Raw genomic sequence first — 144,179 nt, 5'->3', positions numbered from 1 at the left:
TAGAAAACACCCTGTCGTTCTCTGCAAACATCAAAGCAGTGACTCACTCCTGCAGGTTAATTCTCTTCAACATCCGTAGAGTATGACCCTACCTCACACAGGAAACGACGTAGGTCCTAATCCAGGCACTTGTCATCTCCCTTCTGGACTACTGCAACTCACTGTTGGCAGGGCTCCCAGCTTGTGCCATCAAACCCCTGCAATTTATCCAGAACGCTGCAGCTCACCTGGTGTTCAACCTTCACAAGTTCTTCCATGTCACCACGCTGCTCCGCACACTCCACTGGCTTCTTGTCGAAGCTCGCACCCACTACAAGACCATGGTACTTGCTTACGGAGCAGCAAGAGGAACTGCCCCTCCCTACCTTCAGACTGTACTCAAACCCTACACCCCAACCAGAGCACTCTGTTCTGCCACCTCAGGTCTCTTGGCCCTCCCACCCCTACGGGAGGGCAGCTCCCAAGCTCTTCTCTGTTCTGGCACCCCAATGGTGGAACCAACTTCTCCCTGAAGCTAGGACAGCAGAGTCCCTGCCCATCCTCCGAAAACATCGAAAACATCTAAAACCCTGCTGGTAGCTACATCATTGATGAAAAATGTACTTACTATGACTGTGATATGTGGTTGTCCCACCTAGCTATATTAAGATGAATGCACTAACTATAAGTCGCTCTGGATAAGAGTGTCTGCTAAATGACTAAAATGTAAATAGATTAATAAGAAGATTGTGGGAGCTGTTTTGTTAGACTTTAATACAGCCTTTGATATCATTGATCATAACATATTGCTGAAAAAAAATAGGTTTTATGGATTAACTTCCTCTGTCTTATCATGGATTGGCAGTTACCAAAGTCAAAGGAGAGATTGACTGCATCACTATTTGTCTTTGTGCGAGGTGTTGAAGGTACCAAACTGACACTCATCGGTATCACACAGTCCCCAGATCCAGAAAAGAGGCTGGGAAACACACAGTATTAAATAGAGCCATGACTTAATGGAACTCTCTGCCACCCTAGGTAACTCAAGCTAGTAATAAAACCAGATAAAATAACACCTTACAACCCAGTGGAGACAGTGAAGAGAAGCACAGATATTTTTGTGCATTTTGCATTGTAGTATGTATGTGATACGTGGAACCTTCATTTAACTAGGCAAGTCACTTAAGAACAAATTCTTGTTTACAATGACGGCCAAGCCCTAACCCGGACAACGCTGGATCAATTGTGCGCCACCCTATGGGACTCCCAATCACGGCCGGTTGTGATACAGCCTGGAATCAAACCAGGGTCTGTAGTGATGCCTCTAGCACTGAGATGCAGTGCCTTAGACCGCTGCGCCACTCGGGAGCCCGAGTGTATGTATGTGTATTTATATATATTATGTATTTTATTTATTGTATTGTTTCCTGTTTGGACCCCAGGAGGAGTACCCGCTGCCTCTGCAGCAGCTGATTCGGAATCCTAATAAAATATTAAATACGTCACGATGAGCGTGGGTTTCAAAGTGCAAGGACTGTCCGGTGTGCATCCACGTGGTGGGTTTATACACGGAACAAAAATATGAACGCAACATGTAAAGTTTGGTCCCATGTTTCATGAGCTGAAATAAAAGATCCCAGAAATGTTCCATACTCACAAAAAGCTTATTTCTCTCAAATGTTGTGCTCAAATTTGTTTACATCCCTGTTAGTGAGCATTTCTCCTTTGCCAAGACCATCCATCCACCTGACAAGTGTGGCATATCAAGAAGCTGATTAAACAGCATGATCATTACACATGTGCACCTTGTGCTGGGGACAATAAAAGGCCACTCTAAAATGTGCAGTTTTGTCAGACAACACAATGCCCCAGATGTCTCAAGTTTTGAGGGAGCATGCAATTGGCATGCCTTTTTTTAAGGTACCTGTGACCAACAGATGCATATCTATATTCCCAGTCATGTGAAATGGATAGATTAGGGCCTATTTAATTTATTGTAATTGACTGATTTCCTTATGAACTGTAACTCAGTAAAATCTTTGAAATTGTTGCAAGTTGCGTTTATATTTTAGTTCACTGTAGTTAGTTTACAACTGCACATTCATATTTGTACAGCATTTTTCTTTATTTGAACTAACAATAGATAGCTACCAAGCGGCTGGACCAGTTTTCCCCAGTGACTGATGTGTAACGTAAAGTTTTGCTTACTAGCCAGCCACAAACATCAATGCCTCTGTCAGGCCAATACTACTAAGTTTACTTTAATGAAATATATGAAAATGATCATGACTAGATTTAATCTCATTTCCATGTCATTGGTTAGTCAGCATGCAAAATACCTGTATACTGTCTATCACTGAGATCAATTATTTGCATTTAAATGAACAAGATCAGATGAACTAGCGAGTCCAGCCTACCCTTTCTCACTCCTTTTCATTGACTGTACTACAAAAAAATGCAGACCAATACAACAATGATCATGCCTAAATACATTAATATGGTATGATATGTGAGTTGTACAGTAGTAGACCTAGCTACAAGCTGTATGTGTGTGAACATCTCTTTCCCTATACTTCACAATATGTACTTTTTAGCTACTTTACAACTACATAGTATGTTAGCTAACTCTTCCCCTAACTAGAACCCAAACATTAGCCTAACTAACATTAGCCACCTAGCTAACGTTAGCATTAGCCTCCTAGCAACCCAGCTACTGTAGCGTTAGCCACACATTGGAATTCGTAACATATTGTATGTTTTGCAAATTCATAACATATTGTACGAATTGCATTTCGTAACATATTGTATGAATTGCAATTCGTAACATATACGAATAATAATTTGTAACATATCATATGAAATTGTCCTTCATGGGCAAATTTTGTCATCAAACTTTGTCATCTAAGTCTAGCATTCTCTGTATTTATGGTGCTTTCAAGACAACAACAAAAACAGTTTGAATCACAATGACGTCAGTGACCTTCAGGTCAGAGTTCTAGAAAGAATCCCGAGTTCCCGACTTGCAATTCCGAGTTGGATGACCGTTCAAAACGTATTTTCCCAGTCGGAGCTAATTTTTTCGCGAGTTCCCAGTTTTCTTGAACTCACTGAAATCAGATTTCCCAGTTCTGAGTTTCCAGTTGTTTTGAGCGTGGCAGAAGTCATGCTGGATTGACACCATGACCAATGTTGAATGTTTATCCTTTAAAGCTTGGAAAAGAGACCCTTAAACCCAGACTTGGAACCACACACCCAGTCCACTGAATAACAGGCTAGTGATTGCTTTGCAATGCTTGCAGTTAGCCACTGACTCCTTCCAAACCACTCACTGTTGAATTTGCGATTTCCAACTTGTTGTGTAATGTTTATGTCAATGGCCGATGAGCACTGATACGTTTCATCTATAATTTCTCTTCATTATTTCTCTTCATATGACCAAGAATTAAAAGGATTTGCCAGTATATTGTCGACTTGATTCATGATGATGACTGCTACATAATTTTTGCTCTGGCCAATGACCTTGAGCCTTCTTGGATGGGCACTTCTAACGTAACTCTATGGCAGAATTTTTTTGCTCTACCCTTAGATTTGGCGGTGACTTAGTGTCCCCATGAGTGACAAAACACTGAGCCAATCATGGCGCACCTAAAGTACATTACCAATCCTTATGCTCCATATATTCCACTGGCTGCCCCACCACTGCAGAAAGCACTGAGCTAGGCTGAAACACATTATGAGGTTAATACAACCTAGCTTATGAAAGAAAGTTTACAACTTAGGTGCACCGGCCGAGAGAAATTTGAGTAATCATGGTGACAGACATTGAAACATTCAATACCTTCTTGCACACTCTTACCTGCATCTAGCTGATCTAGGCTGTAATTATTAGTCCAACAGTTGCAAACAAGAGTTTCTATTGTACAAATTCAGGTATGTTTATCCCCATTTCATTCCGTTTGCTTCCGTTTAAGAAACGTTTTCAACAGAATCGGCGGAATGAATACACCCCTGACAAACACAGTTCACTTTCATAACAGTCACATACTAACAGCATGATCCCTTTGATTGTTGTATAATTACTTCTCGTATCTACGCGCTCTCCTCCTCTCACCTTTTCCATTAGCTTGTGGACTTCAGTGCACAACACATCAGCTGTCTGTGACCAGGCAAAAAAAACTTTCCAAGCCAAACTATCATATCATAACAACTTACGGCTACACACAGCCTACATCGTTGTCACCATGTTAATGTCATGGTCAACATACTACTAGAACTAACGCATTAGGAAACCCGCTACAATCATGCTGTATAGTGTACAGTCAACAGCAAGCAGTTTAGCAGTTACACCGGCGGGCACCGGTGGCAATAAATTAATAAAACCAAAAGCTTACCTTGACTAGGAAGAGTTCCCGTGTTGGATAGCCATAGCCATAGCCAGCTAGCTAACATAGAATCCCTCTCTGTTGAGCCGGGTGTTTGAGTAGGCTAAACTACCTGTCTGCATTCGCTAGCTAAGAATGTGAAAATGAAAAAAATACAACTAAATATAGCTCTCTCTCTCTCTCTCGCTTGCTTCTCCTTCATTTTTTAAGAAATGTATTTGTTCAAAACAGTTCAACTATTGTCTTTCTCTCTTTGAGTCAGCTACTCACCACATTTTATGCACTGCAGTGCTAGCTAGCTGTAGCTTATGCTTTCAGTACAATATTCATTCTCTGATCCTTTGATTGGGTGGACAACATGTCAGTTCATGCTGCAAGAGCTCTGATAAGTTTGAGGAAGTCCTCCAGAAGTTGTCATAATTACTGTGTAAGTCTATGGAAGGGGGTGAGAACCGCGAGCCTCATAGGTATTGTATTGAAGTCAAGGTACCCAGAGGAGGACGGAAACTAGCTGTCCTCCGGCTAAACCATGGTGCTACCTTACAAAGTGCTGTTGAGGATACTGTAGACCTTCATTGCAAAACACACCCATTGTCATTACTTTGCGTGAATTGATATCTCAGAATTCTTAAACAATGTCAAATTTGAATACAAAATCATTGGTTTAGCTTCTATCTATTCTGTGGCTGCATGAAATAGCAAACATAACGTGAATTCAGTGACGACATTACTTCATCTTTGTGGCTCCCTGATGAAACGGTAACATCCATGACTGTAGTTAGGCCACAGATAAACAATGAACTAGTTAATGGGTTGGTTATAAAAATCTTGAGCAAGTGCTTGGCTCCTTCTCGACGCTGTGTGCACACATACACACTCTGAAATCTACGCCCATCGTGACGCATGGCACCGCCCGTGACAAGAGTGTGTCCCTTGCCACTAGCCTAGCCGAGCAAGGAGTTTTTGTACGGAGGTCAATGAGAGAGTGTCGAATTTGATCAACAAAAAAATTGATGGCTTATCTGCTATGTGAGGTTTATTTGGTCAAATAGAAGTTTTGTAATGCTTAATTAAGTTGTTAGGAGTGCACTGATATAAGTAGGACATGTGACATCCTGGCAACTTTGAGAAAAATAGTGTATATCGGGTTCGCCTCAAGATGGCGATGCATATTCATGGCATGAGGCTAGTAGCATAGCATCTCTATCTATTGAATACAGGCGGTTGATGTCAACAACCCTCATCAAATATTCAAAAAATGATTACAATAATGAGATGTATCCACCAATCCAAAGAAAAGATAGGTGAGAGCTAGACAGCCCGCCGTGCCGCTTTGTGGACAACATATTGTAACGGCTGTCGTCATGTAGAGAAGACCAAGGTGCAGCGGAGTTAGTGTCCATCATTTAATATTTAATTAAGAAAGACGTGAACACTATACAAAACAAGAAAAGAGAAAACCGACAGCCAACAGTCCTGTCAGGTGCAAACATTAACAGAAACAATTACCCACAAAACCCCAATGGAAAAACATGCACTTATGTGTGACTCCCAATCAACAACAACGAACTTCAGCCGTGCCTGATTTGGGAGCCACACACGGCCCAAAACAAAGAAATACAAACACATAGAAACAGAACATAGAACGCCCACCCAATGTAACACCCTGGCCTAACCAAAATAAAGAACAAAAAACCCCTCTCTATGGCCAGGGCGTTACACATATCCCATTGTTAGGGCGTAGAGACATGTATCCTGTCAGTATATCCATAATATTTGGCCTAGAGGATAATAGGAATTTACTAAGTGGGAACCTGAGGTGGGAACTGTGGGAACCAACAAATCACAGCTTGTGAGATATTAACGTCATGGCAGCAATGTTACTGTCTCGGCAGAAACATCAAGACTTCCGGTTTTCAGATTTGACCATCAAAATGTGGTAAAACACTATGTGTATGATACGAAATCAATCATTTTTGCAGCTTTGTCCATAATGCATAATGTTAAAATAATGTCACAAAAAATCTAACCCAAAGATAATTACTACTTTATATAAGATAAATCATATTATAAGGTGGAGCACATTGATAAATGGTTGAATGTAAAGAACATAATATTCTACAGACCCTATTGACATAGCACTAGTGTCTACAGTGCCTTCGGAAAGTACTCAGAACCCTTCACTTTTTCCACATTTTGTTAGGTTACAGCCTTATTCTAAAATGGATTAAATCGTTTTGTTTTCACACAATAAATACCCCATAAAGACAAAGCAGAAACAGGTTTTTAGAAATCGTTGCTAATTTATAGTAAAAAGATTACGCAAATATCACATTTACATAACTATTCAGACCCTTTAATCAGTATTTGTTGAAGCACCTTTGGTAGCGATTACAGCCTTGAGTATTCTTGGGTATGATGCTACAAGCTTGGCACACCTCTACTTGGGGAGTTTCTCCCATTCTTCTCTGAAGATCCTCTCAAGCTCTGACAGGTTGGATGGGGAGCATCGCTGCACAGCTATTTTCAGGTCTCTCCAGAGATGTTCGATCGTGTTCAAGTCCAGGCTCTGGCTGGGCCACTCAAGGACATTCAGAGACTTGTCCCAAAGCCACTCCTGCGTTGTCTTGGCTGTGTGCTTAGGGTCATTGTCCTGTTGGAAGGTGAACCTTCACCCCAGTCTGACGTCCTGAGCGCTCTGGAGCAGGTTTTCATCAAGGATCTCTCTGTACTTTGCTCCGTTCATCTTTGCCTTGATCCTGACTAGTCTACCAGTCCCTGCCGTTGAAAAACATCCCCACAGCATAATGCCAGTGGCCATCAAAAGGTGAGCATTTACCCATTGAAGTCGGTTATGACGCTGAACTGCAGTCAGGTCAAGACCCTGTTGAGGACGACGAGCACGCAGATGAGCTTCTCTGAGATGGTTTCTGACAGATATTCTTCGGTTGTGCAAACCCACAGTTTCATCAGCTGTCCGGGTGGCTGGTCTCAGACGATTTTGCAGGTGTAGAAGACAGATTTGGAGGTCCTGGACTGGCGCGGTTACACAAAGTCTGCGGTTGTGACGCTGGTTGGATGTACTGACAAATTCTCTAAAACGATATTGGAGGCGGCTTATGGTAAACAAATTAACATTAAATTCTCTGGCAACAACTCGAGCGGACATTCCTACAGCCAGCATGCCAATTGCACGCTCCCCCAAAACTGGAGACGTGTTGCTTTTTGAGCCTATGTAACATTTCTGAGATCTTTTATTTCAGCTCATGAAACATGGGACCAACACTTTACATGTTGTGCTTATATTTTTGTTCAGCATACATCACACCTGCCCAGACCCACATGCTCATACCCCCATCTCCAGTGCCCGCATCACTCTCCACCGCATGGCCTCAAACTGCAACATTTTGTTTCTCTCCATCGCACACGCACTTTCAACATTTTGATAATAAAGCATTTGACTTTTCCATTGTGATAACGACAGACAATTGCTTGATTTCCCCTCTTTGGGCTAGGGGGCAGTATTTTGACATCCGGATGAAAAGTATGCCCAGCGTAAACTGCCTGCTACTCAGGCCCAAAAGCTAGGATATGCATATTATTAGTAGATTTGGATAGAAAACACTCTTAAGTTTCTAAAACTGTTTGAATGATGTCTGTGAGTATAACAGAACTCATATGGCAGGCGAAAACCTGAGAAAAATCCAACCAGGGAATCTGAGGTTTGTAGTTTTTCAAGTGATTGCCTATCCAATATACAGTGTAAATGGGATCATATTGCACTTCCTAAGGCTTCCACTAGATGTCAACAGTCTTTAGAACATTGTTTCATGCTTCTACTGTGAATGGGGAGAGAATATGAGCTATTGGAATCAGGTGTCTGGAAAATTGCCATGAGCTCAGTAATGCGCGCGGCCGTGAGAGCGAGCTGAGTTCCTTTTCATTTCTTAAGACATAGGAATTGTCCGGTTGGAATATTATTGAAGATTTATGATAAAAACATCCTAAAGATTGATTCTATACATCGTTTGACATGTTTCTACGAACTGTAATTGAACTTTTTTGACTTTTCGTCTCAACTTAGTGCTCGCGCATTTTTTGCATTTGGACTGAACGCGCGAACAAAAGGGAGGTATTTGGACATAATTATGGACATTATCGAACAAAACAAACATTTATTGTGGAACTGGGATTCCTGGGAGTGCATTCCGATGAAGATCATCAAAGGTAAGTGAATATTTATAATGCTATTTCTGACTTCTGTTGACTGCACAACATGGCAGGTATCTGTATGGCTTGTTTTGGTGCCTGGACGCTGTACTCAGATTATCTCATGGTGTGCTTTTGCCGTAAAGCTTTTTTGAAATCTGACACAGCGGTTGCATTAAGGAGAAGTGTATCTTTAATTCTATGTAAAACACTTGTATCTTATATCAATATTATATCGTTTATGATGAGTATTTCTGTAAATTGATGTGGCTCTCTGCAAAATCACCGGATTTTGGAGGCAAAACATTACTGAACATAAAGCGCCAATGTAAACTGAGATTTTTGGATATAAATATGAACTTTATCGAACAAAACATACATGTATTGTGTAACATGAACTCCTATGACTGCCATCTGATGAAGATCATCAAAGGTTAGTGATTAATTTTATATCTCTATTTCTGCTTTTTGTGACTCCTCTATTTGGCTGGAAAATGGCTATGTTTTTTTGTGACTAGGTCGCTGACCTAACATAATCACAAGGTATGCTTTCGCCGTAAAGCCTTTTTGAAATCGGACAGTGTGGTTGGATTAACAAGAAATGTATCTTTAAAATGGTGTATAATACTTGTATGTTTGAGGAATTTTTATTATGAGATTTCTGTTGTTTGAATTTGGCGCCCTGCACTTTCACTGGCTGTTGTCAAACCGATCCCGCTAAAGGGATTTGATCTCTAAGAAGTTTTAATTAAGTAAACATGAAATGATTCTGGGCTTGAGTATGCGCATCTTTAATATGTACGCATTGTTCCTCTTTAGTGCATTTAACTATATGTCGCAAGTAAAAGCGTTGGGTGGCGAGTTGATACAAATCCAAGTATGGAAGATGTAAACCACCCTCAGACTTAGGAAGATGTAAAACTTTCATTTTTATTATATGAGTTTTATCTGCCCATATAAAGTCTTATGACTTACCCCACTGAAGAATGTCTTCGGTGGGGTAATTGGTATTACCAAGAATAAGTAGAAAAACTTTGGGAGCCATGTCATTCTGAAGAGGTTTATTCTACCTGTTAGATTCATGGGAATATTTGTCCATTTACAGTGCCTTTGGAAAGTATTCAGACCCATTAACTTTTTCCAAATTTTGTTACATTACAGCCTTATTATAAAATTGATTAAACTAAACGTTTTCCTCAGCAATCTACACACAATACCCCATAATGACAAAGCAAAAACAGGTTTTTAGAATTTTGGCAAATGTATTCAAAATAAAAAACAGAAATACCTTATTTACATAAGTATTCAGACCCTTTGATATGAGACTCAAAATTGAGCTCAGGTGCATCCTGTTTCCATTGATCATCCTTGAGATGTTTCTAAAAATTGATTGGTTCCACCTGTGGTAAATTCAATTGATATGACATGATTTGGAAAGGCACACACCTGTCTATATAAGTTCCCACAGTTGACAGTGCATGTCAGAGCAAAATCTAAGCCATGAGGTCAAAGGAATTGTCTGTAGACCTCCGAGACAGGATTGTGTCGAGGCATAGATCTGGGGAAGGGTACCAAAAAATGTCTGCAGCATTGAAGGTCCCCAAAAATACAGTGGCCTCCATCATTCTTAAATGGAAGAAGTTTGGAACCACCAAGACTCTTCCCAAAGCTGGCCACCAGGGCAAACTGAGCAATTGGGGGAGAAGGGCCTTGGTCAGGGAGGTGACCAGCAACCTGATGGACGGAGCTCCAGAGTTCCTCTGTGGAGATGGGAGAACCTTCCAGAAGTACAACCATTTCTGCAGCACTCCACCAATCGGGCCTTTATGGTAGAGTTGCCAGACGGAAGCCACTCCTCAGTAAAAAGGCACATGATAGCCTGCTTGGAGTTTGCCAAAAGGCACCTAAAGGACTCTCAGACCATGAGAAACAAGATTATTTGGTCTGATGAAAACAAGATTGAACTCTTTGGCCTGAATGCCAAGCGTTACTGGAGGAAACCTGGCACTATCCCTACGGTGAAGCATGGTGGTGGCTGCATCAGGCTGTGGGGATGTTTTTCAGCGGCAGGGACTGGGAGACAGAATCGAGGGAGTGTTATAGTGTTGTGTTATAGTGTTATACCCAAGAAGACTTGAGGCTGTAATAGCTGCCAAAGGTGCTTCAACAAAGTACTGAGTAAAGGGTCTAAATAGTTATGTAAATGTGATATTAGCATTTTTTATTTTAGTACATTTGCAAAAAATTTATAAAAACCTGTTTTTGCTTCGTCATTATGCGTATTATGTGTAGATTGGTGAGGTGGAAAAAACAATTTAATCCACTTTAGAATAAGGCTGTAACGTAACAAAATGTGGAAAACTTGAAGGGGTCTGAATACTTTCCGAATGCACTGTATCTCAACATGACTTTGTCAGATTTTTTTATTTTTATTTTATTTTTTCACCTTTATTTAACCAGGTAGGCAAGTTGAGAACAAGTTCTCATTTACAATTGCGACCTGGCCAAGATAAAGAAAAGCAGTTCGACACATACAACAACACAGAGTTACACATGGAGTAAAACAAACATACAGTCAACAATACAGTAGAAAAATAAGTCTATACAATGTGAGCAAATGAGGTGAGATAAGGGAGTTAAAGGCAAAAAAAGGCCATGGTGGCAAAGTAAATACAATATAGCAAGTAAAACACTGGAATGGTAGATATGTAGTGGAAGAAAGTGCAAAGTAGAAATAGAAATAATGGGGTGCAAAGGAGCAAAATAAATAAATACAGTAGGAGAAGAGGTAGTTGTTTAGGCTAAATTATAGATGGGCTATGTACAGGTGCAGTGATCTGTGAGCTGCTCTGACAGCTGGTGCTTAAAGCTAGTGAGGGAGATAAGTGTTTCCAGTTTCAGAGATTTTTGTAGTTCGTTCCAGTCATTGGCAGCAGAGACCTGAAAGGAGAGACGGCCAAAGGAGGAATTGGCTTTGGGGGTGACCAGAGAGATATACCTGCTGGAGCGCGTGCTACAGGTGGGTGCTGCTATGGTGACCAGTGAGCTGAGATAAGGGGGGACTTTACCTAGCAGGGTCTTGTAGATGACCTGGAGCCAGTGGGTTTGGCGACGAGTATTGATCAAGGGCTAGCCAACGAGAGCGTACAGGTCGCAGTGGTGGGAAGTATATGGAGCTTTGGTGACAAAACGGATGGCACTGTGATAGACTGCATCCAGTTTATTGAATAGGGTATTGGAGGCTATTTTGTAAATGACTTCGCCGAAGTCGAGGATCGGTAGGATGGTCAGTTTTACGAGGGTATGTTTGGCAGCATGAGTGAAGGATGCTTTGTTGCGAAATAGGAAGCCAATTCTAGATTTAACTTTGGATTGGAGATGTTTGATGTGAGTCTGGAAGGAGAGTTTACAGTCTAACCATACACCTAGGTATTTGTAGTTGTCCACATATTCTAAGTCAGAACCATTCAGAGTAGTGATGCTGGAGGGGCGGGCAGGTGCGGGCAGCGATCGGTTGAAGAGCATGCATTTAGTTTTACTTGTATTTAAGAGCAGTTGGAGGCCACAGAAGGAGAGTTGTATGGCATTGAAGCTCGTCTGGAGGGTAGTGAACACAGTGTCCAAAGAAGGGCCAGAAGTATACAGAATGGTATCGTCTGCGTAGAGGTGGATCAGAGACTCACCAGCAGCAAGAGCGACATCATTGATGTATACAGAGAAAAGAGTTGGCCCAAGAATTGAACCCTGTGGCACCCCAATAGAGACTGCCAGAGGCCCGGACAACAGGCCATCCGATTTGACACATTGAACTCTATTAGAGAAGTAGTTGGTGAACCGGGCGAGGCAATCATTTGAGAAACCAAGGCTGTTGAGTCTGCCGATGAGGATGTGGTGATTGACAGAGTCGAAAGTCTTGGCCAGGTCAATGAATACGGCAGCACAGTATTGTTTCTTATCGATGGCGGTTACGATATCGTTTAGGACCTTGAGCATGGCTGAGGTGCACCCATGACCAGCTCTGAAACCAGATTGCATAGCGGAGAAGGTGCGGTGGGATTCGAAATGGTCGGTAATCTGTTTGTTGACTTGGCTTTCGAAGACCTTAGAAAGGCAGGGTAGGATAGATATAGGTCTGTAGCAGTTTGGGTCAAGAGTGTCCCCCCCTTTGAAGAGGGGGATGACCGCAGCTGCTTTCCAATCTTTGGGAATCTCAGACGACACAAAAGAGAGGTTGAACAGGCTAGTAATAGGGGTTGCAACAATTTCGGCAGATAATTTTAGAAAGAAAGGGTCCAGATTGTCTAGCCCGGCTGATTTGTAGGGGTCCAGATTTTGCAGTTCTTTCAGAACATCAGCTGACTGGATTTGGGAGAAGGAGAAATGGGGAAGGCTTTGGCGAATAGCTGTGGGGGGTGCAGTGCTGTTGACCGCGGTAGGGGTAGCCAGGTGGAAAGCATGGCCAGCCGTAGAAAAATGCTTATTGAAATTCTCAATTATAGTGGATTTATCGGTGGTGACAGAGTTTCCTATCCTCAGTGCAGTGGGCAGCTGGGAAGAGGTGTTCTTATTCTCCATGGACTTTACAGTGTCCCAGAACTTTTTTGAGTTTGTGTTTCAGGAAGCAAATTTCTCCTTGAAAAAGCTAGCCTTGGCTTTTCTAACTGCCTGTGTGTATTGGTTTCTAACTTCCCTGAAAAGTTGCATATCACGGTGGCTGTTCGATGCTAATGCAGAACGCCACAGGATGTTTTTGTGTTGGTTAAGGGCAGTCAGGTCTGGAGAGAACCAAGGGCTTTATCTGTTCCTGGTTCTAAATTTCTTGAATGGGGCATGCTTATTTAAGATGGTGAGGAAGGCATTTAAAAAAAATAACCAGGCATCCTCTACTGACGGGATGAGGTCAATATCCTTCCAGGATACCCGGGCCAGGTCGATTAGAAAGGCTTGCTCGCTGAAGTGTTTCAGGGAGCGTTTGACAGTGATGAGTGGGGGTCGTTTGACCGCTGACCCATTACGGATGCAGGCAATGAGGCAGTGATCGCTGAGATCTTGGTTGAAGACAGCAGAGGTGTATTTAGAGGGCAAGTTGGTTAAGATGATATCTATGAGGGTGCCCGTGTTTACGGCTTTGTGGTGTTACCTGGTAGGTTCATTGATAATTTGTGTGAGATTGATGGCATCAAGCTTTGATTGTAGGATGGCTGGGGTGTTAAGCATGTCCCAGTTTAGGTCACCTAGCAGCACGAGCTCTGAAGATAGATGGGGGCAATCAGTTCACATATGGTGTCCAGCTGGGGGCAGAGGGTGGTCTATAGCAGGCGGCAACGGTGAGAGACTTGTTTTTAGAGAGGTGGATTTTTAAAAGTAGTAAGTTCAAATTGTTTGGGTACAGATCTGGATAGTAGGACAGAACTCTGCAGGCTATCTCTGCAGTAGATTGCAACAACGCCCCCTTTGGCCGTTCTATCTTGTCTGAAAATGTTGTAGTTAGGGATGAAGATAAAGACCCTGCTTGAAAACTCAGAAGTACAGACAGTGTCTGCTCAGTTTTACCACGCTCGCCACCGGGTCTGTGTATCACCAAACAGTGGGAGTCTTAGGGAATCTTCAATTTCATTTACATCACCTCAACGACCCCCCATTAATCACTCCTTTCGAAAGCGCCCTGCTCCATAGAGCAAAGCATGTCACAGGACTTGTCGTGACGAGCAACCCCCTCCCTCTAGGCAGAAGTAATACAGAAAATCCTCAGAAGTCCACTTCAAGCTACCTTCACCTATTTAACAGTACCAGCATTTTTTATTTATTTTTACCATTATTTAACTAGGCAAGTCAGTTAAGAACAAATTCTTATTTACAATGACGGCCTAGGAACAGTGGGTTAACTGCCTTGTTCAGGGGCAGAACAACAGATTTTTACCTTGTCAGCTCAGGGATTCAATCTAGCAACCTTTCGGTTACTGGCCCAACGCTCTAACCACTAGGCTACCTGCCGCCCCAGCCAGAGACTACATGTGGGTCAGCCAAAAGGCAGGGATCCACTTTCTCCAAAAATGTCACTCACACTGGTCCAGAATCATCCTTTGCATGACCATCGGGGTGAGGCTCGGACTCTTCACCGCCACCTCTGGTAATTCATCATCACTCTCGTCGGGTTCAATTTCTTAGCCATCAGAGACAGCAGAGTACAGTTCATACTTGGCGCCATTTTTCCTCAGCACACATATTTCCTCTGCACTCTGCTCTTCTTCTTCCACACTGTCCATAACCACATCTATCCGTTCACCACGCTCTTGTCACGCATTCTTCCGCTATATTGGTTGCAGAACACGCACTGATGGCCTTTCTCCAATACCCAACTTCTGTTCCTTAGCCCAATTTACTAGTCTGGCTATCTCTGGCCTCCACATGCTTGTAAAAAGTGGGATACTCTTTATCTGAGAGCAATGTCCTCATCTTGATATTTCAAAGTTTGTTGACGTTTTTTGAAGAAACCCGCCATCTGAGATTTCTAAACAACACTTCCACTCTGGTCAGGTCCACAAGTTGAATTACAGCAGTGCAGACACCAAGTTGGACACCCAGCAACAAAGTAATGTAGCGACCCGCACAGACAGCTGTGTGTTATGTGTTAGGCTATTAGTTGGTTGTGTTGTACTTACCAGTCCGACATGCCAATCAACCTGCTATCTGCCAATCACGGGAATGCCTGGAATGTTCTGATGCCGGGCATCTTGGTGGTTTGCGGAGTGGCGTGGAGGGGGGTTGGGCAGGGGGATGGAGCGTTGGAAGTTAAAACCAGATTTAGTCATTGTTCTTCCTCTTACGTCTGGGTTTCACAAAATAAGGTCACGGTTGGTTTGTGGGGTATCTTTCATTTATTTGGCGTGGGCTACGACCAAACAGTAGCCTGTGTAAAGTTGGGTTAATAAACCGTAAATTCGTAAACTCAACCTTCTGTCTGGACAATTGTTCCTTTATGATCTAGTCCGGTCATTACAGTAATAAACCCAGCTTATTAGTAGTCTAACCTTATCCTCACTTCTAACCCTACATTTTTGTTGTTTTCATACATTTTTATGATCTAGACAATTTTGGCTGTTGTAACTAGTGGGAACCGGTAAACACTTCCTCGAGTGGAAATTATGCGATTACTCGTTCTGTCTGGGGCGGAGTTTTTTCCCCCTACTTTCGGAAGGCGCGTTCTGGCGAGCGCGAGAAGGCAAGGGTGTGTGTGTGCATGAGCAAAGCCTCTCTTGTTCACGACACGCGCGTTATTCGCACTCTCCACCATTGAAGGTGGAACTTAACTTTTCTCTTCCCCGAGGAGACATCTGAACAACTGGGAATATATATTCTGTCTCAAACATCTAAGGTGTTCGAAAATCATGTCAGCCTCGGCGGCGAAAGTCGGTAGAAAGGAAAACTCGAATCATGATGGAGCGGACGAGACCTCCGGTAAGAAATGGCGGCCTCCTGTAATGTTACAACGCCATTTTCAGTTGTTTTTATCTGGCAATAGCCATGGCGTATTCATTTGTTTTAGTTATCACTCGTTTAGTTAGCCTGAAACGAAATGCTTCTTGATGAAGGTTTTAGCCAAATCATTTTGATTGTTCGCACAGGACTAGTGAGAATGGATCTGCGACCTAACGTTAGCTTACTGACTAGCCCGCTATGCTAACGTTACAACGTTGGAGGCCATGTTGTGCCTTGTACAAGCTCATTGTGCCACGCATGTTTGGGAGGGATTCGCGTTTACTTACAAATTAAAGTAACTAAATTGTTAAGGTTAACTACATTGCACATGTTACATTGTTGTACACGTTTTTTTTATCTAACGTTAATTGTTTACGAACTAGCCAGTAAACTAACAAATGCGCTAACTAGATAACATTTGTTTTCGTGAGGCCCAACATTCATTGTTGCTCCGCCATTGCGGTTTGCACACACGAATGGAAATAAATCAAGAAATTGCAGTATTAGGACTGGCACGGAATTAAAGATAACAGCTAAATATTGCGTTAGTAAGATACTAGTATCATCGGCCAGAATGTAACAGGCTGTCGGAGAGGGGCGAAAACAGTCCCAAGCGTGCTGCCCCCCCTTCATTCAAACCACGCGGCCTTGAGAAACTGCAGGAAGCTGCATCAGTGCTTTGGCTACCTTAGCGAGCGAGCTAACTTCATGATAGCTCAAGATACTACGAGATATGTTGGAATGCTTAGCAATTTATCCCATGGGTACCTCATGCTGAAGTTTTTATGTACCAGACAGATTGCGTGTTTACACTGTTTATTTACAGCCAGCAATATTTTTTTGCATAGAAATGCACATCCAATTTCGTCATTGTCTTTTAACAAAAATAAGACGGAATTTCATCTCTCTTCAGAAAAAGAGCAACAGGAAGCTATTGAACACATTGACGAAGTACAGAATGAAATTGACAGGTGAGTTAATTATCCTCACACATTTAAGTCTGCCCTTGTGCCTTATGACTATAATCTAAGTGTATTTTTTGCATGATTTTCTCCCCTTTAGATTGAACGAACAGGCCAGTGAGGAGATTTTAAAAGTAGAGCAGAAGTACAATAAATTACGCCAGCCATTCTTCCAGAAGCGGTCAGAACTCATAGCAAAAATCCCCAACTTCTGGGTCACAACATTTGTTAACCATCCACAAGGTAAATGCAGATATTATGCTCATTTACTACTTCATGTTCTTGATGAATGAAGACTTATTGTACATGGTGGGATTCTGCACATATTTTTGTTGCCCACCAACCATCATTATCACAGTCTGATGGTTAAGCTGTTGGTATACAAACTGCTACTGTCCATTGACAAACTTTCTATGGTTGTACTCGTGTTGTCAGTTTCAGCCCTTCTTGGTGAGGAGGATGAGGAGGCACTTCATTACCTTACCAGGGTGGAGGTGACTGAGTTTGAGGACATCAAGTCGGGTTACAGAATAGATTTTGTGAGTATTTTAATCTTTGTAGGAATTGTGCATGTTATATAAACAGAACAGTGCATTAATTAACCAGATTCTTGGTTTATTTCTCAGTACTTCGATGAGAACCCGTACTTTGAGAACAAAATTCTCTCCAAAGAGTTTCACTTGAATGAAAGTGGGGACCCATCTTCAAAGTCAACTGAAATCAAATGGAAGGCTGGAAAGGTATGTTTACACATCTGCAACTTAAAAAGTAAATGGTCTATTAAAAAAAATGTAAATTTCAATTGCTGTCTGCCATGCTGCAGGAAATCAAAGCAAAATGTATGGTGTTGCTGTTTGTGATTATTTTGTATTTTCCTTTGATCTCAGGACTTGACAAAGCGTGCCAGCCAAACGCCAAACAAAGCGGGTAAGAAGAGGCAACACGAAGAACCAGAGAGCTTCTTTACCTGGTTCACAGATCACTCCGACGCAGGGGCAGACGAACTAGGAGAGGTCGTCAAGGATGACATCTGGCCCAACCCGTTACAGTATTACCTGGTATGATTCCATGCTATTGTCTATAGTTCTTTGTTGACTCCCATGGTGTCAACCTAGTCTTGCTCTGGTAGGCCAGGTAAAGTATTCACTGTGTTTGTTAGTTATCCAAAATATATTTGCATTAGGGCTATGGAATTAGACCAACTGGTGATCTGTAATGGGTGAAATCTGCAAAAATGTTCTAAATGGTGTTCAGAGGGTCATTTCAGAGATGTAGTGTATAGAATGACCGTATATAATACAATAGGGTTCTAATGAACATGACTGACAACCATATCCAGCCACCTAGACATCTCAACTGGATGCCTCAATTCCAAACTGAAGATCAGCTCATGCCTACATCGTTGTGTTAGTTTGTGCTGTGTTTGGGACTCATTAATATAATATATCATCTCTCAACTCTACCAGGTCCCTGACATGGATGATGAGGAAGGGGAAGGTGATGACGATGATGACGACGAAGAGGGCTTGGAAGACATCGATGAGGAAGGAGATGAGGATGAAGGCGAAGAAGATGACGAAGAGGATGGAGAGGTATGGTAGATTTCATTCACTCCCGTGAAACATTTTTTTCACTATTGTAAAACTGTCCCTGCCTTTTTATAAATGTTTATGTAGTGGAAGACTGCCACGTTAGTCTTTATAGGCATGCGGGTAAATGTGTATCTCTTCTACAGGATGACGGCGAGGATGATTAAGGTTGAAAGGAACATTCCAACCTACACCTTTCCCTGTTCTTTCCTTTCAATCATCCTTCAACCCTTGGGAGCAAGAATATTTGTTTTCATTTTATTTTTGTATTTTGTGCTCTCTCCTGTTCTACAAGTGTCCGCCTGTCCATACCATGTCTATAGATGCGTTAATTTCCAGGCCATGCCCACATCAGTGGCAATCTCTGTCATAAAACTACTACACGTGTCTCCGAAGACCAATAAAATAAAAGTACTGGCATTCTGCACGTCGTCATATAGACAAATTAATTTCGAATAGCAATTTATATATATGTATGATATATATATAATAAGGTTTCTGTTAAAGTTGTGAGTTGAGTAAAGAGGAGTCATGGTGCAGTGATAATAGCATCTCTAGACACTTTTTAAATATATATATACATTTTCTTTAACGCAGCGTTTGGGGGGCCTCCTGGAGTTGACGGCTTTTTTTCTTCGTCATGTGTTGTACTAATGGAAAGCATCAGCTTCTTCCTGTCAACTGTTGTAAATGTTTTGGGGTCGATATCTTGGTATGACACAGTTATTGTAGACAGTTAAATGGGGTTTGGTGGGTCGAGTGGGCATTTGACACATTTGGGTTTGTTGATTGACTTTTCATTGTAATGTTTTACAGACACCCATGAGGTTTGAAAAATTAAATTTTTAATAAAAACAAAACAAAATTTCCTCTTGTAATTTTGAGCTTGGCTAATTAACAGGTTATTTATAGAGAAAATAAAGACCATGTATAATCTCATATGGAATCTACACTGGTGTTCTTCTCCACCTTTTCTACTGGAAAACTGTTCATGTTAACATTAAATGTACCAGTTGCTTTGTAACGATAAATAAATAATACATTCATGTGTAGGGTAGTGTCTGAGCGTATCGACAATTTGTCTTGTGTAGGAGTAAAATATCAACTTTATGCTGATCGGGAAAGAATTGGGCGGTAGGTAGCCTAACGGCTAAGAACGTTGGACCTGTGGCTTAAAGTTGACTGGTTTGAATCCCAGGCCAGGCGTAATTGATCTGGCAAATAAAGGGCTGCTAGGTTCCCTTAGGACATTCGCCTACCGTTTGGGCCCTTGAGCCAGGTCCTTAAATGGGAAGTTCACTATTACAACTTGATGTTGGATGGTTCCTCACCCAGTTTTCTTTAAAACGCCATTATAAACTTCATCTAACATTAGCTACTACTAGCAAAAAAATGTATGGCGGTGATGTGGGGCATGTGAACATGTAAAAAATAAGTTTAAATCACCTTCATATTTGGTTTGTTAAAGGTCATCTGGCCATTTTAACCAAAAATTATAAACATGCTCACATGCCCCCATCACTTCCACTGATTTTGTTTTTGCTAGCGGCTGCTGAAGTTAGCGAAGGTTTGTAATGGCTCTTTAAAGAACTGTACTATGGATTACAGTTTTTCATGGCTCAGACTATTTTCAGGGTGAAGAACCATCTAACATTAAGTTGTAACATGGTGAACTTCTTTAACCCCACAACATATTCTCCATACAGGGGCAGCTTGTCTCAACTAATGTGTTCTATAATATGTGACTGACTGTCCAGAATCTTCTACTGATAATCAGATATTTTCAAGATCTTTCTAACAATCAAGATGCAATTTCAAGCATTATTATATAGTTAAAAGACAGCCAGTTTGTCCACTTTAAAGGGTACCTTGAATGCTGGTTTTGAATGGGGGATCATTCATTTTCAATAGGATCTTTGTCTACAAAAAAATATTTACTGGGGGTGTCCAGAATAGAGGAGGGTTGTCAAACTTATTTATTTTTTAGCTTTGGGGGGGGGGGGGGGACACGGGGGTATTGTTTTTTCCCTGGTTTACGTTTGCTCTTCTGCTCGTATTTTCCCTATAAACAATGGTTTGACTTTTGATATTACCCTAATAAAGTTTAGAAAAGTTTGTGAGGGTATGGTGTGGCTATTATTAAGCTTTAGCTAATGCAGCCTATGATATGAAGGCATTGTGCCCCGGTGCGCCAACTGTCTTGCAGGAAATTACGCACAGAACAAGCAGTATGGCTATTGCCGTGCTGGAGGTTCATGTCAGGAACCTATCCCGCAGGTGTGAAGTTCATTAATTGTTTATGGTTCATTGAACAAGCATGGGAAAGTGTTTAAACCCTTTACAATGAAGATCTGTGAAGTTATTTGGATTTTTACGAATTGTCTTTGAAAGACAGGCTCCTGAAAAAGGGACGTTTTGCTGAGTTTATAAAGAAATCAGTCAATTGACATGAATTCATCAGGCCCTAATCTATGTAATTCACATGACTGGGCAGCGGCGCAGCCATGGGAGGGCATAGGCCCACCCACTTGGGAGCCAGGTCCAGCAAATCAGAATGAGTTCTTCCCCACAAAAGGGCTTTATTACAGAGAGAAATACTCCTCATTTTCATTAGCTGGTCTCAGACGATCCCGCAGATGAAGAAGCCGGATGTGGAGGTCCTGGGCTGGCGTGGTTACACGTGGTCTGCGGTTGTGAGGCCGGTTGGACGTACTGCCAAATTCTCTAAAACGACGTTAGAGGCAGCTTATGGTAGAGAAATTAACATTAAATTATGTAGCAACAGCTCTTGTGGACAGGAGAAATGCTCACTAATAGGGATGTAATCAAATTTGTGCACAAAATGGAACATTTCTGGTATCTTTTCTTTCAGCTCAAGAATCGTGGGACCAACACTTTACATGTTGCGTTTATATTTTTGTTCAGTATATATATATAGTATATTTATTAAAATATGAATATCATACAGTGGACACCAACGCCTATTCATAGGTTGCACCTCTGTCACTCGGTCGCGTCATGCCATTGTTATGAACGTTCTCAAGCCGCCCTCTACTGGTGGCACAATCATCTAATAAGCTATAGAGGCTAACGACTGTTTAGTGTAAGTCACAGTGCTTGGAAATACGATGACATTGCTAAAGTAGTCAAATGTTTAGTAGGAAACAACTTTGACAGTATTATCATGTCATCAAATTTACTTTAGACAGCTGGCAATGTCATTAGCTAGCAAAGTTTGTAAAAAATAGATATCAATGCTAACGTTAGCTAGTTAAAATCAGGTGACCTCCCCTCAATTTTAGCTAACTAGCTAACGTTATACTGTAAAGTCAATATGGTGAAAAAAGGTTTTCCTACAAATGATTTGCCTCCTTTTGAATGGCATTGTATCTCCAAGCCACTGTAATGCACTTTTGATGAAATCTTCCATCAGCGCTCATTGATGATGCATTAAGTAAAATGCTCAGTTGGGCGTCAGTACAAACTAAAGTTCAAAACAATATTGTGACGAAACATGCAACCCATGAATAGGCCTTTGCATGCAATGCCCTGATACATTTAGTGCTTAAATGTCTGACAGCAGAACCGTGAGGTGGACAATTATTGTTTTAGGAAAGTAGCATAACCCCACCCAAAAATAAAAATTGTCTATAATGTTTTGCATATGCTACACATGGAAACACAAGGAATAGTGTTTTTGTCATTTGTTAGAGGCTGTTTTTAAGGACACGTAAATGTGCCTCATTTGGCCAACATCCCTCATTTATTGATGGTGCTGGCTGCACCAGGTTGGATCTGAATGCATATGGATGTCCATAACATTTCTCAAATGTCCGGTAAATTAAAATCTTCCCTGTCATGTTGTCCGGTGCCAAATTTTCCTAAAGGAAATTTTGAAGTGGCATATTGTTTTTAGATTTGAAGATTGAAGATTTTAGAATAATCACATGAAAATCTGTCGCCAATTAGATGGAAACCTAGCTATAGACACCCTAAAGACTCTGGCAAGTGCGCTAGTCCAGTGTCACTTTGATTATGCCTGCACATCATGGATCACCAGCAGCCACAAACATCTAAAGAATAAGCTACCTGTCACAGTTGACTTGGACTGGTGTAAGGCGGAATCAGATGCAGGAGGCAGGTGCTGGAGGTGAGTGTCCTTTTTAATAATAACAAAAACCGCGAGGCACAGGGCGCTACAGACAGACTGCCTGGGAAAAACACATTACCAATATTGCGAACAAAATATATATGTAAGCGACACAAAAAGGCACGGGGCGCAGCCCGGTAAATCCTCTCTTCGTGAAACTGTCAGAAACAAACCCGTAATAAAACACGGACCACCATCCTGAGTGGACAATCAACAATCCCGCACAAAACCCCAACTGAAAACACACACTAAATAAGGCCCCACTAATGACAGACACAAAACAGGTGCGGAACAGACAGACGAAACCAAAAGACACAGAACCAACGATCGGTGGCAGCTAATAGGCCGGCGACGACGACCGCCGAGCGCAGCCCGACCGAGGAGGGGCGCCACTTTCGTTGGTTCCTGTGACAGTACCCCTCCCCTGAGCCGCGCGCCGACACCGGCCTCGGGGACGGCCCGGATGGCGAGGCGCCGGCCGATCCGTTCGACGACGGTGGAAATCCAGCAGCATAGGGGGGTCCAGAACGTCCGCGCTGGAACCCAGCACCTCTCCTCCGGACCGTACCCCTCCCAGTCCACGAGGTACTGCAGGCCCCCTACCCGACGTCGGGAGTCCAGGATGGCTCGGACTGTGTACGCCGGGACCCCCCCCCCCCGATGTCCAGGGGGGGCGGGGGGACCTCCAGCACCTCATTGTCCTGCAGCGGACCAGCTACCAACGGCCTGAGGAGAGACACATGAAACGAGGGGTTAATGCGGTAATACGCAGGGAGTTGTAACCTGTAACACACCTCGTTTATCCTCCTCAGGACTTTGAACGGCCCCACAAACCGCGGACCCAGCTTCCGGCAGGGCAGGCGGAGAGGCAGGTTCCGGGTCGAGAGCCAGACTCTATCCCCCGGATTGTACACGGGGGCGTCACTGCGGTGGTGGTCAGCACTCTCCTTGTGACGTTCGCTAGCCCTCTTTAAACATTCCTGGACCGCGTTCCAGGTCTCCTTAGAGCGCTTGACCCATGCCTCCACCACAGGAGCCTCTGTCTGGCTCTGTTGCCATGGCACCAGGACCGGCTGATACCCCAGCACCACCTGGAAGGGTGACAGGTTAGTGGAGGAGTGGCGCTGAGAGTTCTGGGCCATCTCGGCCCATGGCACGAACTGCGCCCACTCCCCTGGCCGGCCCCGGCAATACGACCGCAGGAACCTGCCCACATCCTGGTTAATGCGCTCTACCTGCCCATTACTCTCGGGGTGGAAACCCGAGGTCAGGCTGACCGAGACCCCCAGCCTCTCCATAAACGATCTCCACACCCTGGACGTAAACTGGGGACCCCGATCAGATACAATGTCCTCGGGCACCCCGTAGTGCCGGAAGACGTGGGTGAACAGGGCCTCCGCGGTCTGCAGGGCCGTAGGAAGACCGGGCAAAGGGAGCAGACGGCAGGACTAAGAGAACCTGTCCACAATGACCAGGATCGCCGTGTTCCCCTGAGACGGCGGGAGATCCGTAAGGAAATCCATCGAGAGGTGAGTCCAGGGCCGTTGTGGAACGGGGAGGGGCTGTAATTTCCCTCGAGGTAGGTGCCTTACACTGAGCGCACACCGAACAGGAAGAGACATAACGCCGAACATCCTCAGCCAAGGTGGGCCACCAGTACCTTCCCTTCAGGCCTCGCACTGTCCGTTCCACCCCAGGATGACCCGAGGAGGGTAGAGTATGGGACCATCGGATCAGGCGATCGCGAACACCAAGCGGAACGTATTTCCGGCCCACGGGACACTGCGGTGGAGTGGGTTCTGACCGGCCCGCCCGCTCGATGTCCGCATCCACCTCCCATACCACCGGTGCCACCAGACAGGAGGCTGGAAGTATGGGAGTAGGATCGATGGTCCGCTCCTCGGTGTCGTAGAGACGCGACAGTGCGTCAGCCTTCCGGTTCCGGGAACCTGGAATGTACGAGAGGGTAAAGTTAAACCTCGTAAAAAACATGGCCCACCTTGCCTGACGGGGATTAAGTCTCCTCGCTGCCCGAATATACTCCAGGTTACGGTGGTCGGTCCAGATGAGAAAAGGGTGACGTGCCCCCTCAAGCCAATGTCTCCACACCGTCAAAGCCCTGACCACGGCTAACAGCTCCCGGTCCCCCACATCATAGTTGCGCTCCGCCGGGCTCAGCTTCTTAGAAAAGAACGCACATGGGCGGAGCTTCGGAGGAACGCCCGAGCGCTGCGACAGCACAGCTCCTACCCCAGCCTCGGACGCGTCCACCTCCACTATGAATGGCAAAGAGGGGTCCGGATGCGCCAGGACAGATGCATTGGTAAACAGAATCTTCAGACGATGGAAGGCTCTGTCCGCCTCTGCCGACCATCGTAGCCGCACCGGCCCCCCCTTCATCAGTGAGGTAATGGGAGCTGCCACTTGGCCAAAACCCCGGATAAACCTCCGATAATAATTAGCGAACCCCAAGAACCGCTGCACCTCCTTCACCGTGGCTGGGGTTGGCCAATTACGCACAGCCGTCACGCGGTCACACTCCACCTCCACCCCCGAGGTGGAAATGCGATATCCTAGAAATGAGACGGCTCGTTTGAAGAACTCACATTTCTCAGCCTTGACGTATAGGTTATGCTCCAGCAGCCGCCCAAGCACTTTACGCACCAGGGACACATGCTCGGCGCGTGTGGCGGAGCAGATCAGGATATCATCGATGTACACCACCACACCCTGCCCGAGCATGTCCCTAAGGACCTCGTCCACAAAGGATTGGAAGACAGCGGGAGTGTTCTTTAACCCATACGGCATGACGAGGTACTCATAATGGCCCGATGTGGTACTAAATGCGGTTTTCCACTCGTCTCCATCTCGGATACGCACCAGGTTATACGCACTCCTGAGATCCAATTTCGTGAAGAAGCGCGCCCCGTGAAATGACTCCACTGCCGTAGCAATGAGAGGTAGCGGGTAACTGAAACCCACTGTGATAGCATTTAGACCTCTATAGTCAATGCACGGGCGCAGACCTCCCTCGTTCTTCTTCACGAAAAAGAAGCTCGAGGAGACGTTGGACTTAGAGGGCCGAATGTATCCCTGTCTCAAGGACTCAGCGACGTATGTATCCATAGCCACTGTCTCCTCCTGAGACAGAGGATACACGTGACTCCTAGGAAGAACCGCGTCAGCCTGGAGGTTTATCGCACAATCCCCTCGTCGATGTGGGGGTAATAGAGTCGCCTTCGTCTTACTGAAGGCGATAGCCAAATCGGCATACTCTGAGGGAATGTGCACGGTGGAGACTTGGTCTGGACTCTCCACCGTAGTCGCACCGATGGAAACTCCTATGCACCTACCTGAGCACTCCCTCGACCACCCCTTAAGAGCCCTCTGCCTCCACGAAATCTGGGGGTTGTGTGTGGCTAGCCAGGGGATTCCCAATACCACCGGAAACGCTGGGGAGTCAATGAGGAACAGGCTGATACGCTCCTCATGACCCCCCCATGTCTGCATCACCAGTGGCACGGTGACCTCCCCTACTTGGCCTGACCCTAGCGGTCGACTATCTAGGGCGTGCACGGGGAAGGGGTGGTCCAGCTGAACCAGGGGAATCCCTAACCTATTAGCTAACCCACGGTCCATAAAACTCCCAGCTGCACCTGAATCGACTAGCGCCTTATACTGGAAGTGAGGGGAAAATTTAGGAAAACAAACGGAGGTGTACAAGTGATCGACAGGGGGCTCTGGGTGTGGCTGGTGCGGACTCACCTGGGGGGTCGAAGTAGTGCTCCGCCTGCCCTCCGAACTCCCGGAGGGACCTCTCCAGCACCGGTCCACAGTGTGTCCTCTGCGCCCACATCGGGTGCAGGAGAGACCCCCCTCCGGTCCTCCTCGATGCAGCCCCCCCTATCTCCATGGGCTGTGGAGCGGGAGGACTGGGAGGCGGAACGAACAGGCCCCGACTGGAACGTCCCCGGGCAGCCAGCAGGTTGTCCAATCTAATGGACAAATCCACCAGTTGGTCCAGAGTGGAGGTGTTGTCCCTACAAGCCAGCTCCCGGCGGACGTCCTCGCGAAGGCTGCACCTATAGTGGTCTATCAGGGCCCGCTCGTTCCACCCCGATCCAGCGGCGAGAGTCCGGAATTCTAATGCAAAATCCTGAGCGCTCCTCGTCTCCTGTCTCAAATGGAATAGTCGCTCACCCGCCGCCCTGCCCTCCGGGGGATGATCGAGAACCGCCCGGAAGCGGCGGGTGAACTCAGGGTAGTCGCCCCGGGCCGAGTCTGGACCATCCCAGACCGCATTGGCCCATTCCAGGGCTCTACCCGTGAGACACGAGACGAGGACGCTCAACCTCTCTTCGTCGGAGGGAGGGGGGCGGACGGTCGCCAGGTACAGTTCCAGTTGGAGCAAGAACCCCTTGCACCCAGCGGCCGTCCCATCGAACTCCCTGGGCGGTGAAATCCGGATCCCGCCGGCACCCGCTTCAGTGGGTGTGGGTAGGGGCGCAGGGTGAGGGACCGGAGCTGGTCTGGCTGGGGAGGCACCTCTCTCCCAGCTCTCCAACCGGGCCAACACCTGATCCATGGCCGAGCCTAGGCGGTGGAGGAGGCCGGCATGTTGGGAGACCTGCTCAGCCATGGATGGCGCTTCTGCTCCTGCTGACTCCATAGGTTCAGGTGCGGGACTCTGTCACAGTTGACTTGGACTGGTGTAAGGCGGAATCAGATGCAGGAGGCAGGTGCTGGAGGTGAGTGTCCTTTTTAATAATTTGACACACAAAACAAAAACCGCGAGGCACAGGGCGCTACAGACAGACTGCCTGGGAAAAACACATTCCCAATATTGCGAACAAAATATATATATAAGCGGCACAAAAAGGCACGGGGCGCAGCCCGGTAAATCCTCTCTTGGTGAAACTGTCAGAAACAAACCCGTAATAAAACACGGACCACCGTCCTGAGTGGACAATCACCAATCCCGCACAAAACCCCAACTGAAAACACACACTAAATAAGGCCCCACTAATGACAGACACAAAACAGGTGCGGAACAGACAGACGAAACCAAAAGACACAGAACCAACGATCGGTGGCAGCTAATAGGCCGGCGACGACGACCGCCGAGCGCCGCCCGACCGAGGAGGGGCGCCACTTTCGTTGGATCCTGTGACACTACCAGCCAAACAAGCTTGTAAGACTTGTACTTAAACTCCCCCCTCATACTCATCTGGAGGTTGAGCCTTGTTTCATCTCTAGCTCTGTAATGTGTCTGTATCTATGTAATTGTATATGACTATACGTTCAAAGAAAATAAAAATAAATAGGGAACACAATGGAAATAAGTCCCCAACTTTATTGTGCAATGCCGGTCACTTTAAAAAATATATTTCTGTATATATATTTTTTTTTACTGACATGAAATCAATCAATCCAAACTGTGCAGTAGCCAATTGATGAATGGAAAGACACATCTGTTACAAAACACCAAAACGTTGGGGCCTTCCGAGTGGCCAACATCAGACCGGTTCGATCCCGGACTGTTTCACAACCGGCTGTGATCGGGAGTCCCATATGGGCAGCGCACAATTGGCCCAGCGTCGTCCGGGAAAGGGGAGGGTTTGGGCAGGTGTCAAGCCAAGCCTTCGATACTGGGTAAGCCTGCAAAGTAGGGAGGAATGTATTTTTTGTTTGTTTGAGATTTACATAGTCTATTCATTGCTGTGTTGAAAACGCAAACCATGATATTGAAGTTCCCGAAGTCGGTATGCTTTGTTTATGGTTGTGTGGTGCATTACCACAGAAACATGTTGGTGGAAAATTTGTTGCATATATTCTATATAATTATAAATATGCATTTCTTTATTTATTTGAAATGTAACCTTAATTTAACTAGGAAAATCAAATTGTATTGGTCACTTACACATGGTTAGCAGATGTTAATGCAAGTGTAGCGAAATGCTTGTGCTTCTAGTTCCAACAGTGCAGTAATATCTAACAAGTAATCTAACAATTCCCCAACAACTACCTAATAGACACATATCTAAAGGGGTGAATGAGAATATGTACACGGATGAGCGATGGCCGAGCAGCATGGGCAAGTTGCAGTAGATGGTATAAAATACAGTATATACATGTGATATGAGTAATGTAAGATATGTAAACATTATTAAGGTGGCGTTATTTAAAGTGGCATTGTTTAAAGTGACTAGTTATCCATTTATTTAAGTTGCCAGAGATTTGAGTCTGTATGTTGGCAGCAGCCTCACTGAGTTAGTGATGGCTGTTTAACAGTCTGATGGCCTTGAGATAGAAGCAGTTTTTCAGTCTCTCGCTCCCAGCTTTGATGCACCTGTACTGACTTCGCCTTCTGGATGATAGCGTTGTGAACAGGAAGTGGCTCGGGTGGTTGTTGTCTTTGATGATCTTTTTGGCCTTCCTGTGACATCGGGTGCTGTAGGTGTCATGGAGGGCAGGTAGTTTGCCCCTGGAGATGCGTTGTGCAGACCGCACCACTCTCTGGAGAGCCTTGCGGTTGAGGACGATGCAGTTACCGTACCAGGCTGTGATACAGCTCGACAGGATGCTCTCGGTTGTGCATCTGTAAAAGTTTGTGAGGGTTTCGGGTGACAGGCCAAATTTCTTAAGCCTCCTGAGGTTCTTCACCACACTGTCTGTGTGGGTGGGCCATTTATGTTTATCTGTGATGTGTACGCCCAGGAACTTAAAACTTTCCAGTGCTAGCAAGTCAGTTAAGAACAAATTCTTATTTACAATAACAGCCTACACTGGCCAAACCCGGACGATGCTGGGCCAATTGTGTGCCGCCCTATGGGACTCCCAATCACGGCCGGTTGTGATACAGCATGGAATCAAACCAGCATGTCTGTAGAGACGCCTCTAGCACTGAGGTGCAGTGCCTTAGACCGCTGCACCACTCGGGAGCCCATCAAAATGTTGAAAATCTGACTTCCCCCTAGCTAATCATTGTCTGCAGCCAGCTCTGATCGTAGTGTAATGAAACATTCAGGGAGAGTGAGCTTGTCTGTGGGTGGTCGGTGAATCCTCAACCTTCTGGCCCGTAGCCCTGCGTGGCATCGACTGTGCCACAAAAGTATGCTGAAGTGGCAAAGTCGATATCCACGTTTAGAAACACAGTGTTACTACAGTTATTGTTATTTGTGGTCCTAAACATTATTTTAAGTTCATTCTGAGGGGGTAGGGTGTTCAATTTATTTTACAGTACAAGGGGACAGTCATGTGAAAATATTTGTAACTTTGGGGAGTGGATGCATTTTTTTTTATGACACCTTGAGTTGGACCAGCCCCTCCCCCCAGTACATTTCGATATGTCCCTAAGCAAGTTCTGTCACAGCTTTCAACATCCAGATCTGGCATTTCTTCAAAGTAGTCAAATCGAAGTTTATTTGACATATACACAGGATACAGTAACACAGGATACACACCGTACAATGAAATGCTTACTTGCAAGATCTCTCAAACAGTGCAGCAATGGCTGGCTCGTGGCAGTTGAGAATTCTACCACTGAATACATATGAGAAGGTAATAGTATTCGATCACGGCCCAGAGAATGTGACCCTCTTTAGGTCAGATCTAGCTTGCGTGCCAGTCTCCTTGTCACTCGTTTGTCAAGCCAATTTTTTGTCATGACAATCATGTGAGTACATTTACATGCACACTAATAATTAAAGTGATTATGGCAGTAGGCCAAGTATGGCATTAGTCATGTAAACACCTTGCTCTGCTTATCTTAATCTGCGTACGGTCATAATCTAAGTAAGCATACGGCGATTAAAAAACCTGGTTTTCTGAGCAATCTTTCGAATTATTAGGATATGTAAACACCTTAAAGTGGCAATCCAGTCTCATTTTCACCCTTTTTAACACCTGATTTACATAACAAAAGGCCCATCTCAATAGGCGGTCCAGGTAAGTCATGACATAGCACAAGGGGGGGGGGAGCGGAGCTTTCCTCTTTTGTTATCTATTATTCCTCAAGCAAGGGAGAATGACGACATACACTACCATTGTAAAGTTTGGGTTCACTTAGAAATGTACTTGTTTTTGAAAGAAATGTTTTGTCCATTGAACTAACATGAAATTGATCAGAAATACAGTGTAGACATTGTTAATGTTGTCAATGACTATTGTTGCTGGAAACTACACATTTTTTATGGAATATCTACAAAGGCGTACAGAGCCCCATTATCAGGAACCATCACTCCTGTGTTCCAATGGCACGTTGTGTTAGCTAATGCGAGTGATCATTTAAAAAGGCTAATTGATCATTAGAAAACCCTTTCGCAATTATGTTAGCACAGCTGAAAACTGTTGTCCTGATTAAAGAAACAATAAAATTGGCCATCTTTATACTACATTTACGTAATTTAGCAGACACTCTTATCGAGACACTCTTATGGAGTGTGCGGAGGAGTGGGGTGACGTGAGAGAACTTGGGAAGGTTGAACACCAGACGAGCTGTGGCGTTCTGGATGAGTTGTAGGGGTTTAATGGCACAGGCAGGGATCCCCACCAACAGGGAGTTGCTGTAATCCAGACGGGAGATGACAAGTGCCTGGATTAGGACCTGCGCCGCTTCCTGTGTAAGGCAGGGTCGTACTCTGCGAATGTTGTATAGCATGAACCTACAGGATCGGGTCACCGCCTTGATGTTAGTGGAGAACGACAGGGTGTTGTCCAGGGTCACGCCGAGGCTCTTAGCACTCTGGGAGGAGAACACAATGAAGTTGTCCACCGTGATGGCGAGATCATGGAAAGGGCAGTCCTTCCCCGGGAGGAAGAGCAGCTCTGTCTTGCAGAGGTTCAGCTTGAGGTGGTGATCCGTCATCCACACTGATATGTCTGCCAGACATGCAGAGATGCGATTCGCCACCTAGTTATCAGAAGGGGGAAAGGAGAAGATTCATTGTGTGTCATCTGCGTAGCAATGATAGGAGAGGCCATGTGAGGATATGATAGAGCCAAGTGACTTGGTGTATAGCGAGAATAGGAGAGGGCCTAGAACTGAGCCCTGGGGGACACCAGTGGTGAGAGCATGTGGTGCGGAGACGGATTCTCGCCATGCCACCTGGTAGGAGCGACCTGTCAGGTAGGACGCAATCCAAGAGTGAGCCGCGCCAGAGATAACCAACTCGGAGAGGGTGGAGAGGAGGATCTGATGGTTCACAGTATCAAAGGCAGCAGATAGGTCTAGAAGGATGAGAGCAGAGGAGAGAGAGTTAGCTTTAACAGTGCGGAGAGCCTCCGTGACACAGAGAAGAGTAGTCTCAGTTGAATGACCAGCCTTGAAACCTGACTGATTTGGATCGAGAAGGTCATTCTGAGAGAGATAGTTCAAGAGTTTGAGAGAAAAGAAAGAAGGGATACTGGTCTGTAGTTGTTGACATCGGAGGGATCGAGTGTAGGTTTTTTGAGAAGGGGTGCAACTCTCGCTGTCTTGAAGACGGAAGGGACGTAGCCAGCGGTCAAGGATGAGTTGATGAGCAAGGTGAGGTAAGGGAGAAGGTCTCCAGAAATGGTCTGGAGAAGAGAGGAGGGGATAGGGTCAAGTGGGCAGGTTGGTGGGCGGCCGGCCATCACAAGACGCAAGATTTCATCTGGAGAGAGAGGGGAGAAAGAGGTCAAAGCATAGGGTAGGGCAATGTGAGCAGGACCAGCGGTGTTGTTTGACTTAACAAACGAGGATCGGATGTCGTCGACCTTCTTATCAAAATGGTTGACGAAGTCATCCGCAGAGAGGGAGGAGGGGGGGAGGAGGATTCAGGAGGGAGGAGAAGGTGGCAAAGAGCTTCCTAGGGTTAGAGGCAGATGCTTGGAAGTTAGAGTGGTAGAAAGTGGCATTAGCAGCAGAAACAGAGGAGGAAAATGTAGAGAGGAGGGAGTGAAAAGATGCCAGGTCCGCAGGGAGGCTAGTTTTCCTCCATTTCCGCTCGGCTGCCCGAAGCCCTGTTCTGTGAGCTCGCAATGAGTCGTCAAGCCACGGAGCAGGAGGGGAGGACCGAGCCGGTCGGGAGGATAGGGGACATAGAGAGTCAAAGGATGCAGAAAGGGAGGAGACGAGGGTTGAGGAGGCAGAATCAGGAGACTGGTTGGAGAAGGATTGAGCAGAGGGAAGAGATGATAGGATGGAAGAGGAAAGAGTAGCAGGAGAGAGAGAGCGAAGGTTGCGACGGCGCAATACCATCTGAGTAGGGGCAGAGTGAGTAGTGTTGGAGGAGAGCGAGAGGGAAAAGGATACAAGGTAGTGATCGGAGACTTGGAGGGGAGTTGCAGTGAGATTAGTAGAAGAACAGCATCTAGTAAAGATGAGGTCAAGCGTATTGCCTGCCTTGTGAGTAGGGGGAGACGGTGAGAGGGTGAGGTCAAAAGAGGAGAGGAGTGGAAAGAAGGAGGCAGAGAGAAATGAGTCAAAGGTAGACGTGGGGAGGTTTTAAAGTCACCCAGAACTGTGAGGGGTGAGCCATCCTCAGGAAAGGAACTTATCAAGGCGTCAAGCTCATTGATGACCTCTCCAAGGGAACCTGGAGGGCGATAAATGGTAAGGATGTTAAGCTTGAATGGGCTAGTGATTGTGACAGCATGGAATTCAAAGGAGGAGATAGACAGATGGGTCAGGGGAGAAAGAGAGAATGTCCACTTAGGAGAGATGAGGATTCCAGTGCCACCACCCCGCTGACCAGATACTCTCGGGGTGTGCGAGAACACGTGGTCAGACGAGGAGAGAGCAGTAGGAGTAGCAGTGTTTTCTGTGGTAATCCATGTTTCCGTCAGCGCCAAGAAGTCGAGGGACTGGAGGGTAGCATAGGCTGAGATGAACTCTGCCTTGTTGGCCACAGACCGGCAGTTCCAGAGGCTGCCGGAGACATGGAACTCCACGTGGGTCGTGCGCGCTGGGACCACCATGTTAGAGTGGCAGCGGCCACGCGATGTGAAGCGTTTGTATGGCCTGTGCAGAGAGGAGAGAACAGGGATAGACAGACACATAGTTGACAGGCTACAGGAGAGGCTACGCTAATGCAAAGGAGATTGGAAAGAAAATTAACTAAACAACTGGGGAAGCGAGAGAGCAGGGCCTCCCTCACTAACCAGTCGCTGAAACACTCAAATATAACTATTCCAACTTCCAATTAGAAATTATAATTGATGTAAACTACAGTGGTTCAATGTTTCCAGCAATAGGCTCAAACTTAGTTTATTCAGCTAGATAACTTCGTACAGTATTCTTCCGTGAAACCCACCCAGTGCACCATGTCTTATGACACCGTAGCTAACTAGCATGCTAGCATCCAATAACACACGGTTAGCACCAATACTTGGTTACAACAAACTATCAATGAATCATTCGTGTCCAGTTCCTTTCATAACACAGAAGTAATTAAACGTTGGCTAGCTAACACAAAGTCAGTCCTGCTAGCTACACAAGTGGACTACACAACTCGAAAGCTTACGTTGCAAAAATCTTATTGACTAAAAATGATACAGTACTGCTAGCTGGTAGCGTTGGCTAGCTAGCGGTTGCTGCGTTTACCTTTATCTTTGATACAAAGACAACTATGTAGCTAGCTAACATTACACTAATCAAATCGTTCCGTTGTAATGTATTTAGTTTCTACAGTACCGCTAGTTGGTAAAGTTGGCTAGCTAGCAGTGGCTGTGATGTTATGGTGTTGACGCCATTTCGAAAACGGAGTCGAACAAACGAATACAGCTGGCTAGCTAACCTTGTTAGTTCCTCAGAGCTACACCTTTATCATTTATACAAAGACAGCAGATACAACTATGTAGCTAGCTAACAATACACTAATCAAATCGTTGTAATGTAATGAAATGTAATATTACCCGCGGAGCGAGGTGCAGCACGACCACTCACTCCAGCATCCAGAGACTTAGTGTACTAGTTGAGTATCTGGAGCATCAGCATTTGTGGGTTCGAGTACAGGCTCAAAATGGCCAGAAACTTGTCAGTCTATTCTTGTTCTGAGAAATGAAAGCTATTCCATGCGAGAAATTGCCAAGAAACTGAAGATTTCGTACAACCCTGTGTACTACTCCCTTCATAGAACAGCGCAAACTGGCTCTAACCAGAATAGAAAGAGGAGTGGGAGGCCCTGGTGCACAACTGAGCAAGAGGACAAGTACAGTCATGGCCAAAAGTTTTGAGAATGACACAAATATGACATTTTCACAAAGTCTGCTGCCTCAGTTTCTATGATGGCAATTTGCATATACTTCAGAATGTTATGAAGAGTGATCAGATGAATTGCAATTAATTGCAAAGTCCCTCTTGGCCATGCAAATGAACTGAAACCCCCCAAAACATTTCCACTGCATTTCAGCCCTGCCACAAAAGGACCAGCTGACATCATGTCAGTGATTCTCTCGTTAACACATGTGTGAGTGTTGATAAGGACAAGGCTGGAGATCACTCTGTCATGCTGATTGAGTTTGAATAACAGACTGGAAGCGTCAAAAGGAGGGTGGTGCTTGGAATCATTGTTCTTCCTCTGTCAACCATGGTTACCTGCAAGGAAACACGTGCCGTCATCATTGCTTTGCACAAAAAGGACTTCACAGGCAAGGATATTGCTGCCAGTAAGATTGCACCTAAATCAACTGTTTATCTGATCATCAAGAACTTCAAGGAGAGCGGTTCAATTGTTGTGAAGAAGGCTTCAGGGCACCTATTACGTTCTCCCCTCGGGTGTAGCTCGTCTGAGGAGGAGACGTAAATGCCTGGGCCTAAACACACCAGGTAAACCAGATGAAAGGGGAATAAATGTGGGGTGTAATGAGCTAAAATAATCAGACCACAACCAGAACTCAATTTTAGCCCTCAGGGGATGTTTAGTAAACTAATTAAATAATATAAAACACCCATAAAGAATCAGTAAGAAAACAAAAACTAACAACCACAACCAGGGAAGGTAAGAGAAGGGAATGTTTGGGATCGGGGTCCAAGTAATGAAAATAAAGAAAAGGTCCCTCCTCTTCTACACACCTAATCCTTCCTAACACACTCTAAGCCCTAACCCACTGTCCTACCTGGTTCCAAGAAAATACAAGGGTGACACCCGCCCGGCTAACCTAGTGTATAAAACAATGGGTTATCTACATGGGAATGTACACCCATGGGCAGATCTACCTTTTCCCTTCTCCAGGACCTAGGTAGGGTGGAGTACATCAGGAGGACAGGCTGTAAAACAAACAAAGATACATTAAAACAACAAATCATCAAATAGCCAAAAAAAACAAGTGTCTCCTCTCTCTCTCCCCCTCTCTCCTCTCTTTTCACACGACAAACAGATATCCTCTCTTCAATCAGCTACAGCCACGCCCACCATCGTCAGCCGCAACTAGGTACACCTGTAATGCCTAGGACACAAACACACTAACATGGGAAAAATGGGGAGCAAGAAAAACGGAACACGTAACAGCACCCAAGAAAGTCCAGCAAGCACCAGGACCGTCTCTTAAAGTTGATTCAGCTGCGGGATCAGGGCACCACCAGTACAGAGCTTGCTTAGGAATGGCAGCAGGCAGGTGTGAGTGAATCTGCACGCACAGTGAGGTGAAGACTTTTGGAGGATGGCCTGGTGGCAAGGTGCTCCATCATGCTGGAAAAGGGATTGTTCGTCACCAAACTGTTCCTGGATGGTTGGGAGAAGTTGCTCTCGAAGGATGTGTTGGCACCATTCTTTATTCATGGCTGTGTTCTTAGGCAAAATTGTGAATGAGCCCACTCCCTTGGCTGAGAAGCAACCCCACACATGGTCTCAGGATGCTTTACTGTTGGCATGACACAGGACTGATGGTAGCGCTCACCTTGTCTTCTCCGGACAAGCTTTTTTCCGGATGCCCCAAACAATCGGAAAGGGGATTCATCAGAGAAAATGACTTTACCCCAGTCCTCAGCAGTCCAATCCCTGTACCTTTTGCAGAATATCAGTCTGTCCCTGATGTTTTTCCTGGAGAGAAGTAGCTTCTTTGCTGCCCTTCTTGCCATAAGGCAAAAGTGATAACTACAGTGCCTTGCGAAAGTATTCGGCCCCCTTGAACTTTTCGACCTTTTGCCACATTTCAGGCTTCAAACATAAAGATATAAAACTGTAATTTTTTGTGAAGAATCAACAACAAGTGGGACACAATCATGAAGTGGAACGAAATTTATTGGATATTTCAAACCTTTTTAACAAATAAAAAACTGAAAAATTGTGCGTGCAAAATTATTCAGCCCCCTTAAGTTAATACTTTGTAGTGCCACCTTTTGCTGCGATTACAGCTGTAAGTCGCTTGGGGTATGTCTCTATCAGTTTTGCACATCGAGAGACTGAAATGTTTGCCCATTCCTCCTTGCAAAACAGCTCGAGCTCAGTGAGGTTGGATGGAGAGTGTTTGTGAACAGCAGTTTTCAGTTCTTTCCACAGATTCTCGATTGGATTCAGGTCTGGACTTTGACTTGGCCATTCTAACACCTGGATATGTTTATTTGTGAACCATTCCATTGTAGATTTTGCTTTATGTTTTGGATCATTGTCTTGTTGGAAGACAAATCTCCATCCCAGTCTCAGGTCTTTTACAGACTCCATCAGGTTTTCTTCCAGAATGGTCCTGTATTTGGCTCCATCCATCTTCCCATCAATTTTAACCATCTTCCCTGCCCCTGCTGAAGAAAAGCAGGCCCAAACCATGATGCTGCCACCACCATGTTTGACAGTGGGGAAGGTGTGTTCAGGGTGATGAGCTGTGTTGCTTTTACGCCAAACATAACGTTTTGCATTGTTGCCAAAAAGTTTGATTTTGGTTTCATCTGACCAGAGCACCTTCTTCCACATGTTTGGTGTGTCTCCCAGGTGGCTAGTGGCAAACTTTAAACGACACTTTTTATGGATATCTTTAAGAAATGGCTTTCTTCTTGCCACTCTTCCATAAAGGCCAGATTTGTGCAGTATACGACTGATTGTTGTCCTATGGACAGAGTCTCCCACCTCAGCTGTAGATCTCTGCAGTTCATCCAGAGTGATCATGGGCCTCTTGGCTGCATCTCTGATCAGTCTTCTCCTTGTATGAGCTGAAAGTTTAGAGGGACGGCCGGGTCTTCGTAGATTTGCAGTGGTCTGATACTCCTTCCATTTCAATATTATCGCTTGCACAGTGCTCCTTGGGATGTTTAAAGCTTGGGAAATCTTTTTGTATCCAAATCCTGCTTTAAACTTCTCCACAACAGTATCTCGGACCTGCCTGGTGTGTTCCTTGTTCTTCATGATGCTCTCTGCGCTTTAAACGGACCTCTGAGACTATCACAGAGCAGGTGCATTTATACGGAGACTTGATTACACACAGGTGGATTCTATTTATCATCATTAGTCATTTAGGTCAACATTGGATCATTCAGAGATCCTCACTGAACTTCTGGAGAGAGTTTGCTGCACTGAAAGTAAAGGGGCTGAATAATTTTGCACGGCCAATTTTTCAGTTTTTTATTTGTTAAAAAAGTTTGAAATATCCAATAAATTTCGTTCCACTTCATAATTGTGTCCCACTTGTTGTTGATTCTTCACAAAAAATTACAGTTTTATATCTTTATGTTTGAAGCCTGAAATGTGGCAAAAGGTCGAAAAGTTCAAGGGGGCAGAATACTTTCGCAAGGCACTGTAAGTGGCTCGGGGAACAAAACATCAATATTTTGGGTCCATGGCCAGGAAACTCCCCAGACCTTAATCCCATTGAGAACTTGTGGTCAATCCTCAAGAGGCGGGTGGACAAACAAAACCCACAAATTCTGACAAACTCCAAGCATTGATTATGCAAGAATGGGCTACCATCAGTCAGGATGTGGCCCAGAAGTTAATTGACAGCATGCCAGGGCGGATTGCAGAGGTCTTGAAAAAGAAGGGTCATCAACTTCATGTAATTGTCAATAAAACCTTTGACACTTATGAAATGCTTGTAATTATACTTCAGTATTCCATCTGACAAAAATATCTAAAGACACTGAAGCAGCAAACTTTGTGGAAATTAATATTTGTGTCATTCTCAAAACTTTTGGCCACGACTGTACATTAGTGTCTAGTTTGAGAAACAGATGCCTCACAAGTCCTCAACTGGCAGCTTCATTAAATAGTACCCGCAAAACACCAGTCTCAACGTCAAGAGTGAAGAGGCGACTCCGGGATGATGGCCTTCTAGGCTGGCCTTCAGCTGTTTCCAGCTACAATAGTCATTTACAACATTAACAATGTCTACACTGTATTTCTGATCAATTTGATGTTATTTTAATGGACAAAACATGTGCTTTTCTTTCAAAAACAAGGACATTTCTAAGTGACCCCAAACTTTTGAATGGTAGTGTACATCGGGATAGGGCTAGGTAGAGCCTGTTTTTTCATCAATAACTAGTGTACGGTAGGGCTCGGGTATCACAAAATGTATCACTAACATTTTGAAGCTGAGCATTTGCTCATGCTCTGTTGCGTAGTACAGTCATATCTGACTAAGATCATAACTTTGTCAGAAGTGCTTCAACCTCGTCAAATATAAAACGTGAGCGATTATTTTCAGAAAATAATGTTCCTTGAGTTTTATCAGAGTTTAGAGTGACGAAAAGTAGTTAACAGCTCACTACTCTCTCATGTCTTGTCATTGAGCAGAGCAGCCCAAGCGGAGCTGTTGCTATGGATGGATACTCACCAACTCAGAGCCACCATAGAGTACCGCAGCATGAGTCATAATACCCATAAAACATAATGGTCGAACAAGGAAGTGGTTCCAATCGTTTCTCCACAATTCTCCAAATTTTTCCCCGTAGTGGATTTTAGAAACACACTAAGGGCTGTGTTTTGTGTAGGCTTACCCTGGCGTGACATTTTGATAATTGTGTAAATCTCTCTAGAAAAAAGTAGACTTTTATCAATATATTCACCTGTATTTACTCCCCAAAATGAAATGCTAATTAGCTGCTAATGTGACTATCATAAAAAAACTACAAATGCCATGATGATCTGGACGAGACTGCCGAATCGAGGCAAAGGTAAGAATTTCTGTATTATCTAAAGTTAGCTAAATTTAGTAATTCATAAATTGGCTACATTTCTTTAAATTGACAATTTTGTGAACTGTCTTGTGCATGTTTTAAATTGACACAATACCTGTTAGCAAAGGTGTCAGCTAGAGATGATGTGCAGGAGCTTGCAGGGATTTGTAGTCTTGCATGATGTCTACTTTGATGCTAATTGGCGTTTGCGAATCTGAGGGTAAATAGAGAGGAATATATTGATAAAAGTCACCTTTTCCGAGAGAGATTTACATGGTTATCAAAACGTCACACCAGGGTAAGCCTACACAAAACACACTCCTTAATTTAAGTGTTTCTAAAATTCCCTATGGGAAAAATGAATGGTGGAAAAACAATTGGAACAATTTCCCTGTTTCACCACTAGGTTTTCGGGTATTATGACACCTCCACTGTGGGGCTCTATGAGCAGAAAACGAGTGACAGACAGAGAGGAGCAGCTAATGGACTTACCAATGAATTAAGTTATTTCTGATTTGGGGCAGGGTGTGGATTCATGGATGCCAAGGGAATCCAGGCTTCCCCCAATCTTTCGTCTCTGCGTTTCATAATTTTCCTTACATTCACCAGAGGATGATTATATCTCACCGGAGAAAGCATCCGAGAGAGCAAAACAGCACCCCTCTGTCTCTCTATGTGTATGCCATCTATCTGATGCTGTCTGGTCCAAAAGAGTAGCATTGAATGCAAGGGAAGCCAGCAAGCATTTGGCCTCCCTTGATAAAAAAAATTCTAATCAGCATTGTGCTAAATTAAGTGAGTTCAACTGTAAATGGTCCTGGCGCACCAAAAAAAAGCCAGTTTTGATTTGGCTTCACTCCAATCACATAACATCAAGCAGTACGTCACTGACAGAAACAACTTGAATTGTTGCATCACATTTACATGTTAGTCATTTAGCCGATGCTCTTACCCAGAGCGACTTACAGTAGTGAATGCATACATTTTATACATATTTTTCTCCGTACTGGTCCCCCGTGGGAATCGAACTCACAACCCTGGCGTTGCAAACACCATGCTCTACCAACTGAGCCACACGGGACCGTTGTGTTGTTGTCCTCCGGTGGCTAGCTAGCTAAAATGGGCCCTGTCCTAAATTAGCCATGGATGGAGATTTGGGATTTGGACTTATGGTTTTACTCAATTCTCTGTACTAGCCAATGATTATAATGGCGATGCTATTCCAACCATACATTCATACATTGGGCCCCTGGTCTGAGAAGATGGAAATTCAATATGTAGTTAGATGTAGAAGGCTAATGTTAAACTAGTTAACGTTAGGCTAGCGAGCAAGCATTTTAGCCAGGTAGCCTAGAGAAACGTACGAAGACACGCGCACGCACACACACAGATAAATCAAAACCATGGACAGCCACATCATATTTAGCTTACGTTGATTGGACTAAGTTGTTTTTGGTATCTTTTAGTTGTCACTGTATTAGACTAAGCAGAGGTGATTTGATGATGTTGAAGTTGAAATAGTGCTGGAACAGTGGAGGCAGCAACCGTTTCTTTTTGCGACTTGCGTTCTATGGTTCTAAAAGTTGTTCAGTGGTCTGAAAATGTTGGAAACATTAACTTGCTTGACCATGCTGTAGGTCGTGTAACTTTGTTACATGCAAAATGCTTTGTGGACTTCACCGGACAGAGATTACTCTCCGGTTTTGTGAATAAACAAAGGTGTGGTTGAATGTATTCTGCCACTGTGTCTTCTTATTGTCTCGGCCTTAGGCCAATATATCACGGTCGCAAGGCATATGAACTAACAGGTTATAGAGCAAACAACACAATTATCACAACACATCACTACTGTACATTTGGCAGAAGCAATCAGGCCTGGGTAGGGTCTGAATGTCGCAGGCAGATCAGCTAGCTTAGTAGCCCAATGACCGGCAGATGTCAATATTGAGTCGTTTCAATATCGCCATCTGTCGGCCTACATTTACATTTTAGTAATTTAGCAGACACTCTTATCCAGAGCGACTTACAGTAGTGAATGCATACATTTCATACATTTTTTTTCCCCGTACTGGTCCCCCGTTGGAATCTAACCCACAACCCTGGCGTTGCAAACACCATGCTCTACCAAGTGAGCCACACGGGATGGGCTATTAGCTAAGGTTTTAACTCTAGTGTCAATATTAATGTTTACAGTTCATAAACATAACATGGACACTGGAGTATCACCCTATTGCTCTCACCAATACAACCAAATCATATTAGTGATTACTTCAAGGAAGGGAAGAATGAAGGGTGCATTGTAAAAGTATTCGAACAGGGCCAAAAAGACAACTCTGGACCAATGAAAGGGTAATGCACATGGCGCTTAGAAGGGAACAGATTATTTTCATCAGTTTGAATCAGTTTCAATTGGGGACTTTTATTTTGAAGGTTAACCGCTGATTCCACTATTGTTGCTCACTCTACTGTTCACTACACATTGGTGCGATACCGTGATAAACGGAAGTCCACCTCTAAACATGGCTGTCTGTCAATATGTTGGGGGAAAATGGCGGAAGCAGGTGTTCTGTTTTAATCAGATGAAGTGTTGAGTGGAGATGAGAAGAATTGGATTACAGTGGCGAATGCAAAAGGAAATAAGAGAAGTAAAGTGGTAGTGGAAACTAGTAAATCCAAACCTAGTTCTGATTCTTTTTTGTTTGGAATATGGGTTTTAGATCGATTAGGTTACCTGGGAGATCAGTTTGAAATCTCTGTTGAAATTGAGGTGGCGTCGATGAGAATAATGAGAAGTGGGCTTATTTCGTTTTTTTGTGTTTCTATGGAACAGAAGGAGCGTGCTCTGTGCCTCAAGAAGATCTTCGAAGAAGTGCGCCTATCAAGGTTGTTATCTCTGGGGTGGCGCTAGAAGTAAATGCAAAGGATATACGTGAAGAATTGGATCAAGCAGTTGGTGAAAAACGATTGATCTGAATAGTAGGTGGAGTGCCGAAGCCCACTCCATCCATTCTATTGTTTTTTGATGAAGAGTCTTTCCCTTTTCATGTGTATTTGGGTTATATGCGATTCTCTGTGAGAGCCTTCATGCCCAAACCCATGTAGTGTGATAAATGTACATTATTTGGTCATGTGTCAAGTGTATGTAGACGGGAGGAGTATTATATGCCAGCTGAATCTAAATGCTGCAATTGTGGTGGTGAACATGCACCCGAATTTCTAAAGTGTCCTGTTAGGGTGAAAAAGACGGAGGTGGTAAGAATAAGGGCTGTCCAGAACGTTTCCTATCTGGAGGCGTTGAGAAGAGTGGAAGAAAGGAGTGAAGTTAAAGAAGTAATGGCAGTAGGAGTAGAGACACCAAAAACCTTTTCAACAGAGGGATCCTGATCCTGTTGCATGTCAAGAAGGTGGACTTTGTAGCGTTTATTACTTTGGTTATCAACTGCACAGCGCAAACGGAGAGGAAATCTGACAAAATAGGCATCGTTGTGAGAGCGCCTGAGCGTTTTTTAGGACAAGGAGATTTTTCTGCAGAGGCATTACAAGGAATCCTCTCGATGAATGCTCAGTCCTCATAAATATTTTTGGTTTCAATAACCCGTACAGTACGTGGCGGCAAAACACACATGGCTGTAGTTTGCCATAAAACTTTAAAGTAGAAGAAGAACATGGCTGTCTGTGTTGAAGAAATATTATTAAGGTCATTGATATTTAGCTAATGTTGTAGCGGAGATTATTGGTGTGCTCCTATCTAGATAACTATGTCAATAAGATAAAGTAAACATGTTCACTGATCAAACCCTAGATACCGTAGCCATTGAGTCGCTGTGGAGGAAATCGCAACAGTTGGCACAGGAGTCAATGTTAACAACCGAGCTAAAGGTTTTGCTGTGGCTTTTTAGTAGATTGCACCTTTTGGCTGCAACCCTTCTAATTTAGTGTACCCTGCGTGCACAACCTATGTGGAATTCCGGATCTCTGGCAGTCAAGAATGTCAAGTTCATCTCAGCCTATGCTGCCCTTCAGTCCCTTGACTTTTTTGCCCTGACGGTGACATGGATCACCCCAGTGAACACTGCTAATCCAGCTGCTCTTTCTTCATCTGACTACGTTTTCTTTCATTGCCCCAGAGCATCTGAACGTCGCGGTGGTGGAACACATCTACTCATTTGTCCTAAGTAGAGATTTTCTATTTTCTTCCTCAGTTGTAATATCTCCTCATTTGAATTCCATGCTTTCACTGTCACTTGCACACTCAAGCTTAACATTATTGTCATCTATCGCCCACCAGGTGCCCTCGGAGAGTTCCTCAATGAGATTGACACCTTAATAAGCTAATTTCCTGACGATGGCTCACTGCTCTTTGTACTTGGTAACTTCCACCTCCCGATGTCCGCCTTCGATTAATTTATTTCCAACTCTCTCTTTCCCAGCCTTGCCTTTTTTGACCTCACCTTTTCCTAATCCCTAATCCCTAATCCAACTCACAAGGCAGGCAATTTGCTTGATCTCATCTTTACTACAGGCTCTTTGCCTACTAATCTCACTGCAACCCCCGGTCTCTGATCACTACTTTGTTTCCTTTTCGGTCTCCCTTTCCTCCAACCCTAACCACTCAGCCCCTATCCAGATGGTCATGCGTCATCACAATCTTCACTCTCTCTCCCACTACTCTTTCCTCTTCTATCCTATTATCTCCCCCGTTTGCTAAGTCCTTCTCCCTCCTGTCTCCTGATTCTGCATCTTCAACCGTACTCTCCTCCCTTTCCGCATCCTATGACTCGCACAATCCACTTTCTTCCCGGCTGGCTCGGCCCTCCCCTCCTGCTCCATGGTTGAGTGACTCATTGCGAGCTTACAGAACAGGGCTGCGGGCAGCTGAGCAAAAATGGAGGAAATTAAACTTCTGGAGGACCTATCATCCTTTCACTCCCTCTCTACCTCATCTGTATCTGCTGCTAAAGCCACTTTCTACCACTCTAAATTTCAGGATTCTGCCTCTAACCCTAGGAAACTCTTTTCCACCTTCCCCTCCCTCCTTAATCCTCCCCGTCCCTCCCTCCTGTCTGTGGACGACTTTGTCAGCCACTTTGAAAAGAAGGTTGACGACATCCAGTAATCATTCACTCAGCCTATTGAGTCCACTGGTCTCACTCACATAGAACTACCCTATGCCTTGACCCCTTTATTCCCTCTCTCTCCAGATGAAATCCTGTGACTAGAGAAGTCTGGCCGCCGACAACCTGCCCACTCGACCCCATCTCCAAACCATCTCTGGAGACCTTCTCCCATTCCTCACTTCCCTCATCAACTCACCCCTGACCACTGGCTGCGTCCCTTCTGACTTCAAAATGGCCCAAGTCGCTCCCCTCCTCAAGAAACCAACACTTGACTCATCTGACGTCAAAAACTATAGACCTGTATCCCTTCTTTCTTTTCTTTCCAAAACACTTGAGTGTGCTGTCTGCGATCAACTTTGTTGTTATCTCTCTCAGAACGATCTTCTTGACTCTAACCATTCGGCTCCGTCATAACCTCATATGGTCTTTCCTGTCATTGCTATGCGGATGACACTCAACTACTTTTCTCCTTCCCCCTTCTGACACCCAGGTGGCGACACGCAATTATGCGTGCCTGGCAGATATCTCAACTTGGATGTGGGTCCCACCACCGCAAACTCAACCTTGACAAGACAGAGCTGCTCTTTCTCCCCGGGAAGGCCTATCCACTCAAAGACCTCTACATCACAGTTGACAATTCCATAGTGTCTCCATCCCAGAGTGCAAAAAACCTTGTCTTGACCCGGGACAACACCCTGTCATTCTCTGCAAACATCAAAGCAGTGACTTGCTCCATGCAGGTTCATGCTCAACAACATCCATAGCGTACGACCCTACCTCACACTGGAAATGGTGCAGGTCCTGATCCAGGCACTTGTCCTCTCCTGTCTGGACTACTGCAACTTGCTGTTGGATGGGCTCCCAGCTTATCCAGAACGCTGCAGCCCACCTGGTTTTCAACCTTCCCAAGTTCTCTCATGTCCCCCCACTCCTCTGCACACTCCACTGGCTTTCAGTTGATGCTCGCATCCACTACAAGACTGTGGTGCTTACCTACAGAACAGCAAGAGGAACTGCCTCTCCCTACATTCAGGCAATCCTCAAACCCTACACCCCAACCTGAACACTCTGTTCTGCCACCTCAGGTCTCTTGGCCCTCCCACCCCTACGGGAGGACAGCTCCCGCTCAGCCCAAACAAGCTCTTCTCTGTCCTGGCACCCCAATGGTGGAACCAGCTTCCCCCTGAAGCTAGTAGAGCAGAGTCCCTGCCCATCTCTGAAAACAACATCTGAAACCATACCTCTTCAAACAGTATCTTAAATAATCCTCCTCACCACTTGCACTTGACCCCCCCCCCACTTGCCCCCCCCCACTTGTCCCCCCCTAGCTCTGACTACTTTATTGAGAAAGAATTGACTTTCTATGCCTATGATATGTAGTTGTCCCACCTAGCTATCTTAAGATGAATGCACTAACTGTATGTCACTCTGGATAAGAGTGTCTGGTAAATGACTAAAATGTAAATGTAAATGCTTGTTATAGCTAGCTAGCTATGTATTTATTGTATGTTTACCTACCTAGCTATATGACAAGGCTAACGTTAGGCCCTGGAAAGATCAGACACATGCATGAACACCACCAGCGGGTATATTGCTAAAACTCCTTAATCTGCTCATCAGTGCTTTTAGATAGCTAGCATGATGGTCTGGGCCAACAGCCTGCACATTCTGTAGCACCGTGCCCATTGTTGGAGATGGACTGACCAATAGAATTAAGAATTGTAATAATTGTATAGGATCTCTATGGGCTGACCACTATTATTCAAAGTGTCTTTCAGCATTGTTATGAAGCCCGACACATTTCAAAACATACTGAGACCCTTGGGTTAACTGCAGTCAAACATTTGTGCAATGGAAAATTCAGAGTATCATCTTGACTGACATTTTCAACCTGTCCGTGACTGAGTCTGTAATACCAACATGCTTCAAGCAGACCACCATAGTCCCTGTGCCCAAGGGTTTGTAAGTAAGCATTTCACTGTAAGGTCTACACCTGTTGTATTCGGCACGTGACAAATACAATTTGATATGATTTGATTTGACTAGCTACAGATAATATGATATGATATAGCCAAAGATTATTTTGTGTAACGTAACTTTTGGATTACCCAAACTCAGTAATGTAATCTGATTACATTTAGTTACTTTTAGATTACTTTCCCCTTAAGAGGCCTTAGAAGAAGACACAAATGTGATCCATCAAACACATTTGGTGTGTCATCATAGCTGTCTCTGACTTGTGGTCAGACTCGCTCAGGTGGAAAAAAATTCTATGCTGATTTGAACGTCAAAAAATCCCTTTCTGAATTTAAAAGTAATCATCTAGTTTTTCAAAAGTATCTGTAATCTGATTACAATATTTTAGCTGGTGATGTAACGGATCACAGTTACCTTTTTTGTAATCCCTTACATGTAATTACATGTAATCCGTTACTCCCCAACTCTCTGATTCCTGCAATTCTGCACAGTTTGCCATGGGGCAAAGTTAGTAAAATAGTAATTTCATACTATTCTACACATTTGGCCATGAGGCTGAGAGAAAATGTTGCTGTTTAAAAGCAAATTTCCTGCAATTCTACACATTTTGCCATGGGGTAGAGAGGAAAATGTGCAGTTCAAAGCTAATTTCATGCTATTCTACACATTTGCCATGAGAGAAAAAGAATGTTGCATTTTTTAAAGATAATTCAAGCTAAAATAGGTGATTTGACTGTGATAAAGGCACTGGATTATGAGCTGATTTATGAAAGGACTCCAGACCTTGGCGGAACATCAGGATCACTCTTTCAATGCATTGCTGGAACAATTACGCGGATATCTACTAGGCAGCAAGCCACTACGGTAACCCGCCAGATTCTTAGTAACCCCACTAGGCTGGGGAGAAGTGGCGCTTCTCCCCAGCCTACCCCGGCTTCACGAGGTCCCCGCTTACCTCCTCCAGAGTGCTACGCTGGAGATCCAGGAACCTGCCGGGCGTTTCTCTCCCAGTGCTCCCTCATCTTCGAGCTGTAGCCCTCTTCGTTTCCCTCAGATCGCTCAAAGATAGCGTACCTGATAACGCTGATGTCCGGGAGGGCACTTGCCTGGGCTACTGCGGTGTGGGAGCAACAATCCACCGTTTGCCTCAGTCTGGTTCCTGACATCTCTGCATTTGTCGCCACCTGCACTGTGTGTACACAGAATAAGACTCCACGACAAGCTCCGGCTGGACTCTGCCCTGGACTCCTGGACTCTGCCCGTTCCCCGGTCCTGGAATTGGCACACTCCTCTAGACTGACCTGCCATTCTGGCTCCCATCGGACCCAGGCTTTCATTCAACAAAGTTTTTGGTGGCCCACCATGGTTCCTGACGTCTCTGCATTTGTCGCCGCCTGCACTGTGTGTACACAGAATAAGACTCCACGACAAGCTCCGACTAGCCTCCTTCAACCACTCCCTGATCCTCACCGCCCCTGGTTTCATATATTCCTGGACTTCGTCACTGGTCACCCTCTATAAGATGGCAACACCGCTATCCTTACGGTGGTGGATAGGTTTTCCAAAGCCGCCCATTTCATTCCCCTTCCCAAGTTACCCTCTGCCAAGGAGACGGCCCAGTTCATGGTGCAACACATCTTCCAGATCCATGGACTTCTGGACAACATGGTCTCCAATCGCGGTCCTCAGTTCTCGTCCCGGTTCTGGAAGGCGTTCTGCACCCTCATTGGGTCGGACATCCTGTCCTCCGGGTCTAACGGCCAGTTGAAGCATGCTAATCAGGACCTGGAGACGGCTTTTCGTTGCTTCGTCTCCACCAAACCCACCACCTGGAGCCAGCAACTTGCGTGGGTGGAATTACCCTTCCCTGCTCGGCCACGGTTCTCTCGCCCTTCAAGTGTTCCTTGGGATATCAGCCCCCGCTCTACCCCCGAGTAAGAGGAAGAAGTCAGCATACCCTCTGCCCAGATGTTCGTCCGCCGTTGTTGCTGTACCTGGAAGAGAGCCCGGTCCACTATTTTCAAGACCACCTCCAGGTATCGGCGACAGGAACGGACCGCCACTGGACCCCTGCTCCGCGCTATCGTCTTGGGCAGAGGGTATGGCTTTCTACTCGGGATCTGCCCCTCCGTATACATCCCACTTTTCATGTGTCTAGGATGAAACCTCTGTCTCACAGCCCTTTGTTGCCTGTTTCCAGGCCTGCCCTCGACCTGCCTTTTGCCTGCCCCTTTGTTATATACAGCTGAAGTCAGAAGTTTACATACACTTAGGTTGGAGTCATTAAAACTTGTTTTTCAACGACTTTTATACACCTTTTTAGAATATATTTTCCTTTATTATTCCCCACAAACCCTACCACCCCTCCCCCAATTGGAGTAAACTAATTAACAACCACACTTAGGTTTCTACTTCCAGCTTATACATACTATATGCATTTTACAGACCCAATCTATTTTACTATAGTTATATTTTGGTTTTTAGTCCTGGCCTTCCTCTATTTTTGATGTCCATCCAGTTCTATTTACCATTTATTTGTAACTGAGCTATTTCAAAAAATCTCTGAACCTATATACATTTTACAGACCCGTATGTTTTACATTTGTTATCTTGTTACTAGTCCCACCCTTCAGCTCCATTCAACCCCTCCCATCTATCTCTTAACACCATCTATATTGGATTTCTATTTGCCATATATTTTTCAACTGTGCTGTGATGCTTCACAAAAGCACTGAACCTTTCTATTCTCATAGTTTCTACAGATTGTAAATTAAAGATAAACATATTTTCTAAAATAATTATTAGATTATTGATTGATTGACTATGGCTTTTCAAATCGCTCAGTAGTGCTATCTGCAGCGTTAGCTCTAGGTAAATGTTGCAATTCTTCAGCCATTCCTGAACCTGTGACCAAAAACGAGCTACATATGGACAGTACCAAAATAAATGGATCTAATGACTCTGCCTCCTCACAGCAGAATCTGCAGAGCTGGGAAGATTGTACCCCCCATATATGTAACATTCTATTGGTTGCAAGAATTATGTATAATAATTTAAATTGAAAAATGTGAAGTTTTGAATCCGGCGTTGTTTTGCGTGTCAATTCTTAAATAAACCATGTGCAATAGAATCGGTACATTGAAAATCTCTTCCCAACTATTTTGCAATTTATATGACACAGCTGTACATTTTTTGGTCCTTAAATTACATTTACATTTACATTACATTTAAGTCATTTAGCAGACGCTCTTATCCAGAGCGACTTACAAAATGGTGCATTCACCTTATGATATCCAGTGGAACAACCACTTTACAATAGTGCATCTAAATCTTTTAAGGGGGGGGGTTAGAAGGATTACTTTATCCTATCCTAGGTATTCCTTAAAGAGGTGGGGTTTCAGGTGTCTCCGGAAGGTGGTGATTGACTCCGCTGTCCTGGCGTCGTGAGGGAGCTTGTTCCACCATTGGGGTGCCAGAGCAGCGAACAGTTTTGACTGGGCTGAGCGGGAACTGTGCTTCCTCAGAGGTAGGGGGGCCAGCAGGCCAGTGGTGGATGAACGCAGTGCCCTTGTTTGGGTGTAGGGCCTGATCAGAGCCTGAAGGTATGGAGGTGCCGTTCCCTTCACAGCTCCGTAGGCAATCACCATGGTCTTGTAGCGGATGCGAGCTTCAACTGGAAGCCAGTGGAGAGAGCGGAGGAGCGGGGTGACGTGAGAGAACTTGGGAAGGTTGAACACCAGACGGGCTGCGGCGTTCTGGATGAGTTGTAGGGGTTTAATGGCACAGGCAGGGAGCCCAGCCAACAGCGAGTTGCAGTAATCCAGACGGGAGATGACAAGTGCCTGGATTAGGACCTGCGCCGCTTCCTGTGTGAGGCAGGGTCGTACTCTGCAAATGTTGTAGAGCATGAACCTACAGGATCGGGTCACCGCCTTGATGTTAGTGGAGAACGACAGGGTGTTGTCCAGGATCACGCCAAGGTTCTTAGCACTCTGGGAGGAGGACACAAGGGAGTTGTCAACCGTGATGGCGAGATCATGGAAGGGGCAGTCCTTCCCGGGAGGAAGAGCAGCTCCGTCTTGCCGAGGTTCAGCTTGAGCTGGTGATCCGTCATCCACACTGATATGTCTGACAGACATGCAGAGATGCGATTCGCCGCCTGGTTATCAGAAGGGGGAAAGGAGAAGATTAATTGTGTGTCGTCTGCATAGCAATGATAGGAGAGACCATGTGAGGATATGACAGAGCCAAGTGACTTGGTGTATAGCGAGAATAGGAGAGGGCCTAGAACAGAGCCCTGGGGGACACCAGTGGTGAGAGCGCATGGTGCGGAGACAGATTCTCGCCACGCCACCTGGTAGGAGCGACCTGTCAGGTAGGATGCAATCCAAGCGTGGGCCGCGCCGGAGATGCCCAACTCGGAGAGGGTGGAGAGGAGGATCTGATGGTTCACAGTATCAAAGGCAGCAGATAGGTCTAGAAGGATGAGAGCAGAGGAGAGAGAGTTAGCTTTAGCAGTGCGGAGAGCCTCCGTGACACAGAGAAGAGCAGTCTCAGTTGAATGCCCAGTCTTGAAACCTGACTGATTAGGATCAAGAAGGTCATTCTGAGAGAGATAGCAGGAGAGCTGGCCAAGGACGGCACGTTCAAGAGTTTTGGAGAGAAAAGAAAGAAGGGATACTGGTCTGTAGTTGTTGACATCGGAGGGATCGAGTGTAGGTTTTTTTCAGAAGGGGTGCAACTCTCGCTCTCTTGAAGACGGAAGGGACGTAGCCAGCGGTCAAGGATGAGTTGATGAGCGAGGTGAGGAAGGGGAGAAGGTCTCCGGAAATGGTCTGGAGAAGAGAGGAGGGGATAGGGTCAAGTGGGCAGGTTGTTGGGCGGCCGGCCGTCACAAGACGCGAGATTTCATCTGGAGAGAGGGGAGAAAGAGGTCAAAGCACAGGGTAGGGCAGTGTGAGCAGGACCAGCGGTGTCGTTTGACTTAGCAAACGAGGATCGGATATCGTCAACCTTCTTTTCAAAATGGTTGACGAAGTCATCCGCAGAGAGGGAGGAGGGGGGAGGGGGAGGAGGATTCAGGAGGGAGGAGAAGGTAGCAAAGAGCTTCCTAGGGTTAGAGGCAGATGCTTGGAATTTAGAGTGGTAGAAAGTGGCTTTAGCAGCAGAGACAGAAGAGGAGAATGTAGAGAGGAGTGAGTGAAAGGATGCCAGGTCCGCAGGGAGGCGAGTTTTCCTCCATTTCCGCTCGGCTGCCCGGAGCCTTGTTCTGTGAGCTCGTAGTGAGTCGTCGAGCCACGGAGCAGGAGGGGAGGACCGAGCCGGCCTGGAGGATAGGGGACAGAGAAAATCAAAGGATGCAGAAAGGGAGGAGAGGAGGGTTGAGGAGGCAGAATCAGGAGATAGGTTGGAGAAGGTTTGAGCAGAGGGAAGAGATGATAGGATGGAAGAGGAGAGAGTAGCGGGAGAGAGAGAGCGAAGGTTGGGACGGCGCAATACCATCCGAGTAGGGGCAGAGTGAGAAGTGTTGGATGAGAGCAAGAGGGAAAAGGATACAAGGTAGTGGTCGGAGATTTGGAGGGGAGTTGCAATGAGGTTAGTGGAAGAACAGCATCTAGTAAAGATGAGGTCAAGCGTATTGCCTGCCTTGTGAGTAGGGGGGAAGGTGAGAGGGTGAGGTCAAAAGAGGAGAGGAGTGGAAAGAAGGAGGCAGAGAGGAATGAGTCAAAGGTAGACGTGGGGAGGTTAAAGTCACCCAGAACTGTGAGAGGTGAGCCATCCTCAGGAAAGGAACTTATCAAGGCGTCAAGCTCATTGATGAACTCTCCAAGGGAACCTGGAGGGCGATAAATGATAAGGATGTTAAGCTTGAAAGGGCTGGTAACTGTGACAGCATGGAATTCAAATGAGGAGATGGACAGATGGGTCAGGGGAGAAAGCGAGAATGTCCACTTGGGAGAGATGAGGATTCCAGTGCCACCACCCCGCTGGCTCGATGCTCTAGGGGTATGCGAGAACACGTGGGCAGACGAAGAGAGAGCAGTAGGAGTAGCAGTGTTATCTGTGGTAATCCATGTTTCCGTCAGCGCCAGGAAGTCTAGGGACTGGAGGGTAGCATAGGCTGAGATGAACTCAGCCTTGTTGGCTGCAGACCGGCAGTTCCAGAGGCTGCCGGAGACCTGGAACTCCACGTGGGTCGTGCGCGCTGGGACCACCAGGTTAGAGTGGCAACGGCCACGCGGTGTGAAGCGTTTGTATGGCCTGTGCAGAGAGGAGAGAACAGGGATAGACAGACACATAGTTGACAAGCTACAGAAGTGTTGTTTCTTGTATTATTGTCTCCTGTGTCTTTAGAGAACTGTTTCACTTTGATATCCTTTTTCTTCTGTCCTGATTTTCTCTTTCTTTTCTTCTGTTAACTAGATATTCTTTGTTGTTCTTCGTTAGCTAGCTAGCTTCTTCCAAAAGAGTCCCTAGCAACTGCTTAGCAACTGGTAAACAATTCAGCTTGCTAAGATAACTACAATTTTATGAAAAATAGTTATTTTCAAAAGCCTATCTTCTTTGTTTGTTGCTTGTTTTTTCTCCTATTCAGTCTTGCAGTTTTCTTTTGCTTTTTCCGATGTACTTCACTCTAAAAACCATGTAAATTTCAATATTTGTAGGAGCTCATTTTTCAGCTCCTACATAAATGAAACTGATATATATTTTTATTTATCACAATTTTGTTTAACCAATTTTGGTCTTTAATGCAGGGCCGACAGACAAGTTCCTTACTTTCTCTCCCTTCCACTTTTGTGGTAATGCTGCATTAGTTGGTTGTAATTTTGGGTAGAGCAGACGTTTACATATGTCTGTGTTGTTAGCTGCATGTGTGACATAACTCCACCAGTCCTATTTCTGATATCATTTACAAAGACTATACTTAAAATTTTTGTATAAAAATGAAAGGTTTATCAATTAGTATATTTGAGTTTAACCACAATATTTGTTGTATTATTTGTTCTGTCTTTTCAGGTGAAATTGCAACCAACTTTCTATGGCTTGTACCGCGGTACTTTAAAAAAAGGCCGTTTTCTAAAAACATTTCTTGAAATAACAAAAAGAAGTGTAAACTGTAGCCATTTATTTCCATTTATAAATGGCTACAGTTTATTGGCCTAAGCGGGAGAGACCGACACCAAGCCACAGCAGAGAAGAAGGACCGAGCTAAACCTAAGTGATTTTCTTTATGTTTATTTTCTGTCTTAGTAAAGTTGTTTTTGCAGACTAAAACCTCCCTGTCTCTGTGTCAATCTCTGCACGCTCAACCCCACGGTTTACCACAGTATATAAGGACGTCCCTGTAGTCGGCTGCTAAAGACCGGACTCGGCTTCGGGAGATGCACTTAACTCACTGATGTCCTGCACAAGCTAAATTACTCTGAATTCATTCATTTAGGAGATTAGGAGGCAAATGGCATCTTAAATGCACTTGATTAAAAGCAGCATTGTGCTGCTCTATTTGTTGATTTATCAAATGATTTTGATTCAATTGACCATGAATGGTTGCTAGCTAGACTCAGTAACATTGGTCTCAGTGAAGGGTCAGTAAATTGGTTTAGGAGATCTCTTTCTGACAGAACACAATGTGTATATGCTGACAATCATAAGTCTAGCATTCTTGAGATTAGTAGAGGTGTGCCCCAGGGTTCCATTTTAGCTCCTGCGTTGTTCTCAATTTTTATTACGGATCTGGGAAATGGGATACAACTGTCGAAGTTGCATCTATATTCATATTCTCCTTCTCTGGTTCAGGCTGTTAAAGAGCTCCAGACTGCTTTTCAGTCACTGCAGGCCTCCCTTTATGGTTTCAAACTGGTCTTGAATGTAAAAAACAAATTCATGACCTTTACCAGAGCTAGAACTCTGCCAAAGAACGTTAGCATTGTCACATCTGGTGGCTTATCCATTGAAAAAGTGTCATCCTATAAATACCTAGGTATATGGTTGGATGACAAGTTGTCCTTTAAAGTTCATATGGATAATCTTGTGAGGAAGCTTAAATTGAGATTGGGTTTTTATTTTCGTAATAAGGCTTGCTTTCCACTTATGACTAGGAAGCTTGTTCGGGCCACTTTTTACAAATGCCAAGTCACTCACCCACCCTTGTACCAAATGGTGGGTTGGACTTCACTTTATATGCGCAGAAAGCTACATTTGTACATGTTCATCTACAAAACCCTTTTGGGTAAACTCCCTCGGTGGTCTGGTCTCCTTCACCACCAGCAGTTACCATACCCGGTCTGCTAGCTGGTTGCTTATATTCCCCAGGACATTTACAGTATTAGGCAAGACTGCGTTCTCGTCATGTGCACCAGAGGCATGGAATAGTCTACAATCCATGCTACAACTAGATATGTTAGTGCCACTGAATGAATACATTTTTTTGATGGAAGGCTGTTAAGAGTGTAAATGTTTTTTTTTTAGGCTGGATCATGTTGTTGAATTGTATTGTTCTATGTTTTAATTCTGTAATGTATTGATTGTTTCTGCCTTCTTGGCCAGGTCTCCCTTGAAAAAGAGACTCTGGCTCTCAATGGGCTTATCCTGGTTAAATAAATAAAAACGAGTTAAAATGCTTTTGAGATGTTGAAACATCAAATGTGTATTTATTTATTACTCCATAGGTACTGAAGACTGGTTATTCAGATCTCCATTGCTTGTTACTTTTTATACTGAACTAAAACAAAAGTGGATTCATGTTGTAATAAAAGGTACAGAGAAGACGTTTCCAGTTCTAACCAGTAGTGTTTATTAAGCACACAACAGTCCTTATTGTGATGTTATAGCAGACCGTCTCTATGGGTTATTAAATCCAGTGAAAGCACTAAAACATTCAAATGGAGACAGATTCACTAGGCAGCTAAGCACAAAGAGTGAGAGATATAGGTACAGATAACTATGGAGTATTCTAGTGTCAGAATCATGCCGTTTCAGACGTGTATTTGTGTGCGCCAAACGCATCCCGATCGGTTACTGGCAGGCAAGGGATCAGTTGACGAAAAGCGAGCGGGTGAATTCAACAAAGTCGAAGGCAGAGGGCATTTCCCGGCCCTTGCTGTCTAGGTAGGGCTTCATGTGCGAGATGCAGTAGTCTGCCTGTTCCTTGCTCAGGTTCTAAAAAAAGGGGAGAAACAAGAAGAGATTGTAGGAGATGGGCAGGTATTTCTTCAGAGGTTTTATGCACTTTTAAGTTTTGATAAGTTATTTAAGAGCCATTTATAAATGCACAACTTTTATGGCTGCAGCTCATTTTCATAATTAATATTCTGGTCCTATTCAATCTATTCAATCTTTTCCATAGCCACTGTGACTGAAAAACAGCCTGGAGTCAGAATGTGGTGTAAGGAAGGTCGGCGTATAAGTACCTGGTAGAGCTCCTCCTTGGTGACGTAGGGCTTGGCATCGACGCTGAGGGCTCGGAAGGCGCTCTCAATCTCCTCGCTGGACTTTACGTTCTCTGTTTCGCGGCTGATCATGAAAGCCATGTACTCCTGCAAGGACACGTTGCCATCCCTGGAACACACACACAAAACCAGTTAGCCATAATAAAGCAGCTGAAGAAAGGAAGCCATAACCCAAAGAATCAAAAAAATATAAACATCAAAATACGAGGCAAACCACTAACACACCCATTCTGAGTAATGATAAAGTAACATTCTTGGGAAGGTTTAATTGTTTTTCAAATAGTATTCCAACAAGTGATTGGCCTGATGAAAACCCCCAAGTAAAGTTGACTGAATCTGAATAGAGCTCGGGTTCCTGACCTGTTGGGATCGACCGTGTCGAGGATGGACTCAAACTCGGGGTCTGGTTCTCCCTCCTCCACCATTGGCAGGTCGTAACCCAGCGAGCGCAGACACGACTTGAACTCCTGATGGTTTAAACGGCCAGACTTCTCTTTGTCAAAATGCCTGGGGAGCAAAGGGAAAGAGAAAATGGTTGAGGTTATTAAGTTCCTTCACCTAACTAAGCACAAAGGGAGAGCTTCTTTGCATTTCAGCCTTGCAAGCTCCTTTCTCCCCCCTACACTGTCCTGGTTCCTTCACCTAAGCTACTTGGTATGACCAAAAGGTACAGTGAAAATGGCCACCACTCACTTGAACATCATGCTGAACTCCTTCAGGGCATCCTCTGTCACTCCAGTGGTGTTCCTGCAGTAGACAGATATGACCAGATTAGGGATGAAGGAACGCTTTGGCCAAAATAGGTTTACTGCTTGAACATCTATAAGGGCTATCAACATGGGAGTTTTTAGTGTGTAAGAATGTTTTTGTGTTTATACATTACGTGTGTGTGTGTATGCTTGCGTGTGCGTCTCCCTCTCTCTGACCTGGCCTGGATCTGCTGCTCCAGGTTGTGCTGCATCCTCATGCCTAGTTGGTCTAGCTGGTCCCACTGCTGGGCCAGGCCCACCGTGCTGTGTTCTGTGTACTTGTTGTCCAGGATCAGGGCTTCCTCCATGGCCGCTCCCAAGTCCTCTATCTTCTTCAGCTGGCTGCGCATGGCCCGGATCTCCTGGTGCTTACGCTACAGAGTGCGAGTGACACAGGTGAGGCCATGCAATGAAATAGCCAAAATGGTTGTCTACAGCATAAATGACAAGGGTTTCTTTCTTACCTTGGTTGCCTCAAGCTGTGATTCCAAGGTTCCGGACTCTTCTACCATACAGGACCTAGATGTATATACACAAGTGTCAGGGGAGAGGAGAATTCTATGCTGATGAAATATTGGGATAAACAACATGCCATAGCCATCAAGATCAGGTGAGCCAGTCAGTCACATACGCGCAGTCTCAGACAAATACACACAGTCTGCACACGCACCAATTTGGTAGTAGGAACCAGTGGTGTAAAGTACTTAAGTAAAAATAAAGTACTACTTAAGCAGTTATTTTGGGTATCTGTACTTTACTTTTTATATTTTTGAAAACTTTTACTTTACTACATTCCAAAGTAAAAAAGAATGTACTTTTTCCCTGACACCCAAAAGTACTTGTTACATTTTGACAGGAAAATGGTCCGATTCACAAGAGAACATCCCTGGTCATCCCTACTGCCTCTGATCTGGCGGACTCACTAAACACAAATGCTTGGTTTGTAAATTATGTCTGAGTGTTGGAGTGTGCCCCTGCATATTCGTCAAAAAGACATTTGTGTCATCTGGATTGCTTAATCTAAGGAATCTGAAATGGTTTATACTTTTACTTTTGATACTTAAGTATATTTAGCAATTACATTTACTTCTGATACTTAAGTATATTTAAAACTCAACACTTTTAGACTTTTACTCAAGTCGTATTTTACTGGGTGACTTTCACTTGAGTCATTTTCTATAAAAAGGGTATCTTTACCTTTACTCAACTATTGAGTACTTTTTCCAGCACTGGTAGGAACCCTTGGATTCTTAACCACAGATCCAACTTCATTCCTACTCTATGATTCATTCTCATTTTGATAATAAGATCAAATTCATACATTTGAATATACCAGTGGCGTTTCAAGAGATTCCAAACAAATCTTGTAATTTACAAATAACCAATGATTTTTGTAAAGAAGCAAAGTAAATGTTTTTATGAAACCATCTTCAAATTTCAGAGAACATAAGGCTGGAAACATTTGGTAAATTAAAAAAAGTAGGGAAACAGAAGTACAAAACAGTAGTAAAAAGAACAACTGTTTCCTTACACTCAAAATGTTCAAAGCCATCCATTTCCCAAGAAATGTCACTGGACTTACCTCAAATGGTAGAAAAATGACTCAAAAAGTACAAAGAAAAACTACAAGAAATCCCAAATACACTGGCCTTCGCAAAAAGCCAATCAATCCATGCCAAAGAAGCCAACTGATAGCTGTGGTAATCTATACCATGGAGGTTAGGGCTACAGTGCACAGGGCTGGAAACTACATTTTACTTTGAATCTGTTGCGAATGAAGTAACAAATTCAGCTCAGAAAGAAATTACAATGTTTCAAGTGCAGTGTCCGCGTTTTGAAGTTTCCACCCCTGAATTTGGTGAAATAATTTTTTTTCCCCAAAAGTCATTCCTTTAAAACAGTGCTCAATGTAGTCAGACTTGAAAAGAGTATGCAGACCAATCATGAGGTTGATCTTAGTTTCAGCGAGCTACATTGCAGTAAAGTTAGTAGATGAAACTGAGCATACCGAGCCCAAATGGTGGGTTTTAAAAGAGCATGAAGACACGCAACCCAGAGGGCATGATGGAAGTAATGATAGGAGAAAAAGGAGAAAGGAAAAGACCTTCCGGAAAGATCATCACTGACTTCATACTGAAAGACACGGACAACCCGTCGATAAGCTATGCTATTCAGAGAAGGAGGATTTAAAAAGAGAGTAAATAATAATAGATAAGAAAAGGGAGCAGCATACACAAGGAAATTATACAAAGATGAAAACATTTTACAAAAAAGGACAAGGCATACAGAAATAAAGGGCGTACACAATATATAGATTCCTTAAAGTGAAAGTGGTCCAGTTTTACCTTCAATTTCTTCACGTGGTGACAGTTACCTGGTGGTTCTATGTAAACAACATGTATGATGCAACAATTTTCCACGACTTGATACCAAACCTGCAGTGGCTCATCAACAAACCTGATTTGTGGAAAGTGCCATCAATCCAATCTACACATCTTTCAGATCACAGACCTTGATTTCATCATCTTCGCATTATATTGATTTGACCCAACTCACACAGTCAGACACACAAACACACAAGACAGTAAAATGTGATATTAACCCATCCAGAAGATACGTCCTGATAAGCAAAGTGATTCCCAAGCATCAGCGAGGTAGCAGCAAGAGAGGGAAAAAGTGGGAAAGGGGTGTGGGGGGGGGGGGAAGAGAGAGAAAGAGACAATGGTTAGAAACACTAGGCAGGGGCACAATGGTCATTGCGTGATTGCCCTCTAACAAACACAGAAATACAGTGTGAGCACAGGTACATCTGCAGTATGATCCGTTTTCAGTATGAAACATTCACAGATCACTTGTGTGGTTGTGTAGAAGTTGTAACAGTACTCCCCATCCATCCACCCACAACCCAAAATACACAAATCATGCTTTGCCTGTGGCCTATTCAGTGAGGAAAAACATTCAGAGCATTGCAGACAGAAGTGTGTTGTGTACAATAGACAAAACTGTTTCTGGTGGAATAGAGCACCATGTCAGTTTCATACAAATCTATCTGCAACCTGTTCACTCGTCGATGAATAGCACCATGTTCTCTATGGCCAGAGAACAACAAAGTGGCAGAGAAAGACAGGACATACATTTCTGAGTAGCATGCACATTTAAAGTCCAGGTAGCTCCATTGATTTCTTATTGGGTAAGGTGATGCATGTACATTTATTTGGATTTTAAAATGGAATTATATTAACATTCTCCCATCCTATTCCTAGAATATACAAATATATCAAATAGCGAGTGCACTGCCTTCCTAGCACAACAGATCCAGACCCTACCTGGTCTCCTGCAGCCACTGGTGGAATGCGTTGGCATGCTGCGCAAACTCCTGCCGCAGCTTGTCGTTCTCCTCCTGCCTCCTCTGCTCCTTCTGCAACTCTAGCTCTCGTTCCTATATAGATGAATGAATGAATGAAGTGCTTCCCAGACAAAATGCAGATTCCCCTCTGTATTAAAATAAATGTTTCCCAAATGCTCTGTGTGATCACCCGCCAACGTGGCTACTGAAAATCTACCCAAATGTGGCAAGTGTTAATTTCCCACCCTGTTGGAGATACAGCACAAACAGATCATCTGGGACCAGGCTACCTCCCACCCCTCTTCACCTTGATGATCTTCTGCAGGTTTCTCCAGGTCTCCTCCAGGGCCTCCATGGTGAACCAGGTATAGGGGTTGGACACCACCTGGTAACTCTTAATCTGCCGGTCCAGCTCAGCCAGCTGGTTGAAGTCAGCCTGCGCCGAGCTCAGCGACGAGCGGAAGGCCTCGTGGGCATCGCGCAGAGCCCGGATCTCCTCCAGCGAGTTGCAGCGCACCGGGTCCGTCAGGTCCTCCTCTGCATTCTCAAACCAGCTATTGAAGGCCGATGCCTTCTTGGCAAAGGTCAGGAACAGGTCTTCCACCTGGGGGGGGAGGGCTCGATTCAGTGAGGTTTGACGGACCATAATATGAACACCAATTGTAGTCATTAAGATATCCTACCTTCCTGAAGTGATCCTGGGCCTCCAGCAGCTTCTTCTTGCGAGCCTGTGAGTTGTCTAGCAGCTGGTTCCAGCGCTTCATGAGGGCGGCGTGGCGGGCCTCAATGGCCTTGGACTGGACGTGCTTGGCCGCCAGCAGCTGGTCCTTGAGGGCCGTGATGTTGGTTATGCCCTCCTGCTGGAAGGCCTGAAGACCAGCGTCAAACGTCTCCTGTAGACCCGAGGAGGGAAGAAGGAACATGAGGCATGGGAGAATGTGTCTAGCTGATGTGTGGTGAGCTTTCTGGCAGAAAATGGCGGCCGTGGCATCACTCATTTATTTGGGAGATACACATTGCTACACCGTACCTGCTTAGTGAGCAACGTCTGCACAGAGGAGAGATCTCGTCCGTAGTCATCAGTCTTCAGGCTGTTCTCCTTCTCACCTGCACAAACAACCAGACCGTACAGATTGAATAATGCACTCAAATACACATCCTTTCATCTTTTGTGAAAACTTCAAGTTAATTCACCCTCAAGAAACTGATGAGTTTAAAGACTGAACACAACAGTAACAGTATTATTGAGAACCCCCTCTCACGTACCGATCCAGGACTCCACCACGTCGGCCTTCCAGTTGAACTGCAGGAAGGCAGAGTTCTCGTCCAGCTTGGCTTTCCTCATGGCAGCGGCCCTCTCCAGCTCAGACACCTTGCCCCGCAGGGACGTCATCTTGGCTGAGATGCTGTCCACGTGGTGGTTGTTCTAATTAAGGGACAGGGACACAGACACACACAATATGCATTTAAAATTAGTCTGGGATAACAGCCAGTCTAGTGAAAGTGTAAATTGTGAAAAAATAAAAATAAAGTGTCAACATGTTCAGTTGGTACCTGGTCTCTTAGTCATAACATAGAATTTGTACGGTCAGTGTTTGGCTGAGACGTACCTTGTTGATGAGCTCGTCTCCGTTGGAACACACATCATTCACTCTGTCCCTGTGCACGGTGAAGTCAGTCTCAAACGCCTCATGCTTCTTCAACAGGCCCTGCACTGCGGCCAGGGTATCCCCGTAGTCTTCGCTTCCCACCAGATTCAGCTTCTCGTTAATCCAGGCTTCCTCCTCTTCAACATTCGCAACAAACTGCTGGTATTCCAGCGACTCCTCCAGCCTCTGTCCCCTGATCACACATACACAAAAAAACAACATTATCAACGAATTCCTAAGATAATGGTGTTTCACCTGTGTGTGGTGAGCATGTTCATTTGTGCTTGTATCAGATTGGGCTGGGACGATACCAGTATTGCGATAGTATCAGAATATGTGTGTCAGAATGTGTGCGCGTTAGTCAGAATTTGTGTGTGTTAGTGTATGTGTATCAAAATGTACCTGTGTGTGCGTGTGTGTGTCCTCTCACCTTGCTGCAGCCAGGTCCTTCAGCTCCGTCCAGTGCTCCTCAAACTGGCCCAGCCTCTGCTCAATCTCCTCCTGGCCGATGGTGTTGTCATCAGACAGCTTCTTCCCAGTGTCCTGCACAGACTGGATGGCTGGCTCGTGGGCCCCCAGCTCAGCCTCCAGCCTCTTGTGTTTCTTCCTCAGATTCTGCACTCCTGTCAAATCACGTCCATAGTCCTCCGAACTCACTAGCAATTTCTTTTCTCTGAATGGAGATTAAAGAGACGAAGAGAGAAAGAAAAAAAGAGAGCGAGTGTGTTAGTAATTGACCTCAATGTCTCCAACAACCCTCCAAGACATTATCTTGCATCCATTCCTCCACAACTCCAGGGGGTGCTCTTACTTTATCCAAGACTCCTCATCGTCCAGGTCCCTGAAGAACTGGTGCAGGCGGTGAGACTCGTTGAGCTTGGCGCGGCGGCCGGCAGCCATGCTCTTGATCTTGGCGAAGCGTCCGTTGACGGCGTTGCGCTTGTCCTTGACCTGGGTGGGGTCGAAGGCTGTGCTGGCCGTCAGGCTGTCGGCCTGGCCATTCAGGTCCTTCAGGCGATCCTGTAGACAGACGGAAGACATTCAACGCAAAGCTCAAGCCCGTACTGGTGGAGATCTTTAGTGATTTGTACGAAAAACGTTAAAAGACAGACGTTATGTAAGAATGATAAGTTCAATATCCGACGCTTGACCAGAGGTTTCAATGTCGAACCAAACTGAGGCAGTGTCACCTTTCAGCCAGTCATCATTTAACACGGAAGTGTACAGATAACGGATTTCACATATAGCATTTCTAACATTAAGTACATCAAGGACCCCAGCTGAGGCCAGACTATCATTCAGCCATTTTCAGACGAGGCCTTCCCCTGGTCCAACTGAAGAAGCTCAGTCCCATGATGGTGGTGGCTGTAGTTTAACAGTGAGATATGTGGACGTAGGATACATTACCTCATGAGCAGAGATGTCGGCTTCCAGAAGCTGGTGTTTCTTCAGCAGGTTGTTGACTGAGGCCAGGTCTTTGCCATAGTCCTCAGAGGCAAGAAGGGCCTCGACCTGCAGAGAAAAACAAGAGAGAGGAAACAAAAATAATTTAGTGAACGGTAGTTCCTCATCATCTTTGTTTTCAGAGAGCATTTTCCCCAAAATTATTTCTCAGCATCTTTTATTTTTACTATAGCACAGGTAGGTGAACGAGTTAACGCGTCAAATCCAACTATTTTAAGCCCATTTAAAATCCGTCTAACATTAACTAAATGGCTGGAAACAAACTCAGAGGTGATGTCTTTTTGGGTGTCTGTTCAGCAAATCAAACCTCTCCTTTTCTAATCTTACTGACTATCTGTGCAGGTCTCAGATAAATCCTATTAAACATCAGGGTTTTCAGTACTGAGTACATGCTTTCATGATAAACCAAATATCAGCATCTTTAACTTCTGAGAATTGTGTGGTGGATGGGAACCTTTCATGAAAGTTATCTAATTTTTACATCTAGATGTTTTTATTATTTTGTCATTTGTTTTTACCTCAGATAGCCAGAAGTCAAAGTCCTTGATGCCAGTGTTGAAGTTCTGCTGCTTGTTGGCTTCCTTGAGCTTCTGGCTCTTCTCTGCTGACTTGTTCACCAGGAACTGCCACTGCTCATCCAGGGCACCGAGACGCGACTAAAGAACACATGCACAGTTTTGGACTACTGACAAAAACAGTAGATGTTGAACAAGGCAATAATCAGTTCACGTTGCTTGAATGGCATAGAAAGAGAATGTATTTAACATTTGTCTGCAATGTGATCACCATGTTTTTCTCAAAGGCTTTTGTCCTTGAAGTGGCTTTGTATTTGTATGTAAAGAACATATTTATAAGGTGTGTGTACAGGACAAGTAAGATGTTTAGAAACTGTGTGTGTACCTGAACTGCGTCCTCACTGCCGGCGCAGGCCCCTCTCTGGATGAGGGCGTTTCCTGTGTCGATGACCCCACGGATGCGTTCTGCGTTGGCGTGCAGCTCCGCCTCGAAGGCCTGGTGCTTCTGGTGCTTACTCTGTGAGCGCAGGCAGGGGAAGGAGGGAAGAGATGGGGGAGAGAGAGGGAGTGAGAACCATGGAGTATAGAGAGCCAGTGGGTTGGTGCTGGATGGGTGACATCTTCCCTTGGATTGTGTGAAAGCACAATCCGGTAGGCTACTTAGATACGTGTTGGTAAGGGTTGATGTACAATTGAAAAGGTAATTTAGTCATTTAGCAGATGCTCTTCTATAGAATAAGTGCATTCAAATAAGGAGGCAAAGTATACAGTGATTTTGGAAAGTATTCAGACACCTTGACTTTCCCCACTTTGTTACGTTACAGCCTTATTCTACAATGGATTCAATTGTTCCCCCCCCCCCCACTCATCAATCTACACACAACACCCCATAATGACAAAGCAAAAATTGTTTAGACATTTTTTTTACATAAAAAAAAAAAAACATTCACATTAGTATTCAGACCCTTTACTCAGTACTTTGATGAAGCACCTTTGGCAGCAATTACAACCTTGAGTCTTCTTGGGTATGACACCACAAGCTTGGCACACCTGTATTTAGGGATTTTCTCCCATTCTTCTCTGCAGATCCTCTCAATGCTTCGGTACCCTTCCCCAGATCTGTGCCTCGACACAATCCTGTCTCAGAGCTCTACGGACAATTCCTTTGAATTGGTTTTTGCTCTGACAACTGTGGGACCTTATATAAACAGGTGTGTGCCTTTCCAAATCATGTCCAATCAATTGAATTTACCACAGGTGGACTCCAATCAAGTTGCAGAAACATCAAGGATGCATGCACCTGAGTTAAATTTTGAGTCTCATAGCAGAGGGTCTGAATACAGGGCCTGTTTTATTTTATTTGTAATAAATTTGCACACATTTCTAAAAACCTATTTCGCTTCATCATTATGGGGTAGTGTGTGTAGATTGCTGAGGATTATTCTTTTTTAAATCCATTTTATAATAAAGGCTGTAAAGTAATAATGTGGAAAAAGTCAAGGGGTCTGAATACTTTCCGAAGGCACTGTATATATTAGAATGGCACTTTTTAAAATACGCTTCATAAGTGTCAGTCCTTTTTCACACATGTTTATGTTTGTGCGTAGAGAGTGAATATCTCCTATTTGGGGCTATTGATTATGCAGGGCTCGACATTAACGGTTGTCCGCTTGCCTGGGGCAAGTAAAATAAAATGTTGGACTAGCAGATTATAGATTTCAGTTTGAACAAGTATAAAAAATAAAAATAAATTATTCACAATATCAAACATTTAGGCTACTCCGATCATAACTGGATGCAATGTTTTGCTCACTGTCCTCCCAATCTCTGCAGATCGCATTGGAGTATAATTATTGTAGGCCTGCATTGACAGTGTTTTTGAGATCAAAGCGAGCTTAGCTGCGTTTGCACATTTGTTGATAATAATAGCTAGTGAGTTATTTGCCCAGTTCTAGATTTTTGGTCAGCAATGAAAATCATGAAAGAGTAATGGTGTGTGCCAGTGGGCCGTTGCCACAGGAGAGAAAGCGCGCTAGAGAGTAAATCGCTCAGCAGGTAAAACAGACTAACTAGATAGCCAATTCAAAAAACAGTGTAGTTTTGGCTGGTTATCTCGTTAGTTAACTATTAGCATGCATTAATGTCATTGTCATGTCTGATGTCCTAAAGTAAATTTCCACCGGCAAATGGCCAAAACGCAGTTGATACATGTATGCAGTTGATGAAACCAATGCTACATTTTCCAGTTGTAAAAAGTCTCTCGAGGACTCAAAATTGGCTATGATTCTCCTCTATTCAATACTGGCCATGTAATTCTGACAAGGTAAAAAAAAAGTTCAAACACCACCAAATGAGGACAGACAATGTGTCGGACTGACTTCTACAGGACAAGACACCTTCAAGGTGACAAACAAAATGGAGATGGAACGGACCCACAACGGGGCCGCGACAAAATATATTTTTGAAGATACCTACAAGATGAGAGGGTCTTTTAAAAACTAATTCCACACTTTGTTTTTACATAACCAGAGATTGAGAGAGGTAGAGAGCAGACAAAAACCACTTATGCGAGGTGTCGGAGCTATCCTTGATGTTACTGTGTTTGCTGCTAAAGTGTGGTTTTTGGTTACAACCATGAATGCGGCTAGCTTAAAAAAAGGCAAGGCACATTAATCTCTCTCTCTCATGTTTAAATACATTTGGCAAGATTTATAGGACTATTTTTTTTACAAAAAAAGCAACAATATGTGGAGCAAGTTTGAAGATGACCTAACTGCAGACAAAAAAATTATAATATAGAAGCCACAACCAGCAACAAAAAGAAGTGACATTTGCTAACATGGAAACGACTGCAGTCATATACAAACATGTGCAATGATGGCACAAGATGGGGGAAAATGAAGACATGTATGAAACCCATACAAAAAAAAAAAAAAGCAGGCACTTGCGAGTGCAGATGAACACGTAAAATACGGGATGGCATTCTACACACGTGTCTACAACAGACAAGGCGACAGAAAACCTACTTTGGATGTTAGTTTAGCAGACACACTACTCAACTTACCAGCAGCTTGGACAACTATAAACGAGACAAAAACAGAGGAGAGATTCAGTCCCATATAGACACACATGGGGGTTGGTTCAGTAGGTACAGGTAAGGGGGCATTGTAGTCATTAACAGGGAGCAACAATACATTTACACAGTATTAAAACTGCAGTATTGAAACCACTGACAAGTTAGATGTAAATTAACTTATATTAACAAAACACTCGCCCACCCTCCCCCAAAATCGGTTTACCATCTTTTGAAACCAAAATAAAATGCCTTGTAGTTCAGGTTGTGGAGGAATTACAGTGGGGTTGCCAACATTTTTAAATAAATACATGTCTAAAAAAAAATACAGTATAGAATTATGGCAACATACAAATGCTTGACAAAGATGATTTGAAAAAAAAAATGTTAGAGTAAATGTATTTATGGGTTTTAATATGAATTCAAGGTTATTTGTTGATGTAAAAATCGACATTTATCAATTTTAAGGTTAAACCGTTAGATTTGGGGTGGGTTCAGCAGAAATTCTGAAAAAAGGGTGTTTCAAGTCATTATTTGATCATGATCTTTTGATCAAGTCAAAGTATTTCATCTGACAAGAATAAAAAAAAGCTGCCCCTAACCACTGACAGAGAATCAGATATTTGTTATCCTACTAATGGTTATGGGGTAGGGTAAACTGACCCTAGATCAGTGGTTAGGGGGCTTAGGGGAAGCCTATAGAGATGGTTAGAGGGTGTACGTCCCATGCTGAAAGCCCTCCATGGCGCTACCGATTGCTATCTGTCTTTTGTGGCAAGTGTGCCCACAATCCATCTCTATGGTTCAGCCTTGAAACGCCAAGGATGGAGCCTGTCATTGTGATATTCTTAGCCAATCCTGTACCTGGATGTTGGTGGGGTCCTTGTAGGACTCGTCGGTGGCCGTCTGCAGCTTCTCGCTGATCCAGGCCTCAATCTCATCCACATCACGGCTGAACTGCTGCAGGGTCTGGGACTCGCCCAGCTTGGAACGCTTCTCAATCATCTGGGCCTTCAGACGGCGCCACCTACAGACCGGGAGGACAAACGCAGGCAGGCACAGTTACACTAGGGCAATTCCATGGTAATGGAATTACGCTGAGACTTTAAAAAGTATGCCAAACAAAAACCATTGATTTCAAAGTTTAACAAACCATATATTTTAAAGTCTCAGTGGCCAATTCCATGGTAACGGAATAATGCTAACAGATACACATATGCAAAGTTGCACAGATGGTCATCTAAAGAGAAAGCTAGAGTGACCTGTCCAGGACTTCGTTGCGACGTTTGAAGATCTCAGGCTTGGCGTAGTGGTCAGCACCAACCAGCTGGTCAGCAAAGGACTGCAGGGCAGCGATCTTCTCCTCCTGCACATTGATGGCCTTGTCAAAGTCCTCGTGTTTCTTGATGAGGGCCTCCACGCTGTCCAGGGAGTCGCCCTTGTCGTCGCTGGCCAGGAAGGCCTCGCGCGCTGCCATCCAATTCTCAGCCTGCTCACAGTCACGGTTGAACAGCTGAGGGAGGAGTGGAGAGAGATTACTCACTAGGATAAGTTGTATACTGGCTAGGCTAGTAATTGACGTCGTCTCGAGGTTGTGTGTAGTATAATTAATACATTTTTATTCCATTGGTTGGCAGCACACAAACTAGATTAGGCCTAGTTCATCAAAGGCACACTGTCAAGTCTGGAGCAAATGAACCTAAACTAACGTAGACACACCAACATGTCCTTAAGTTTAAATAACCAAAAGCCACTGAGACGAGGTGTTTGTTTTTGCAAGGCTTAAGGAATGATCTGCCACCCTTTCGTGCCCCAGAAGGTAAACAACAGGGGGGTTTCTAAGACTGCATCATTTAAAAAATATATTTTTATTGAGGTTTTATGCTGTGTAATTTCATTTACTTAAATTAATTTAACTAACTTATGGTCAAACATTGCCGATTTGCGAGCTTGGTGTGTGTGCTGTGTCCCTGTATGGAGGCAAGCGCCGTTTCATAGTTTGTTCTACAGTGTTAATGATTGAATTAATGTGTCTGTCTGTGTCTGCGCATGCGTGTCTCCAACCTGGAGCTCCAGGCACTGGTCGAGCATCATGCGCCTCTGGACCCAGGCCTTCTCCAGGTCGGCCCTCTCGTGGTCCAGGGCCTCCAGCTTCTGCTGGATCTCCGGACTGGCGTAGTGGCCTCGTGCCAACAGCTGCTGTCCAAACTGCTCAAAGGCCTGGAAAGTGCCCGCACGGGCGTCGATCTCAGTACGGTGCTCCTGGAAAGAGAGAGAGAGGATGGACTAGATGTTTGTGTGTGTCCATATGTGGAATCGGGTTCACCTGGTGTGTCCACAAGATACAGGGGATGGACGGTACAAGTGCTTGTGTGTGCATCTATGTGTGCTCATATACCAGTACCTGGTGTCTCTCCAGCAGGGCCTCAGCCCCGGTCACATCTTTGGCCAGTTCCTCTGAGGAGACCAAGCTTCGGATGCCGTTAATCCAGGACATCAGGTCCCTGAAGTCGGAGAGGAAGCGCTGCAGGTCGTGGGAGTTGCCCAGCTTGTCCTTGCGCTGGTCGGCACGCGCCACTAGGCTGCTCCAGGCCATGTTGAGCTCTGTGCACTTCTCCTGGATGTCGTCCACAGCCTCCGGATGGGACTGGATCAGACGCTCCGCCGTCTCCCCCAGAGACTTCACCTGGAACAGGGGAGAGGAAGGCAAAGATCCGCCTAGGGTTATTACTTTCTTCAACCTTTTTTTTAGTCCCTGTGTGTTTGGATGGTCCTGCTCTTACTGAGACGCAGTATCTTCTTGAAGAAGGACGATCGACACAGTAGATCAATGCATGCGTGTGTGTGTTTCTGCTCACCTCATCTTCAAGACTTTGATCAATACTGACCATCCGCTAATCTAAATGGCAACTGAAAGTGTGTGTGTGTGTGTGTGTGTGTGTGTTACCGCTCACCTTGTCTCCCAAGGCGGCCAGGTCTCTCTCAAAGCCCTCATGTTTGCGCTGCAGAGCCTGAACGCTAGCCAGGTCGTGGCCGTAGTTGTCTGTGTTCAGGGCCTGGTTCTTCTCCTCGATCCACTCCTTGGTCTCATCCGCATCCCTGAGGAAAACAAGCAGCCATTTAGTTTTTCATTTCACACCAGCCATTTTGTTCAGTGTGTTAAATATTAATGTCCACCAACTTTCTCCTTGAGGTGATCTTGGTCTTCATCAGGAACCTACATGGGCTAATACATGTGTCACCTTAAACACAGATGTCTGTGTGCAGACTTTAATGTGCAGGTTTTTTCTGCATCTGTTTGAACATAGTGTGTATGTGCACTTCATATGCCTTCTGTGGATGTGTGCGACCATATATATGCGTGTGCATGCATAGATGTTATATGGATGTGTGTTGTGTGTACCTGTGGAACCTCTGCACCTCGTGGGCACTCCCCAGCATGTTGCTTCTCTCCTCAGCCAGCTGCTGTAGGGACCTCCAGCGGTTGTTCAGCTCCTACAAACACACCCCCGGACACCATTATCATCCAATCACAGAGGTAGACAGAGCTTCTCCAGGATCCAATAACTCCCATGAGGCCTTTGCCAAGGTTTCTTGAACCCAGTGCTCCAATTTAGCCGATTTAAATTGAGTGAATGTTTAAATGAATTGATAAATGACTTATTTTCAGGATATTATTTGATATATAGACTCTTGTTTGCATATCCTTCCAGGTTGGGATACATTCCATTTCAACTCAATGAATCAAAACAAAATGACTTAATTTATTAGATGAATTTGAACTTCTCTGAATTGACTGAGTTACAATGGAGTCCAGTGGAATGGAGCCCAATCCTGGTAATGTTGAGCAATGAGGGTCTTAAACTGGTATCAGTTGTGAATATAAATTGTGAATATAAATTGTGAATCAGTAAAGTGCTCATTGATTCAGGTTGTGCTCCATGTGTGTTTGATAGACAGACTGGTGTAAAAGGAGGCTGTTGGATAAAAGGGGTTGGTAACGAGGAACATGGAAAGTCAGACTGGGAGATGGATGAATGTCGATACACAGGATGGAGAAACAATGGAGAAAGAAATTACAAAACGCTAGGGTAACAAAATATGGTGTTGAGGCATATTTCAATGCCTTTTGTACCAGCCATCCTTCATTTCGAAAACAAATAACAATGGTTAAAGGAGAGGGGGATGAGACAAATGAAAACAAGGCCATTCAATAACATCGGCGACATGATGAGAACAAAAATACGACGTAAGGACTGTATACACGGACAGAGTCCAGACCGATGATGGACAAGACAATGGAACCACAGGGTGACCACGTTGATGAAAGGGTTAGTCTCCAGAACGAACACGATGCAGGTATGAGACAAGCCAGGATGACAAATGCGAGGGAGGAGGGATGTGGGGGGCTAGTCTTCAAAAATCTTACCTTGATAGTATTAAAGTTAGCCGTCGTTTGAACAGCCAAGCGTACATTCTACAATCAAAGGTGAAAAAAAATCAGAGCAGAAAGGAGGACAGGAAAAGGGGGGAGGAAGGGAGGGGGATTGGGACAAAAACACCACACCAGTCAAGAGAGGAACCATATTAGCACAGCAGGGGGTAAAGACAGACCATGTCTTTACACTGTTGCCCAAAAGACAGCCGGCACCATCAACATGGCGATAGAAGACCAGCAGGTCCCAAACCACCAAAGGACCACCATTACCATACATGCAGTGGAGACGGAAACTTAAGCGCTGACTAAGTTACTACAGCTCAAGGCAAAAGTTAATATTGGGTTCATGTGTAGGCTGCGTCAACAAAGATGCATATAATACCGTCTTCTAGCTAAATCCATCTATGGGTGTGTCAACATGTGTCTGCTATGTGTTTTCACCTGTTTTAGCTGTAATGAGAAAGGTAATTTTGACCTATTTATAACCCTACACATTTTTGTTTACCCAATGAAACTAATACCTTATAAACGGGTAGCTAGAGTAAACAAGTAAACAGGTTCACTAGAGTAGCTTGTGAACAGTAGAGTACTTCTAAATATAGAGTAGTATATAATAATATATTGAATGGTGAGTGATAAGTGCCAGGTCTTCCATTCATTTGTTTATCTCTTGTTTGTTAACAAGTATGTCTTACATTAACTGATGCAAGGTCCTATGAACAAGGCTGAATTAGTGGGCATGAATCCAAGATTCAGGTTCATTCAAATATTTTTGACAGTGTCAAAACCCCAATGCAGTTCAATCATGCTCAGGTTCAAATGACGACAAGTCCAGATTGACAGGCTACATGCTGTCCAATCTTTTATGGAGGAAAAAAAAAGACATGGTCTGACTAAAAGGATATAGTTTGGGAGACAAAATGCTTTGTTTGGATATCCATGAGACTATGTTGATTGGTCAAGACTTTCTTACCTTCCATGGTGAAGCATTTTTGGAATCGGTATCATCCTGTTGGAACAAAGAGGGGAATTTGGGTTACATACATGACAGAAATAAACATTCTAGATACATTATACTGTTAATGAAATCAAAATGTATTGAAACTCAGGAGTCGTCTTTACCTTGCCAGGAACGGAACCCACCATTACTTGTTCCTGGAGTAAAAAAAAAAAAAAAGTTAAGTTACAAATGTTATACACTGGTATAGCTGGAAAGTGAATACCTTTGCTATATTTCAAACAATGTAAAATACTTTCACACAAATACTCACGTAATAACAATTGCTTCATAGGCTTTCATATTTGACAAATGAAATATGACATATCTCTGCATTAGCGGGCTACATTACCTGAGCTTGGACCATGTGTGCCTCCTCTGCCATTAGGCCCTCAGACTCCAGCTCAGATGCTACCTTGTTGATGTCCCTCAGACGAGACTCGTTGGCCTTCAGGTCCTGGTGGACACGCAAGGAGAAGAAAGACCGTCACTACACAACTCACACACATTTTATTCACCAAGGTACTGGTCGAGATGGGTATGGTATATACTAAGGAGGACTGCAGTGCACGTCACATTTCCATGTGTTCTAGTATGCACACATTATTAATGGCTCTGCAACCGGAATATGGAAGCTAATTGGAGTCAAATCAAATTTTATTAGTCACATGCGCCAAATACAACAGGTGTAGACCTTACAGTGAAATGCTTACCGGCAAGCCCTTAACACTTATTCTTCTTAAAACTGCATTGTTGGTTAAGAAAGTATTTACTCAAATAAACCAAAAATAAAAACAAATAATTAAAGAGCAACAATAAAATAACAATAGTGAGGCTCAATACAGGGGGTACCGGTACAGAGTCAATGTGCGGGGGCACCGGTTAGTCGAGGTAATTTAGCTAATATGTACACTACCGTTCAAAAGTTTGGGATCACTTAGAAATGTCCTTGTTTTTGAAAGAAAAGCTAATTTTTTGTCCATTAAAATAACATAAAATTGATCAGAAATACAGTGTAGACATTGTTAATGTTGTAAATGACTATTGTAGCTGGAAACAGCTAATCCAAATGTATCATTTTAAAAAGGCTAATTGATCATAAGAAAACACTTTTGCAATTATGTTAGCACAGCTGAAAACTGTTGTCCTGATTAAAGAAGCAATAAAAACTGGCCTTCCTCAGACTATTTGAGTATCTGGAGCATCAGCATTTGTGGGTTCGACTACAGGCTCAAAATGGCCAAAAACAAAGACCTTTTTTCTGAAACTCGTCAGTCTATTCTTGTTCTGAGAAATGAAGGCTTATTCCATGCGAGAAAATTCCAAGAAACTGAAGATCTCGTACAACGCTGTGTACTACTCCTTTCACAGAACAGCGCAAACTGGCCCTAACCAGAATAGAAAGAGTGGGAGGCCTCAGTGCACAACTGAGCAAGAGGACAAATACATTAGTGTCTAGTTTGAGAAACAGATGCCTCACAAATTCTCAACTGGCAGCTTCATTAAATAGTACCCGCAAAACACCAGTCTCAACGTCAACAGTGAACAGGCTCAGGGAAGATTGACCCCAAACTTTTGAAAGGTAGTGTACATGTAGGTAAAGTGACTATGTATAGATAATAAAACACAGAGTAGCAGCAGCATAATGCAAATAGTCCGAGAAGCCATTTGATTAGCTGTTCAGGAGTCTTATGGCTTGGGAGTAGAAGCTGTTTAGAAGCATCTTGGACCTAGACTTGGCGTTCCGGTACCACTTGCTGTGCGGTAGCAGAAAGAACAGTCTGACTAGGGTGGCTGGAGTCTGACAATTTTTGGTACCCCCTCTGGCATCACCTGGTATAGAAGTCCTGGATGGTAGGAAGTTTGGCCCTAGTGATGAACTGGGCCATACACACTACCCTCTGTACTGCCTTGCGGTCGGAGGTCGAGCAGTTGTCATGCCAGGCAGTGATGCGACCAGTCAGGATGCTCTCGATGGTGCAACTGTATAACTTAGAGGCTCTGAGGACCCATGCCAAATCTTTTCAGTCTCCTGAGGGGGAATAGGCGTAGTCATGCCCTCTTCAAGATTGTCTTGGTGTGTTTGGGCCATGATAGTTTGTTAGTGATGTGGACACCAAGGAACTTGATGCTCTCAACCTGCTCCACTACAATCCCGTCAATGAGAATGGGGCGTGCTCAGCCCTCCTTTTCCTGTAGTACACGATCATCTTTGTCTTAATCACATTGAGGGGGAGGTTGTTATACTGGCACCATAGTGCCAGGACTCTGATCTCCTCACTACAGGCTGTCTCATCGTTGTTGGTGATCAGGCCTACCACTGTTGTGTCGTCAGAAACTTGATGGTGTTGGAGTCGTGCTTGGCCATGGGTGAACGGAGTACAGGAGGAGACTGAGCACGCACCCCCGAGGGGGCTCTGTGTTGAGAAACAGCGTGACAGATGTGTTGTTACCTACCCCTACCACCTGGAGGCGGCCGGTCAGGAAGTCCAGGATCCAGTTGCAGAGGGAGGTGTTTAGTCCCAGGGTCCTTAGCTTAGTGATGAGCTTTCAGGGAACTATGGTGTTTAACGCTGAGCTGTAGTCAATGAATAGCATTCTCACGTAGGTGCTCCTTTTGACAAGGTGGGAAAGGACAGTTTGGAGTGAAATAGAGAATGAATATAGGGTTTCTGGGATAATGGTGTTGAAGTGAGCCATGACCAGCCTTTCAAAGCACTTCATAGCTACAGATGTGAGTGCTACGGGTCGGTAGTCATTTAGGCAGGTTACCTTGGTGTTCTTGGGCACGGGGACTATGGTGGTCTGCTTGAAACATGTTGGTATTACAGACTCGGTCAGGGACAGGTTGAAAATGTCAGTGAAGACACTTGATCAACGCATGCTCGGAGTACACGTCCTGGTAATCAGTCTGGCCCTGCAGCCTTGTGAATGTTGACCTGTTTAATATTGGACTTCGTGCACCAGCTGTTATTTACAAATAGACACAAACCGCCACCCCTTGTCTTACTGGAGGCAGCTGTTCTATCTTGCCGATGCACGGAAAACTCAGCCAGCTGTATGTTATCCATGTCGTCGTTCAGCCACGACTCGGTGAAACATAAGATATTACAGTTTAATGTCCCGTTGGTTGGGTAGTCTTGATCGGAGTGCATCCATTTTAATATTCAATGATTGCACGTTGGCTAATAGGACTGATGGTAGAGACGGATTACCCACTCACCATCTGATCCTTACAAAGCACCCTGACCAACATCCCCAATATCTCTTCTTCATGCCAATTATGGGGATTTGGGCCTTGTCCGGTGTCTGAAGTAAAATATCCGCGTCCGACTCGTTAATGAAAAAATATTTGTCCAGATCGAGGTGAGTAATCGCGGTACTGATATCCAGAAGCTCTTTTCGGTCATAAGAGACAGTGGCAGAAACATTATGCACAAAATAAGTTACAAATAATGTGAAAAAACACAAATAGCACAATTGGTTAGGAGCCCGTAAAAAGTCAGCCATTTCCTAAGGCGGCATTCAGCTCCCATACATAAAATGTTTTTTTTTTTTTATTGACCGGCACAAATACCCACAGATCAGCAGTCTAACGGTCTCTAGGAACTACCAGGCATGGATGGGATTCTTATGAGAAAATACCCTCATACTGTCTAAAATATAGTACAGTGCATTCAGAAAGTATTCAGACCCCTTGACTTTTTCCAAATTTGATACGTTACAGCCTTATTCTGTTGGGATGTTTTTCAGAGGCAGGGACTGGGAGACTAGTCAGGATCGAGTGAAAGATGAATGAAGCAAAGTACAGAGAGATCCTTGATGAAGTCCTGAGCACTCTGGAGCAGGTTCTCAGACTGGGGGCGAAAGTTCACCTTCCAACAGGACAACAACCCTAAGCACACATCCAAGACAACGCATGAATGGCTTCGGGACAAGTCTCTGAATGTCCTTGAGTGGCCCAGCCAGAGCCCGGACTGGACCCCGATTGAACATCTCTGGAGAGACCTGAAAATAGCGGTGCAGCGATGATCTCCATCCAACCTGAGATGATCTGCAGAGAAGAATGGGAGAAACTCCCCAAATACAGGTGTGCCAAGCTTGTAGCGTAATACCCAAGACGACTCAAGGCTGTAAACGCTTCCAAAGGTGCTTCAAAGTACTGAGTAAAGGGTCTGAATACTTATGTAAATGTCGTATCAGTTTTTTTTAATTGTAATACATTTGCAAAAAATAATGTTTTTGCTTTGTCATTATGGGGTATTGTGTGTAGATTGATAAGGGGAAAAAAAACAATTTAAATACATTTTAGAGTAAGGCTGTAACATAACAAAATGTGGAAAAAGCCTAGGTGTCTAAATACTTTCCAAATGCACTGTATATTCTACAACCACTAACTTGTCTCTTACAAGTGGAGTGCACTTAAACAGAGTTCAACTGACAGGCTTTCTTAATGCTTTTTGGTTCACTAAAGCCTAGGGCTAGGAATTGCCAGGGTCCCCACGATAGGATATTATCACAATACTTACAGTTGAAGTCATAAGTTTACATACACCTTAGCCAAATACATTTAAACTCAGTTTCACAATTCCTGACATTTAAAAAAAAAAATCCCTGTCTTAGGTCAGTTAGGGTCACCACTTTATTTAAAGAGAATGTGAAATGTCAGAATAATAGTTGAGAGAATTATTTATTTAAGCTTTTATTTCTTTCACCACATTCCCAGTGGGTCAGAAGTTTACATACACTCAATTAGCATTTGGTAGCATCGCCTTTAAATTGTTTAACATGGGTCAAATGTTTCGGGTAGCCTTACACAAGCTTCCCACAATAACCTGGGTGAATTTTGGCCCATTCCTCCTGACAGAGCTGGTGTAACTGAGTCAGGTTTGTAGGCCTCCTTGCTCGCACACGCTTATTCAGTTCTGCCCACAAATTTTCTTCAACTTTGGAAGTATGCTTAGGGTCATTGTCCATTTGGAAGACCCATTTGCCACCAAGCATTAACTTCCTGACTGATGTCTTGAGATGTTGCTTCAATATATCCACAACATTTTCCTCCCTCATGATGCCATCTATTTTTTTAAGCGCACCAGTCCTTCCTGCAGAAAAGCAGGAGAGATGGTGAGATGGTTCTTCGGCTTGCAAGCCTCCCCCCTTTTTCCTCCAAACATAACGATGGTCATTTTGGCTAAACAGTTCTATTTTTGTTTCATCAGACCAGAGGACATTTCTCCAAAAAGTACAATCTTTGTCCCCATCTGCAGTTGCAAACCATAGTCTGGCTTTTTTAATGGCGGTTTTGGAGCAGTGGCTTCTTCCTTGCTGAGCGGCCTTTCAGGTTATGTCGATATAGAGGTGTTGCTAACATTTACGACAGCAAATTTCAATGTACTAAAAAAAGAAGACGTTTTTGTCTTTTGAGCTTCTAGTCATGAAATCTATGCAGCCTACTCAATCACTTTTTATAGCTACTGTTTACAGGCCTCCTGGGCCATATACAGCGTTCCTCACCGAGTTCCTATCGGAACTTGTAGTCATAGCAGATAATACACTGCTCAAAAAAATAAAGGGAACACTAAAATAACACATCCTAGATCTGAATGAATGAAATAATCTTATTAAATACTTTTTTCTTTACATAGTTGAATGTGCTGACAACAAAATTACACAAAAATAATCAATGGAAATCCAATTTATCAACCCATGGAGGTCTGGATTTGGAGTCACACTCAAAATTAAAGTGGAAAACCACACTACAGGCTGATCCAACATTGATGTAATGTCCTTAAAACAAGTCAAAATGAGGCTCAGTAGTGTGTGTGGCCTCCACGTGCCTGTATGACCTCCCTACAACGCCTGGGCATGCTCCTGATGAGGTGGCGGATGGTCTCCTGAGGGATCTCCTCCCAGACCTGGACTAAAGCATCCGCCAACTCCTGGACAGTCTGTGGTGCAACGTGGCGTTGGTGGATGGAGCGAGACATGATGTCCCAGATGTGCTCAATTGGATTCAGGTCTGGGGAACGGGCGGGCCAGTCCATAGCATCAATGCCTTCCTCTTGCAGGAACTGCTGACACACTCCAGCCACATGAGGTCTAGCATTGTCTTGCATTAGGAGGAACCCAGGGCCAACCGCACCAGCATATGGTCTCACAAGGGGTCTGAGGATCTCATCTCGGTACCTAATGGCAGGCTGTGCGGCCCCCCAAAGAAATGCCACCCCACACCATGACTGACCCACCGCCAAACCGGTCATGCTGGAGGATGTTGCAGGCAGCAGAACGTTCTCCACGGTGTCTCCAGACTCTGTCACATGTGGTCAGTGTGAACCTGCTTTCATCTGTGAAGAGCACAGGGCGCCAGTGGCGAATTTGCCAATCTTGGTGTTCTCTGGCAAATGCCAAACGTCCTGCACGGTGTTGGGCTATAAGCACAACCCCCACCTGTGGACGTCGGGCCCTCATACCACCCTCATGGAGTCTGTTATCTGACCGTTTGAGCAGACACATGCACATTTGTGGCCCGCTGGAGGTAATTTTGCAGGGCTCTGGCAGTGCTCCTCCTGCTCCTCCTTGCACAAAGGCGGAGGTAGCGGTCCTGCTGCTGGGTTGTTGCCCTCCTACGGCCTCCTCCAGGTCTCCTGATGTACTGGCCTGTCTCCTGGTAGCGCCTCCATGCTCTGGACACTACGCCGACAGACACAGCAAACCTTCTTGCCACAGCTCGCATTGATGTGCCATCCTGGATGAGCTGCATTACCTGAGCCACTTGTGTGGGTTGTAGACTCCGTCTCATGCTACCACTAGAGTGAAAGCACCGCCAGCATTCAAAAGTGACCAAAACATCAGCCAGGAAGCATAGGAACTGAGAAGTGGTCACCACCTGCAGAACCACTCCTTTATTGGGGGTGTCTTGCTAATTGCCTATCATTTCCACCTGTTGTCTATTCCATTTGCACAACAGCATGTGAAATTTATTGTCAATCAGTGTTGCTTCCTAAGTGGACAGTTTGATTTCACAGAAGTGTGATTGACTTGGAGTTACATTGTGTTGTTTAAGTGTTCCCTTTCTTTTTTGAGCAGTGTATAATAATTTTTGGTGACTTTAATATTCTACATGGAAAAGTCCACAGACCCATTCCAAAAGGCTTTCGGAGCAATCATTGACTCAGTGGGTTTTGTCCAACATGTCTCCGGACATACTCACTGCCTCAGTCATAATCTGGACCTAGTTTTGTCCCATGAAATAAATGTTGTGGATCTTAATGTTTTCCCTCATAATCCTGGACTATCGGACCACCATTTTATTACGTTTGCAATCTCAACAAATAATCTGCTCAGACCCCAACCAAGGAGCATCAAAAGTCGTGCTATAAAATCTCAGACAACCCAAAGGTTCCTCGATGCCCTTCCAGACTCCCTCTGCCTACCCAAGGACGTCAGAGGACAAAAATAAGTTAACCACCCAACTGAGGAACTCAATTTATCCTTGCGCAATACCCTAGATGCAGTCGCACTCCTAAAAACATTTGTCATAAGAAACTAGCTCCCAGGTATACAAAAAATACCCGAGCTCTGAAGCAAGCTTCCAGAAAATTGGAACGGAAATGGCGCCCCACCAAACTGGAAGTCTTCCGAACAGCTTGGAAAGACAGTACCGTGCAGTATCGAAGAGCCCTCACTGCTGCTCGATTATCCTATTTTTCAAACTTAATTGAGGAAAATAAGAACAATGCAAAATGTATTTTTGAAACTGTCGCAAAGTTGCTAAAAAGCAGCATTCCCCAAGAGAGGATGGCTTTCACTTCAGCAGTAATAAATTAATGAACTTCTTTGAGGAAAAGATCATGATCATTAGAAAGCAAATTACGGACTCCTCTTTAAATCTGCGTATTCCTCCAAAGCTCCGTTGTCCTGAGTCTGCACAACTCTGCCAGGACCTAGGATCAAGGGAGACACTCAAGTGTTTTAGTACTATATCTCTTGACACAATGATGAAAATAATCATGGCCTCTAAACCTTCAAGCTGCATACTGGACCCTATTCCAACTAAACTACTGAAAGAGCTGCTTCCTGTGGCCCTCCTATGTTGAACATAATAAACGGCTCTCTATCCACCGGATGTGTACCAAACTCACTAAAAGTGGCAGTAATAAAGCCTCTCTTGAAAAAGCCAAACCTTGACCCAGAAAATATAAAAACCTATCGGCCTATATCGAATCTCCCATTCCTCTCAATTTTTTGGGAAAAAGCTGCCTTCCCGAAGATAAACAACGTATACGAAATGCTTCAGTCTGGTTTTAGACCCCATCATAGCACTGAGACTGCACTTGTGAAGGTGGTAAATTAGCTTTTAATGGCGTCAGACCGAGGCTCTGCATCTGTCCTCATGCTCCTAGACCTTAGTGCTGCTTTTGATACCATCGATCACCACATTCTTTTGGAGAGATTGAAAACCCAAATTGCCTGGTTTAGATCTTATCTGTTGGAAAGATATCAGTTTGTCTCTGTGGATGGTTTGTCCTCTGACAAATCAACTGTAAATTTCGGTGTTCCTCAAGGTTCCGTTTTAGGACCACTATTGTTTTCACTATATATTTTACCTCTTGGGGATGTCATTCGAAAACATAATGTTAAATTTCACTGCTATGCGGATGACACACAGCTGTACATTTCAATGAAACATGGTGAAGCCCCAAAATTGCCCTCGCTGGAAGCCTGTGTTTCAGACATAAGGAAGTGGATGGCTGCAAACGTTCTACTTTTAAAAACTCAGACAAAACAGAGATGCTTGTTCTAGGTCCCAAGAAACAAAGAGATCTTCTGTTGAATCTGACAATTAATCTTGATGGTTGTACAGTTGTCTCAAATAAAACTGAAGGACCTCGGCGTTACTCTGGACCCTGATCTCTCTTTTGACGAACATATCAAGACTTTCAAGGACAACTTTGATCCATCTACGTAACATTGCAAAAAGCTGACATTTTCTGTCCAAAAATGATGCAGAACAATTAATCCATGCTTTTGTTACTTCTATGTTAGACTACTGCAATGCTCTACTTTCCTGCCGTACATACCTACACGTACGCTACGGTCACAAGACACAGGCCTCCTAATTGTCCCTAGAATTTCTAAGCAAACAGCTGGAGGCAGGGCTTTCTCCCATAGAGCTCCATTTTTATGTAATGGTCTGCCTACCCATGTGAGAGACGCAGACTCGGTCTGAACCTTTAAGTCTTTATTGAAGACTCATCTCTTCAGTAGGTCCTATGATTGAGTGTAGCCTGGCCCAGAAGTGTGAAGGTGAACAAAAAGGCACTGGAGAACCGAACCACCCTTGCTGTCTCTGCCTGGCCGGTTCCCCTCTCTCCACTGGGATTCTCTGCCTCTAACCCAATTACAGGGGCTGAGTCACTGCTCTTCCATGCCGTCCCTCGGAGGGGTGTGTCACTTCAGTTGGTTGAGTCACTGACGTGGTCTTTCTGTCTGGGTTAGCACCACCCCTTGGGTTGTGCCGTGGCGGAGATCTTTGTGGGCTATACTCTGCCTTGTCTGAGGATGGTAAGTTGGTGGTTAAAGATATCCCTCTAGTGGTGTGGGGGCTGTGGATAGGGTTATATCCCGCCTGTTTGGCCCTGTCCGGGGGTATCATCGGAGGGGCCACAGTGTCTCCTGACCCCTCCTGTCTCAGCCTCCAGTATTTATGCTGCAGTAGTTTGTGTCGGGGGGCTAGGGTCAGTCTGTTATATCTGGAGTATTCTTCCTGTCTTATCCGGTGTTCTGTGTGAATTTAAGTATGCTCTCTCTAATTCTCTCCTTCTCCCTCTCGGAGGACCTGAGCCCAAGGACCATGCCACAGGACTACTTGGCATGATGACTCCTTGCTGTCCCCAGTCCATCTGGCCATGCTGTTGCTCCAGTTTCAACTGTTCTGCATGCGGCTATGGAACCCTGACCTGTTCACCGGACTTGCTACCTGTCCCAGACCTGCTGTTTTCAACTCTCTAGAGTCAGCAGGAGCGGTAGAGATACTCTCAACGATGAGCTATGAAAAGCCAACTGACATTTACTCCTGAGGTGCTGACCTGTTGCACCCTCAGCAACTACTGTGATTATTATTATTTGACCATGCTGGTCATTTATGAAAATTTGAACATCTTGGCCATGTTCTGTTATAATCTCTACCCGGCACAGCTAGAAGAGGACTGGCCACCCCTCATAGCCTGGTTCCTCTCTAGGTTTCTTCCTAGGTTCTGGCCTTTCTAGGGAGTTTTTCCTAGCCACCGTGCTTCTACACCTGCATTACTTGCTGTTTGGGGTTTTAGGCTGGGTTTCTGTACAGCACTTTGAGATATCAGCTGATCTAAGGGCTATATAAATACATTTGATATTGGACTCGTTTTACTGTGGATATAGATACTTTTGTACCTGTTTCCTCCAGCATCTTCACAAGGTCATTTGCTGTTGTTCTGGGATTGATTTGCACTTTTCACACCAAAGTACGTTCATCTCTAGGAGACAGAACGCGTCTCCTTCCTGAGCGGTATGACGGCTGCGTGGTCCCATGGTGTTGTGTACTATTGTTTGTACAGATTAATGTGGTACCTTCAGGCGTTTGGAAATTGCTCCTAAGGATGAACCAGACTTGTGGAGGTCTACAATGTTTTTTCTGAGGTCTTGGCTGATTTCTTTTGATTTTCCCATGATGTCAAGTAAAGAGGCACTGAGTTTGAAGGTAGGCCTTGAAATACATCCACAGGTACACCTCCAATTGACTCAAATGATGTCAATTAGCCTGTCAGCTGTTTAAAAGGAACAGGCAACTTAGTAAACCCACCGGAATTGTGATACAGTGAATTATAAGTGAAATAATCTGTCTGTAAAGAATTGTTGGAAAAATTAATTGTGTCATGCTCAAAGTAGATGTCCTAACCGACTTGCCAAAACTATAGTTTGTTAACAAGAAATCTGTGGAGTGGTTGAAAACTCTTCCAAACTTCCGACTTCAACTGTAGGTACCGATACGATATGTATTGTGATTCTGTATGTGTCACGATTTATCACAATTCTACATTTATTGCGATTTCGATACTGCTACAGAGGGAAAAGAAAGAGCCATGAGAAAACGAGTTTTGATCAGTCATAATGAAAACATGTTGGCTCACCAAGATTGAGGCCAAGCCACAGAAATACCATAGTTTTGAGAGCCGACTAGCGCAAGCTGATATTACCTATCTAGCAGAGAATCGATACTTAGAATATATCGTCAGAAATATTACTGCGATACTCTACTGTATTGATTTTTCCCCTCATCACTACTAAAGCCTAAAAGGATGAAGGACAGTAAGTCAGCTAGTGCCCTCTCCTACTCCCGGCAGCCACGTTGTGTACGGCGTACCTTCTGGAAGTCGTCAAACTTCTTCTGCAGCACCTCCACCTGCTCCAGGTCAGAGCCCACCTCCTCGTTGGTGAGGGCTCCCTCCTTCTCGTTGATCCACTGCTGCAGTTCGTTAGCCTCGCGGAACAGCATGAACTTCTTGCAGCTCTTTTCTAGCATGTCCTTGCGTTTCTCGCCCAGCTCCAGGAGAGTGCCGTACCTAAAATTACAGGATGGAGATTTTAGAATCCCCTTTGTGTAGAGCGAGAGAGAGAGAGAGAGAGCGAGCACTGGAACCAGTCACAAGGACCACGACATTGAAATGGGTATTGATTGAGGGACTGGCAGGAATGGCAGCGTTGCTCGTGGGAATGCGTGGTGACTTCACAAACATGACACCTAGAGGGACACTCTGGTCCTACTCACAGTTCCTCCACCTGCTTCATGCGTACAGACACACTGCACGCCTCCTTTGCGCCCGGCCTACTCAGTCACAAACATGACATGCGCAGGCAGGCATTAGCAGTTAGGGGTGGAAACAGAGGGAGGGAAACAGAGAGAGAGGGAGACAAAGGCAAGGCCGTTAGTGACAGAAAAGTTGAAGTGCTACTGGCTCACTGGACTGTTATGATAAGGAAGAGACTAAGAAAAACAGACTGAAAATTAGAGAGAGAAAAGAGGCTAATTGTTAATTAGCTAGGATAAGATAGGAACGTACATTTGTTAAAAACAGTTAATTAAACCAGTCGGGTCAACAGGTTAAGTTAGAGGTAAAAAGGTGGTAAAGAACTACAGGAGTGTACTGAAGATGAGTACTTGGGCATGTAAGAGCAGAAGTCAGAAATTACAGTGTGAAGGGGATGGTAATTTGGAAGTGGGTTAGGTAGAAGGAGGCCCTTACTGGTTCTCGATCTGGTCCTGGCGGAGGCCGATGCTGCCCTGCTCGTCCAGCAGGTTCTCCCTGGAGGAGGACTGGGTGGGGTCTAGCTTCTTGACGTAGGCCGCTGGCACAAAGCCCTGGCGGTCGTTCACCTCCACCTTCCACCAGTCCTTCAGCAGGCGAGAGAGGTCAGGAGAGAAGACAAGAATGTTATTTTTGTCCCCCATAAAGGATGAACATGCATCCCATTCAGTTCATACTATCTTGCTTATACCTATCAAATTATTTCCGTTCTTCATCAAGTGCCTGATCATGGGTATGGGCTAGCAGCAGTTATTTGTGGACCTGGCCCTGCTTGGAGCAAGGCTTTTGTTCATCTCGCTAAAATGGTAACTTTCTTTTATTATACAATGTGTGTGTGTGCGAACACACACACCTTGTTGGTGCTGTTGAGCAGGGTGAGGATGTCTCCCTTCTTCATGGTGACCTCACGGGGGCTCTTCTCCTGGTAGTCATAGAGGGCCAGCACCAGCTCCTTGCCAGTCTCATCATCGGTGGGCGCAACTTGTTGCTGTAGGTGCAAAGGAAAAAAGTATTAAAGGTGCAATCTAGACAATAGCAACATGAAAATATCCGTTTGTGTCTATAATAGACCAGGAGTAGTAAAGAAATTATTGATTTGTTGGGACTCTGGTTCTCAGATGTTTGCAAAGACGGAAAAATAGTTGAATTGTTCATAGAATGTTAGCTAGCTAGTTTAGGCAGTTATAAAAGTTGTAAAATGGTGCACATTCATTTCACGATAAGACTAAAGATGCAATGTGGGTTCCAGACTTACCCTGCAGGATTGGGCCTGCTCCTTCAAAGCCTGGATGCTGCTGCCATAAGCACTCAGGTCAGACATCAGGGCTTCGTGCTTCTTCAGCAGGGCCTCAGCCGAATCCTCATCCTTGCCATAGTCGGGACTGCCCACAATGGGCTCTTTCTCCCTCATCCAGGACTCTGCCTCGTTAGCATCGGCGAAGTACTGCTGTGCCTGCAGCGAGTCCTCCAGGTCCTGCCTGCGCTGGCCGGCCTTGCCTTTAAGGGTGTCCCAGCGGCCGTTCAGCTCCCCCAGCTTCACCTTAACCTCCTCCCCAGCAAAGTGGCCTGGTGGGGACCACAGGGAGAGGGAGGTTGTTTATTTGCAGTGCCTTAAGAAAGTATTCACACCCCTAGACTTTTTCCACATTTTGTTGTGTTACAAAGTGGGATTAAAATGGATTGGTAATTTTTTGTCAACGACTACACAAAATACTCTTTATTAGATAAGTATTCACAGCCCTGAGTCAATACCTTTGGCAGCGATTACAGAATCAGAATCACCTTTGGCAGCGATTACAGCTTTGAGTCTTTGAGTAAATTTCTAAAAAGAGCTTTTCACACCTGGGTTGTATAACATTTGCCTATTAATCTTTTCTAAATTCTTCAAGCTCTGTTCAATTGGTTGTTGATCATTGCTAGACAACCCTTTTCAGGTCTTGCCATTGGTGGCAACCCACCTGTTTTGAGCTCCACCTGTTTAGCAAACAAATAATAATTTTAAAAAAAATCTTTGAGTCAAAACATGGTCTCTTTTTTGCTTTCTTGAATAAGGCAGCTCCAAAATGCAAGTGTTTCAGCCTAGCTCAATGCTTTCTGTGGTGGTGGGGCAGCCAATGGAAAACACGGAGTGTAGGGATTGGTAATGTTCTGCAGTTGTGCCACTCATGAGGACACAACATCACCACAAAATCTACTGGGAGAGCTTGAAAATTCAAGCCCCTTGGGTGCTGCCTGCCATAGATTTACATTACAAGTGCCCATCCAAGAAGGCTTAAGGTCATTGGCCACAGATCAAATGGACATCAAATCATGTTATATCTACCGTAGCTTTGATTGGACTGATCATGTTAACATCATACTTTCAAAATCTTAGCTAGCAAGCTAGACACGCAGTCATCATGAACCAAGTCGGCAATCTTCTGGCAAATTCTTTTGAATCCCTGTCATATGAAGAGAAATATTACATAAAACGTATCGGTGCTCATCAGCCATTATACATTAACATTACACAATAAGTTGGAAATCGCAAATTCAACAGTGAGTGGTTTGGAAGGAATCAGTGGCTAACTGGAAGCATTGCAAAGCAATCACTAGCCTGCTATTCAGTGGAGTGGGTCTGTGGTCCAATTCTGGGTATCTATTCCAAGCTTAAAAAGGATAAACATTCACATGCAACACCATGGGCCAGAAACGGCTGAATACATTGGCCATACTGTCAATCCAACATGACTTCTGCCGTGTTCAAAACAACTGGAAACTCGGAACTCCGACTGGGGAAAAAAAAAAAAAGTTTCATCCAACTCAGAATTCGGAAACCCGGGCCTCTTTCTATAGATCCGACCTGAAGATCACTGACGTCATGATTCAACCTTGTTTTTTTCCCCTGAGTTCTCAGTTGTCTTGAAAGCAGCATAAATCCTGAGAATGCCAGACCATGATGACAAAATGTGCCCACGAAGGACCACCACGCCACCTTCCTGTTCAAGTGAGCACAGCACAACAAGGGGAGTCCAAAAATGTATTGTATGGTGCTGCATAAATGATGTAATATGCCAGGGAGATATGTATACTGTAGCTAAGAAAGTAATACTAACGGCATGTTGTGTAGTAAGCTGTTAGTTGCCCATGTGCCTCCCTATTAGGGTTTGGTCCCTCTCCCCCTCAAAACTTAGACTTCTGTTCTGACTTGGTGGTGCACATGTAGCCTATAGCCTGTTTTAGAGAAATCATTGAATATTGTAAGAGCTTTCATTGTCTGGTTATATGGCCCCTTTATTTATCCTACAGTTGTATGGGAGAATACTGTAAAAACGGCACGTTCTGAATTCTGTCGCTGTACATTTCAAAAGTGCTCAACAAATACAGTACCAGTCAAAAGTTTGGACACCTACTCATTCAAGGGTTTTTCTTTATTTGTACTATTTCCTACATTGTAGAATAATAGTGAAGACATCAACACTATGAAATAACACACATGGGATCATGTAGTAACCAAAAAAAGTGTTAAATAAATCAAAATAGGTTCTTCAAAGTAGCCACCCTTGGCCTTGACAGCTTTGCACACTCTTGGCATTCTCTCAACCAGCTTCACCTGGAATGCTTTTCCAACAGTCTTGAAGGAGTTACCACATATGCTGAGCACTTGTTGGCTACTTTCCCTTCACTCTGCGGTCCAACTCATCCCAAACCATCTCAATTGGGTTGAGGTCAGGTGATTGTGGATGCCATGCCATCTGATGCAGCACTCCATCACTCTCCTTCTCGGTCAAATAGCCCTTACACAGCCTGGAGGTGTGTTGGGTCATTGTCCTGTTGAAAAACAAATGATAGTGGGACTAAGCCCAAATCAGACGGGATGACGTGTCGCTGAAAAATGCTGTGGTAGCCAGAGCTGGTTAAGTGTGCCTAGAATTCTAAATAAAAAAGTAAGTGTCACCAGCAAAGCACCCCCACACCTCCTCCTCCTCCATGCTTCACGGTGGGAACCACACATGCGGAGATAATCCGTTCACCTTCTCTGCGTCTCACAAAGACACAGCGGTTGGAACCAAAAATCTCAAAATTTGTTCTCATCAGACCAAAAGGACAGATTTCCACTGGTCTAATGTCTACTGATCGTGTTTCTTGGCCCAAGCAAGTCTCGTCTTGTTGGTGTCCTTTAGTAGTGGTTTCTTTGCAGCAATTCGACCATGAAGGCCTGATTCACGCAGTCTCCTCTGAACAGTTGATGTTGAGATGTGTCTGTTACTTGAACTCTGAAGCATTTTTTTGGGCTGCAATTTCTGAGGCTGGCAACTCTAATGAACTTAGAGTTGAACTTTGAACTTAGAGTCCTCTGCAGCAGAGGTAACTCTGGGTCTTCCTTTCCTGTGGCAGTCCTCATGAGAGCCAATTTCATCATAGCGTTTGATGCTTTTTGTGACTGCACTTGAAGAAACCTTCAAAGTTCTTGACATTTTCCAGATTGACTGACCTTCATGTCTTAAAGTATTGATGGACTGTCGTTTCTGCCTTTTTGAGCTTTTCTTGACATTATATGGACTTGGTCTTTTACCAAATAGGGCTATCTTCTGTATACCACCCCTACCTTGTCACAACACAACTGATTGGCTCAAACACATGAAGGAAAGAAATATCACAAATTAACTTAACAAGGCACAACTGCTAATTGAAAGGCATTCCAGGTGACTACCTCATGAAGCTGGTTGAGAAAATGCGAAGAGTGAGCAAAGCTGTCGTCAATGCAAAGGGTGGCTAATTTGAAGAATCTAAAATATATTTTGATTTGTTTAACAATTTTTTGGTTATTATTTCATAGTTTAGATGTCTTCACTATATATATATATATATATATATATATATATATATATATATATATATATATATATATATATAGAAAAATAAAATTAATGAGTAGGTGTGTCCAAACTTTTGACTAGTACTGTAGTTATATAGACTGTTTGTCCTAGCACGCTCATTAATGTCTTAATCGAAATAAGGGACTCCCTCTTTTCCAGTCATTGTCTTCTTATGCCATAGCTTGTACATCTCAATTGTCAGTAGAAACCACATTTGTTTAAGTAAGTCAGGCATAAGCTATGTTTTTTTAAAGGCAATAAATGAGGTTGAATGAAAGGCTCCGCTGATAGCCAGGTGTAGCAGTGGTAAGGATTCACTGCATGGTGCTGAAAAGAAAGCTCTGCTGTTGGGACAGCTTCATGTAGGCCTTAACATTTTGTGGGCACCGTATGTCACCGTTATAGTGCAATTAATGTATTGTTTAGTGGCATGCATCTAAAAAAAAAAGATTTACATGCTAAAATCGCCACTGCTTGCCATAGATTTTCAAGCAGATTTAAGTCAAAACTGTAACTCGGTCACTCAGGAACATTCACTGTCTTCTGGGTAAGCAACTCCAGTGTAGATTTGCCCTTGTGTTTTAGGTTTTTGTCCTGCTAAAAGGCGAATTCATCTCCCAGTGTCTCCATGAAAGCAGACTGAACCAGGTTCTCCTCCAGGATTTTGCCAGTGCTTTGTTCTGTTCAGTTTCTTTTTTATCCTGAAAAACTCCTCAGTCCTTAACAATTACAAGCATACCCATAACATTATACTGCCACCACTATGCTTACAAATATGAACAGTGGTACTCAGTAATGTTTTGTATTTTCCCCAAACCTAACAAATGTTTGGCTGTATTACTTTAGTGCCTTGTTGCAAACAGGATACATTTCTTTGGACAGGCTTCCTTCTTTTCACTCTGTCAATTAGGTTAGTATTGTGGAATAACTACAATGTTGTTGAACCATCCTGTTTTCTCCTATCACAGCCATTAAACGCTAACTGTTTTAAAGTCACCATTGGCATCATGGTGAAAGGGTTTGGACAATTCATTTCAATTCAGTCAATTCAGGAAGTAAACTATAAATAACTGAATTGAAATTGACCCAAACCTGCTAGATCGTGAAAAGGTGAACAGTTGAAAAAAGGTGACAGTAGGGCCTATGCACGTTTGTTTGAAACAACTCACCTTCCTCCACCATAGCCTCTCCTTTCTGGGTGACGGCCTTGATGCGGGGCTCATGGCCGGCGATCTCCGCCTGCAGGGCCTGGTGCTTCTTCAGCAAGTTCTGGACGCCGATCAGGTCTTTTCCCCGGTTGGTAGAGGCGGCGATGGGCTCCTTCTCCCGGACCCAGGTCTCCTCGTCCTCCACGTCCCTGAAGAGCTGCTGCAGCCGCAGGGAGTCTGACAGCTTCTGCTTGCGGGCGGCCATGGGGTCGCGGAGGGCATCGTAGCGCGCCACCAGCGCCTCCTGCTTGCGCTTGATGTTGTCGCCGTCAAAGTGACCGGCTTCCTGGAACTGACGCGCCTGAATGGTGATGCCATCGATGCGGTCCTGGAGAGAGAGGGAAAGTCAGTCAGTCAGCCAACTAACTACCTGGTGGCAGTAAAGGCTTCCGATCTGAAACAGTTCATGCATATATTATGACACATTGTGGCCTTTTTGTTCGTTTTGGTCTTCGGCAAGGGTTTTCTCGGCTGTTCTTGCACACTACATTTTTTTCTTGAGGGATGCCGAAGTATGTAGCAGAAGTCTACATCCCTTCGTCGGTGATTGGTTAACAGTAGGGATACTTCAATGAAGTGTGTTGACATTCAACGATAGACTAATCGTTCTCATGCAAATGTTTTCAATTGAGAAATACTACACCATCATAGCTGTAAAATTGTGAGAAAGATCTCCTCTCCAAACACGTCAATGAATGAGACGCTGCGGCGTCTCAAGACGAAGAAACAGTACTATTGACACCTTTTCTTGTTTTTAAAGGGAAGGTAATTTTAAGGGAGTTTGCGAGCACACTAGTTCAGTCCGCCTAGCCGAGTTTGGCTAGGTGTCAGCTGAACCAAATCATGCCAACGCCTTAAGTCAGTCAGCCAGTCTTACCTTGTGCGCAGCCAGACCGCATAAGTCAACACAACTATTTGAATGCCTGAATATTATAGACCATAATGATGTCACTGCAACCAGGCTATGGAGGCTACTTGGAGTGGCAGCTCCCATGCATAGAATCTGAGTTTATTTGTGCGTGTCAATCAAAGACACACAGATCAGCTGTCGCTTGAAAACACCAGGCATGGATGGGATTCTTATGAGGAGATACACTGTCTAGCAGCTGGTCCCAGAGGTAAATGCAACAGTGTCTAAGTAGTTAACTTTTTGGGTCTGAAAACATCTGACCTGGAGGCTACTGGTGATGTTGTTCTTCAGTTACATGGTAGCTGTCAGTCAGTTATCTTGTAGTGATATGGAAGTCACTGAGCGCATTCGAGCAGATCAAAACCGTGGTGCATTGTGGGTAAATGGTGACTTACTGACCTACAAATGATAATAAGTAGTTATATATGATGCAAGGCGACTTGTAGATCAGTCAGCAGTTGCCTGCACTGTCGACTGCAATGTCAAACAAGCCCTTTACCTGGTGGGCAGCCACGTCAGCCTCCAGCAGGGCATGCTTCTTCTGCAGGTTCTGGACGCTGGTCAGATCCTTGCCGTAGTCATCTGAAGCCAGGTGGCCCTCGACCTCATACAGCCACAGCTCAATGTCCTCCACGTTTCTGTTGAACTGCTGCTGCTGGTTGGCCTCGCGCAGCTTGATGCCTGGGGGAGAGGAGAGCATGGTGAGGAGAGGTTTAGGAGTGGTTGAAATTAAGATAGAAATACCCTTCCTCCTTAAAAAAAGGTTCAGTTTCAAATCTTGGGGCGCCAAAATGACCTTGTCTAGTAACTAACAGCTAGTCACATTACAAGATAACAAAAGCCCCTTCACTTTGAAACGTTACTCTCCAATAGATGCGGTAGAATTCAATGAAACTCGTCCAAAATAATGTAAATGCGTGTGGGAAAGATCCCAAATCTCCTCATTGCCCCCCAGAAAATGTTGCCTACATATAGGCTATTGTTAATATGTGTATTTCACACTATGAGGTAACAATTGGAGTAATATGCTTGTATGGATGTCAACCCCAATACATGTTCATGCCATCGTCACCAATCAACTGCATTAGTTAAAAGCGACTTACCACCACCGATTTCTCTAAGCTAGCTATGGGAAAGAGGGATACCTAGTCAGTCGCACAACTGAATGCATTCAACCAAAAATGGGTCTTCTGCATTTAACCCAACCGCTCTGAAACAGAGAGGTGCGGGGGGCTGCCTTAATCAACATCCACGTCACCGGCACCCGGGGAGCAGTTGTTAATGGAGGTTAACTGCCTTGCTCAAGGGAAGAATGGCAGATTTTTCCACCTTGCCAGCTCGGGGATTCGAACCAGCAAACTTTCGGTTACTGGCCGAACACTCTTAAGAGCTTAGCTACCTATGCTACCAGCTTATACGAACGAGTGTTAGCATTTAGCAGTCACTTCTTCTAAACCTGAAAAGTGACTACTTCTAAAATGTTACGCAGAAAAACCAGCCAAATATATCCAAACCTGATTTTAGTAACCACATTGTGGGCGAGTTACAAGGCATCAATTACGATGGATTTGACGAATAACCACTTTGTTAGATCAGACTTGTTGAATGTGCACCAATCTGGCGTCCTTCATATATCCTCCACGATCTGCGTTCCATTGACCTTTTTACCACATCTATTCACTAGCATTGCCGCCATTTTGTACTACATCCACTTGAGGGAAACACAAAATGGCGATCGCTATAATAATAGCCACACACTTCATCCGAATTTCATCTCTCCTCCACTCTCGTTGTCTCACCTTTGAGTTCGGTGGCCTCCAGCAGCTTCTTCCACTGGGAGCTGACCTCGTCCATGCGTACAGACACCTCGTCGGCGGCGTAGTGCTTCCCATCTAGGAGCTCCTGGCCAGACTTCTGCAGAGCATCGATGCGGCTCTGGTTGGCTGACAGCTCCGCCTCGAAGGCCTGGTGCTTCTGGACCTTGCCCTGCAGGTTTGACGGGTCCTGGGGACAACAGAGAGAGCAGAGAGATGGTGTAAGGAACGTGTTGCTATTAGGCCAGAGTACTGTGAATAAGAATCTGTGTGGTTCACTGTGGTACTGCATCCTAATGGGATCTCGTAGCAGTCTAGGAGAAAGCCATGTTGAGCATTGAAACCCCATTATAAAGTAGCTAGCTAACTAGCTAAAGTATACCACTATAAAGTAGATAGCTAAAGTAGCTAGCTAAGAAACACTGGTTCCAACCGTACCTTGTAGGCTTCGTCGGTGGCCGTCTTCATCTTCTCATTGATCCAGCTCTTGAGTTCGTCCGAGTCACGGAAGAACTGCTGCAGGTGGAAGGAGTCCTCCAGAGCGGCGCGGCGTGACTGAGCACGCTCGTGCAGGGCGTTGCGGCGGCTCAGCAGCTACAGGAGGAAACACAGATAGGGATGACATTTTATACACAACACCCAGAATATTATATAAACAGATAGAGTTCAAAGTGCTGCAAACATAGGACACATTCCGGTCCTTATCGTATTCATGTGTATGTGCAGAATGTTTCCTCTCTGTACTTACAGCATCTCTACGAGTAGCAACATCCTCCTTGGCATAGTGGTTGTTCTGGATCAGTTTGGTGGCAAATTCATCCAGGGCCTAAAGAGAAAGAGGTCAGTGGTTAAGTTTAAGATTTGAGGAATGAAAGCGAATTCTAGATCTATGGTTATGGCTAGGACAGGTACTCACAGTGATCTTCTCCTCCTGAGCGCTGAGGGACTTCTCAAAGTCCTCGTGTTTCTTAAGCAAGGCCTCCACGCTGTCAAGAGAGTCACCAAGGTCCTCGTTCAGAAGGAAAGCCTGGACATACACAAAAAAGCATACTTACTTATTAGGATCACACACCCCACCATTTTGGAGAATAATTTTTGGGTGAGTATATTGTTTATTATTATTGTGTGTGGATGGATATACCTCTTGCTTGCTCATCCAGTTGTCGACCTGCTCTGTGTCCCTGTAGAAGAGCTGCAGGTCCATGCACTGCTCGTACTGCTGCCTACGCACCTCCCACAGCTCCAGCAGAGACTCCTTCTCTTCAGTCAGGACACCCAGCTACACATAAAAATAAACAAGGTAAAAGGAGGATCAATGAATCTGTGTGGAAATCCATGTTAAAAGTTATGAAGCCAAAACCAAGGACAGAAACAACGGGAGAAAGAAAGACCAGTCCTACCTTCTCCTTGACCTCCTCTAAGGCGTAGTGTCCGGTGTTGAGCAGGGCCTGACCGGCTTCGTCCGTGGCTTTGAAGCTGTCCTCATGGGCATCAATCTCACCCTAAGGACCACACACACACACACACAGTAAACATCAGCAACATTGGAGGAAAAACGAGCATCACCGATTGAAGATCTGAGAAAATGTACTTTTCAACTGCTAAAATAAAGTTAATTAATTTCAGTGTGTTTCTGTACCTTGTGCTCCTGGTGGCGGTCGAGGAGAGCCTCGGCTCCGGCCACGTCGTTGGCCAGCTCGTCAGCGTTGATCAGGGCCTTCATCTCCGTCACCCAGCTGGTCAGGTCACGGAAGTCTGCAGTGTAGCGCTGCAGCCTGCAGGGGGCCAAACACACAGACAGTCAGAGAGGGTTCTACATACTTTCAACTAAACAGGGCCCAAATGGCTGGTATAGGAGTTGTTTGACCATGCTATTGTTGGGTGGTCGCTGTGTTGAGTACAGTGGTGTTACAATAACGGTATGGTAGTGACATAGTAACATTACGGTGTTGACACAGTAAAGCTACAGTGTTCGCTGTTAGGGCAGCCAGCGTGGTAACAACCTGTAGGAGTCGTTGAGGTGGGCGTGACGCTCAGCGGCCAGCGTGCGGATCTGCTCCCAGTTGGTGATGAGCTCGTCCCTCTTCAGGTGGATCTGGGAAGCGTTCTGGGGGTGGGTCTGCTGCAGACGTTCAGCCTCTCCCCCCAAAGTGTTGACCTTGTCCTCCAGGGCAGCCAGGTCTCTCTCCAGGCCCTCGTGCTTGCGCAGCAGGGCCTGAACGCTGGCCAGGTCCCGGCCAAAGTCATCGGACGCCATGAGCTGCTCCTTCTCCTTGATCCAGCTGATGGTCTCGTCCACATCCCTGGAGGCCACATAACATATACACCCAGTCAGAAGTCTAAATTTCTTGATTCTCTCAGGTCTTTTGTGGCTTCTCTATCACAGCCACCCACACTCCAAAACAGTCCGTCCTGGACATACCTGTTGAAGCGCTGCACCTCGGCGGCTCCAAACAGCCTGCCCTGCCTCTGCTGCGCCAGGCCCTTGAGCCTCTGCCAGGCAGCGTTCACCTCCTCCTGCTTACGGACGATGAGCTCCGCCTCGGGGTGAGACTCCTGGATCAGCTTGCCCGCTAGCTGGTTCACTTCGTTCACACGCTCCTCGTGAGCTGCCAGGTCCGTCTGAAACTCCTCAAACTTCTTCTGGAGCACCTCCACATGCTCCAAGTCCTGGCCCAGCTCCTCTGAGGTGGCCATGGCCTCCTGTTAAACACGGCTTTGGATTAGGATAGGTTATCTAGTAGGATCCTGTACACATGGTTTAGGGATGCTAATGTTTAGGATAGGTTGTCTTTAGGGTCCTATGGCAATGGTCTCCTGTTGGACATGATTTAGGGTAAGGCCATGTTGTCTATTAGGGTCCTGTAGACATGGTTAAGGCCATGGCCTCCAGTAGATATGTGTGTGTGTGTGTGTGTGTGTGTGTGTGTGTGTGTGTGTGTGTGTGTGTGTGTGTGTGTGTGTGTGTGTGTGTGTGTGTGTGTGTGTGTGTGTGGCGCGCGCGTGTGTGCGTGTGTGTGTGTGACTACAGGTTGAGACACTGACCTTGTCACTAATCCAGTCCAGGGCATCCTCACACTCGCGCAGGTACTGCACCAGCTTCTGGGCCTGCAGCAGATGAACACCTTTCTCCTTGGTCTTCTGCAGCAGCAGGTCCCAAAGACGGTGCAGCTCCTCCAGACGAGTCTGTTGGGCAGAAAGGGAGACAATTTGCACCACGAATGGAAGCTGATCCAAGACCAATAATCAGCCTCTCAGAGTAGGCGTGCTGATCTAGGATCAGGTCCCCTCTGTCAATATAACCTTATTCATTATGGGAAATCAGGGCCTGTATTCATAACGCATCTCACGGAAGGAGTGCTGACCTAGGATCAGGCCGCCATGTCCATGTGATCTTGTTCAATATGATCCAAAAGTTCAAACTGATCCTAAATCAGCACTCCTACTCTTGAGACGCTTTATGAATATGGGCCCAGTACTTGCTGAGGTTGTAGTTTGAGACCAAGATAAATGCTTATCAACGGAACAAAATGTTCCTTTTAGTCACACAAATCATGCACTTTTCATGAAGTATTCTTAACTATCGCATAACCACACAACAAACAGAACACTGGATCTGACAGAAGTGGGGTGGAACCTAAAAGTGAGAGAAACAGAAGAGCCAGGAGGTCGACAGCACTCAAGCACCTACTTTTATATACTCCGCCATATTGAAACTTGAGACTATGGGTCTCTAGAAAGTCCGGTAGGGAGTGAAGGACTGAACCAGACATGATCGGGGTTAAAAAGGGTAGATTGTGTAGTTCCATCTTGGTTAAGCATATAGCTCAGCGGACTGTGTGTATGTGTGTCTTACACGGATGGTTTCAGAGGCAAAGTGACCCTCGTAGATCATGAGGTTGCCAGTCTCGTCAAGCTTGATGATGGCCCCAGCGTTGGCCTGCACCTCTGCCTCGAAGGCCTGGTGTTTCTGGAGCTTGCCCTGTGGGGGAGGAGGCATGTTAGCGTGGCACAAAGACTAGTGGACAGGACAGACATACCTGGCCAAGGGTCACAGCAAAGAGGGTTTTATGACGTACTGATAATTCTGTGTGTGTGGTTTTATGGCCACGCTGTTTCATTTTGAATGGCTACTGGCAAGCCTTAAAGCCAGTAAATTCACAACAAGTGGCTTGTGCATCATAAAAGGTCAATGAAATCAGGATCTTTACTTCAGTATTCCCTTTTTTTCTATGCCCAGCTTACAGCTCCACCCAAGTCATAATTTATTTTATTAGCCTCAACTGGCTTCCTATCCGTCTGCACTGACCTGGAGGTTGGTAGGGTCCTTGTAGTTCTCATCGGAGGCGATCTGCAGCTTCTCCTGGATCCACTTCTCCAGCTCATCGGCATCGCGGCGAAAGAACTGGAAACGGTACGAGTCCTCCAGCTTCTGCCGGCGCACACCCGACAGCTCCTTGAAGCGCCGGTAGCGGTCCAACACCTGCTGCCGGCGCTCCTGGATGTCATCGGCAGACTCCAGCACTTTCACCCCACTGGTATCCATTCTCTGATAACACAAAAATACAGGGGGAAATTAGGATTTAGAACTTTTTATAATATTACAGGAGTAGCCCAATGTTCCCATAGAAAATAGAATTACTGATTGGCTATGCCTGTTGTAGTAATTATATTTCCGTTGTAGGCTAATCATTAATACTACTTTCATTTGCAACAGTGTTTCAGCTGCAACTTATGTTTTCTAGTTGTCAACATTAATAGTTCCTACAATTGGGATGAGTGGATGAGAATGTTAAGATGGCTGCTGGCAAATGCATGAGTGTATGAACAAGATGGCTGCTACCATTTGTCCATCCCTTTGAATAGAACAAAAATAAAATGGTCCAACTGAGCCTGCCATGGTTACGCTAGCATGATCACATTGAGTATTACTTATTTTATTTACCCCTTTTTCTCCCCAATTTTGTGGTATCCAAGTGGTAGTTACAGTCTTGTCCCATCTCTGCAACTCTCATACGGACTCAGGAGAGGCGAAGGTCGAGAGCCGTGCGCCCTCAGAAACTCAACCCAGCCTGCTTCTTGACACAACGCCCGCTTAACCCGGAAGCCAGCCGCACCAATGTGTCGGAGGAAACACTGGCGACCGTGTCAGCATGCACTATGCCCGGCCCGCCACAGGAGTCACTAGAGCGCGATGGGACAAGAACATCCCTGCCAGCCAAACCCTCCCCTAATCCGGACGACGCTGGGACAATTGTACGCCGCCCCATGGGTCTCCCGGTCGCGGCCGGCTGCAACAGAGCCTGGACCCGTACCAGGATCTCACTCAGGAGGCCCACATTGAGTATTTCTACTTTCCCGTCATCCGATTTCTCTCATGTTTAGGCTTTTAAAAACACAAGAGCTCGTAGAAATACAATACCTGTGGAGGACTTCCAAAAGCAGTTCCAAATATCACACAGTGCAGTTCATTCTTTTCTCTTTCCCTGGGGGCATTTGAACACAGTGCAGCACTTTATGGATCGCTACTCACCACACAAGAACGGATCTAGAGGAAATGCCACGTAACTTTGTGGAAGAGAACCAGACAAGGTTCTATGCTATGAATTGACAAAAACTCCCCAGTGAAGTAGCCAGCTCCTCTCCAGTCAAGCAGCTAAGATGACAAGAATGTCATGGGGGGAGGGGAAATAGGCAGAAATTCCACACAGCTCTGAACAAACAGTAACCAGGCCCCCATGCACAATAGGACTGCGTCTGTCAGCCCACACAGTGGCCCTCACCCCCCTCAAACCCCACCCATCCAACCATACACCAGGGGAGGGTGGAGGCCTGTAGGGAGATGAGTAGGGTGAGGTCAACAGACAGGGTCAGTGTCACCCACCCTGTATTCTTGTCCCCCAGCCTGGATAGCTGTTAGAGGACCACACTCTGGGTGGCTGTTACTCAGTCACTGCAAGGCAGGCATACCCCAAGTGCTTCCTCTCACACATTAATGGGAATGTGGGGCGTGGGCTACACATGTGGTGCTATTTAAGGAGTGTGTGTAACACCACAAATTCCTGAATTACCATCCAACGATTTAGGCCTTTGAGGCTGATGTAACAGTGAACTGTATCAGCTACATTGCATTCAAAATGGCAAGTTGGACCATTTTCCATCACTGAATATTTTAAATAGACAACATTTTGTTTTAGCACGTGAGGCCTCCAACCATGAGAACGACTGTAGGATTTTCACCCAAAAATATAGAGTACCAGTCAAAAGTTTAGACACACCTTCTCATTCAAGGTCTTTTTTTTTTTTTTTTAAACCATTTTTCTACATTGTAGAATAATAGCGAAGACATCAAAACTATGAAATAACACATGGAATCATGTAATAAACAACAAAAAAGTTATTTTAAGTAGCCACCCTTTGCCTTGACAGCTTTGCACACTCTTGGCATTCTCTCAACCAGCTTCATGACAGTCACCTGGAAGGCTTTTCCAACAGTCTTGAAGAAGTTCCCACATATGCTGAGCATTTGCATCTGTTATTCCTTCACTCTGCGGTTCAACTCATTCAACCCATCTCAATTGGGTTGAAGTCAGGTGATTGTGGATGCCATGCCATCTGATGCAGCACTACATCACTCTCCTTCTTGGTCAAATAGCCCTTACACAGCCTGGAGGTGTGTTGGGTCATTGTCTTGTGAAAAATAAATGATAGTCCCACTAAGCCCAAAGCAGACGGGATGGCGTATTGCTGCAGAATGTGGTGGTAGCCATGCTGGTTAAGTGTGCCTTGAATTCTAAATAAATCACTGACAGTGTCACCAGCAAAGCACCCCCACACCTCCTCCTCCATGCTTCACAGTGGGAACCACACATGCGGAGATTATCCATTCACCTTCTCTGTGTCTAACAAAGACACGGCGGTTGGAACCTAAAATCTTACATTTGGACCAAAGGACAGATTTCCACTGGTCTAATGTCCATTGCTCGTGTTTCTTGGCTCAAGCAAGTCTCTTCTTATTGATGTCCTTTAGTAGTGGTTTCTTTGCAGTAATTCAACCATGAAGGCCTGATTCTCCTCTGAACAGTTGACGTTGAGATGTGTCTGTTACTTGAACTCTGCGAAACATTTATTTGGGCTGCAATTTCTGAGGCTGGCAACTCTAATGAACTTATCCTCTGCAGCAGAGGTAACTCTGGGTCTTCCTTTCCTGTGGCAGTCCTCATGAGAGCCAATTTCATCATAGCGCTTGATGCTTTTTGCGACTGCACTTGAAGAAACTTTCAAAGTTCTTGACATTTTCTGGATTGTCTGACCTTCACGTCTTAAAGTAATGATGGACAGTCGTTTCTGCCTTTTTTGCATAATATGGACTTGGTCTTTTACCAAATAGGGTTGGTATACAGAAGATAGCCCTATCTTGTCACAACACAACTGATTGGCTCAAACGCATTAAGAAGGGAAAAAAACACAAATGAACTTTTAAGAAGGCACACCTGTTAATTTAAATGCATTTCAGGTGACTATGTCATGAAGCTGGTTGAGAGAATGCCAAGAGTGTACAAAGCTGTCATCAAGGCAAAGAGTGGCTACTTTGAAGAATCTCAAATATACTGCTCAAAAAAATAAAGGGAACACTTAAACAACACAATGTAACTCCAAGTCAATCACACTTCTGTGAAATTAACTGTCCACTTAGGAAGCAACACTGAGTGACAATAAATTTCACATGCTGTTGTGCAAATGGAATAGACAACAGGTGGAAATGATAGGCAATTAGCAAGACACCCCCAATAAAGGAGTGGTTCTGCAGGTGGGGACCACAGACCACTTCTCAGTTCCTATGCTTCCTGGCTGATGTTTTGGTCACTTTTGAATGCTGGCGGTGCTTTCACTCTAGTGGTAGCATGAGACGGAGTCTACAACCCACACAAGTGGCTCAGGTAGTGCAGCTCATCCAGGATGGCACATCAATGCGAGCTGTGGCAAGAAGGTTTGCTGTGTCTGTCAGCGTAGTGCCCAGAGCATGGAGGCGCTACCAGGAGACAGGCTAGTACATCAGGAGACGTGGAGGAGGCCGTAGGAGGGCAACAACCCAGCAGCAGGACCGCTACCTCCGCCTTTGTGCAAGGAGGAGTAGGAGGCCAGAGCCCTGCAAAATGACCTCCAGCAGGCCACAAATGTGCATGTGTCTGCTCAAACGGTCAGAAACAGACTCCATGAGGGTGGTATGAGGGCCCGACGTCCACAGGTGGGGGTTGTGCTTACAGCCCAACACCGTGCAGGACGTTTGGCATTTGCCAGAGAACACCAAGATTGGAAAATTCGCCACTGGCGCCCTGTGCTCTTCACAGATGAAAGCAGGTTCACACTGAGCACGTGACAGACGTGACAGAGTCTTGAGACGCCGTGGAGAACGTTCTGCTGCCTGCAACATCCTCCAGCATGACCGGTTTGGCGGTGGGTCAGTCATGGTGTGGGGTGGCATTTCTTTGGGGGCCGCACAGCCCTCCATGTGCTCGCCAGAGGTAGCCTGACTGCCATTAGGTACCGAGATGAGATCCTCAGACCCCTTGTGAGACCATATGCTGGTGCGGTTGGCCCTGGGTTCCTCCTAATGTAAGACAATGCTAGACCTCATGTGGCTGGAGTGTGTCAGCAGTTCCTGCAAGAGGAAGGCATTGATGCTATGGACTGGCCCGCCCGTTCCCCAGACCTGAATCCAATTGAGCACATCTGGGACATCATGTCTCGCTCCATCCACCAACGCCACGTTGCACCACAGACTGTCCAGGAGTTGGCGGATGCTTTAGTCCAGGTCTGGGAGGAGATCCCTCAGGAGACCATCCGCCACCTTATCAGGAGCATGCCCAGGCGTTGTAGGGAGGTCATACAGGCACGTGGAGGCCACACACACTACTGAGCCTCATTTTGACTTGTTTTAAAGGACATTACATCAAAGTTGGATCAGCCTGTAGTGTGGTTTTCCACTTTAATTTTGAGTGCGACCCCAAATCCAGACCTCCATGGGTTGATAAATTGGATTTCCATTGATTATATTTGTGTGATTTTGTTGTCAGCACATTCAATTATGTAAAGAAAAAAGTATTTACTAAGATTATTTCATTCATTCAGATCTAGGATGTGTTATTTTAGTGTTCCCTTTATTCTTTTGAGCAGTGTATATTTAGATTTTTTTGTTAACTTTTTTGTTATTTCATATTTTTTTTACGTCATCACTATTATTCTACAATGTAAAATGTACATTTACCCATCATTTAGCAGACATTCTTATCCAGAGCAACTTACAAATTGGTGCATTCACCTTATGATATCCAGTGGAACAACCACTTTAGAATAGTACATCTATATATTTTTTGGGGGGGAGGGTAGGGGGGGAGGGTTAGAAGGATTACTTAATCCTATCCCAGGTATTCCTTAAAGAGGTGGGGTTTCAGGTGTCTCCGGAAGGTGGTGATTGACTCCGCTGTCCTGGCGTCATGAGGGAGCTTGTTCCACCATTGGGGTGCCAGAGCAGCGAACAGTTTTGACTGGGCTGAGCGGGAACTGTGCTTCCGCAGAGGTAGGGAGGCGAGCAGGCCAGAGGTGGATGAACGCAGTGCCCTTCTTTGGGTGTAGGGACTGATCAGAGCCTGAAGGTACGGAGATGCCGTTCCCCTCACAGCTCCGTAGGCAAGCACCATGGTCTTGTAGCAGATGCGAGCTTCAACTGGAAGCCAGTGGAGTGTGCGGAGGAGCAGGGTGACGTGAGAGAACTTGGGAAGGTTGAACACCAGACGGGCTGCGGCGTTCTGGATGAGTTGTAGGGGTTTAATGGCACAGGCAGGGAGCCCCGCCAACAGCGAGTTGCAGTAATCCAGACGGGAGATGACAAGTGCCTGGATTAGGACCTGCGCCGCTTCCGTGAAACCCTACAACCCGTATCCTATGACGCCGTAGCTAACTGGCATGCTAGCATCCAATAACACACGGTTAAGACCAATACTTGGTTACAACAAACTACCAATGGATCATTCGTGTCCGTGTCTAGTTCCTTTCATAACGCAGAAGTAATTAAACGTTGGCTAGCTAACACAAAGTCAGTCCTGCTAGCTACACAAGTGGACTACACAACTCGAAAGTTCAGAAAGTTAAGGGTTTTTACTATTTAAGAAAAACCCTTCAATGAGTAGGTGTCTCTAAAACTTTTGACTGGTAGTGTAAATTCAAATGAATTCTATGTCGCCCCAGCCCTAAACCTGGAGTCTTTCTCAGGGCGGCGTTACCTACACTGTGGCTTATCAGGTCACTGTGACCTCTGATACACCCTGACCAGGCCATGGTGGAAGGAGGCCAGTCCAGCTGAACACCATAGCTAGAAAACTCACAGCCCCCTTCATCTCAGGTCAGGACTGTGTGAGCATGAGTCTCTCACCCAGTTCCAATAGACCATCTCATACCGCTTTCATACACTGGCTTAAGACATTCTCTAAATAAATTGTCGTAACCATTTTACTTCCAGCTTGTTCTCAAGTGCTTCCATAATTAAAGATACAGATATGTTGTCTCACAACAGACATGGATAAGACAATGTGATATGATGAAAATGAACAGAATTCAGTGAAACATGAATCCTAATTACTTTCAGTAAGGAGGGACAGAACATTGATCTGTCAGTGAACACCATGAGCAAAGGAAAACACACACAGAGAGACAGAGATAAAATATCACTGACAGTCAATCAGTCAAATGGGGACGGGGACGACTGCTAGACCAGATGAGAGGCCCACTGTTAGAGCACAGCCAGCACAGCTCCCATTCAGACTGAGAAAAAGAGGGATGAGAAATAGATGGAAGGAGAAAGAGTGAAATGGTCCATATCTAACAGTAGGATTAGTGGTGTCAGCAGTATGGTGGCTTTCCATTCAGCAGATCCAGGAAAAGCTGCCTGGTCTGGTCCACAAAGGGGCTTCTGGGCTGGCTGGCTCTCCTCAACACGCAACAGACCAGTTTGTTGCCTGATTCCATTTCTCCCAAAACAACCTCTATCCATCCATCACACCATTAAGCTAACCCACGGAGGAGACACCACCAGCGCTAACATAGGAAACTTAGGGACCAATCAAGTGGTGATTGTTCTGAATAGCTCTTGGGAGTACATGGCCACTGCCATCGAAACAAATACAGCTACATAGAAATGGCAGAAATAACTGACTAGATTGTGAAAAACAACAAGGGTCAGGCTGTCTGACTAAGCTGATTACTAGCCTCTCTACATTGGCCCATTTTCTGTAAAAAGCAACCGACTAGTTGATACCCCCCACATCCCCTAACACCAGTCCCAATTCACTGACGGCTTAAATCATCCCAGAATTTAGCTGACCCCGACCCGTTCTGCTCTGATATCTGCCTGTGAGTATAAATGCACACACTTCTTGAATAGTATGCTAACTGTGCTGAGGGACAGCCCTCTGGACCATTGAGAAAACAGCCTTTCGAACATGTCTTTGGGGCACCGGCCTCTCCTGGGAGAGACTGTGCTGCTCTTTGACACAATGCGCCAAAGTTATTGTAGAAGGAGTGACGCAACAATATCTGTAAAATTCGCTGCTTTGTTGTAAACTTGAAATCACACAAACTGCAGAGTTTGGCCTCTTGACGAGTGGCTTAAAATCCAATTGAATCTGTGTGCAGTTCCAGGTGACAAGTAAATGGTTACATTACAGACCAAAATACATTTGGTAGTATTTATCAAATTACATGAATTAACTTGTGGAGGGAGGAGGTTGTATCTATCTTCGACCGCCAGAAGGCCCTCTAGCACAGTGCTTCTGCAATAGCAGATAGCACTCAACTCCGAATGGTGTGAATGGTAGATAACACCAACTCCAACCACCTGCATCTACCACCTCCCTCTCTCTGACACTTTCCCTCCTTCACTCCCTCAACCACCACACACACACACACACACACACACACACACACACACACACACTACTAAACAGCAGAGCGGAAGACTTCCTAGAAGCTCACTGTTTATGTAATCCTTGCCCTCTCTCCAACAAGCACATAACATTTTAGTGTTAAGAGGAGGAGACTGAGAAACACCATGCACAATCTCCATCCGCATGGCAATAGGTTAGTCAAAGTCCAACCACCTGATTTCTAAACCGTGCAAGCAGCAATTATTTTTTTTTTGTTTTAAACGCTCCATGGTGGTTAAGACTTCTACCTAACAGTGTTTAGGACTGGCCTACTGTACACATACAGAGGCTGTTTATTGAGGTGGTGGACCCACATCCTGTTGTGGTGAGGCCACTAAACACATTGTACTAGACCACATGAAGGACGGATCGTCTTGCTAACTATAGGCCTAGATACCAGGAGAGAAGTATGGGTTAAATACTGACACTGGTAGCTAGGCTAAATTGCCACTTCAGTACCAAGTTCATAAGACATCTTCTGAAAAACAAAGACATTATGTCAGTACTCAAGCACAGGCCGGCACACTTGAAGCGTTATGTAATCTTAGCTGTTTCAAGGTTCTCTAGAAGCCTCTTCGTTCCCTCAGTCCTCCCCTTCAGTCATTTAGCAGAGGTGCATTCAACTTGTGTTTTTCAATGCAAATCAAATTTAATTTGTCACATGCGCCGAATACAACAGGTGTAGGTAGACCTTACAGTGAAATTCTTACAAGCCCTTAACCAACAATGCAGTTAAGAAAATAGAGTTAAGAAAATATTTACAAAATTAACTAAAGTAAAAAAAAAATTAAAAAAAAAAGTTACAATGAAATAACAATAACGAGGCTATATACAGGGGTTACTGGTACCGAGTAAATGTGCAGGGGTACAGATTAGTCGAGGTAATTTGTACATTTAGGTAGGGGTAAAGTGACTATGCATAGATATTAACAGTGAGAAGCAGCAGTGTAAAAACAATGCAAATACTTCAGATGGCAATTTGATGAATTGTTCAGCAGTCTTATGACTTGGGCTGGTAGAAGCTGTTAAGGAGCCTTTTGGACCTAGACTTGGCGCTCCGGTACCGCTTGCCGAGCGGTAGCAGAGAGAATAGTCTGACTTGGGTGACTAGTCTGACAATTTTTTGGCCTTCCATTGACACCTCCTAGTATAGAGATCTTACTGGGAGGAAGCTTAGCCCCAGTGATGTACTGGGCTGTACGCAATACCCTATGTAGCGCCTTACGGTCGGATGCCAAACAGTTGCCATTCCAAGCGGTGATGCAACCAGTCAGAATGCTCTCGATGGTGCAGCTGCACTTTGAGGATCTTGGGACCCACGCCAAATCTTTTCCGTCTCCTCGTGCCCTCTAAACGACTGTCTTGGTGTGTTTGGACCATGACCATGGAACTTGAAACTCAACCTGCTCCACTACAGCCCCGTCAATGTGAATGGGGGCGTGTTCGGCCCTCCTTTTCCTGTAGTTCACGGTCAACTCCTTCGTCTTGCTCACGTTGAGGGAGAGGTTGTTGTCCTGACACCACACTGCCAGGTCTCTGACCTCCTCCCTATAGGCCGTCTTATCGATCAGGCCTACCACCGTTGTGTTGTCAGCAAACTTGACGGTGTTGTAGTCGTGCTTGGTCACGCAGTCATGGGTGAACAGTGAGTACAGGAGGGGACTAAGCACGCACCCCTGATGGGCCCCCATTTTGAGGATCAGCGTGGCAGATGTGTTGTTGCCTACCCTTACCACCTGGGGGCAGCCCGTCAGAAAGTCCAGGATCCAGTTGCAGAGGGAGGTTTTTTAGTCCCAGGGTCCTTAGCTTAGTGATGAGCTTTGTGGGCACTATGGTGTTGAACACTGAGCTGTAGTCAATGAACAGCATTCTCACGTAGGTGTTCCTTTTATCCAGGTGGGAAAGGGCAGTGTGGAGTACGATTGAAATTGAGTCATCTGTGGATCTGTTGGTGCAGTATGCGAATTAGAGTGGGTCTAGGGTTTCCGGCATTATGGTGTTGATGTGAGCCATGAACAGCCTTCATGGCTACCGACCTGAGTGCTTCGGGGCAGTAGTCATTTAGGCAGGTTAGGCGTTCTTGGGAACAGGGACTTTGGTGGTCTGCTTGAAACATGTAGGTATTACAGACTTGCTCAGGTAAAGGTTGAAAAAGTCAGTGAAGACACTTGCCAGTTGGTCCGTGCATGCTCTGAGTACACGTCCTGGTAATCCGTCTGGCCCCGCTGCCTTGTGAATGTTGACCTGTTTAAAGGTCTTGCTCACATCGGCTACGGAGGGCATGATCACACAGTCGTCCGGAACAGCTGGTGCTCTCATGCATGCTTTAGTGTTGCTTGCCTCGAAGCGAGCATTAAAAAAAAAGGCATTTACCCTCTCTGGTAGGCTCGTGTCACTGGGCATCTCGCAGCTGGGTTTCCCTTTGTAGTCAGTAATAGTTTGCAAGCCCTGCCACATCCGACGAGCATCAGAGCCGGTGTAGTAGGATTCAATCTAAGTCGTATATTGACACTTTGCCTGTTTGGTGGTTCATTTGAGGGCATAGCGGGATTTCTTATAAGTGTCCGGATTAGTCTCCCACTCCTTGAAAGAGGCAGCTCTAGCCTTTAGCTCAGTGCGGATGTTGCCTGTAATCCATGGCTTCTGGTTGGGATGTGTACATATGGTCACCGTGGGGACGACATCGTCAATGTACTTCTTGATGAAGCCGGTGACTGAGGTGGTATACTCCTCAATGCAATTGGATGAATCCCGGAACATACTCCAGTCTGTGCAAGCAAAACAGTTCTGTAGCGTAGCATCCGCGTCATCTGACCACTTCCGTATTGAGCGAGTCACTGGTACTTCCTGCTTTAGTTTTTGCTTGTAAGCATGAATCACGAGGATAGAATTATGGTCAGATATGCCAAATGGAGGGTGAGGGAGAGCTTTGTTCGCGTCTGTGTGTGTGGAATAAGTTTTACCAGAAGTCGCCGTTCTGTCTTGCTGCATATTATCCGTGTCGTCCTTCAGCCACGACTCGGTGAAACACAGTTTTTAATGTCCCGTTGGTAGGATAGTCTCGAACAGAGCTCATCCAGTTTATTCTCCAGTGATTGCACGTTGCAGCCCCGGTATCTCTGTCTTTTCTTAATGCAAATGACGGTGATTTGGGCCTGGTCCGGGAGCAACAGCATATCCTTCACGTCAGACTCATTAAAGAAAGAAATCTTTGTCCAGTTCGAGGTGAGTAATCACTGTTCTGATATCCAGAAGCTATTTTCAGTCATAAGAGACGGTACCAGAAACACAAAATAAGTTAAAGAATACGGAAAAAAATATATAAAAATAGCACAATTGGTTAGGAGCCCGTGAAAACGGCAGCCATTCACTCCGGTGCCTGAATGAAGGGAATCAGCATTATCCTAAACGAATAGCCTATTGTTTTGCTATTCCTGATAATATTAACTCAAAAGCAAATATTTTCACATAGTTACTGTTTGCCATAGCTCTTCGTCACTGAAGTAACCACCACACACACTACCTTTTCAGACATAGCTAATGTTATGAAGGCATATTATATAAAAGATATGATCGGGCAGGCTTAAACAGCTTGCTGAAAAGGGGTTGGGGTGAGGACAAGATGGTGGAATGAGCTATATCTGGTCTAGAGTGATATGATCTTTCTCCTAGTAATGGAGGACAGGAGACATGGAAGGAGCAAGTCTCCAAATGAGGTTTGGCTATTATCTCTGTATTATAGAGATGTCTGGGCCTCTCGAGTGGCGCAGCAGTCTAAGGCACTGCATTGCAGTGCTAGAGGCGTCACTACAGACCCGGGTTTGATCCCAGGCTTTGTCGCAGCCGGCCGCGACCAGGAGACGGCGCACAATATGAGGCGGCGCACAATTGGCCCAGCATCGTCCGGGTCCGGGGAGGGTTTGGCTGGCCGGGATGTCCTTGTCCCATCGCGCTCTAGCAAATCCTTGTGGCGGGTCGGGCGCATGCACACTGACTTCGGTCACCAGATGTACGTTGTTTCCTCCGAGACATTGGTGCGGCTGGCTTCCGGGTTAAGCGAGCAATGTGTCAAGAAGCAGTGTTTCGGATGATGCATGACTCTCGACCTTCGCCTCTCCCGAATCTGTACGAGAGTTGCAGCGATGAGACAAGTCTAACTACTAATTGGATATCACAAAATTGGGGAGAAAAGGGGTAAAAAAAAATAAAAATAGAGTCTCAAATTCCCACCACGGCGGCAATGCTTTGACAATACCGTATCTATTCCCACCCTCTCACCATTTTAAAAATCAGGTCTTTCTCATAAAGACATGCCACAGATTCCATTCGAGGAGGCCAGAGATATTTTTAGAGCCCTGTGTGGCTCCCATCGCTGCCCAAGTTTGCAGAGAGAAATCGCTCTACGGAGAGAGAATGCAAAAAGTGGGTGGGAGGGAGGGAATGAGAAGGAGGGGAGGCGAGGGGTATCGATTTGCTCCATTAGAATTACTGCCACGCATAGTACCACGACCTAGATAATTCATTTGAGCGCTGCGAAGTCCTCGCTGCCTTCCTGGCATAAATTTATTAATTTAGATTTGATGGAGAACAAATAAGGATTCTACCGAGGAGAAGAAAAAAAGTTGTTTTCACAGTTTCACTTTGACATCCCTACCTTATATGTTCAAATTTACACTGGCAAGTGAGAAAAACTTTAGTACCAGGTCATGGAAAAGCATTTTTTTCTTAACCTCTATGGGCTAGGCTCAACAGCCAGTGTAATCCCGTGGCGCGTTATTCAAATACCTTAGAAATGCAAAACCTTCAATTTTTCTAAAATATGACTATTTTACACCATTTTAAAGACAAGACTCTCGTTAATCTAACCACACTGTCCGATTTCAAAAAGGCTTTACAACGAAAGCAAAACATTAGATTATGTCAGCAGAGTACACAGCCAGAAATAATCAGACACCCATTTTTCAAGCTAGCATATAATGTCACATAAACCCAAACCACAGCTAAATGTAGCACTAACCTTTGATGATCTTCATCAGATGACAACCCTAGGACATTATGTTATACAAGACATGCATGTTTTGTTCAATCAAGTTCATATTTATATCAAAAACCAGCTTTTTACATTAGCATGTGACTAGCATGTGACTAGCATTCCCACCGAACACTGCCGGTGAATTTCCTAAATTACTCACGATAAACGTTCACAAAAAACATACGAATTATTTTAAGAATTATAGATACAGAACTCCTCTATGCACTCGATATGTCCGATTTTAAAATAGCTTTTCAGTGAAAGCATATTTTGCAATATTCTCAGTAGATAGCCCGGCATCACAGGGCTAGCTATTTAGACACCCAGCAAGTTTAGCACTCATCAAAGTCAGATTTACTATAAGAAAAATGTTATTACCTTTGCTGTCTTCATCAGAATGCACTCCCAGGACTTCTACTTCAATAACAAATGTTGGTTTGGTCCAAAATAATCCATCATTATATCCAAACAGCGGCGTTTTGTTCGTGCGTTCAAGACACTATCCGAAAGGGTAAATAAGGGTGACGCGCATGGCGCAATTCGTGACAAAAAAATTCTAAATATTCCATTACCGTACTTCGAAGCATGTCAACCGCTGTTTAAAATCAATTTTTATGCAATTTTTCTCATAAAAAAAGCGATAATATTCCGACCGGGAATCTGCGTTTAGGTAAACAGACAAAAGAAAAGAAAGCATTCGGTCGACTCGGGTACGCGCCTAAGCCCATAGTACTCTGAGCGGCCACTTGCCAAAAGCGATAAAGTGTTTCAGCCAGAGCCTGCCTCGATATCGTTCAGCTTTTTCCCGGGCTCTGAGAGCCTATGGGAGCCGTAGGAAGTGTCACGTTATTGCAAAGATCCTCAGTCTTCAATAAAAAGAGCCAAGATGAAACACTACTTCTCAGACAGGCCACTTCCTGCATGGAATCTTCTCAGGTTTTGGCCTGCCATATGAGTTCTGTTATACTCACAGACACCATTCAAATAGTTTTAGAAACTTTAGGGTGTTTTCTATCCAAAGCCAATAATTATATGCATATTCTAGTTACTGGGCAGGAGTAGTAACCAGATTAAATCGGGTACGTTTTTTATCCGGCTGTGTCAATACTGTGTCAAGTTGACATTCGACGGTGGGTGGACCGGCGGCCATTTTTGGTAGTAATTGTATGTTGAAGATTCAACTAAATGTAAATGTCAAAATTATGTAACCAGCTACATTGCAGGGTTCTGAAGGGTTAAGTCCATTCTATTTCTATGATTTAAATGACACCCTGAATTTTTGGATTGACATTAAAACTTTGACAACCATGTTTGTAAGCTTTCAAATGATATCAAACTCAACCGTTGATCTTTTTCAGTGATGAACACATTGGAAGTCTCATGGAAGGGTGGGGTACGCAAAATTGGTCAACTTTGAGCACCTCTATCTCCTGAATGCTTCATGAAATGTAACTTCATGACCACTTTTACCATGGGCAAACATGTCTGAAAGGTGTTATTCAAATCAAAAGGGGTGCAGTCAGAAAGTGATTAATATCATATAGAACGATACACATTCCAGATGCATGTGCAAAGAGGAAAAGCAGCGCAGCAGAAAGGAAAAGGATATGGGCCCAACAATGCTTCAGTTCCCTTCCCTCTTGAGTGAACCTTAACCTCTCACAGCTCCCTCAGAGTCCTGGCCGATCGACAGCATGCCCAAGGGGGGATTTGAGTTAATTCGCAAAACCATCCAACCATCCACTGTTAAAACTATCTACAAAACTGAGATTAGGCTACATGACAAAATATTGAGCTCTATTGTTAATCTTTTTTTCACAAAACAGTCATACAAGTCCCAAAGCCTACTCTGGAACATTACCAAAACCGTCATACAAGTCCCAAAGCCTACTCTGGAACATTACCAAAACAGTCATACAAGTCCCAAAGCCTACTCTGGAACATTACCAAAACCGTCATACAAGTCCCAAAGCCTACTCTGGAACATTACCAAAACAGTCATACAAGTCCCAAAGCCTACTCTGGAACATTACCAAAACAATCATGTCTGGATTAGGCTAAATCAAAATGGCTGTCATCCAGTCAATGACGCATTGGAAAGACTGTGTCAAAAAAATTGACATCTGTGGAGGTTTACCATGCCGCACAACGCATGCAGTACACAGGCCTGAATCCAGTGATTCAATTACCATGGAGTCCAGTTAAAACCAATCAAATTACCAAATTAACCCAGTCCTGTCCACACAAAAAAATAAACGTTTTCTTACACACAAACAACGCATGCAGTAAACGCATGCCGGAATTCAGTGACTAATTACCATGAAAATAAACTAAAACCAATCAACTGACCAGAGTTAGATTAACAGTCCACCATATCCAGCTACTCAATTGAAATTCTCAAAATGAGAGGATATAGGCTAACCAGCAAACTGAAACCCAACGTTAGTTATAATCAGTGAGTCAAGATATTCTAGGCTCCTTATCCAGAGCCTTGTTCTGTCCAACCGTCTTTGCTATGTCCTATCAGTACCTGAGGAGAGGTGGTGGCCATAGTCTCCCTAGGCAGACGGGTTGTCTCCCGCTGTTGCCCTAGGTCTTGGATTTCCATGGTGGCCATGAAGCCAGCAGCAGTCACTCCAGTCTAGGCTCCAGATACAAATCTCAACTGATAAAAGGAAGAATGAGAAACTGAACGCCTCTTTTCTCTCTCTCTCTCTCTCTCTCACTCTCACTCTTCCGCTCTCTGCAGAGCAGACAGACGCATTGCCCCTGCAGTGGCTCGGCCGTGTCGGGAGCAAGCCAAGATAACGCCCAGCCCTTGCGTCTTTCCCTCTCCCTCCCGCCCTCTCTCCTCATGGCCTCCTTTCTCTCAAACAGTCCCACTGACTACTCTCAGCATTCTAGAAACTTCGATGAACACCCCAGCACACCCTTTTGATAGGAAAACAAACATGCACACACCACGCAAACACACATAGTAGTGACACACGTTAACTTCAGTTTTGTTTTAATAAACTGGGTCATGATGACAGGTGTCTGTGCTGGCTAAAGTCAACAACAGTGAGCATACGCCACAGTTTCATGTCAGATCAATGGGTTATTTTCAATCATTCAAAAATAGATCATTCAATTAACATAACTTGACATTATGATGAAGACAACTGTGATGCATTAGAAGAATATGAATTCAGTCACATGACAAAGTGTCCGTTATTTGCTTTGTGTTGAGTGTGCATGCCCTAAGTGTAAGGTGAGTTAGGACAGTCAGCCAGCAGCCTGACAGGACAGAGGCCAGGGTAACAGCATTGTCATGACAACCAGAAAAGGGAGACTCCTCAGTGTGTCGAGTATGGGGGGGATAATTAATAGGATTAAAAGGGAAGGCAACCTGAAACCAGTTCATATGGCATTCGGCTACACAAAATTGACAAACTGAACAGAACATATAGACTGCTGACAGTATAACTAAGTAAGAGTGGAATTCACTGTCAAGCAAAAGACTGCCGGTCTCATGGTAATTGACCGTTAATTAACATCTCCAGGCCTCCATGCATACAAGCACTGATGCGCTCCTTTGGAACATCTACATTTATCAAAGTCTAATAAATAAATTTAATATACATCACAATACACCCATTATTTATTTTAGTCAGGTCTAAAGAAACATGATATGAAGAAAATGTATTTCCGAATAACAGAATGTGTTAGCCAGATAACATACGGTAGGCCATGTTCCATGCCATAGGCTGTAGGCTTGTTCATTTAGCAGACAAGATATGCTTATAAGTCCTGTGCCATTATTTGATATACATTTCACAGTAAGAAGAATATAACTGAATTTGGCTGAATGAAATAGAAAGGATATTTTTACCATTCCGGAGTGAGTGTGCATATGAAGTGGCTATGCTGAGCATAAAATGTATCATTTGAAACAGGTCCCATATACTATATTTAACAGTTATTTGGCAACTTTAGTTGTGAATGATACAAACCTTAGAAATCAAAACATATGGGCTAAATGATGTGACTATAGGCTATTGAGGAGATGAGAAAGTCGCAGAAAAAGCTCGCCTCAGGCCTCACAGCTGTTCTCTCATCAAGTGATCCTATTTTCACACATCAGACTATTCTCAATTTAATCTCGTCTTTACTAATATGTCAAATTTGTTTAAATTTAGAATGGCCCATTATCAAATGGTCAGGAAGAGCGGCAGTGAAAAAATACACGGCATCTGTATGCACTCGAATAGCGAATGGTTGCTGTACGCTTTCCCGACGATCCGTTTTTTTAATGATGCCTGGTAGGATACTTTGGTTTTATAGCGGAGCTGTGCTTAATATGACCACCTGAGAACTAAAATATGAATACACTTATTTCACTCCACGCATCAACCACTGTTTGAGGAGCATGCTCTCACTGCATGACAGGTGATATTCCGCCCTAACTCCATATGCCATGAGCCCTCCAACCATGTTCCTGCAGCTACCCAGTGGTTAATTTTGGAAACCAAGTGAAATCTGTGCGGGAACATCAATAGTAACATGTTTTTGCAATGAAACATTTCACTAAACTATTGACCCCCTCTGCATGATCGAGAAAGCAATAAAGGAGAGAGAGGAGGAGATGGAAACACATGGTGGTGAGATATTCTGGTTAGCTAAAGGTAAATTGCCACCTAATTATGAAAATATGTTTTTTCAATCCCTATTACTACGCTACTCAAAATCAAATTTACTATAATTGTAGGCTACGCTACCTATAAGCCTCCCTTCACAATCAATGAACCAACAGCATCACCTAGGGCAATAGGTTCTCTCCCAGATATACATTTTGGAGCATAGCATAAGGTAACCAGCCCATCCAGTATGCATAACAATACAGTCCACACTGAAAAGGGAGTTTACTCAAATTTGTAAACATTTTTGATTATAGGCTAGACCAATTATGTACCAAAGACATCGAAAATCAGTTTCATGTTTTTCTGCCATGCGTAATATGCGATAGGCTATGTACAGTTGTGGCCAAAAGTTTAGAGAATGACACAAATATTAATTTTCACGAAGTCTGCTGTCTCAGTTTGCATGATGGCATTTTGCATATACTCCAGAATGTTATGAAGAGTGATCAGATGAATTGCAATTAATTGCAAAGTCCCTCTTTGCCATGCAAATTAACTGAATCCCCAAAAAACATTTCCACTGCATTTCAGCCCTGCCACAAAAGGACCAGCTGACATCGTGTCAGTGATTCTCTCGTTAACACAGGTGTAAGTGTTGACGAGGACAAGGATGGAGATCAATCTGTCATGCTGATTGAGTTCGAATAACAGACTGGAAGCTTCAAAAGGAGGGTGGTGCTTGGAATCATTGTTCTTCCTCTGTCAATCATGGTTACCTGCAAGGAAACACGTGCCGTCATCATTGCCTTGCACAAAAAGGGCTTCACAGGCAAGGATATTGCTGCCAGTAAGATTGCACCTAAATCAACCATTTATCAGTTCATCAAGAACTTCAAGGAGAGCGGTTCAATTGTTGTGAAGAAGGCTTCAGGGCACCCAAGAAAGTCCAGCAAGCGCCAGGACCGTCTCCTAAAGTTGATTCAGCTGCGGGATCGGGGCACTACCAGTACAGAGCTTGCTCAGGAATGGCAGCAGGCAGGTGTGAGTGTTGACGAGGACAAGGATGGAGATCAATCTGTCATGCTGATTGAGTTCGAATAACAGACTGGAAGCTTCAAAAGGAGGGTGGTGCTTGGAATCATTGTTCTTCCTCTGTCAATCATGGTTACCTGCAAGGAAACACGTGCCGTCATCATTGCCTTGCACAAAAAGGGCTTCACAGGCAAGGATATTGCTGCCAGTAAGATTGCACCTAAATCAACCATTTATCAGTTCATCAAGAACTTCAAGGAGAGCGGTTCAATTGTTGTGAAGAAGGCTTCAGGGCACCCAAGAAAGTCCAGCAAGCGCCAGGACCGTCTCCTAAAGTTGATTCAGCTGCGGGATCGGGGCACTACCAGTACAGAGCTTGCTCAGGAATGGCAGCAGGCAGGTGTGAGTGCATCTACACGCACAGTGAGGCGAAGACTTTTGGAGGATGGCGTGGTGTCAAGAAGGACAGACTGATATTCTGCAAAAGGTACAGGAATTGGACTGCTGAGGACTGGGGTAAAGTTATTTTCTCTGATGAATCCCCTTTCCGATTGTTTGGGGCATCTGGAAAAAGCTTGTCCGGAGAAGACAAGGTGAGCGCTACCATCAGTCCTGTGTCATGCCAACAGTAAAGGATCCTGAGAGCATTCATGTGTGGGGTTGCTTCTCAGCCAAGGGAGTGGGCTCACTCACAACTTTGCCTAAGAACACAGCCATGAATAAAGAATGGTACCAACACATCCTCCGAGAGCAACTTCTCCCAACCATCCTGGAACAGTTTGGTGACGAACAATGCCTTTTCCAGCATGATGGAGCACCTTGCCATAAGGCGAAAGTGATAACTAAGTGGCTCGGGAAACAAAACATCAATATTTTGGGTCCATGGCCAGGAAACTCCCCAGACCTTAATCCCATTGAGAACTTGTGGTCAATCCTCAAGAGGCGGGTGGACAAACAAAACCCCACAAATTCTGACAAACTCCAAGCATTGATTATGCAAGAATGGGCTACCATCAGTCAGGATGTGGCCCAGAAGTTAACTGACAGCATGCCAGGGCGGATTGCAGAGGTCTTGAAAAAGAAGGGTCAACACTGCAAATAATGACTCTTTGCATCAACTTCAAGTAATTGTAAATAAAAGCCTTTGACACGTATGAAATGCTTGTAATTATACTTCAGTATTCCATAGTAACATCTGACAAGAATATCTAAAGACACTGAAACAGCAAACTTTGTGGAAATTAATATTTGTGTCATTCTCAAAACTTTTGGCCACGACTGTATTGTACAAAGTATAGTCATAATTACGTATTTTTCCCCCCCAGGCTTGGGCTCATGAGCCTATGTGTATGCATTAGCTCTAATATGTGTATGGTGTTTTGAATGAATCACCACCTTAGAAATCGCTGTCCATTGTGTTAGGCTTTGAAACATCCACAACGACCATGTTTTACAATCAGTTTCAACCTGCTGTTGAACTTCTTTCTTCAAATTGATCATCACATTGAGGTGAGTTTTAAAAGCAGGATACCGTTTTGATGATAATTGTTTCATGTAATTATTGATTTCATTTGCATTGATGTTAGAGTAGTTAGAGGGACAATAGAGCCCTGAGTACCAGGCCATTAGGGTCTGATGGTCATTAGCAAGTTGGGTCCTACCAAAGCATGTCCAGAGTGCATAAAAGGAGATTACCATGACTCAACGGTCACGTGGAGTTTTACTGCGGTCATGACTCATGACTGCCGGTGTGGTGGTAATACAGTCACCGCAACAGCCGTCCCTCTGGTGACACCAGTGATGACCTCAACCTTGTTTTTGATTCCATCAAGAATGCAAAACTAAAATACACACACCAAGAATGTAAAACACATACATGCCAGGAGGAACTTCAGTGTTTAAAAGTCTTATGGTTGGAACAGTTTGATGTTGAGCCACACCCAACCTGTCAACCTTCAGTAAACACAATGTGCATCAGATATGGAGGGAAGTGGGTGGTGGTGGGTCGATGGGCTTAGAAAATACCAATTTCTGTGCATTAAAGCCCAACCGATTTTAAAAATATAAAAATAATGAAAAATATATATATAATAAAAAAATAAAAAAATAGATTTAAAAATCATTTAAAAAAATAAAATATTAAAATAATTTAAAAAATAAATACAAGATTTTTTTATTATTATTATAATTGTTTATTTTATTTTTTTTATTTTTTGTATTTTTTTTGTTTTTTTTTTAAATCGCCCGATATTAGCCTTTTACGGATGTATTTGCTTCATAAATGTAATCCACCAAAAAGGACTGATATATGATGCGGGGAAAACGCTCTGAAAAAAATGTGTTCAATGAGTTAGACTTTTTTTTGCATTTCATTATTTGTCTGAAGAGGGCGCTCTAAACATGGCTATTAGCCTATTTTGCCTTGGCGCTATAGCAAGACTGGACACGATCACCCAATGCAACTACACCAGTCGGAGAGGAGAAAACTACTGTGAACTAAACTGTTACTGCTTCTACGGGGAGTGCTGAGTAGATAAAAGCTTGGATGCTATGCCCAAATGTAAAGCAAGTGCCATTCAACTCTGTGGTTACGTTAACGTTACAGCCCTTTAGTGAAGCCCGCGAAATCTGGTGTGTTAAATTTGCTCTTTGCGAAGTCTATTCCTCAACCTCTGTCATTCAAATGTTTTCAGAAACATAAAAATAAATAAAAAAGATAGGTTACAAAGTAGCGCTTCGTAGCTACGTTTTCATTCATTTATTTAACCTTAATTTAACTATGCAAGTCAGTTAAGAACAAATTCTTATTTTACAATGACAGCCTACCCCGGCCAAACCCTAACCCGGACGACACTGGCGCAATTGTGCACCGCCCTATGGGACTCCCAATCACGGCCAGTTGTGATACAGCCCGGGATCGAACCAGGGTCTGTAGTGACACCTCTAGCACTGAGATGCAGTGCCTTAGACTGCTGCACCACTCTGGAGCCCAACAATTTTGATGTATGGCTTGTCACTAGTCAGTGACTGGTCGAAATTCACATTTTGCCACCCTCATTTCCATCACGAGTGCTAGCTAGCTAACCTTAACCTAACCCAAACCTTAACCCTCACCATTTAAAATGTAAAAGCCGTTAACTGAGACAACGCTTCGGGCGAGAGGCAGCAGCAAAACATTTTTATGGTTTTCCTTTCAAGTGACAACTATCAGAATTCAGTGGCTACAGTCCTACAATCGATGCAAAAATAGCTAAATACCAATACATTTTTTAAATGTTTTATTCCAGCTACAATAATACAAAATGATCAGCAAATATTGGTTATTGGTGAATATTTCCACTCTAAAATCGGATCCAAAAATCCCATATGGGTCAGACTCCACTAAGGATGGTGGATGAACTACCTTGACATATGCACAAGGTGCTAATGAAATGAGTTAATTTTGGTTCCTTCCTGACCCCTTCCAATAGCTATCTGTCCAGTGACTACATGATTGAAGGGATAGGGACAGACAGAAGCATTGGGATTGCTCCACCGATATGTGGAGCTTCCTTCCGCCATGTTGCTCTTCTACAATCCTTTCAGATCTGTGCATAGGGTCTGTAGTGATGCCTCTAGCACTGAGATGCAGTGCCTTAGACCACTGCGCCACTCAGGAGCCCAAATGCAACAATGCACATGCAACAATGTTGATTTTCACTTTGCTTCTTAATATAAATCCACTAGCGTTCTATAATTAAACTATTAGTTTGTGTTTCTTACATCTGCAAACAGCTAGTTGGTATTTTATTAGCAAGTTGGTCCTAAATCTTATTAGCCGCTAATGTGGCCTCGTTTCCTACCCTCTCACAATAACTCCTCCCTGACATTTTTAATTCGTTGTCATGTCAAACACTGTATTCAAAGTGCCCACTATCATATTCTAACTATAGAATTTGAATAATCATTCCATTTCCATGATTCCAACAATTCACACAAGTGTTTTGCTCTAAATCGCAAGTCAAAATCGCAATTGCAACATTTAGTTAAAAATAAGGCCTAGATTGTTTGCCCATTGAAGTTGAATAGAACAGTATAAAACAGAATGGATAAAGCAAATTTACAACATTTATTATTCAAAAACATAAAATACCGTCAAATAACTTTTTTTTGTTGCATACTGTGACACATTTTGGCCATATTGCCCAGCCCTGACATTAGCTACATATAAGCCTTCCACAACCATAAGACCCACTAATAATGTGATTATTTGATCAAAATAGTTTAAATTTGCTTTTTTGCAACAATCACTGATCTTGTTTTTTGTCTATGAAAATGCCCTTTTCGTAAAAATGTTTTACCAAGACCTCTGCTCCAGGCCGAGAACACCCCCCCTCCCTCTCTTCTCCAAGCACAGCAGGCAGGCCCGTTGCCCTAACGCAGGGGTCTCCAACAGGTCGATCGCAAGCCCACGTACGAGTAGCTCGCCAACATTTCACGTGATCCACAAACTGTCATCAACAAATCTCACAAGTATCAGACGCTCCGAGCTACTATCTAATCAACACAACATTCACATTATCCCACCCCTGGTTAGCCACTACTGGCTTTAAAATCCAAATTTAACACAATATCTGCCAATTAATTTCTAGCAATATTGCCAGTCTGTCTCTGTGGTGAGTGCATTTGTCTATCGCTCTGTGTGTAGCCAGTTCATGTGATAACCTTTTTGTGTTGTTGACAGAAATACTTTCCCCAAAAGCTTATCAATTAAAATGTTAACTGCAAAGTAGACTTACCTGGCAGAAGTATGTCATGAGTATGTATTATTTGCAAACTTTGCCATGAAATGAGCAGCAGCAGCAGTACAGAACGCTAGACCGGCACATTAGATGGCACATTCCTCACTTGCTAGATGTGCAATTAAACTCAAAAATCCAGATGTGTTAGTTTTCTTCTAGACCCCAAAAAAGTAATTATTCTGATGTAATTTAAGCATTGACATGGACTCAGAACATCTAATGCCGTTGTTTCTCTATGAACAATAGTAATTTTTTAAATTTTTTTTTAATAATCTAAAACCAGGAAAATGTTAACTGAAAAACACATGTAATTTTGGAGAGAAAAAAATCTGATTTTATAAGGCTCCCCTTAGAGTTGTTTATTAAGCATTATTTTACCAGGTATATTGGCAGAAACATTGTGTAAAAGAGAAATTAGTGCACGAAGGACCAGGGGAAGAGTTGCAGGAGAAGAAAAGAATGTGCCTATTTGAAAGCTAGGGGAAAAATGAGTAGCTCACGACATGTTTAATTTAAAAAAAAGTATCTCTCATGCTAGAAAAGGTTGGAGAACCCTCCAGACTCCACAGACACGGCGTGCTTCAGAGCCTGTACTGTTCTTCCTTCAGAAGAATGTGACAAAACTTTGTTCATTTGAACGTGTCTGATTCACATTCGCTTGTGACTGTCCAAACTCATCAAAAATGACATTCGGGAGCTTCTACCTATATATGTATAATTTTATGAGCTGAATTGCCTGTCTTTGCAATTTCTTTATTTTCGTTTGCGCTCGTTATCGTATTTACCTAGCAGCCTCCATGGAAATTCACTATTACTTGTGCTGACTTTGTTAGCATTCCTGTACTAGATGCCCAATGGGCTTTTTTGCATTTTTGGCGACCCCTTGTGTACTAAGCAGGTAATACTGTAAATCCCAGGATGATTATCTGAAAATCTGGATACCGCCTAACTCTAGTCTCCAACTGTTTGAACAACATGCTAGCCTGTCCACATGTTGAAATCAAGTGGACTAGCTTATTTCTCAGAATGAGAACGAGTTGCCAATTCCTTATATAAATTGTGTTTTATGGTTATTGCACATTCATAAAGCAAAGAGTTGCAACATTAAGCTCACCAGTCAACCTGTGTATTGAACATTCATATTGCAATGTACAGCCTAACCTATGGATTCTGTGTACACATTATAAGACACTAATATTCGTGTAAACTATTCAGTTGTGTTCTGTGAGTGTCACTGAGTAGGCTGATACCCCATTTCATGGGTGCACAATCCATAGGTTAGGCTATACAGTAAGGGATGTGACAAATTGACAATTTTGCTTATCATCGAATCACATCCTACTTCAACTTTGCCAAACGGGTGATGATTTAACAAAAGCGCATCGCCGAAAAAAAGCACAATCTTTGCACAAATGTACCTAACCATAAACATTAATGCCTTTCTTAAATTCAATACACAGAAGTATATATTTTTTAAAGCTGCATATTTAGTTAAAAGAAATTCATGATAGCAGGCAATATTAACTAGGGTAATTGTGTCACTTCTCTTGCGTTCAGTGCAAGCAGAGTCAGTTTGGGCCGCCTGGCTCGTTGCGAACTGAACTAATTTGCCTGAATTTTATATAATTATGACGTAACATTGAAGGTTGTGCAATGTAACAGCAATATTTAGACTTAGGGTTGCCACACGTTCAATGAAAAAGGGAACGGTTCCGTATTTCACTGAAAGAATAAATGGTCTGTTTTCGAAATTATAGTTTCCAGATTTGACCATATTAATGACCAAAGACTCGTATTTCTGTGTTTATTATATTATAATTAAGTCTTTGATTTGATAGAGCAGTCTGACTGAGCGGTGGTAGGCAGCAGCAGGCTCGTAAGCATTCATTCAAACAGCACTTTACTGCGTTTGCCAGCAGCTCTTGAAGCACAGCTCTGTTTATGACTTCAAGCCTATCAACTCCCGAGATTAGGCTGGCAATACTAAAGTGCGTATAAGAACATCCAATAGTCAAAGGTATATGAAATGCAAATGGTATAGAGAGAAATAGTCCTATAATAACTACAACCTTAAACTTCTTAACTGGGAATATTGAAGAACTGGGGATATTGAACCACCAACTTTCATATAGCCACTCCTGGGCTATTCCGGAGCTAGCCAGCTGAAGAGTTCCATCAGCCTCTCCTGGGCTACAATCACCTATCCGGACCCATTTTACTGCCGATGCGGAGCCCCATCGGGCCTTCACGACTGGACCACCGACGTTATCTGCCCGAGGGAGTTATCCAACTGGCACCTCCGTCGCGACTTAACCCGAATGCCCATCTGCGGCCCGCTAATCGTTAGCTGTCTCATCGGCTGCTATCTGAATAGGTCTATCGGACAATTTTCTTGGGCCACTATAACTAACTATTTTGCCAATTGGACTGGTCCCCCCTACCACATGGAACCCCACTAATCTACAAATGGAATCGCACGAGGTGGCTAAAAACAGACCTCCCTCCATCTTGCTACCCATGGCCCGGCTAGCTATCTAACTCTCACTGGACCCTTTGATCACTCGGCTAAGCATGACTCTCCTTAATGTCAATATACCTTGTCCATTGCTGTTCTGGTTAGTGACTATTGGCTTATTTCACTGTAGAGCCTCTAGCCTTGCTCATTATAGCCTTATCCAACCTCCCAGTTACACCACCCACACATCCTATGACATCTTCTGGTTTCAATGATGTTTCTAGAGACAATATCTCTCTCATCATCACTAAATGCCTAGGTTTACCTCCACTGTATTTACATCCTACCATACCTTTGTCTGTACATTATACCATGAAGCTATTTTATCGCCCCTAGAAACCTGCTCCTTTTTCTCTCTATTCCGGACGTCACAGATGACCAATTCTTATAGCTTTTAGCCGTACCCTTATCCTCATACTTCTCTGTTCCTCTGGTGATGTAGAGGTGAATCCAGGCCCTGCAGTGCCTACCTAGCTCTCTTTTGATGACTTCTGTAACCGTAATAGTCTTGGTTTCATGCATGTTAACGTTAGAAGCCTCCTCCCTAAGTTTGTTTTATTCACTGCTTTAGCACACTCTGCCAACCCGGATGTCCTAGCCGTGTCTGAATCCTGGCTTAGGAAGTCCACCAAAAACAATGAAATCTTCATCCCTAACTACAACGTTTTCAGACAAGATAGAACGGCCAAAGGGGGCGGTGTTGCAATCTACTGCAGAGATAGGACAGAACTCTGCAGGCTACTATCCAGGTCTGTACCCAAACAATTTGAACTTCTACTTTTAAAAATCCATCTCTCTAAAAACAAGTTTCTCACCGTTGCCGCCTGCTATAGACCACCCTCGGCCCCCAGCTGTGCTCTGGACACCAAATGTGAACTGATTGCCCCCCCATTCTATCTTCAGAGCTCGTGCTACTAGGTGACCTAAACTGGGACATGCTTAACACCCCAGCCATCCTACATCCAAGCTTGACGCACTCAATCTCACACAAATTATTAATGAATCCACCAGGTACCACCCCAAAGCCGTAAACACTGGCACCCTCATAGATATCATCCTAACCAATTTGCCCTCTAAATACACCTCTGCTGTTTTCAACCAAGATCTCAGCAATCACTGCCTCATTGCCTGCATCCGTAATGGGTCAGCGGTCAAACGACCCCCACTCATCACTGTCAAACGCTCCCTGAAACATTTCAGCGAGCAAGCCTTTCTAATCGACCTGGCCCTGGTATCCTGGAAGGATATTGACCTCATCCCGTCAGTAGAGGATGCCTGGTTATTTTTTTTAAATGCCTTCCTCACCATCTTAAATAAGCATGCCCCATTCAAGAAATTTAGAACCAGGAACAGATATAGCCCTTGGTTCTCCCCAGACCTGACTGCCCTTAACCAACACAAAAACATCCTATGGCATTCTGCATTAGCATCAAACAGCCCCCGTGATATGCAACTTTTCAGGGAAGTTAGAAACCAATATACACAGGCAGTTAGAAAAGCTAAGGCTAGCTTTTTCAAGCAGAAATTTGCTTCCTGCAACACAAATCCCAAAAAGTTCTGGGACATTGTAAAGTCCATGGAGAATAAGAACGCCTCCTCCCAACTGCACTGAGGATAGGAAACTCTGTCACCACCGATAAACCCACTATAATTGAGAATTTCAATAAGCATTTTTCTACAGCTGGCCATGCTTTCCACCTGGCTACCCCTACTGCAGTCAACAGCACTGCACCCCCCACAGCTACTCGCCCAAGCCTTCCCCATTTCTCCTTCTCCCAAATCCATTCAGCTGATGTTTTGAAAGAGCTGCAAAATCTGGACCCCCTACAAATCAGCCGGGCTAGACAAGAGGGTATAGAAGGCCAAGAAATGGTCAGAGAGGGCACTTCCTGTTTGGAATCTTCTCAGGTTTTGGCCTGCCATATGAGTTCTGTTATACTCACAGACACCATTCAAACAGTTTTAGAAACTTTAGGGTATTTTCTATCCAAATCAAACAATTATATGCATATTCTAGTTTCTGGGCAGTAGTAATAACCAGATTAAATCGGGTACGTTTTTTTATTCGGCCGTGCAAATACTGCCTCCTACCCTAGAGAGGTTAAATTTGGCTTTTTTACATGGCACATATTGCACTATTACTTTCTTCTCCAACACTGTGTTTTTGCATTATTTAAACCAAATTGAACATGTGTCATTATTTATTTAAGACTAAATAGATTCTATTTATGTATTATATTTAGTTAAAAGTGTTCATTGTAATTGTCATTACTACAAATATATATACACACACACACACACTGCTCAAAAAAATAAAGGGAACACCAAAATAACACATCCTAGATCTGAATGAATGAAATAATCTTAAATACTTTTTTCTTTACATAGTCGAATGTGCTGACAACAAAATCACACAAAAATAATCAATGGAAATCCAATTTATCAACCCATGGAGGTCTGGATTTGGAGTCACACTCAAAATTAAAGTGGAAAACCACACTACAGGCTAATCCAACTTTGATGTAATGTCCTTAAAACAAATCAAAATGAGGCTCAGTAGTGTGTGTGGCCTCCACGTGCCTGTATGACCTCCCTACAATGCCTGGGCATGCTCCTGGTGAGGTGGCGGATGGTCTCCTGAGGGATCTCCTCCCAGACCTGAACTAAAGCATCCGTCAACTCCTGGACAGTCTGTGGTGCAACGTGGCGTTGGTGGATGGAGCGAGACATGATGTCCCAGATATGCTCAATTGGATTCAGGTCTGGGGAACGGGCGGGCCAGTCCATAGCATCAATGCCTTCCACTTGCAGGAATGGCTGAAACACTCCAGCCACATGAGGTCTAGTATTGTCTTGCATTAGGAGGAACCCAGGGCCAACCGCACCAGCATATGGTCTCACAAGGGGTCTGAGGATCTCATCTCGGTACCTAATGGCAGTCAGGCTACCTCTGGCGAGCACATGGAGGGCTGTGCGGCCCCCCCAAAGAAATGCCACCACACACCATGACTGACCCACCGCCAAACCGGTCATGCTGGAGGATGTTGCAGGCAGCAGAACGTTCTCCACGGCGTCTCCAGACTCTGTCACGTCTGTCACATGTGCTCAGTGTGAACCTGCTTTCATTTGTGAAGAGCACAGAGCGGCAGTGGCGAATTTGCCAATCTTGGTGTTCTCTGGCAAATGCCAAACGTCCTGCACGGTGTTGGGCTGTAAGCACAACCCCCACCTGTGGACGTCGGGCCCTCATACCACCCTCATGGAGTCTGTTTCTGACCGTTTGAGCAGACACATGCACATTTGTGGCCTGCTGGAGGTCATTTTGCAGGGCTCTGGCAGTGCTCCTCCTGCTCCTCCTTGCACACAAAGGCGGAGGTAGCGGTCCTGCTGCTGGGTTGTTGCCCTCCTACGGCCTCCTCCACGTCTCCTGATGTACTGGCCTGTCTCCTGGTAGCGCCTCCATGCTATGGACACTATGCTGACAGACACAGCAAACCTTACCACAGCTCGCATTGATGTGCCATCCTGGATGAGCTGCACTACCTGAGCCACTTGTGTGGGTTGTAGACTCCATCTCATGCTACCACTAGAGTGAAAGCACCGCCAGCATTCAAAAGTGACCAAAACATCAGCCAGGAAGCATAGGAACTGAGAAGTGGTCTGTGGTCACCACCTGCAGAACCACTGCTTTATTGGGGTGTCTTGCTAATTGCCTAATTTCCACCTGTTGTCTATTCCATTTGCACAACAGCATGTGAAATGTATTGTCAATCAGTGTTGCTTCCTAAGTGGACAGTTTGATATCACAGAAGTGTGATTGACTTGGAGTTACATTGTGTTGTTTAAGTGTTCCCTTTATTTTTTTGAGCAGTGTATATATATATATATATATATATATATATATATATTTAAAAAATTATTATAATAAATTGGCAAATTAATCGGTATCTGCTTTTTTTGGGTCCTCCAATAATCGGTATCGGCGTTGAAAAATCATAATCGGTCGACCTCTAGCTTGGTTCCCAAGTTTCTAATCCATCTTTTTGTATAGTGTCGCCATAATATTTAAATTGAAAATGTGTGATCATAATCTTTAGGATATTTTAGCGATCTGCAGTAGACGTCCTAAATGCCCCGCAGCCTTCAGGTGTGAGCTAAACAGTGTACTTGCACTGCATTTGTAGGCTTTGGATGTGTCATTTCCAAATGTTTATGTCTGTTGGATGCTGCTTTCCAATCTATTAACAGCAAGGGTTACATTAAATAGCCATAATATTTTTTACTGATGCATTTGGCAATATTCAATTCATACACACAAAACATATGAACAAAAGCATTCACTGTAAGTTAATACATGTAGGCCCTCCATATATAAGCTATGCGCAGCACTTCGTTCAATTTATCAAATCAGTTATTGTTCTCTTGCTCAAACCGTGAGCAACACCTGTCAAACTCAGACATTTCTCTGAAAACACAAGGATGTCGATTCGCACGGGGCTAGTATTATCAGAGGACCTTGGAGTTCGCAAAAATACAGTAGGTTACTCTGGCTGGAATTGTTACTCTCCTGCCACGTACAAATTACTGACATGGCTGATTCGGACGGGACTAAAATTACAGATGGTGTTTTGTGCATTATCCGACGACCCTTTTCCTTGTCCTTGCTGCCACTACATCCGCCGCATTGTTCTCAATCCCAATATGCTGGTTAATTTTGCTATTATGCACATTGCAACATAGGGAAAGGCGCCAATTCTACAGGGCACCAAAGATTGTTTCAAAACCATGGATAGCAACCATATCCAACGCGGGAGAAAGCGCATTTGTTATAAAATAATATTCGATTTATTAGTGTTGCACAATTATTTTCCCATAATATAACCATATACAATTTCAGTATCACATGTGGACTGTGCCATCCCCGTGGCCTACGCAATGGATTAGTCCAGTGAGACTGTCGCGAAACAGACAGGTGTCTTGTACACCATGAAAAATGAATAAATACGGCTGCTCGACTAAAAAAAACTTGGCCGACCAACAGCCTATCGACCAAACAATCGACCAGTTGACTAAATGGAGTCAGCCCTAAACATTATCTAGTCCAATTGTGGCACGTTTTCAGTTTTCCATTAGCATCAGTTTCAATGGGGACTTTTATTTTGAAGGCAAACCATATATGGTCTGATATTGGCATACCCATGGTATATGGTCTGATATACCACAGCTGGCAGCCAATCAGCATTCAGGGCTCGACCCTCCCAGTTTATAATGGTGGTTCAAGCCCTGAATGATGATTGGCTGACAGTTGTGGTATATCACGGTATGACAAAACATGTATTTTTACTGCTCTAATTAAGTTGGTATCCAGTTTATAATATCAATACGGGACCTGGGAGGAGTAAATGGCCAATATACTCACCGTTGCCTCATGCCTAAGAAAAGCCCTTAGCCGTGGTTTATTGGCCATATTCACCCCCTCGGGGGCCTTATTGATTCAATAACTAACCCTTCTTACCAGTTCTGTCTGTGATTCCACTATCATATTGCCGTGATGCCGGGCGGGTCCTTCGGCTATGGCCGACGTCGACAGAATATACTACCATGTATTAAAATGGGCCATTGATTTATAAAGATTTAATAGCTGCACATTTTGCTATTGAATGGGTGGTTGTGTGATCTCACGCTGTCAAAGTCAGCGCAAAGAAGCTTGTTGACATAGCCAGAGATGGTTTATGGCTCAGCTAACGTAGCTAGTTAACTAGACTCCTCCAATAATAAGATTTTGGCTCAATACGATAAGCAAGCTTGTTTTCAACCGGGGAGGAGATGACGGTGCCCTGACAGTTATGTTGTTCGGCTTGCATCTTCTAAGAAAACGATGCAAGTAGCTTGCTAGTTAGCAGGGGGATGGTGAGGCTAGCTGTGAGTGACGAAATGCTAGATAGCTAGCTTGTAGAGCCTACACAAGATACTTTAAAAGCAGAAAGTGCAAGTTAGTAAAGCCGTTTTTATTCAAACCCACCATGTGCAAAATAACTGTTCTAAATAGCACGCTTACCTCTACTGTGCAGTGAGCTTGGGTAGCTTTCTAGAACTGGATCGAAAACGGGGCCAACCTCCCGGAATGAAATAGCTGTCGCGCTTTTTGAAGCATCGTCTCGTCAGCAACACTAAAACAGATCACGGATTTCGAAAATGTTAAAAATAAAGGTTTCCCACTTAATAGTAGAAGTGTCATTACCTGTATTTATTCATGATATGGAAAATTGTGTAAACATTAACAATGATTCATATTTGTTCATATTTAATTGACATTTACATTAAATGTGGGTTTTAAAACATGTTCCAAGGTAAAATATATGCCCCCAATACAATACACTATATGAAAAACACTGGATATACCAAACATTATGAACACCTTCATAATATTGAGTTGCTCTATGCTTCCTTACAGCTGTGTCAAGTTGGTTGGATGTCCTTGGGGTGATGGACCATTGAAATCACATTTTATTTGATTCACCACGGACTAGCAGAATCCTTTTTCTTCTTTCACAACTCTGACGAGCCTGTCGTGGAGGATATACGACTCCCTCGGGAACAGGCCCAGGCCCAGACCCCAGTGATCTGCGTGAAGAGGAGGCAGAGAAAGAGAGGCCGGAGAGCAGGCTACCTTCTGAGAGTAGGAGGCGATCAAATAAACCCCCACTCCCCTCAATTCTGCTCGCAAACATGCAATCTTTGGACAATAAAATGGCCAAGTTATTGGGAAGATTAAACTACCAACGGGACAATAAAAACTGTAACATCTTATGCTTCACGGAGTTGTGGCTGAACGACGACACTATCAACATACAGCTGGCTGGTTATACGATGTACCGTCAAGATAGAACAGTGGCGTCTGGTAAGACAAGGGGCGGTGGTCTACGTATTTTTGTGAACAGCAGCTGGTGAACGATATCTAAGGAAGTCTCGAGCTATTGCTCGCCTGAGGTAGAGTTTCTCATGATGAGCTGCAGACCACATTACCTACCGAGAGAGTTTTCATCTATATTCGTTGTAGATGTTTACATACCACCACAGTCAGAGGCTGGCACTAAGATAGCATTAAATGAGCTGTATTCCACCATAAGCAAACAAAAACTCCTAGTAGCCGGGGACCTTAATGCAGGGAAACTTAAATCAGTTTTACCTAATTTCTATCAACATGTTAAATATGCAACCAGAGGGAAAATAACTCTGGACCACCTATACTCCACACACAGAGATACATTCAAAGCTCTCCCTTGCCCTCCATTTGGCAAATCTGACCATAATTCTATCAACCTGATTCCTGCTTACAAGCTAAAATGAAAGCAGGAAGCGCCAGTGACTGGATCAATAAAAAAGTGGTCAGATGAAGTAGATGGTAAGCTACAGGACTGTTTTGCTAGCACATACTGGAATATGTTCCGGGATTCTTCCAATGGCATTGAGGAGTACACCACATCTGTCATTGGCTTCATCAATAAGTGCATCGATGACGTCGTCCTAACAGTGAACGTACGAACATACCCCAACCAAAAACCATGGATTACAGGCAGCATCCGCACTGAGCTAAAGGCTAGAGCTTCCGCTTTCAAGGAGCGGGACTCAAGCTTATAAGAAATCCTGCTATGCCCTCCGACGAACGATCAAACAGGCAAAATGTCAATTCAGGACTAAGATCGAGTTGTACTACACTGGCACTGATGCTCGTCACATGTGGCAGGGCCTACAAACCATTACAGACTACAAAGGGAAGCACAGCCGAGAGCTGCCCAGTGACACGAGCCTACCGAATTAGCTAAATGACTTCTATGCTGGCTTCGAGGCAAATAACACGGAAACATGCATGAGAGCACCAGCTGTACCGGAAGACTGTGTGATCACGCTCTCCGCAGCCGATGTAAGACCTTGAGACAGGTGAGACAGGTCAACATTCACAAGGCCGCAGGGCCAGACAGATTACCAGGACGTGTACTGTGTGCACTCTCTGACAAACTAGCAAGTGTCTTCACTGACATTTTTAACCTCTCCCTGCCCGAGTCTGTAATTCCAACATGTTTTAAGCAGACCACCATAGTGCCTGTGCCCAAGAACACTAAGGTAACCTGCCTAAATGACTACCGACCCGTAGCACTCACGTCTGTAGCCATGAAGTGCTTTGAAAGGCTGGCCATGGCTCACATCAACATCATCAACCCAGAAGCCCTAGACCCACTCCAATTTGCATACCGCCCCAACAGATCCACAGATGATGCAGTCTCTATTGCACTCCACACTGCCCTTTCCCACCTGGACAAAAGGATCACCTATGTGAGAATGCTATTCATTGACTACAGCTCAGCATTCAACAACATAGTGCCCTCAAAGCTCATCAATAAGCTAAGGACCCTGGGACTAAACACCTCCCTCTGCAACTGGACCCTGGACTTCCTGACGGGCCGCCCCCAGGTGGTAAGGGTAGGTAACAACACATCCGCCACGCTGATCCTCAACACAGGGGCCCCTCAGGGGTGCGTGCTCAGCCCCCTCCTGTACTCCCTGTTCACTCATGACTGCACGGCCAGGCACGACTCCAAAACCATCATTAAATTAGCTGATGATACAACAGTGGTAGGCCTGATCACCGACAACAACGAGACAGTCTATTGGGAGGAGGTCAGAGACCTGGTCGTGTGGTGCCAGGACAACAACCTCTCCTTCAACGTGATCAAGACAAAGGAGATGATTGTGAACTACAGGAAAAAGAGGACTGAGCACGCCCCAATTCTCATCGACGGGGCTGCAGTGGAGCAGGTTGAAAGCTTCAAGTTCCTTGGTGTCCACATCACCAACAAATTAGCATGGTCCAAATACACCATGACAGTCGTGAAAAGGGCATGACAAAACCTATTCCCCCTCAGGAGACTGAAAATATTTGGCATGGGTCCTCAGATCCTCAAAAGGTTCTACAGCTGCACCATCGAGAGCATCCTGACTGGTTGCATCACTGCCTGGTGTGGCAAATGCTCGGCCTCCGACCGCAAGGCACTACAGAGGGTAGTGTGAACCGCCCAGTACATCACTGGGGCCAAGATTCCTGCTATCCAGGACCTCTACACCAGGCGGTGTCAGAGGAAGTCCCTGAAAATTGTCAAAGACTCCAGCCACCCTAGTCATAGACTGTTCTCTCTGCTACCACACGGCAAGAGGTACCGGAGCGCCAAGTCTAGGTCCAAGAGGCTTCTAAACAGCTTCTACCTCCAAGCCATAAGACTCCTGAACAAATGGCTACCCAGACTATTCATATTGACCCCCCCCCCACACCACTGCCACTCTCTGTTGTAATCTATGCATAGTCACTTTAATTAACTCTATCTACATGTACATAAACTCCAAATAACGTCACAGATATTCATTGTATAGGGTTTAAACACTGTTTCCAATGCATGTTCAATGAACCATAAACAATTAATAAACATGAACCTGTGGGAGGGTCGTTAGACACTAACAGCTTACATACGGTAGGCAATTAAGGTCATAGTTATAAAAACTTAGGACACTAAAGAGGCCTTTCTACTGACTCTGAAATACACCAGAAGAAAGATGCCCAGGGTCCCTGCTCATCTGCCTGAACGTGCCTTAGGCATGCTGCAAGGAGGCATGAGGACTGCAGATGTGGCCAGGGCAATAAAATGCAATGTCCGTACTGTGAGACGCCTAAGACAGCGCTACAGGGAGACATGACGGAAAGCTGATTATCCTCGGAGTGGCAGACCACGTGTAACAACACCTGCACAGGATTGGTACATCCGAACATCACACCTGCGGGACAGGTACAGGATGGCAACAACAACTGCCCGAGTTGCACCAGGAATGCACAATCCCTCCATCAGTGCTCAGACTGTCCTCAATAGGCTGAGAGAGGCTGTACTGAGGGCTTGTAGGCCTGTTGTAAGGCAGGTCCTCACCAGACATCAGTGGCAACAACGTCGCCTATGGGCACAAACCCACCATCGCTGGACCAGACAAGACTAGCAAAAAGTGCTCTTCACTGACGAGTCACGGTTTTGTCTCACCAGGGACGATGGTCGGATTCGCATTTATCGTAGAAGGAATGAGCGTTACACCGAGGCCTGTACTCTGGAGCGGGATCGATTTGGAGGTGGAGGGTCCGTCATGGTCTGGGGCGGTGTGTCACAGCATCATCAGACTGAGCTTGTTGCCATTGCAGGCAATCTCAACACTGTGCATTACAGGGAAGACATCCTCCTCCCTCATGTGGTACCCTTCCTGCAGGCTCATCCTGACATGGCCCTCCAGCATGACAATGCCACCAGCCATATTGCTCGTTCTGTGTGTGATTTCCTGCAAGACAGGAATGTCAGTATTCTGCCATGGCCAGCGAAGAGCCCGGATCTCAATCCCATTGAGCACGTCTGGGACCTGTTGGATCGGGGGGTGAGGGCTAGGGCCCCAGAACTGTCCGGAAACTTGCAGGTGCCTTGGTGGAAGAGTAAAATCTCACAGCAAGAACTGGCAAATCTGGTGCAGTCCATGAGGAGGAGATGCACTGCAGTACTTAATGCAGCTGGTGGCCACACCAGATACTGACTGTTACTTTTGATTTTGACCCCCTTTGTTCAGGGACACATTATTCCATTTCTGTTAGTCACATGTCTGTGGAACTTGTTCAGTTTGTGTCTCAGTTGTTGAATCTTATGTTCAAATATTTACACGTTAAGTTTGCTGAAAATAAACGCAGTTGACAGGGAGAGGACGTTTCTTTTTTTGCTGATTTTACTACCTCAACTAACCGGTGCCCCCGCACACTCTGTACCGGCACCCCCCTGTATATATTGTTTTTTACTGCCCCTCTTTAATTACTTGTTACTTTTATCTCTTATTCTAATCCGTAATTTTTGAAACTGCACTGTCGATTAGGGGCTCGTAAGTAAGAATTTCACTGTAAGGTCTACACCTGTTGTATTCGGCGCATGTGACTAATAAAATTTGATTTTGACATGCACTGAATACAACAAATGTAGACTTTACCGTGTACTGGGCCGTACGCACTACCCTCTGTAGCAGCTTGCGGTCTGATGCCAAGCACTTGCCATATTCTTGATACACACAGGAAACTGTTGAGCGTGAAAAACCCAGCAGCATTGGAGTTCTTGACACAAACCGGTGCCATACCCTGTTCAAAGGCTCTTAAATCTTTTGACTTGCCCTTTCACCTTCTGAATGGCACACAAACTATGTCTCAAGGCTTAAAAGTCCTTATTTAACATGTCTCCTCCCCTTCATCTACACTGATTGAAGTGGATAGTTTTTTCACCTAGATAGTCTGTATTTAACGTTTCCATTCATGTCACATGCACAGCGAAATGCCTTTCTTGCAAACTCAAAGGCCAACAATGCAATAATCAATAACAATGTATTACTAGTGTAACGTGGGTCGTACAAAGGGGACCAAGGCACGGCGTGTAAAGTGCTTATATTACTTTAATGAAAACACTAAATCAAACCAAAAACGACCGTCAACACTTATCAGGTTACAAGGAACAAAACAGAAAACTACCCACAAAACCCCATAGACAAACCCCAACTTAAATATGATCTCCAATTAGAGACAACACAAACCAGCTGCCTCTAATTGGAGATTATCCCAAAACTCAGACAGAAAAACAAGAACTAAACAGACACAAAAAACAGAATGCCCACCCACCTATCACACCCCGACCTAACTAAACAGAGAAAACACAGCTCTCCGAGGTCAGAGTGTGACAACTAGGGAAAAAAGAATAAGAAATAAAGTATTTACAGTATGTAACGCCTGTCGTATTGATGAGACCAAGGCGCAGCGGGTTGCATGTTCATAATTTTTTATTTAAATGTGAACACCAAGAAAAAAAACGACAGTTTCAGGCTAATACTCACAGCAGTGCAAAATACAACTATCCACAAACTACATATATATAGGACTCAGAGGCAACTAAACACCTGCCTCCAATTGAGAGTCCAACACCCAATTACCTAGACATAGAAATACAAAGAACTAGAATTAACCTAGAAATACAAAACCCGGAAATAAAATCAAACACCCCTACAATATTCACACTCAACCTAAACCATACAAAACAAATACCCTTCTGCCACGTCCTGACCAAATACTAATACAATTACTCCCTCTGCTGGTCAGGACGTGACACAGTAAGTAAGCATACTATATACAGCAAATATGGAAAAACTCAGTTCCAATACCATTTGTACATGTGCAGGGATACTGGAGTAATGAAGGTAGATATGTATAGGGGTAAGGTGACTAGGCAACAGGATATAAGCAGCAGCTTGCATGTGCGTGGGTGTGTAGAGTCAGTGTAAATGTATGTGCATATTATGTGTGTGTCATGGTTGTCGTCGGGAAAGGAGGACCAAAACGCAGCAGGGATGTGGATGCTCATCTTGATATTTATTTATAAATTAAAGTTGAACACCAAAATAATAAACGACGAAGAACTCACGAACAACGAAACAGTCTTGTAAGGCTCACACAGGCAAAACAAGAGACAATCTCCCACAAACACTAAACCAAACACATACCCATATATAGGACTCTCAATCAGAGGCAACGAGAAAGCACCTGCCTCCAATTGAGAGTCCGACCCCCCATTAACCTAAACATAGAACTACAAATAACTAGACTAAACATAGAAATCCGTTAACAAGGAACAGTGCCCAAAAACCCCGGAATACATAAATCAAATACCCTTCTACAAAAACACCACCCCGAACCACATAAAACAAATACCCTCTGCCAGGTCCTGACCAAACTACAATAACAAATAACCCTTATACTGGTCAGGACGTGACAGTGTGAGTGAGCAAATTATGGAGTGAGTGTGTGTGTTGGAGTGACAGTGTGTGTGTGGTGTGCATAGACACAGTGCAATACTGAAATAAAAGGTCAATAAAGATACAAGGTCAACTCAGTCCGTGTAGCAATGTCATGGAAAGAGCAGGTGTTCTTAATGTTTTGTATACTCAGTGTACATATTGGTTTACAGAGAGAAAACTATTCTAGGTGTCGAAGTAAAAGTGGGGTTGGGATTACTCACTACGGTCTATAGAATCTATATATGGTGTTATTTCATTATAGCCTATATAATAATGATTTAACAACAATATAATGGAATAAAATAGAATCAATTAGGGAAGGGAGCTGGTCACAGAGGTCTGGTGTTGGTGGAGAAACTTGTAAAGGGTGGACCTAGTGCTATGGTAGGAGTTGTCTGTGGTGATAGAGTTAACTGTGGTGTTGACCTACTAATAAATGCATAGATCACAATAATTTGACACAACTGCTGATAAATGAAAATAATGCTGCTGAACAACCAAATCTGAAACATAAATTGGATGGTAGTGGCGGGAATGTTGGGGATAATCATGCTATTTTAATGACAATACATTCCGTTATGCAGCATAATGAACATTTTTATTTCCAATTTTGGGAGGAAGTTGCCAAAACATTGCAATGGCCAATTGGAAAACCCATTGTCACTAAACGTAGTGTCCAGAATCTTAGGAATATGAGGGACAAGAATAGAGATAACATTCAAAGTCTTGTTAATCAGCTTTAGGAATAGGTTGAGTTGACCAGCCCCTAACCCATATGCAATGGGATAGGAGATGAGGATGACAGCACAAACTTAAATCAGTGCAACACAGTCAATAAACAAATTTAAACAAATATCAATCAAAGACAGAGTGGGTAGGGGAAATGCAGTGAAACATAAATGGTGAGGAATGGGTCACACAGCCTAAGAAACCCGAAACACTGTTTTGTTTCTGTAAATTACCAAATAACATTGAACAAGCAATGCTAGCATGTGATATCTGTGCAAAATGTTATCACTTTGATTGTATTGGCCTATCTCCAGATAGTCAAAATGATGTAGAATATGCTACGTTTCTATGCAACGCAGAATTATGTTGAGTTCAAGTACAGCCATTGCAAAACTGATTTAGTCTTAAAGGGGACTTTGACACATTGATACAGTACATTCTACTGCTAGTGACAACATGGTTAAATTAAACAAAATGGTACAAACAGAGAATGTAAATGAGGCACAGGTACAAAACCTATTGCCTGTGGAGTGTTTAAATGAGGGAATGTCAACTGCTCAGAGAAGACCTTTAGACTGCCAACTTAATTTGATAAACTTCCAAAGCTTTGAGGATAAAGAACCTGCTTCTGATCTTCATCCTGATGTAGCCAAGAGTTCATATGATGGAGTGTCGGTGGTGCAGCCCAATCAAATCTCAGACACCCAAGATATTGGGAATGAATACTACCACTTAGAGACAGAAAGTTGTGGTAGAGGTTTATCAGATGAGGAATTCGCAATCTCTATAAAAACTGAATCAGATGAACAACATGTAACTAGAGAGGTTGAACATTTGCAAGGATACACTGAAGTGTGTTTAGTCAGATGAGGCAATTAGGGTGTTTACGTTGACTCATGACGAATGGTAGAGGGTCCACTCAGAAAGAAGTGGTAGATATTTTAAAAAGTTCTCATAGGTAGTTGCAAATCCGAGAAGCGGGGTCCAGAAAAGTTGGATCCACAGCCTCTGCCTTTTAGAAAACAGGTAGCAGTTGTGGTGTTTATGTGTGCTTGTTCTCTGATGCAGTCTTTTTATTTTTATTTCACCTTTATTTAACCAGGTAGGCTAGTTGAGAACAAGTTCTCATTTACAACTGCGACCTGGCCAAGATAAAGCAAAGCAGTGCGACACAAACAACAACACAGAGTTACACATGGAATAAACAAACATACAGTCAAAAATACAATAGAAGAAAAAAGTAAATATACAATGTGTGCAAATGAGGTAGGAAAAGGGAGGTAAGGCTATAGTGGTGAAATAATTACAAATATAGCAATTAAACACTGGAGTGATAGATGTGCAGAAGATGAGTGTGCAAGTAGAGATACTGGGGTGCAAAGGAGCAAAATTAAAAAAAATAACAGTATGGGGATGAGGTAGTTGGATGGGCTATTTACAGATGATCAATGTACAGGTGCAGTGATCTGTGAGCTGCTCTGACAGCTGGTGCTTAAAGCTAGTGAGGGAGATATGAGTCTGCAGATTCAGGGATTTTTGCAGTTCGTTCCAGTCATTGGCAGCAGAGAACTGGAAGGAAAGGTGGCCGAAGGAGGAATTGGCTTTGGGGGTGACCAGTGAAATATACCTGCTGGAGCGTGTGCTACGGGTGGGTGCTGCTATGGTGACCAGTGAGCTGAGATAAATCAAATTAAATCAAATGTATTTATATAGCCCTTCTTACATCAGCTGATATCTCAAAGTGCTGTACAGAAACCCAGCTTAAAACCCCAAACAGCAAGCAATGCAGATGAAGAAGCACGGTGGGTAGGAAAAACTCCCTAGAAAGGCCAAAACCTAGGAAGAAACCTAGAGAGGACACAGACTATGAGGTGTGGCCATAAAGTGGGGCTTTACCTAGCAAAGACTTACAGATGACCTGGTGGGTTTGGCGATGAATATGATGCGAGGGCCAACCAACGACAGCATACAGGTCGCAGTGGTGGGTAGTATATGGGGTTTTGGTGACAAAACGGGTGGCACTGTGATAGACTGCATCCAATTTGCTGAGTAGAGTGTTGGAGGCTTTTTTGTAAATGACATTGCCAAAGTCGAGGATCGGCAGGATAGTCAGTTTTACGAGGTTATGTTTGGCAGCATGAGTGAAGGACGCTTTGTTGCGAAATAGGAAGCCAATTCTAGATTTAATTTTGGATTGGAGATGCTTAATGTGAGTCTGGAAGGAGAGTTTACAGTCTAACCAGACACCTAGGTATTTGTAGTTGTCCACATATTCTAAGTCAGAACCGTTAGTTAGCACAGTGTCCAAAGAAGGGCCAGAAGTATACAGAATGGTGTCGTCTGCGTAGAGGTGGATCAGAGAATCACCAGCAGCAAGAGCAACGTCATTGATGTATACAGAGAATGTATACAGAGAAAAGAGTCGGCCCGAGAATTGAACCCTGTGGCACCCCCATAGAGACTGCCAGAGGTCCGGACAACAGGCCCCCCGATTTGACATACTGAACTCTGGTAAGTAGTTGGTGAACCAGGCGAGGCAGTCATTTGAGAAACCAAGGCTGTTGAGTCTGCCAATAAGAATATGGTGATTGAGTCGAAAGCCTTGGCCAGATCGATGAATACAGCTGCACAGTATTGTCTCTTATTGATGGCGGTTATGATATTGTTTAGGACCTTGAGCGTGGCTGAGGTGCACCCATGACCAGCTCGGAAACCAGATTGCATAGCGGAGAAGGTACGGTTGGATTCTAAATTGTCGGTGATCTGTTTGTTAACTTGGCTTTCAAAGACCTTAGAAAGGCAGGGTAGGATAGATATAGGTCTGTAGCAGTTTGGGTCTAGAGTGTCTCCCCCTTTGAAGAGGGGGATGACCGCGGCAGCTTTCCAATCTTTGGGGATCTCAGACGATATAAAAGAGAGGATGAACAGGCTAGTAATAGGGGTTGCAACAATTTCAGCGGATAATTTTAGAAAGAGAGGGTCCAGATTGTCTAGCCCGGCTGATTTGTAGGGGTCCAGATTGTGCAGTTCTTTCAGAACATCAGCTATCTGGATATGGTTGAAGGAGAAATGGGGGAGGCTTGGGCAAGTTGCTGTGGGGGATGCAGGGCTGTTGACCGTGGTAGATGTAGCCAGGTGGAAAGCATGGCCAGCCGTAGAAAAATGCTTATTGAAATTCACAATTATCGCGGATTTATCGGTGGTGACAGTGTTTCCTAGCCTCAGTGCAGTGGGCAGCTGGGAGGAGGTGCTCTTATTCTCCATGGACTTTACAGTGTCCCAGAACTTTTTGAAGTTTGTGCTACAGGATGCAAATTTCTGTTTGAAAAAGCTAGCCATTGCTTTCCTATCTGCCTGTGTATATTGGTTCCTAACTTCCCTGAAAAGTTGCATATCGCGGGGGCTATTCGATGCTAATGCAATACACCACAGGATGTTTTTGTGCTGGTCAAGGGCAGTCAGGTCTGGTGTGAACCAAGGGCTATATCTGTTACTGGTTCTACATTTTTTGAATGGGGCGCGCTAATTTAAGATTGTGAGGAAAGCACTTTTAAAGAATAACCAGGCATCCTCTACTGACAGAATGAGGCCAATATCCTTCCAGGATACCCCGGCCAGGTCGATTAGAAAGGCTTGCTCGCTGAAGTGTTTTAGGGAGCGTTTGACAGTGATGAGGGGTGGTCGTTTGACTGCAGACCCGTTACGGATGCAGGCAATGAGGCAGTGATCGCTGAGATCCTGGTTGAAGACAGCAGAGGTGTATTTGTAGGGCAGGTTGGTTAGGATGATATCTATGAGGGTGCCAGTGTTTACGGATTTGGGGTTGTAGCTGGTAGGTTCATTGATAATTTGTGTGAGATTGAGGGCATCAAGCTTAGATTGTAGGATGGCTGGGGTGTTAAGCATGTCCCAGTTTAGGTCACATAACAGCACAAGCTCTGAAAATAGACGGGGGGCAATCAATTCACATATGCTGTCTAGGACACAGCTGGGGGCAGAAGGTGGTCTATAGCAAGCGGTAACGGTGAAAGACTTCTTTCTGGAAAGGTGCATTTTGAAATTGTTTGGGCACAGACCTGGATAGTAAGACAGAACTCTGCAGGCTATCTCTGCAGTAGATTGCAACTCCACCCCCTTTGGCAGTTCTATCTTGTCGGAAAATGTTATTGTTAGGGATGGAAATTTCAGAGTTTTTGGTGGTCTTCCTAAGCCAGGATTCAGACACGGCTAGGACATCTGGATTGGCAGTGTGTGCTAAGGCAGTGAATAAAAGAAACTTAGGGAGGAGGCTTATAATGTTAACGTGCATGAAACCAAGGCTTTTACGGTTACAGAAGTCAACAAATGAGAGTGCCTGGAGAGTGGGAGTGGAGCTAGGCACTGCAGGGCCTGGATTAACTTTTACATCACCAGAGGAACAGAGGAGTAGGATAAGTGTATGGGCTATAAGGCTATAAGAACTGGTCGTCTAGTACGTTCGGAACAGAGAGTAAAAGGAGCAGGTTTCTGGGCATGGTAGAATAGATTCAAGGCATAATATACAGACAAAGGTATGGTAGGATGTGAATACAGTTGAGGTAAACCTATGCACTGAGCGACAATGAAAGAGATATTGTCTCTAGAAACATCATGAGGTCACTGCATGTGTGGGAGGTGGAACTAAAGGGTTATCTAAGGCATATTGAGCAGGGCAAGAGGCTCTACAGTGAAATAAGGCAATAATTACTAACCAAAACAGCAATGGACAAGGCATATTGACATTAGGGAGAGGCATGCGTAGCTGAGTGATCATAGGGGTCCAGTGAGTGGCTCAGGCGGGCCGGAGACACGGCGATTCAGGCAGCTAGCGGGCCGGGGCTGGCAAGCTAGCAGAAGGGCCTTAGAGGGACGTCGCGATGGAAGAAGTTAGTAGTAGCCCCCTTGTGCTGTAACGTCGGCAGACCAGTCGTCGTGGATCAGCAGGGCTCCGTGTGGTGAAAGGGTCCAGGCCAATTGGAAAAATAGATATAGTGGCCAAAGAATTTGTCCGATGGGCCTCTTAAGCTAACAGTCTGGTATGCTCTAGACAGGTAGCGGGCCGCGGCTAGCAGGCTAGCAGATGGGCATTCAGGGGATGTTGCGACAGAGGAGCCAGTTGAAAAACCCCCTCGGTCGAATTACGTCGGTAGTTCAGTCATGATGAGTCGGCGGGGAGTCCAGGCCAAATGGGTATTGTAGCCCAAGGAGTGGCTGATGGACCTCTTCGGCTAGCCGGGAGATGGGCCTAGTGTAAGGTCGCGTCAATTCAAATCTGGTATTAGAACAAATTATTTGGCAAAGAGTAACTCAAGTTTTCTTTGTTCTTTAATTATTGCAAACACGTGTATGGTAAATAAGTTGTTCATATATATATATACGGTCTCGCTGTGACACCACGCAGGGCAGACAGAGAAGAGAGCGTCACATCCTAATGTTCTCTCTTATATACTCTGACAGATAGTTCCCGCTCAATGCTGGCCTGTCAGAGGGAGGAGGAGCGTGGTTTAAACTTGCTCCTCCTATCGTCGGCGTGCAGGCTGGTCCCAGCCTCGTGACGCACTTCCTGTCGCCGGTTGTAGTTCTTGTCTTCAGCAGTTGACTTATCCGTAGTTTATATACTTAATATTGTAGCATAGCTTCCCCGGTATATTATATAGGTTATGCAAACAAAATAGCCAGTTTAACCCTAACACTAGCAAAGGCTAGCTCCAGGCTAATTGGTTCTTGCTTCGGCACAGAGACGTTAGCCAGGAGTGGCCACTCGGTTACAGCTAGCTAGCTGCAATGATCCAGGTGAAAAGGTTCAGAGGTTGCGGGGGAACCCGGAGATATGGAGAAAAACCATCCGATTTGCTCTGGTTTGAGTTGCGCTGTGCAGACTGGCGAGAGTTGTCCGGGCTAAAGGTAGCTGATGACCGCTAGCAGTGGCTAGCTGACTACTAGCTAGTAGCTAGTTAGCTGGCTAGCTTCTGTTGGGGGTTCCGGTTCAAAGTAAATAAAATAGCAGATCCATACCACATTGGGTGAGACGAATTGCAGGAGAGTATGTTGAAGTTGAGGTTAAGAAAAATATTTAAAAAATATGCGAAGAAAAAAGATATATACACGATTTATACACGGGCCACAACAAGACGAGGACAAAAAGCGTCTGACTGCTACGCTATCTTGGATCTAATGTGAGGGCAATGTGAATACGCTTTTTCACGGTGGCATGCAAGACTATGTTTTACATGAGTTATCAAAGAGGAAATTACTTAGTTGAAAGAAGTTAAGGTTTTAAGCTTGAATGATACAGCAGATTGATGAAATGAGGCTATATGCTTAATAATTAAATTATATTTAAATATACAGCGCCAGTCAAAAGTTTGGACACACCTACTCATTCAAGGGTTTTTCTTTATTTTTACTAGTTTCTACATTGTAGAATAATAGTGAAGACATCAAAACTATGAAATAACACAAATGGAATCATGTAGAAACCAAAAAAGTGTTAAACAAATCAAAATATATTTTAGATTTTAGATTCTTCAAAGTAGCCACCCTTTGCCTTGATGACAGCTTTGCACACTCTTGGCATTCTCTCAACCAGCTGATACTCAACCATGCTGAGCACTTGTTGGCTGCTTTTCCTTCACTCTGCGGTCCAACTCATCCCAAACCATCTCAATTGGGTTGACGTCAGGTGATTGTGGAGGCCTGGTCATCTGATGCAACACTCCATCACTCTCCTTGGTCAAATAGCCCTTACACAGCCTGGAGGTGTGTTTGCGTCATTGTCCTGTTGAAAAACAAATGATAGTCCCACTAAGCGCAAACCAAATGGGATGGCGTCTCACTGCAGAATGCTGTGGTTGCCATGCTGGTTTAGTGTGCCTTGAATTTTAAATAACTCACCAACAGTGTCACCAGCAAAGCACCCCCACACCATCACACCTACTCCTCCATGCTTCACGGAGGGAACCATACATGCGGAGATCATCCGTTCACCTACTCTGCATCTCACAAAGACACAGCGGTTGGAACCAAAAATCTCAAATTTGGACTCATCAGACCAAAGTACAGATTTCCACTGATCTAATGTCCATTGCTCGTGTTTCTTGGCCCAAGCCAGTCTCTTCTTCTTATTGGTGTCCTTTAGTAGTGGTTTCTTTGCAGCAATTTGACCAGGCCTGATTCACACAGTCTCCTCTTAACAGTTGATGTTGAGATGTGTCTGTTACTTGAACTCAATTTCTGAGGCCGGTAACTGTAATGAACTTATCCTCTGCAGCGGAGGTAACTCTGCGTCTTACTTTCCTTTTGTGGTCCTCATGAGAGCCAATTTCATCATAGTGCTTGATGGTTTT

General features: G+C 44.4%; 2 protein-coding genes across 8 annotated transcripts; one reads left to right on the top strand and one right to left on the bottom strand.

Moving 5' to 3' along the window:
- The first annotated feature begins 15,846 nt into the window (after positions 1-15,846).
- On the top strand, positions 15,847-19,447 carry set (SET protein). Its single transcript, NM_001146407.1, is given in 8 exon segments — positions 15,847-16,028; positions 16,963-17,020; positions 17,112-17,254; positions 17,447-17,550; positions 17,638-17,751; positions 17,899-18,069; positions 18,478-18,603; positions 18,747-19,447. Coding segments are annotated over 8 exon segments (807 nt in total). The 5' UTR covers positions 15,847-15,958; the 3' UTR covers positions 18,768-19,447.
- A 36,235-nt stretch (positions 19,448-55,682) lies between these two features.
- On the bottom strand, positions 55,683-129,355 carry LOC106562832 (spectrin alpha chain, non-erythrocytic 1). Of its 7 annotated transcripts, none has more exons than XM_014127867.2 (49): positions 129,245-129,355; positions 97,536-97,775; positions 97,083-97,208; positions 96,272-96,412; positions 95,649-95,929; positions 95,230-95,529; positions 94,866-95,001; positions 94,627-94,728; positions 94,368-94,505; positions 94,143-94,253; positions 93,975-94,052; positions 93,665-93,820; positions 93,212-93,416; positions 91,912-92,093; positions 90,464-90,830; positions 85,691-86,001; positions 85,289-85,423; positions 84,874-85,022; positions 84,399-84,455; positions 83,994-84,192; positions 72,945-73,049; positions 72,718-72,750; positions 72,569-72,604; positions 71,587-71,634; positions 70,561-70,652; positions 70,112-70,256; positions 69,562-69,843; positions 69,222-69,419; positions 68,420-68,670; positions 68,022-68,184; positions 67,149-67,163; positions 64,470-64,601; positions 64,088-64,225; positions 63,513-63,617; positions 62,917-63,125; positions 62,536-62,778; positions 62,067-62,298; positions 61,723-61,882; positions 61,487-61,563; positions 61,140-61,349; positions 60,764-61,060; positions 60,437-60,549; positions 59,713-59,730; positions 57,575-57,629; positions 57,288-57,484; positions 57,055-57,108; positions 56,722-56,868; positions 56,323-56,470; positions 55,683-56,071 (listed from the first exon to the last, which is right to left on the bottom strand). In XM_014127867.2, exons 2-49 carry the CDS (start codon positions 97,770-97,772, stop codon positions 55,946-55,948), a joined length of 7,440 nt encoding a protein of 2,479 aa, XP_013983342.1. In that variant the 5' UTR covers positions 97,773-97,775; positions 129,245-129,355; the 3' UTR covers positions 55,683-55,945. The 7 variants fall into 7 exon arrangements, with proteins under 7 accessions (XP_013983342.1, XP_013983337.1, XP_045545774.1 ...); XM_014127862.2 differs by lacking the exon at positions 129,245-129,355 and adding an exon at positions 112,770-113,063; XM_045689818.1 differs by lacking the exons at positions 59,713-59,730; positions 129,245-129,355 and adding an exon at positions 112,770-113,063.
- Positions 129,356-144,179: the final 14,824 nt, after the last annotated feature.

The sequence above is a fragment of the Salmo salar genome, chromosome ssa11 (assembly GCF_905237065.1).
Source record: "Salmo salar chromosome ssa11, Ssal_v3.1, whole genome shotgun sequence".
Taxonomy (NCBI): domain Eukaryota; kingdom Metazoa; phylum Chordata; class Actinopteri; order Salmoniformes; family Salmonidae; genus Salmo; species Salmo salar.
The sequence above is the reverse complement of the archived record's forward strand: the minus strand, read 5'-3'. Positions and strand labels throughout refer to the sequence as shown.

Bases quoted from the DNA above. Each gene is read 5' to 3' on its own strand.
- LOC106562832 (XM_014127862.2), bottom strand. From the start codon at position 112,856: ATGGCCACCATGGAAATCCAAGACCTAGGGCAACAGCGGGAGACAACC. The intron at 71,635-72,568 runs GTAAGAAAGTCT...CTTTGATTGTAG, and splicing joins AAAATGCTTCACCATGGAAG to AATGTACGCTTGGCTGTTCA. The intron at 56,471-56,721 runs GTCAGGAACCCG...TGTGTGTTCCAG, and splicing joins GACACGGTCGATCCCAACAG to GGATGGCAACGTGTCCTTGC.